The following is a 113,464-nucleotide window of genomic DNA, read 5'->3' on the forward strand; positions in this document are numbered from 1 at the left end:
ATAGACAAAGGTAGGGACAGAGCATGGTCTTCTCCAGTGATTTCGTGGTCGTTGGTTGATTGTGTGTTCCACTTGGAACAGAAATTCATTGGATTTTCACCGGATTTTAGTTCAATTCATTTGAAATTAGCAAGCCAAATAGTTGGTACACTTTCCCGGAGTAAAATGTTCTTGCTGTACTTTTCAAGAAGCATGCCTTATTAATGTTAGTGTGTTTTATACATGGACGTTCTGAATCACATGCAGCACGTGATATATAATGTTTTACTCGAACACAGTGAGTAAAAATTTTACTCCCACATTGTACAGGGAGTCAGGGATGTTCTATAAGATATACATTTCATTGGTATGATATAATGGTTTTAATTTTATGCTTGTATCTACAAGTTTATACTCCATCCATCCCATAGATTAAGACAAACATGTATTTTAATGTTCAACGCTCGATATATTTGACCATTAATTAGTCTAATATAAATTAATTTTTATTCAACGAACAAAATATGATTGGGTTTGACACTTCAATTTTTTTCCAATCTTTATGATTTCGTCGCTACAAATATTATCATATATGAGATGTTAAGTCACATGTTAGTTTTGAAAACAATGTCAAATTTGACCGCATCTTACAGTGGAACAATTGAAGTGCAAAAGAAATTTATTTTTACAGTTTCACTACACATCTTTCGGGGCAGAATTTTCATCTTCACATTAAACAAGGGAACAACTCATTTGCTAGTTCACTAGTGAATGGTGATCTTCGCCATAGGACAGGATACCGCTGCAGCCGTGCTAATTGCCCAGAGATGAAACCTCAATGATTTTTTTGCGGGTAAAGCCCATGTACCAGTTGCTTGCGAGTATTAGATCTACATGGCAGCCAAATTATGGGTCACATTGTTTTTTTTAAAATATATTTTCAATAGTAACGCTACGTAGCCATCAGGTCTAATAAAACCATTGTCAAAACCGCTTGAGGAGGTCAAATAAACTGGTAATGGCAACTTCTGGTTTTGCAATTTATAAAGAAATCCAACACAATAGCTTCCAAAATTTTGAACCCGTCTTTCATCAAGGTACTGTCTTCCTCCTTAAAAATGAGGACCAAGCGCGCCCAATGAGTTCCAATGAAACCATCTAAAAAGTAGATAGTTTTGGTGCCATATGGCCCAACATATAGCTGCAATGCCTACGAAAAAAAATATGTTTTAGCCTAGGTTGAATTTAGCCTATTAGCAAGAATATTAGCAAAACACTAGCTGGCTGTTGAATTCCAAAAATAATATACGGCATTCCACATATTTCTCACAATTTGGCACTAAAAAATAGATGTATTCATTTATTAGAACTACAAAAGCAATACTTAGTGCTACCCTTCCATTTTCTTTTCACCAAATATTCCTTGGTCAAAATGACCCCTCTTCTTAAATACTAGAGGAAAGTTTTGATCTTCAAAGGAAGTCTAAGCTTCCAAAAAAAAGAGACTTCATTGGTATAATATCATGATGCATAAGAGTTTTATACATGAAATTTACCGTTAAAACTTTTTTTTTTGAATTCTCTAAATGAAAACATAATTTTGTTCCGAGAGTTTAATAGTCCATACTTCTGAAACCAGCTTGTACCAATGTTGAAGATTACCCCTATCAAGGTTCTTCTAAAGTACACAATCAGGGGCACTCTATTTAGCACCTTAGCCACCGGTATATTTTTATTTCTTGCCAAAGAATAAAAGAAGGAAAAAGCATGCAAAAAGCCAAATCACTACACCAACAATCCTCCCAAAATCTTATTTGAGAGCAGAACCTCAAACGAATCACATGCTAAAAAAGATTCTTTAGCCTCCATTAGTACTGACAAAAATAAGAACCCCAGGTTGTTTTTCTACATGAGTAATAGTTTTCTTTGCCAAATACTTTTTGTTGAATAATAAAGGGATAGAGGAATTCTGCGAATATTGACACGTTGCATTGAGCCTCAGGGCCAGTATATATAGGAGATACATGGGGTAGAGATAAGGAAGGATTAGATATATGGAATGAGTCCACACAAATCAGTCATATCCTAATATGACTCTAACTACCATATACTCTAACACTTTCCTAAGAAGGCTCTACCACATCCCTTCCTCATTTATTAGCTTAAAAGACCATTTTCTTAGCAAACATTTATTTTGAACCTCTAAATTTTGGATACCAGAACCCCACACTCTTTATTTACATTTTTCACAAGGTATGGCTTGCTAGGATTAAGAATGTCGTTCCAGCATAGTCCATATTGCAGTAGATGTCAACATTTGGTAGGGAAATTTTGTGTGATTATTTTGTTTGGGGATGTCATATCACAAGAAATGGGTAGTGCAAGAAACAAAGCAACGTAGAGTGAAATATGGACAACTTAAGGTGGATATACTTGTTTCTGGAAGTTTTTTGTGCAATATTTTCATAATAGGGTAGAAGGAAATGCCTATGAATTTTATTGTGCACAGTTGGTGCATATTCTCCCTTTTCATAGCGGTACGTTTATTTATCGTTTCCATGACTCCACCCATCACTGGCTACAACTACAAGATATGCACAATGACTTACATTTATATCATCTTGTGTATAGTTGTACTCATTGCTTAGGTAGTGGAAGATAACACAGAGTACTATTTCTCAACGTGGCCAATGGGAAATAGGAGGCATGTGGAATCTCAACAGAATTACAAGCATTAAACATGGAAGAAAATTTTGTAATATTGGATTCTCCAATTGTGATGCCTATTGGATACTAATCAATCTTAATGGCAAGCTCCTTGATCTCTTCCTCGATCTTGTTCAGTGTGACCGCAGCTAAGAGCTAGCAAACATGGAGGTCAGAGCGGCAGCCATTTCTCACTTCTGTTCAGCTTCGATGGAGATTTCCCTCTCATTCAACGGCACGAGGGGCACCAATTTGTCCCTACCGCTCCTTAGTGTCGGACGACTTCCTGTGCCATTGAACTTTCTTCCCCAAGTACACTTTACAACCGTTGTCCAATTCAAAATTAAAAGGCAATCAGGATCAATGTTTATTCAAATATTTCGAGCAAACTATTCTTAATATGTGTTAGCATGTATACTATTAGGAATTAATACACCGTGCTAGCCAATCCTACCGTACTATATATGTATTATCCTTGTCCTAATAATCTGCTAGTGAAAGACACGCATACGAAGGCATGTAACACTTGCAATGTGTGGCTTCATTATGTTTTAGTTACTACCAAGAACCAATGGGCCTAGCTACCTGCACAACCACAGAGTTTATGCATGCCTTTATTTTTCTATGGTTAGGAGTATATGCCTTTTAATATTGAGGAAATAATGGTGAGCAACAAAAGGGTGCAGCTATTGTTGTACAATAAATGAAGAAAAAGGGGATTGTCTTGGCTCCATGGAGTGAAAGATATGAAGGCAACACCACCAACACAACGTTAGCAAAAAGAATAAGTGAAAGTACAATACCTAGGATGTCATCTCCCGTACATGTTGCTCACTCCATACATCCTATCAAATATTACCTAGCCCTTTTGGTTGTTATGATCTTATCCTTCTCTTCCCACTAATTTTGAAATTCTAGTTCTCTGACGAACATGAGAATGGAAGGCTTTGGGAATGGTTTCAGTGCTGGTTGGATAGTTGTATATATAGGCTTTGCATCATTCTTTAGTGAATAGCCATAGCATTGATAAGACTGGAATCAAGAAGCTACTTGGCGCCCTCTTCTCCTTCCTGAAACTGGTTTGTTGACTGAGGAATTGATTGGAACCACTAACTGCATTATTGATTGGAGCCACAGTCAAAGGTTGGAACATGGCGTGCCATCTTCCGTGACATAGGGTCACTGGTTGATTGTGCTCCATTCAAAACTTGAGAATTCTTAGAGGTCCTTACTTGGAATATAAAAACTTTATAGAATTTTCTTACTTGATTTAGCTCTATTAATTTGTTTGAAACTAGCTTGTTAGCTAAATAGTAAATTGGTACACTTGCTCGGAGTGAATGGTCTTGTAGTACTTTCCTAGAAGCAAGCGTTAAATGCATGGTACATAGTGCTAAACCACATGTATCGTGTGCTATTATGCTGTAGTATATCATGTCTTAGTCAAACTGTACTTGTGGATATATTCAGTTTTACAAACACACAGGGAGTAAAATTTTACTCATGCATCATACATGGATGTTTGGTATGTAGCACTTTTTTTTTTCTGAAAATATATTATTTTCTCACGTGTTTTGCAAGAATATACCCTTTTTAAAAACAAAAACACGGAAATATAGTTGTCTCGCTAGAAGGAGTGGCAAGAGCTGGCCAAGCGAATGGTACCACCTCGAGGACTGGCAAGAACCAAACGATGCAGTTACTTTTGTACAATGATGCAGTTACTTTTGTACAATAAAAGAAGTAAACGGGGATAATCTTGGCTCTACAGAGTGGAAGATATAAGGCAACACCAACAACACATCTTTAATTAGCACATTACATAAGTGAGAAAATGTAGTAGGATATATATAGACATACTATACTGCAGATGGGTTGTGTTGTATTATATATACGGTTCTCACTCCAGACATCCTGTGAAATATTACCTAGCCCTTTTGATTGTTCTTCTCCTTCTCTTCCCACTAGTATGAAAGTCAAATTCTTCGACGAGCATGAGAATGGAAGGCTTCGGGAATAATTCCAATGCAGAACGGGTAGTTGTAGGTGTAGGATTTGCAACATTGTGTGGTAAATTGCTACAGCCATGGACCAGGAGTATCGATTGCACTGGCATCAAGAACGAAGCCCTCACCTTCTACTTCTTGCGTTGAAAGGGGCTTGCATATTCTACCACCCGCTTGAGCAGTGTCGCATCAACCTAGGATTTGCTGGGCCTCGCTCCACCGCTGGTTGTATGACTTCATAGTCAAGTTGTAACGAAGGCAAGACCTACCAGCTGCCGGAAAACTAGCAAGGCAAAGCTAGGCTCGCACTATCACACGTCTATCCAAAGCAACACAACTCCGTAGCACCTATCTTCTTTTATTTATTTTTAAGATAACAAATACTGGGCCTATTCGGCTGTCTATCTGCGGCGGCTGCGGCTGCGCCATGTGTGTGTGGCACCGTTGGTGCCGGCTGCACCGCAGCCGCAGCACAGGCAGACGAACAGGCCCACTAGCCTCATAGTCTAGCCCAACGACATTACATAACTTGGTTACTGTTAACTATGCTTACTACAAAGTTAAGTGCTAACCATCAAAATCATGTCATGTGTGTTCCTGATTTGGGAATGCTCTTTATGTTTCTTGTTGGTATGTCATTTATAGTCTATGGCTATCACTACCTACATGATGCATGGTGAGTTATATATATCAATATCATATATACCGGCAAGCTGCTCAGTTCCTTGCTATTTTCCTTCACTCCATATTTGGGAATGAAAATAAGAAGAGGAAGAGAGGACCCATACTATTACTCAAGTGGCTGTAGAAATGGGAAGCATGTGGAATCTCAACCAGGGTACCAGCACCAAAAAAAGTTCCAGTGTTCTTGATATTTCAGTGCCGTTTCCTGCTCCATTCAATGAAATTGATGCTCTTCGATTTATTCAAAAAAAAAATCATTCAGTGCCGCTGAAAATATGTGTTGCCATGATCACTGCAAAACTAGAAGGCTACAAGGGTTCAAGAATACCAAAATGTTTTGAACAAAATATTTAGAGCTCGTTACTCTTAAATTTTACAAAAGTACATTTTATATACGCGTGACTTTGTTTCTCCATATATAAATGTAATAGGACCTTTAGTAAAAGGACATCATCACATCATGGCAGCAAAATATCATTTATATTGTCCAATTTGCATACAAGGTTAAGAAAATGCAAATCATCTGTTCATCATGTCTTTCTTTTTTTTCGAGGGAACAGACAGGAGCTCTGCCATTTCATATATTCGAGGAGAGAAATAACAAGCCCTCAACATTTTCTTTAACATAAGAAAGGAGTTATGTCAAATCATTAAAAAGAAAAAAATCATAAGCAAAGTATATACAAGAAATTTGCGCCAGCCTGATAGGCTTAGAAAACAAACCCTCCAGAAAGACTCGACAAAGACACAGATGACAACAAAACATTAAGGGAATCCCCTCAATAGAAAAATTGCAATGGTAACCATTTCTCCTACAAATTCAGCAAAACGTTTCATATCACTCATACGATTCTACTTTTGGAGGCTTTCCAATCACAAACATGATGTTGTCTTTTGGACGGTGGCACCCTCACTACGACGTATCTTAGAACAATGTATAGAAGACTCAACCTAGGTAACTGAGCTCCTAAAGCCTGGAGAATGTTATATTGTATATCATAATTGAAAGATATCTAATTTCCACCCCTCTACAAACTCTCTGAATGTTGTGTTCCTACTTCCCTAGCAGTACTACCATGTGTAATTTACCTTTTCTACAAAGCTGAATGAAAGCTATTCAGGCGGGGAAACTCGTGCAAAATATAAAGGCATTCACCACATAACATTACCATCAAGCTAGACGTGTTGCTCGCTGCCTCGCTCCATACATATATATCACCCACTAAGTCAATGCTGACAAGTATATGTGAGAATGAAAAGCTTTGAGAATGATCATCTGCAGGAAGGACATCATGGCAAACTGCAGTTTGCCGAAGTCTTAAACAAAACTTTTTGCTGAATTGCAACATCTACCTTCCAATCGTTCTTGCACCTGGCGTAGCCTGCAACCTTGCACGGAGTGCTGGCTCGCAAGGTCCGAGCAGGATTAGTTTCTCCTCCGTGCTGACTCTGTTCAGCCTGGACATGTATGGTGTAGACTATAGATAATTTAACACTATAGAGAGCTCGCTACTGTTGAACATGCACTTCGGGTTGCAAATTTTTTCAAATACAACCATTGCAAAAATGTTTCAAAATTAAAAGGAAATATGCATCAGTAGTGTATTTTCTTTAGATAAGATGGATCAGTAGTGTATGTATATATGTATGAAAATGTTTCATGCGAAATATTCAAAACTTCAACATATGTTAATCTGTATATTTAGGAATTAATTAATACCACAACCAATCCTACCCTCCTATATATGCATGAGTCTCATCTAAAAATCTGCTAGTGTCAATAATCAATCAAATGTATGCTCAAAGTACAACTATCTAGCTAGTTACTCCATATATATCTCCATAAATAGAAGTATAGGACCTTTGATTAGAGGAGAGATTAAGCAACTAGAGGATGTCCTGGCTCCAAAAGAGTAGAAGATATGAAGCAACACCAAACAACACATCCTAAGCATAAAAGCAGAAGTGAAGCACTGTAAGATATATCATCACCAGCATCGATCTGTTGCTCGCTCTTTGGCATTATATTCTGTTAAACATTACCCGGGCTTTTGATCAATATTTTTCTGTTTTGAGATTGGGAGACTTTGGGAATGATCTGAGCGCAGTCCGATCGACTGTAGAGTTAGGCTTTGCAACGTTCTTTTGTGAATTGCCATAGCATTGATTGGAGTAGCATCAAGAGGCTACTTGGGGCCGTCTGCATCTTCCTGCACCAGCCCAATATTGACTGAGGGATCGATTGGAGCCACTACATTTGTTTGGATTGGAGCCTGGATCAAAGGTTGGAATAGGTCATATATAGCTTGGCTAAAAACTTGTATATGTGTATCACGTAACAAGTTTTGTGTGCTTTCCTCCTTTCTAACATGTTGGGTTTGTTTTAAGTTAAATTCTTTAAGTTCGATTAAATTTATAGGAGTTAGCAATATTTCTAAATTAAAAACAAATATACTATAAAATACATATTTAATGATGCATTTAATAAAACTAATTTAATATTGTAAACGTTGATATTTCTCTATAAAAATGGTCAAACTTGACTTGGGACAAAACTAAAAAAAGAGTGCTAAGGGCCGGTTTGTATCAACCATATTGGTATGGTTTAGTATTGGTTGTAATACAAATATACACTCTGTTTTTTAATGTATGACACCGTTAACTTTTGATGTGACGTTTGATCATTCATCTTATTAAAAATATAGAAATATCATTTATTTTTTGTGAATTTTTTTATCATAAAAGAAACTATAATCTTAACATATATTTTTACATATTATAATAAATTTTAAAATAAAATGAATGATCAAATGTTATGTGAAAAGCCAACGGCTATAGTAGCTAGCAAGTATTGTTGAAGCAACTAGAAAAAATGGCAAGACAAGTTTGGTATTAAACAAAATGGATCTGATAGATCTTTTAAAAGTTGCATGCAGAAAGCTTGAGTCGATGGTTATGTAGCTTTTTACCAATTATGGATGGAGATTCATAAATAGACTTCAATAATGTGTTCTCCATATATTTTATTGGATATTTTTATCTTTATATGCTGGTTGATATTATTTTTGGACTACACTTATTTTGAGTGCTAGACTGTAATATTGGGTTGTAGCTTTTTTTAGCAAAGGCCGGGATGTTATATTCCATCTATCTATTATATTATTAAAGGAATAGAAAAAGGAGCCTACACATTCGCTCTCATAGCCTAGAAATTCTCACATTAATCGGACCCACAATAATTTCAACCAAATTTTCAATAAAGCTTTAGGTAAGGGGCCACCGGTCCTATTACTCATAGTAGCTTTATTGGTTTGTTGAACATTGTTCTAATTTCAACCAAATTTTCAATTTTGGTGTGAACTAAACACACCCTAAATTAAATGAAGCAAAAGGGCTGCGAGGAATGAGGAGTGGAAATTAAATACAGAGGCATTCACGACACAACATTGGCATAAAAGCACAAGTGTGCAGATGTCTACATCTCATCAGCTCCATGTGTTGGTGCTCGCTCCAAATGTTCTTTCGAATTTCACCAAATGTTAACGCTTTGGTTATTCTCTTACTTTTCTACCAAATATTAACGCCGCGGCTATGTATGTGAGAATGAGAAGCACTGGGAATGATGATGGTGGGAACGAACTGGTCTCCCTGACAAGTAGTTTCTTCTCAAAAAATCGAGATTTGGAGGGAGAGACATCTTTCCAAATATTTTTTAAAAAAAAATTGTAAATATGTTGAGAACTAAACATGTAACCTCGGGGTTAAAATCACACACCCCTTACCACTGCACTATCAAGTGCATTTCAACAAGCATTTTTTCTCACCTGTGTGACGAACTGATAGTGCCCCCCGCGCTGATTATTCTTGCCATGGACGAGTACAGCATTCTCGATCAAGTACCAGCTCCAGTTGTAATACCTGGATCGAGCCGGAGGCCGGAGTCTCTGCCACTCCCACGCACGGGACGGTTGCCGGAGTTCCACATGCTGCGCCGACTTTGTCTCCCATGGGAATTAGTCCATGGAGCTCGCCATTGATGGACACATATACTCGTGAATTTGTCAAGATCGCTAATTTAATTTACAGACGTTTCAGTGGTTGAGTTCTAAGTGGAGCAAACTTCGTATTGTTTACAAATTTAAGGAAAGATGAATTGTAGCTAGGATAGCATGAGGAGAAAACAAAATCAAAGCACAATGATGTGGACTCTTTTATCGTTCAGTCGTTTTTTGAACTAAAGTTTTAGTCTGCAAGTTTTTCACATGTACTGACCATGGAGCAATGTATCCATGACTTTTAATTAGGCCAGCACTCGGTTCTTTGGCATGGATTCATGGAATGTTTGATTCGGGAGCATTAAGTGACCAAGCCTCTAAGCACGCGTTCATTGCTCATACACCATCGATTGTGAATTATTAAACCAGGCTAAATTAAAACATGTATATATGAGTCACAAATTTCAATAGTACTACTGGGCAAACTGATGAAAATATGCTGAAGCGGATCGGATGAATTTTCAATAGTACTGGGCGTCTGGGCCCCATTCTAATGCTACCCGGCAATTTAACTTTCCAATTTGCATCCTGATCATTGAAGTCAGAATATACCTTTTTCATTGTTCAGTCGCTAGGTGGTTAGGTGCCCTATGACATATAAGCCAGGGATGCAACACACTTTCATTATTAAAAAACAAATCAGTAGGTAAACGGTTGTATTATGCAACAAAAAAAAAAGGAGAAAGAAAATTGCTGAGTAGACCATCTTTGGTCGGTCGACCAGATTTCACAATAGTCCTGGTTGTATTAAAAACCGGGACTAAAAAGCACCTTTAGTCCCGGCTTATAAGTTCAGGGGTACTTTTTGATCTTTAGTCAAGATCATTTTTAGTCCCAGTTCAAAAGAGGACAGGCGGTGTCAGACCCCCTATATTTTCTTTACTCCTTGTTGGTGTTACCAACCATGACTAAAGATTTATTTGTAGTTCTGATTGGTGTTACCGAAAAAAGATCGACATACGCGGAGAGGCGTGCGCGCGGATCGGATCGAGGTACATATCTCCTCCTTCTTCCCGGTTCTATCTCCTCTCCTCACACCCTATCTCTTTCTCTCCTTCTCCTCTCCCTCCCCCTCCTCCCCACTTCTGATCTGCAGGCGGCGGCGTGGCGGCGGGCGGCGCGCTAGCAGCCGGCGAGGGGGCGGCCGACGCGGCAGAGGGCGTAGGCACCGTATTTAGGTTATTTTCTTTTTTTTTGAGAATTTGTGATTCGGATCTAAGATGTATTTGATTTGTGTGTGATGTATTTATGATGAATTTTTTAGAAGTTGTGATGTAATTTTTTAAAGATTTTGTGATGTATTTGGAGATGATCGATTTGAGAATTTGGAGGTGATAATCGATCCCTAATCGATTTGAGATTTTACGATTCGGGGATAATTGATTTGTGATTTTGGGGACGGGGATGGAGTGAAATTAATATATTAAAAACAATGAAGAAAAAAAATAAATGAGCAACCGGATCTAGCCTGGCTTTATCTTTCGGGACTAAAAATGTATTTTTACTCCCAGTTATTTCACCCGGGACTAAAGATAGCGATATTTAGTCCCGGTTGGAAAACCAGGACTATAGGGGATTACGAACTGGGAGTAAAAACCACTTCTCCATCAGTGAAAGCCCAGATTATGGCATAGCTCCAGATCCTAAATCCACGTAGGATTTGAAGTTTGTACGCAAACTACAGTGGTTTAAAATTTTATATTTCATTTAAATTAAAAACAAAATGAATCATCTAAATGTTATCAACTTAGTCGTATATTCAAATATATAGATTTATAAAACTGGGAATACTGATCAGCTCTAAGAAATCTGGGATCCAGAATTATACCAAACGTGGCCTATATATAATCAATCATATATTGGGTGCAAGAGCCCAAGGCCCCATGTACTCAGATGTAGGAGCAGTTTCACGCATTACTCTGTTTCAAGATGATATAACTCCTTCACTATAAAATGAATGTAACACACAAGCTAGCTAGCTGTGTGTTGTTTCCAGGAGTACTGTACAGGCAGTGCAGGCCTGGAAGGTTAGAACAAAACGGCAGAAGAAACACACACTCGATCGTTTGCTCCTCATCTGACGCATGCATTCATTCTGGAGCTAGCTAGCCATCGATCGCCTCAACACACACTGTCCGATCGACCGACTACTTAGCTAGGTAGCACGGCCGGCAACTGATGCTCGTGCCTCAGATCGATGGGAATGGGACGCTGCCTTTGGAAATCATCCGATACCGTCGTGTCGCTCTCCTGGACGCCTGCTGCTCGAGGAGGAACGGCGAATCCCGTCGAGCAGCGATACATGCGTCGTAAAATGGCTGCGGCGATCATCTGAGGATCGGCGCCGACGAGCAGCAGCCAGGCAGGGGTCACCGGATGGTGGAGAGCTGGTACGACGAGTCCCAGCAATGATGGTTGATCAAACTCACAGCACAACTGCAGCAGATAAAAATATCGCGATGAATTTAACGAATTAATTAGCACCGTCATATGCGTGATTGCTCTGTGGCGCTAGTGTGGGTTTAGGTTACTAGCAGAGATCTGTGACTGCTAAGCATAACATTGGGAAAAGGACAGAAAAAGTCTTCTATTGTTAAGCCTACCATCTATTATAACTCTAAGTCCAATTGTAATGGATCTATTAGGGCTAATATATTCGACATTTATTCTAATACAACTTTAAATATTATCACTGTAAAATAGAGCACCAGACATTTCCTCTTCATCTATAGTCATTGAGTACATCAAACTACTATGACCGAGCTCTCAAGAAAACAACAAACAAACTACTTGACTGCCATAAATAAAGGTTGGCCTTGCAAACATATGGAGTGAGCTCTCATCCAAAAAATTAAAATATCATATGGAGCGAGCAACCGGGCAATGGTGGTTCCCGTGCTAGCTACTCCTAGAAACAAAATATCGTGAGATTGAGCGCAATATGGTGGCCCTATGACTTTGAGAAGAATAGTGTTCTCCATTCACATTGTGAGATGTGAGTCCAGCTTCTGGTCTGCCATGCTGCCTTCAGTTAAGAGTTAACCCCTGACGAACAGGTGTGTGAATATGGGAACAGGAGGAGTCTGGAACTTGTTTTGTGCAACCTTTATAAGAGGGACCGAGCTCATCTGACGTAAAGTTAAAGGAACATGGGTCCCTGATAGGTGGGGCCCACATTCATAGGCTCACACGCCAATGGTCATGTACTTCTTATTTTACGATCAGAGAAGTCTCGTCCTCCAAAATAAGAGGCTCCTTCTTAGGCTTCTCTAATGACCAACCTGTTGCACCACGTCCCCAGGTGGTCCCTCGTGCTTTCCTAATGCCAAAACAGATAGCCAAGGTAATGCAGGATTTGGAGAATAGGAAAACAAATGGATTGGAGAAAAAAATATAATATAACATTTGGATTACTTTAAATGAGACAATCGGAAGAGAAAAGAAAACGAGACATAATAATATATAACAATTAAAACCTTGTTTGTAATATGATAGTGGGTTCAAAATACTTTCATAAATTAAAGTCTAAATGAGTGACAACTGAAAAGATTATTTGGTGAAATGATTGCTGAAGGTTGATGAATGAATAAATGCACACGTTTACCGAGTTTCTAATCAATACGATTAGTGTAAAATATTTTTATATTTGATTTTTTTATGATATTGTTTAAAAGTTATGCTTCTATACTTCTTAGAGAAAAAAAATGCACGGATATTAAAGCTCACGAGTGGTCTGAAGTAAAAGTTAATTTGGCCGATAGTAACTCAATGTTGTTCTTTTGGAGACATATTTCCGCTTTATGTTTATACTTATCTGTCAAAACTCAAATTTTCAATCTTAAATTTTAGGATTTTCTTCATCGTTGTTTATTTTTCAGCATTTACTTTTGGTACGTATATAAAAAAATTTCACAAATTATTTTTTATTTATGAATATGCCGGTTTGTTTTATTCCGGAAAAGATGGGGCCGCGATTGATCAATGTGGGAGGTTGAGGTCGCGACGCGAGGCAGCGCCGCCAGCCCCGCGCCCACGCGCGGCTCCAACTGCCGAACGCTGGGCCGAATTTAATCCTTTTGTAGAAAGCAGACATTAATTGAGGCCGAGTTTAGTTCCAAACATTTTTTCAAACTTTCAACTTTTTTATCACGTCAAAACTTTTCTACACACATAAACTTCCAATTTTCTGTCACATCATTTCAATTTCAACCAAACTTTCAATTTTAACGTAAAAACACACCTTCTTGAAGCCAATTGTTTCCCCAAGGGCCAAGGCTGAGAATGCCATCATTGCTTCACATCCTTGGCGCGGCGGAGGAAGCCGATGACGCTGCTATCGCGATTTGGTGCACCGAGCCGGCGAAGGGATAAGCTTCCATCGAGAGACGGAGTAACTGGATAACTTTCTTAAGGACAAAATTGCCCCTTCCTAACGATAATTAATTTGCTAAGGATTATCTCCATTTCAGTCGATTTGATTATTTTATAAATCAAACTTCTCTAAATTTGATAAAGTATATAAAAAAAATGTAGCAATAGTTATAGCATCAAATTAATTTCATTAAATATAATGTTGAATATATTTTAATATTATGTTTATTTTGTATAAAAATGTTTCTATGTTTTTTTATAAACTTACTCCCTCCGTCCCAAAAAAAAGACAAACCTTGGATTTCCGTGTCCAACTTTGATTGTCCGTCTTATATGAAATTTTTTTATAATTCATATTTTTATTATTGTTAGATGATAAAACATGATTAATACTTTGTGCGTGACTTGTCTTTTTAATTTTTTTCATATTTTTTTCAAATAAGACGGACGGTCAAACGTTGGGCACGGAAACCAGGGTTTGTCTTTTTTTTTGGGACGGAGGAAGTACTTTTAAGCTAGACTTAAGAAAAAGTCAAAAATAACTTATAAGTATAAAACGTAACTTTTAATATGGGCCACTCATGAGGTTTAATATCCATGCAGTTTTTTCATTGCAAAAGCATATAAGCGCATCCTTCACTATAAAATGAAGGGAAAAGGCTGTATGTTTTGGCTCTAGGGAGCGCAAACCTAGAAGGTGGGCGCTTAAAAACCAAACACATTGTTAGCCTTCAGCACAATAATCAAATCAACACTGTCCAACGCTTCAGTTTGCTGCCCACAAAAAGATCATATAGACCAGTATCGTGGCAGCCGGTGCTCTCTGCTCGCAATCTGCGTTACCATAAGTTAGATTTTTTTATGGGATAGACTTGCATCTCACAAAGAAAAAACAAAATCTATTATAGAATGAGATTCGTATTACTAGAATGTGTTACGTCTAATATATTTTATTTTTTTAGGACAGAAAAAGTACATCGGAACGGGAGGCTCTGGAAACGATTCCGGTGGCTCACAAGTCACATCTGTGCCTGCTGGCCAAGGAGAAAAGGCTCATTGTTGCGGACGGACTCTCTCGTGAATTACCTCTGCCACGCCGAGCGGTCTCCCACGGATGTAGGTCGTCTACAGTAGGGGATCTCAATTGGTCTCCCACACGAGTGGGTGCCCCTTTGGAAGATCCAGTCACACTGTCTCTAGATGGGCACCGTGCGTACAGTGCCACTTGTGCTTGTGCAAGCATTGAGCTTTTGATCAAAAAATATTACTAGCTATGACTCGATGGTTCTGATCAAATCGTTGGCTGAATAGGGGACCTGTTCTTGTTAGACAATGCAGCTTGTCAGGGATAGTTAATTGTTTATAGGGACAAACTAATATATTATAAAGTTAACAGATAGTTTGGAAAACAGTTATCTAGGAAATAGTGATGAATAATGTGTTTTTAAAAGAAATCTTCGTTGCACAAATAGTAATCGCGATAATTTGCCCCTATTAGCTCATTCAAATGTGGCTGCATGGAGAGTATATTGTGGGAACTAAATTTTTTGGTTGATTAACTTAATTTTTTGTTCCATGTGTTATTTCTTTGCTATTCGTACCATCTGTTTCGAAAAGCCTCGGTTTGTGTTCACCGTGAAAGATACAATGGGAGAAATCTAGAGCTGGTTGTTTGCTATGTGGTTAAGTTCCCAGCCAGAGTCCCTCCCACCCTCCTCACGACCTTGCACGACGACCTGGATGCATAGGGTGTGTTTAGTTGTAAAGGCTGTGTTTAGATTCAAAATTTAGATCCAAACTTCAGTACTTTTTCATCACATCAACCTGTCATACACACACAACTTTTCAGTCACATCATCTCCAATTTTAACCAAAATCCAAACTTTGGATTGAACTAAACACAGCCAAAATTTTTTTCCAAACTTCCAACTTTCCATCACATCAAACCTTTCATACATACACAACTTTTCGGTCACATCGTCTTCAATTTTAACCAAATTTTAAACTTTGGACCAATCTAAACACAGCCATAAGCTCGGATGTGGCCGTGGCGGTGCCGCGGTGGCAGTGTTTTGGGACGGTTGATCCGCTTCCAGCGACGGCGACAGATGGAGACGGCCCGGATGCAGCCGGATGCAGCGGAGCCATCGGAGTTTCTACTGGCACACGACATAGCAGGGGAGGATGTGATGCACGAGACAGTGTGCCTGTGCGGCTTCATTGCTGTGGGAAGCGGCCTTGCATGCATGCTGTTGTATGCAACTGAAGCAGCCTTGTATGCGCGGATGGATAGAACTTGCTCAGATGCAATGCAGCTGCGGCGGAGGGAGAGGGTCGGCGATGGAAGCAGAGCCACTTTGAATTTCCTTGTTGTCTTTTTTAGTGTTAATTAATGGGTATACTTTGTACTTTGGTGAGGACATTTTAATTTTTCGCTATCTGTTCTAAATTTACCTCGGGCTTGTAGGATTCGTATTTTTTTATGGGAGGGAGTACACACATTTGGGGGGTGGGGATTTGGGCTGGTGGCTAGCTGGCCAGCTGGCCCACCCTGTCGTATGGGGTCCTCCGTCTCTGTTAACGTTCAATCAAGACAAATTCAGTTTCTAATGTTTAATATGGGACAAGTTTTATGATGGAGTTTACCAGCAGTACAAGTTTATATGATGTGTGCTCTATACTCTTCAAAAATTTCTACACGGACTTTAAAGAATATGGGAGACCCCATTTAGAAGCTACTTAATGGACTAAACGTCATTTATCAAGGATAGTTTCATCATTTATCATGTGTATTACTCCATAATCATGATTACGGAAGTGTTGCGGGCAAATCACATCATTGCTCGGCCATCTCGCGAAATCCCCTTGACAGAACCCATGATGGGGAGCGAAAGGGTGTTTAGGGATAAAAATAGATGAACAATTAAGGCCCCGTTTGTTTCCACTGCAAACACTGGATGAAGTTTTGGATTTTCATGGCACACTTTTCAAACTGTTAAACTGTGCGTTTCGTCGTGCGAAAATTTTCTATATAAAAATTGTTCTAAAATATCAGATTAATCCGTTTTTCAAGTTTATAATAATTAAAACTCAATTGAGCACACGCTATTACCACCTCGTTTTGCGTGAAACAGTTAATCTTCATCTTCATCTTCAGAAGATTCAAACAACACCTAAATGAGGAATAGTTGGGTGGAAGTAGTACTCCATGGGATTCCTGGTAATTATGGAAAAAATTTAAACCCTTCGTTTAATTTGTTGTATTTGTGTACGGGAGAAGTATAAGATGCATGATTGTGCTATTGACACTGGCAATGTCTGACCAACTCCTCTTATATATACTTGCAAACCTAAGCTTCTAGTCTCCTGGCAGTGGAGACATAATACAGCGAGCGACTCTGCAAGGATTCTTGTGTTACCTCGATTTACATTCACTCCTGTTTCTTGAAAGAGCAATTGGATCCATTGCTGATCTTCTGTGTGGTTAATCCCCATAGCATGTTGAGTGAGAGCAGCAATGGAAATAGGAGGCATATGGGAATCCGTCATGTAAAAAATTCCCCATAGGCTGCTCAAAAGGTCCATTCTACAATCCCACAAGAAATTGACAGCCGTTCGAGTGCGACAGCAGGTGATTGGATATCTGTGGGCTCTTCCGTCGACTATCGTACCCCGTACCCGCGGGCCACGGCCATGTATCACCGTGCTAACTAGAAGGTAGAAACCAACAAAAGTAATTCCAGAAAAAAGTATGTACAGTTACCTAAGAAATAGAAAATCAATAATAATTTCGAAGAAGGACAACACGAAATGCTAACACCGAAGGACAGAAAATCATCTAAAGCGGAAATTCCGAAGAAAAATGAAAGATGAATTAGAAAGAAACAGGGAGAACCGTAGTGGCCGCCATGCTCATTCCATAGGAAAGATTAGGAAAAGATTATAAGTTTTTGACTTGGCTCATTCTATCTCTGTCCCCTTTTGGATGAGATTATGAGTGAAATATTTGGATTAGACAACATGCAAAAATTAAGTTATCAGTACTCTGATCTCGATCTCTTCCTCAGGGAGATGTAATGGTTACTCATGCACTCTGTGATTTTATTCTTTTATTTCAGTTTGGATGGCCTAGTACCATAAAAATTAATTCTACTACGTGCAAGAGGCAAGTACAACAGACACTGGACAGCTACATGCTAAGTTGTAATTTTGAGTTGTCTGTCATCTACCATTTTGCACCCATAGTTGGCCAAAAGGCGTGAGGCCCGATGGCCTAGCCCATGGCATAAGGTTTTGGCCCGACCCAGGCATGGCACCGCCTGACTGGTGTCAAGCCCGTGCCAGGGCCTCTGCCTCGGCACGGTGGGTTGCCTGGAACGGCACGGTCCAAAGACCAAGGAGGCAAATAGTTGACGGAAGCAAAATAGACTTATTAGGCATATTAGAGGGCCCAAAGAAATAAGGGAGGCAAAACAGACTTTTTTCAATGAGGAGCACAGTACACATGCGTGCCTTCAGGCTGGCCCGACATGGCCCAAGCCTTATAGGGCCATGTCTAGGCCGTTGGTGCTGCAGGTGGGTAGGCCTGGCCCACCCCCAGCGTGTAGGTGGAGCCGTGCTGGCCCGACTGATCTCAGGCCCGAGCCCGGTTGTGCCCGGGCCAAGCAACCCATTTGGCCATCTATAATTGCACCTGCTTATCACTTATTAATTGTGATCAACCATTTTTCTCTAGAAAAATAAATGCAATCAAAGATCGAGCTATTGCCCACATGTCCATACTCTAAACATATTTCTCGCCAACTCTTTCTTATAGCTCATAATAATGAATCTTCTTATTACTCCAAAGATTTGGCCCAATGGCACAGAAGGTGGCCAAGATATATATGCACCCAGAAGGGTCTAGGAAAGGAGGAGGTTTCTTTTACTAGCTTAAGCTCATTTCTCCTTCATGACATTAACTTCAATAGCCCCATTCTTCTAAGAGAACTTGGATCCGTTGTTGATTTCTCATGTGGTTATGGTTGCAATGTTCGGTGTCGACTTGAAAACACTTATGGAAATAGGAGGTAAATTGGGAGTTCATGGTATCGATGTGCACATTAATTCATCACTACTCCGGATTCTGAGGTTCCATCTGGTAATAGCTGGAACGGTAGGCTTTAAGCCAAGAAGATGTATGCGTTATATCGCAAGTTTGATACTCCATCTTTTTTAAAAAAAAAAGAAAAAAAATGTTTGGAATACAAAGGAGGAACCTAGCATCCGGTATTGATAGAGAAGAAAATGGTGAGAAAACTTGCTTTCAAACGAAGTCGAACTTAGGCCAGCATGCTAGGTGAGCTAGGTGCTGTTCTCGATACTCCATCTTTGACTTAACAAACTTCTCTAAGGTTGGGACGTTGGGTGTAGCTTTTTCTCGGTGGTAAAATTTGCAAGAAACACTCATGTACTGCACTCGCACCAATTTAAGTGCTGACTTTACCTACGTGGTTGACGATAACTTCAGTTTCCAGATCTCCTTTTTATTGGGGAAAACAAAAGAAAGACCACTATTAGTTTTTGCTTGGTTGTGTTCTATGTACAGTTGTGATTTTCCATATTACTGATGGGAAGCTCTAGGTTCAGCAGAAAGTTATGTTTTGTAAACCAAAAAAAACATTGAGATTAAATATCTTTTAGACATACCTTCGAACATATCTGTAAAAGATTGAGATTAAATATATTTCTAAATTATTTGATTGCACACATGAAAGTCATGTTACGAGATTCATCCCTAAACATACATTCACCATATATTACAAACTTGTTGGATGCTGTAAATATATTGTAGTATAAATTATTGTTGAAGTAGTACAATTTAGAGACTTTGACCTAAGAAAAAGACATGTGGAGTACTAGGCAGTTACTTCAATATTTCTTTACCTATGGCCTGGCACTTAATTATGGCAAATGCCAAGTATACCTAAGTTTGTCACTTTCTATACTCTTTTAAAAGGGAACATATCCTATACACACAAACTTCTCGTGCACACTCCATACACACCAACTAGCAAATATCACGAAAAATTCCACAAAAGGTTGGACATTTGCTCTTAATAGTACTACACATATCGACAAAGTCTCATATTTAAATTCATTACATTTTAGCCGTAGCAAAAAAAAGTAAAAAAATATGACAGTTTTAAAGGCAAAAATTTGTCAGAATTTTTTTTGTTACGGCTAGAAAGTCTTATAATATGAAACGGATGTAGTAAGACAAAGGCTGACAAACCAGCACAACATTTGCATAAGTGCAAGAGACGCACAATGAAACTCTATACTTTTGACGCACTTGTACTGGAAAAATCAACTATATGATCTGTTGCTTCAATTCGTTTTCCGTGTTTGGAGCCACAAGATAGGTGTAGGTGGTGATCAATTCCCAAATGGGGAAATGGGACAGTCACTACAAACCTAACCTAAGCTTCCTCTGGTGTATTACACACACACACAATGAAACCCCAGATGGGACATAGGAGTAGCAATTTTTTTGCTTTCATGCTGTTTGTATTTGCACGGTAGAATAGATGAACACGCATGGAAAATCCTTATACAAGACAATACGAGGAGATACAGTGAAAAAAAAAAAGAGAAAGAGAGAACACGGTCAGCTTTCCAATTGTTGTATAAGTGGCATGTTCAGCAAAAACATTTGAGACATCCACCATTTGATACACAAAACAAATGAAACATTGTAATTATAAGATGCTACAATTTGTTATTCCCTTTGTTCTAAAATATAACAATTTAGGCATAAATTAGATACATCCTACTACAACGAATGTGGATAGACCTCCTGCCCAGATTCGTAGTACAAGAAAGAGTCTAATTCATACCTAAATTGTTATATTTTGGCACAAAATAAATAGATTTGTATGGATGACCAAAATATGACAGATCAGTTATCTGTTCATGTTGAGTTAGCCATCATTTATCACCACAACTACCACTTACAATTACTAGCCCGTATGGCACAATTTACACCATTGCCATATGCCGGTGGCACTGTCTAACAGAACTCTTCCTACACACATGTGGAAGTGAAAACAAGAAAAGAAGATCAAACAATGCAATGGAAGTGCAATAAAAAAAATGCAGCGAGCAATCAGCAGTCGGTTCCTTGTATAAGCTTGTTTTACAGTCCCTCCCATTTCTTCAAAGGAATCCATAAATAACATTAATTGATCTGTTGTGTTGAGGGCACCATTGGAAATGGGAGGCATACAGGAATTCTTCGTGCCGATTGTGCCGACGACAGCTGCTGTGAACTTCCATGGTGCGAGGCAACGATCGCTGGCGAGAAGGCCGAGCAAGTTACCTAGCACCACCTGCGAAGAAGACATATGTTCCTTCCATTGGCAGTGCTCCTTCTATTGTGGGCAACGCACAACAAAGTGGGCAATAGGCAACAGACAACATAGTGGAACAACTCAGCAGATAGTGTTGTCCGGTTCAGAAGGGCTGAACGGATGAATGGGTGAGGATTATTTGATTTTCTTTTTATAACTAGTTTTATGCCATGCGTTATCACGGATCAGGTCCATATAATTAGGAATAGACTTGGAGCCCGTACGTTGATGGGTCGGGCCCATAAAACTAGGAAGGAATGGTACTTACATTTCGTGTATGGACACGCTGAGCATTGGGAGTAGGGGTTGGAAGGAGAAGGATGACTCCACTTGTAAGATAGTAGAAATATTTGAGGGTACAATTGAGTGAATTAATTATTATGAAGCTCAAAAGTTATTCTAAAATGTACTCTAAGTAATTTATATATAGATATTTTTTTTCAAAAAACATAAACTTAGGAAGCATGTCCACTGTAATTCATAATACTAGGTGATTCCCCGCGCTTTGCTGCAGAAATTACTAAGCAATTCTTAATATATTTTTTTTGACAATCAATTTAGGTGTAAAAAGAAAAAAAATAAAACATTAGGGTTTATCAGTCAAATGATACCTGTGCTTTAGTGTGAAACATATTGATAAATATATGTTAAATATTGTAAAAAGTGATATATAGATTTGTTAAAATACTGTGCAAATGATATAAGGGGTGATGATTGGATATGCTTGCATTTTGATTTATAAAATTAAATAAATTATAGATGATGTTGTTTACTTGCATGAGATTAAATATGCAATTATTGCTAGTTGGTGATGATGTGGCATGGTTGCATATTGAGCTTTAGATTTACTGGGCTTTAACTTTATAGAAAGTATAGATGTGAGAGAAAAAACGGGGATGAGACAAGATTAAGGCTCATCTGAATAGGGAAAGAGCACAAGCAGAGGCATCCTCTACAGTTGAGAGACACATTTACCCGTTTTCGCTACAAACGATAGATCTTTTTCCTCCGATGTAGCACACAGCTCTCATTTGTTGTACCACAATATCTTCCACAAACTCTTCTTTACAGCTGCATACACCAATATGTACTACGTGAATCCCCTAGTAGCAGAGAGACAATCTTAATTTAAAGGTAGCCACCTACTTGAAATAATTAATTAAGGTGGCCACGATATACACAGCCAGCATGATATATATTTATAAAAGAACCATCGTGAGAATATCGGCTTAAATTTCTGTATTAGCGTGTTTCTGTTCTTGTTTTGTTCTTCCCCTTCCTTCTGTTTCCATCATTGTTTGGTGAACTTTAAATACTTTCTGATCCTCTTCTGAATATAACACCAGCTTAGCCTAGCTTTGGTTTCAAAAATAATATATTTATACAAGAACAAGAAGAAACTGATCGATTGATGTACACCTGTACTAGCTTAAGTTTGTTTCTCCTTCAGAGCTTCACTCATGGCCGTTTCCTCAAAAGGTTCCATGGTTTGATTTGTCATGCGGATGTGGTTGCTAGTTTCAAATGTTCAGAACACTGATGGAAATGGGAGGCACACGGGAGTTTAGTATCACCGGCATGCATGGGTAGCCTCACTGGCTCACTGCATATTACTCGGTTTTCAAACTCGTTGTTAGGTGCTTATGCTGATCAAAAGCGGAGGAATGTACATGCCTCTTCAAAGGAAGAACCGATATTTGACTAAACAACTTAATTTCTTTTACATAATAATATTTGACTTAACAACTAGCATGTTAATTTCTAGTGGTAAAGTTTTTGTAAGGGAACCTCGTTGTAGTATAGCTTAACGATAACATGCCCACACACCCTTTGTTTTTTAATATATCATGAAATTGACTTTTTAAAATTATTTGAGTATTCGTCCTTTTTTAGAAATATTTGTATAAATAGACTAACATACTAGACATGGTGAAAGTAATTTTGATGATAGATCTAGTGGTACTATTTTCAATTTAGTTAACTAAGTAATTGGATAAATATTATAGAGATACTACTAGGAGCGCAGTATTCCGAGCGCCAAACATGTATCAGCTCAGGTCCACCTCACCCCACGTCCCGTCATCCCGCTCCCACAGTTATCAGAATAAACGATTTACTACGATAAAAACAATTTCCATGCTTCCGATCCTACGCCACGTCCCGTCATCCCGCTCCCACCATTATCGAAGTAAACGATTTACTTTGATAAAAACAACTTCCCTGTTTCCAGTATATATTCTATTTTTTCCGTACAAACCAACCACTCTTGCCCCCACTTCATTTTTTCCTTTTTCTTGGATCTGAATCGACCCACCATCACAACCCACAGATTGGTGACGCACCATGGAGGAGGAGGACATCACCATGGCGGTTGATGGCGGTGGCCAGCGGCGGTTGAGGCGAAGGCGCTACTTCGGGCCTCGCTACCGAACACCGGACAACACCTTAACCAGCAAGGAGGTGTTCACCTGGGCCAAGAGCAACAACCGGCGGCTGTTCCACGTCGGCGACATTGACAAAACAAGCAAGTAAGGAAACGAAACTCCAATTTGCATCTGCATACTCTCCTTCACCTTCACGCATGAAGCCCAAATTTCTTTTTGCAAATCAAATTAACGTGCAATCTCCAATATTACCCGATCTGAACTGATGGGCTGCACAAGTCCTACATTTGCACATCGTGCTCCATGTGGCTGGTTGCAAAGGATAGGGTGGAGTCTGCCTGTGATGAAGGTTGTTAGCTATTTTTCTTTTTCTCGTCGTCTGTATGACATGAACAAGAATGTTTTTACATTTTTTTCGTGCTTGCTAGATGATAGATGGCTGCTACTGCATAACGTCGAGCTCATGTCTATACCATGCCGCTACATCCTTCCATGATTCCATCGTCGACTACCGCTCGCCACTCGGTTGCCCTCTCCAATCTCCAGTACCAGTCACAAGACACACACCAGCATTTACATCCTTATAGCAAGATCAAGCAAAGCCACCAGGATCCCAACTTCACCATGGATTTTTGGCTGAATCATTTTTCTTCTTTTCTAGTTTGATTCACCTGTGAGTAATTTTATCACTCGTGTGTAATTGAGCCTGTAATTTTTTTCATTCGTACGACCATTTTGTGAACAGATTAACAATACTCTTAGTATCAGTTTTTGCTCTTATACTATATATTGAACACATCAATAAACATATTACTACACGGTGGCTACGAGATCATGGGCTATATCGAGAGGAAAGTGGTAATTGTTTTACTCACAGACCACGAAGTCTAAATATTTATAATACTGGTAAAAGAATTACTAGTATTGTAAGCTGGTAGTAATTCTTTTACTGTCGTCTAGGAATGGTGTTGTACAATGGGGGGCATTCATGCAAGTAAATTTGTTACTTTTGAATGGGACATTCATGCGAGTAAATTTGTTACTTTTTAATGGGCAGATGTGGGAGGCTGAGAGTAAATGGAAAACTCCACAAAGTAAATTCATTACTTTTTAAACGTGGGGAGACACTAGGAAAACAGAAAATTTCCAAAGAAAAAATAGACGGTAAATATTTTACTAAAACGTGAAAACAGAAGAACCAGAAAGAAGGAATGAAAGAGGGAAAAATCTGGATGGTTAATATTTTACCGGGCCCTTTGATGGAGCACGGATGAGATGGAAAAGTAAAAAAAAAAGAAACATGGAAGGTGGGGTGGTAAAAAACAAAAGAAACGCGACAGAGGAAATTAAGGTGGGTGGTAAAAAAAGGGAAAAACCAGAAGAAGGAAACGTTGTGCAACGCTCAAACTAATATTATGCGCGCATTGCGAGTATTAGCGCCACCATCAATATTATTGGTCAAAGTTTGAAAGAAAATCAAGTATCATATATTCCTTCCATTTCACATTACTTCTCATTCTAGTTTTGTCCTATGTCATATACTTTTATCTTTGATCATAAATTTTTCAAAATTCATGTATGTTTTACAACAAATGAATTATATATTACAAAAGTACATCGTTGTAATTGTCTCTTTCAGTCCATATACAGTACATGCTACTTAAATTTACTTTGTTATAAATGCCCCAAAATTTTGTCAGCCATACATGATACATCCAATACAAGATGAAGGAAACACTAGGAGTATTGGTTCCAAGTAATGGAAACCTGTAAGCCCAAGCCCAAAATTTTGAAAGAAACACGACTCAACATTAGCTTGAGCAGAGAGGTTGAGTGAACTACACTTTTGACGCATTTGCTTTGGTCCAAACTTGTTCTCTGTGCTTGATGACCACAAGATAGCTAAGCTGCGGGAATGGGAGGCTCTGAGAAGGACGATGGTGTGCCACGTTTCGCCTCGCTGCTTGCTGTGGAGTGTGGAAAGAAGGATCCATCGACAAGAGCAACTCCTGAAGTGTTTGCAGCGACCAGTACGACCACATCAAGCAGCTCATCAAACACCTTCAGTGCCAGCTTAAGATGAGGAAGGCATGAAATCAAGGGAAATTTGAAAAAAAAAACACCCCAAATATCAGCTTGAGTTTGAGATTCTTATTATAAAACGATTTGTTGCAAACAGCCCCTTTCAATCTATTTTGGTTTGATGTTCCTTCCCAATAAGCAATTACCATTTTTTGTGTTTTTTCTTGCATCTTTTCTTTGTTTTTTTTAAAGGAGGGCAAAAGCTTTGCCTCGTATATTAATAGAGATGGAGAAAAAATAGATCAAAGTAATATGTACAGGGCAAGCCTCGAAAGCTAAACCCGCAAGAATCCGCGAAAAATTCCAAACTCTTGAAGCTTTGAGGCTCCAGCCTTGACCCAAGCTCGAGCTTCCTCCTTGATCTTGGCGATGATGGAAATCGGCGTTGAGGCGGTGTTTTGGAAGATTTTTGTGTTTCGTTTGCACCAAATTTCCTAGGAAACCAAGATCACCAATATTCGCAAAGGAATGCGGGAATTGTTAAGGGAGTCTACCACAAGGCTCCACCATTGTTCCACCGAGTCGTAGTCACTCCATTTGCTCATTTGGAGGTCAGTTTGGTCCACCTTTGTATTTCTATCCATACCCTCTTGGTAACTCTACAGTGTGTCAGAAGGTGGACCGATGATTCATTGATTATGTAGCACAGCGGACAAATCTTCTGATTTTGCCAACCTCTTTTCTTGAGTCTGTCAGTTGTCCAAAGTCTATTTTGGGTGACGAGCCAGGAAAAGAATTTGCATTTTGGTGGGGGCCACGCTTTCCAAATGGATTGGTTGAAGGCAGATCTCGCAGTCTTGCATCTTTTCATGTGTGTTACATGACTCAGCGCACTTTTCGATGGACATATACATTTTCTTTCCCAATAATGTGTGCTATACTGAGCTCATCTTTCTCATTTTGAATCTAACCAAAGAAACAAGTCACTGTTGAATCCCATGAGACAAGTGTAATAGCTCATCTTCCAGCAATCTCAATGCTTAAGAGCGAAGACTCTGGACTATCACCGTCCAACTACATGCTAGACACCATAAGTAGGGATTCCACGATCATGTCATCGTCCACGCTAGACACAATGACCACCACGGTCGTGGGTTTGTGGCCCCAAGAATGGACGAGTAACGGCACTTGGGGGTAATCTCAAACAAAAATGACTTACGAGAGGGGTATTTGCAACAAACTCAAGGTGATATTTGTGGTGTTTTTACAAGTTTCCTTAAAATCAAATGCCCCTATGCTTCCATGACAGCCACACAGGTAGCGGTGGCAATGGGTCAAGACCCATGTACCAGGCTCTCGAATATTTTTAAGGTCAAAAATTAATTAAAATTCAGCCTATTCTATTTTAGATTAGCTCTTAAATTTTATATACTAACTTTGTTAGGTCCTTTATCACCCTAGACACAGGTGAAACGATCGAAAACTTAACGGCGGGACATATTTGTTTTGATGCTGTTGAGAAAAAAAAATCTCGCTAGTCATATTTAGGAAATATTGCAGTAGATATCACCGGTGCTTTTGTCATAAGCCTACAATGTTTTAAATTATACTTAGCATATCACTCGTGCATTGTAATATACGATTTTAATTAAATAATTATCATTAATTTATTATTACCATCTGTCTGCATATATCATTTTTTTAACTTCTGAATATTTTGTTCACCAGCAATGCATGTGTTTATTCCCTCTTGAGCATTACAGAGCAGCAAGGAATTTGTACTTGGGTCATGAGATATAATCAACTAATGTTTTTTAGGAAATTAAGACAGGTAAAAAGCGATAGTCTTTGACATTGGACAAGGAAATACTTAATGGTCACACGGACCAATTGCCAAGAACTTATAACGAAGGTCCTTGACAAGTACATGGTAGTTGCCCAACTTTTGGTTAAATTTATAGACTGATATCACACAGAGAGCCAACAACGAACGCGCCCTGCTCTTTGTTTGTTGAAGAATTATTTTTCTTCAAGTATTGAATTGTTAACGGCAGTACTGCTCTTTGTTTGTTGTCATTTGATAGACATATCAAATCTATCAAATGACAACAAAATTATAGTCTATAGTACATATGAACGGGAGGCATTTGGAATTGCTTGCAAGATGATGAGATTGAGCCTAGTTCTGCCCAAGAATGTGATGCGGCATGCTATTGCTAGCTGGAAAATACTCGATGAAACTAATAATGTTCATAGGTATATATCAAACATATTAGAGATTATATCAAAGTTTGTGCCGTTAAATAGTCTGGTATAGTAACAATTAATCTTTTCTTTTATAACTGGTATATACTAATAACAATCTGCTGTAAAAGTAATGGGAGACTAACATGGTTGTTAATAAAATAGTTCACAATATAACTCGTGCTCGTAGCGATGGGAGGGGTGCGATAGTTTTCGTGTCCGATATATATAAGTTGGACAACGGATAAATTCATAGAATTATTGAGAGCTCCATGGATTGCCCTAATAAGTTAAAGTGAAAGTCAAATTTTAAATTTTTAAATTTAATTTTTAAAGTTAATTTTAAGATAATTTCAATGTGGTTTATTTTCTACATTGACTTTTAAGTCGCACTAATAACACATATATAAAAATTGTACATGTAAATTAATTTTTATTTTCTAATAAACCATTTTGACTTATTAAAAAATATAGGCAACCGATGAGTACCGAAAATACTACGGTAATTTCTAAATGTATATAACGTTAAAAAGAAGATATAAAGGGAGTATATAATGTTTGTTTTTCTAATAACATTGATGGGTAACAATCGATCTCATCTTTTCGCTTATATTTATACTTATCAGCTATAATTTAAAGTTTTCATTTTAAATTGGGAGTTAATTTTAGAGTTTTTTCATCGTAGTTTATTTTTCAGTCTTTGTTTTAAATCGCTAAGAACATGTGTATAAAAATTTTATTTATAAATTATTTTACGTTTGCAAATATATTGATTTGGATTTATTTCTTAGAATAAGGCAAACGGTGGGGCTGAATATTAGTACCATCGACAGAGCATCATATCCCTTGCAACACACGCTTCCAGCATTCGAAAAGCACGATCAGCGTGATACCTTGCGTGAGCGAGTGTGAAGGCAGTTTCAACTTTCAACAAGTACTGTACTTTCTTCGATCCAGCGGGGGAGAGTTTCCGTTTCCCTTCACGGAAAACGCCTCCCGCCCCGGAATTTCGCAGGGTAAAGCGGGGGTGAACCGCCGCGAAAGCGTCCCCGGATTCTAGATTCTTCCATGTGGGCCCCCCGCGCGACCCCTAACTTTATACTCCTCGTCCTCCCCCCACGCGGCCGCGTCCAGGTCATCGTCGTCGCCTCGCCTCGCCTCGCCTTCCCCCGCGTGGCCTCGCCGTCGGATCGAGCCACGCCGCCGCCGCCGCCGCGTCGCGGATCCCCACGCTCGCCGAGAGGAGGAGGAGGTGATGCCGCTTCCCGCTTGCCCCCACCCTCTCCTCTCGTCTCGCGGTTGCTTGGGTGCTTGTATGCTGGGTTTGTGCGATTCGGATTTGGGTTCGGGGCCGGTGGTCGATTCGGAGGGGGCACTGGCCGATTCAGGCGTAGATTTGGTTTGTTTGTTTATGGCGATCTGTTGTTTGCTAGTTGTTCATACGCGGGTTGGTTTTCCTAGAGAATTGGGATTTTTTTTAATTGTTCTGCGATTACGGTAGAAATAGATCGGGCTTATGGATAATCCCGTCTTCTTCTAGCGTGTGATTTTATCCTCCAACGTGGGAGATATTCCTAGATGTTTTATTTCCTTGTGTTGTTTATTTATGCTTAGATTGTTGATTCCATCCTTGTGGATCGTCAGCATCTTATTCTAGATGATCCTATATAATTGTGTGAAACAAAATTGAGGTTGTTGGGAGGGTTTCTGATCATCAGCTGTCCTCTTTACCGGCACGAATTTGGGGAATCTTTCTTGGTTGTGTTCTTGTTGGCTTATACCTTTTTTATGTTTTGCTCAAACTCATGAGATTTTTATCGTTTAATGCTGGATCCTTATGTATGACCACATGCTAGTAGCTGGCGGAGCAACTTCGTAATTGTTGCTAGTAGCCATTATATTACATAGTACTCCTAATATATTCTATCAGTTTTGCATAGCTATTTCTAGCATTGTTGGTGATTGTAGTTTCATTGGCAATTGCAGCTTCTTGCACTTTGAAGAAACAGCAAGATGGCAGCCAATGTTGGGGAATCTACAAGCAGCGGCACCAATGGCGATGCAGCTGGGGGGAGCTTTGAATGCAATATCTGCTTTGAATTGCCACAAGAACCAATAGTTACTCTCTGTGGCCACCTCTTCTGCTGGCCATGTATTTACAGGTGGTTGCACATCCACGCACACTCTCCAGAGTGCCCGGTGTGCAAAGCTGTCGTTGAAGAGGATAAGCTCGTTCCCCTTTATGGGCGTGGCAAGGACCGCGTCGATCCAAGGTCAAAGAACATACCCGAGGCTGACATTCCTAACCGCCCAACTGGCCAGAGGCCTGCCACAGCTCCACAGGCCGATCCTAACAACAATTTTGCCCATGCCAATCCTAATGCTAATGCCAATCCATGGTTCATGGGCACTGGAGTACCATTGGCTAATGCACGGTGGGGGAATTATGCATTCTCAGCTGCGTTTGGAGGCCTATTCCCTATGCTTAGCTTCCAAGTGCATGGATTTCCAGATGCAAATCCTTATGCACAGCCTGCTGGGTTTCACTATGGGTATGGCCATGGTCATGGATTCCATGGCGGACATATGGGTCATGCCGCCCACGGTGTCCCTCGACAAGGACCACTGGAGCAACCGCAGCAGGCAGACATCTACCTGAAGGCCCTGCTAATCATGGTTGGATTTCTTGTGGTTGCAAGCCTTCTTGCATTTTAAGATTGTTAACAGATTCACCTGGTGATAGAAGATGGTAAAAGAATTGCCAGCATATCCCTGTGGCGTTGTGGTGCGTGCAGTTTCTTCCTGCCAAATGTGGCATAAGTTATTTTGCGTATTTACATGAAGTGTTCATAGAATATTTGCATGTAGATGTAGGATAAGCATCTGGCTTTTTATAGCCTCATATGTAGTACTATAATTAGGAGGAGCCATTTTATTTTCTTTTCTTTTTTTAGTTTTGACTGTTTTGATGGATATGATGTACAATTATTGGGATGTTGTCTCCATGTGTTGTATACATGTAAGAATAGTTCTTCCCAAACTCTTGCTTGCAATTTGCACCAATTTCCAGTTTATATACATTGATGCTTGACAGTCAGTGTGCTGATATTATTATAGTCTTGAACAGAAGATACAATATAATTCTTGGTAAGAGTTATTTGATATATGTCATTATGTCAGGGAGTGCCAATGTCAGTTGAATATTTGAAGAATGGTAAGAAAATATGATGGCCGATCAGGTTTGAGTTTGGATTGTTGCCCCTCGGCTGTTTTCTCCAAACTATTCTGGGATGTTTCTGCTCGCAATCTGTGATCTGGAAATGACAAACTATTCTGGGATGTTTCTGCCCGCAATCTGTGATCAGGAAATGAGATATTTTGTCACGCAGGATGTGCACTGGCTCTGCGCTTGGATGCCTATCCAAAAAAATGTTGATCGCCTTCTTTATCCAGAATGTACGTGGACAGATCATTTGCAGTTTGTGCCCTCTCATAAGATTATCAACAGGAGAGATTCGCAAAAAAAATGAATGGTCGACTACTCATTTGGAGTCGGTTTCGATCCTCTCTCAATCATGTAACGTGTAGTACGGCTCTCTCAGAAAATGGGTTGTACTACCCTTGTACGGGAGTGAGGGTGTGTTTAGTTTTATTTGGGTGTAAAGGGTCTGTTCACTTTGATGTTATTTTTCACTTTGATGTTCACTTTGATGTTATTTTCAACCTTACCAAATTTTGTTAAAATTATCAAAAAAGTGGCTACATTTAGTTTGTTGCCAAATTTTAGTAACTATATAAGAAATCTTATCAAAATTTTAGCAATTTTGGCAATGCCAAATTTTGGTAAGGTTTTTTTTTCAATCAAAGTGAACAGGCCTAAAGTTTTTGAAGTATACAGACGGAAATTTGAAGTATTAAACATAGACTAATAACAAAACAAATTAACGTAGACTAATAAGAAAACAAATTACAGATTTCACCTGTAAACTGCGAGACGAATTTATTAAGCCTAATTTATCTGTTATTAGTAAATATTTACTATAGCATCACATTGTCAAATCATGGCGTAATTAGGCTAAAAAGATTTGTTTCACAATTTACATACAAACTATGCTATTGGTTTTTTTTCCCCACATTTAATGCCTTATGCATGTGTCCAAACATTTGATGTGATCTTTTTTGCTAAAATTTTTTTATCTAAACAAGGCCTAAGTGATCTGGCCAATTTTGCTTGCTTGCATGCTTGAAGCCCCCGCCGTAAACGAAGAATAATTTATGAATAAAACTTTTATATGTGTGTTTTTAATGATCTAGAAGTAAAGGCTGAAAATAAATTACGATGAAAAAATTTCAAGATCGACTACAAATTTAAGGTTAAAAATTAAATTTTAGCTAATAAATATAAGTATAAACGAAAAGATAAATACCGGATATTTTAAGACCTCAAAATGTGCACAGAGGAAGAGTCGCAGTACGTCTGGCAAAGGAGTACTACCAATCAGGTAGTGACAATGTGACGTCCATCATGGAGTGGCCATGTGTCAAGAGAATACTACTAACAGTGTCAGTGACATGCTCGGCAGCTCTCTCAAACAGTCAAAACAACTCTTCTGGTACCGTTTCAGTCTGCAATTTTTTGTGATTGGGAGTGAGATTGTTCTTTTTTTTTTCGCAGTTACATGTTACAAAACACACACTCTCGAATGTGGCCTCCTAGCATGCTAAAAGACGAGGGTCAATGATGAATCTCTAAGCTCATTAAACTCGTATCGAATGAGACGGTTGTTTGTTCGAGAGGAGAAGAAACGCTGTGTTGGTAGCACATGAATGTGCTCTGTGCTAGTGTGCTTGGATTGGATCCAAAGCATCATGTATCAGTCAGTTCCTCCTATTTCCAAAAATGTTAGTCGCCTCCATCTAGGTCATTCCCAAATCACAACTTGTGCCCTTAGCTAAGAGCAGGTACAATAGCAAACTATTAGCTAACTATAAACATATTTTAATGAGATAAATGATGAGAGAGAAGAGCAGCGGGCTACAGATCTATAGCCAGCTGCAGCACGGACTACAAGACACACTGTATATATGACAGGTAGGACCATATATTAATAGTATAGTAAGCAACTATTGTATGAATTGGCTATAAATGAATTGGAGCTAGTAGTGGGCTATACTATTAAACTTGCTCTAAGAAGATTATCTAATATTAGTACTAGTATTTTCTTAACGAGAGGCTTGGAACTGTCTGAGTGCGTATTTATTTATAGACGATTCTGAAACTTTTTGACAATCATAGGGCCAGCCAGTTTGACCTCGATGCCACAAACTTTTGAAGCACCAAAATGGTCCAAATCTGCAAAGAAGAAGAGCAGTCGAGACAATTCTTCTCCCTCCAGAAAAGCAAGCAGAGCATTGTTTGTTCCTGTGCGCATCCGTTTGGATGTGAAGGGCGTTGAAAATTCGGCCGATCCCCAAAAACCACCGATGGATGGAACAGCAGCCTGCCATATCTGGAATTCTTGATTGTGACCGTAAAGCTACTGAGGAAAGCTGCCGCTGCTACCACTGCAGAAACCACGCCACCGATCGCAATACAAGCTGAAGAGCGTTAAGAATCAGCCGAAGCCAAAATTTAAATTCTAAAACTTAATTTTGTAGCTAATTTAATAATAATTTTAATATAATAATTTTCATTGATTTCTAAGGTTGCGTTCGATCCAGCTGGTTCCCAACCCCTCTCTCTTGTTTTCCGCACACACGCAAACTGCTAAATGGTGTGTGTTTTGTAAAAAGTTTATATACGAAAGTTTAAAAAAAATCATATTGACACATTTTTTTTAAAAAAATAGTAAATATTTAATCAATCACAGGTTAATGGACCGTTCCGTTTTCTGTGCCAGAAGATAGCGTTCCCAACCTAGGGAAACTAACGCAACCTAAGTCGCTAAGAACACAGTAGTACTTTCGTGTCATAGAGGGTGTTTAGATCCAGAGGTGTAAAGTTTTGGCGTGTCACATCGGATATTATATAGGGTGTCGCATGGGGTGTTTGGGCACTAGTAAAAAAACTAATTACAGAATCCGTCAATAAACCGCGAGACAAATTTATTAAGCCTAATTAATCCATCATTAGCAATATTTACTGTAGTACCACATTGTCAAATAATGGAGCAATTAGGCTTAAAAATTCGTCTCGTAAATTAGTTGCAATATGTGCAATTAGCTACTTTTTTAGCCTATATTTACTTCATGCAGGTGTTCAAACGTTCGATGTAACGGGGTGAAAAATTTTGGGGTGGAAACTAAACAGGCCCATAATTGCCCAGCACCCTAAACAACACCATATATAATAACCTAATATGACACGCTAAAACTTTACACCCATAGCTTCCCCTTATAAAGAGTTTGAGGCAATTACAAATTTACCACTATTTTGAATCGTTATTACAAGACTGTCACTAGAAAATTGCAAAAATGCTACTAGAACTATCGTTCGAGTGACATACTTGTAATATTGAAAAAATCGGTGGCAAATTTACAAATACCGCGAAGAGTTTTTGGTCAATCGGTTGAAAGGGCTGAACTGAGCAAGGAAAAAGCGACGTCCACGCAGCAGCAAAGCCAGCAAGGCAGCAACGATGGCGCGGGCGCGGCTGCGCGTCGCGGCGGGAAGCTTCTTGGAAAGGGAAGGCGAGACGAGACGGACGCGGGTAAGTACGTACGGGGTTTGGACCTGCAAATCTGCAATGGGCAAGTGGGTTGGGCAACTATAGCCTTGGCTGGGCTTGGGTTTAGTGGAGACGCCACTGCCTCTGCCTGCCTTCCTTGTGACCAACTCATCGACTACCTCTGCTTTGCTTTGCTATGCTGCGTGACTGGGCTGTCTGCGTTTTGCTTCCTTGTAGTACTACAAGACTATGGGTGTGTTTTTCACGTCAAAATTAAAAGTTTTGTTGAAATTGAAACGATGTAACAGAAAAATTAGATGTTTGTGTGTGTAGGAAAGTTTTGATGCGATGAAAAAGTTAAAAGTTTGAAGAAAAATTTTGGAACTAAACTGGGCCTATAACTGCATTAATTCTGCATTTAGAGGTTGAGGTTGGAAACTCCGCTTTCCCTTATGAAAAATCCATTAACGCATAATTATTAAACATTAGTTAAAAAATTAAAAAATAATATAATTTTTAAAAACAACTTTTTCATATAGTTTTTTTTTTTAAAAAAAACACCGCTTATCAGTTTCAGAAGCATGTGTGGACAACGAGGGAGTGGATGTTAGAAACCTAATGCGCCGAAACACAGCCTTATCAGTCCGGCGATATCAACTCTTACTAATCATAGAAATAGATTAAGTTGATGTGTGCTTAGTGGACAACAATACCAGCTTTAATTATCCTAGTCAGTTTGGAAGGATCTGATCAGCCGCTAATCCTAGCTGTGCGTGATGCCAGATCAACACGGTGAATCGTATATAAAACTTATCAGCAAGTAATCCAGCTGCATATGTAAGTAATATAACTACTACATTACTTTGGTTTACCAGCATGATTTTACGACTGCTTTGGTCCCTTTTTCTGCAGCTTGTCGGGTCAATCAGCTTCGTGGTTGATGAACTGAAATCAGTTGACGAACAGAGCTTTCTTGACGGTGAGATGTATGCTAGTCCGGTCTAACAGCTGGCTTACCTGTGAACTTTCTTTTCTGCAAACGACGGCTCCAAAATTAGACGCTTCAAAAGGCAAAAAAAACTGTCCAGTTTCTCAGGCTCGTGGTCGCACCATCGTCCAGCCTCTGACCCCAACTCTGACTTCGAATTTACAAATGGGCGACTAATTTTAGCAGATCATCCTGAGATCCTAATCACACAGTGGTGGTGCACGTACCTAATTCCGAGCCTAATAGTTGACGGCGAGTTTACCTGTTTGACCTGCCCGTCAAAGCCATCTTTGGACTCATTGGCTTTAGTTTGCATAGTTGCATTCAGGTTTACGATCTATCTAGAAACCACGAAATCCGGATTATTATTTTTTGGGATCGGCTTAATTTTTTATTAAGTTAAAGAAAAATCGAAGTAGATTTAAAACTTTTGACAAGATATGTCTGGATTTTATCTGTCTTTATTGGTTTATTAATGGAGATACCGCTTGCAAGTGATTTTTATCTAGTATTGAGATTGTGAACTAGAGGCGGATTCAGAAAGATAGCAAGAGAGACTGAATAAATTAGTTAAAACTCCAACACTTCTTTTAAGGTACGTATGACAGAAAATTTCAGAGGGCTCTCCTGGTCACGGTGTTGATAGTGAAGGGTTCGAAGTTTGAACCCTCGCCGTTCCACGCTAGATCCGTCCCTGTTGCGAACCCTGGTTGCATTGCTGCTTGCTCTTGGTGAGACATTCATGTGTTGGAATTGGGTTTGGAATTGTAGGCGGCGGCAGCAGCAGCAGCTGGTTCAGGTACAGGTCACAGTAATGGGAGACAAGTTGCGGAGACCGCGACGTCGTTCGTGTACTAGGAAATGGTTTTGGTAGGTGTGCTTTGGTTAGTGCGGTGATGCACAGAAATTTGGCATGCTATGACCTAGCTGTACATGAAAAACTCGATCGGTTTTAGACGGAGCTGGTTAGTTAGTTAGTTTGTTAAGCGTCTTTGTGATTAACGAGTTGGACAACTTTTTGGGGATAATTGATTATCTTCAGTTGTAGACAATCTCGAATTCAATAGGAAATTGTAGAGGGAAGGGGACAATCTCTAAATCAATCTGAATTTGTAGAGTGAACGGGGCAAATTAAACAGAAGCTTTGCAAGGAAGGTGATCTTCAAGAGATGGGCAACCTGAATTAAATTTCAGTCACTTTTCTTATTTAATCTAATGGTTCTCATCACACCTAGCTCTTTCTTAGATAACAAGTTAAGCAATAAACTAGTCTAACATACAAAAAGTTTTTTAAAAAAAACACCAAACTACATGAAAGAAACTTACAATTTATACAGATTTACAATATTACTAGATGTAAACAAGTATTCAAACTCAGATAAAATAAAGTAAAACCATATATGTAACCACAAAATTAAGTAAAATTGTATATTACATACCAATGTAATTTCGGCTTATGGATGTGTAATTTTTTTTTACTGAAATTTTGAAATCTAGCAATACCGTATATATAAAAGTATATTTGACCTCTGCATTATCCATATGACCATAGACCCAATATTTTTTCAGTAACACAGTACAAGCGTAGTCGCTTATAACACGGGCATGATCACCCCTATAAACGCACATCCCCGCACCTTACCCCTATGAGCGCCTTCAAAATGATGGGTCGTTATATCTTAAAATTGACCTAGTCATCATGAACATTTCGCTATTGATGGGTACGTTACTTACCACTGAAAAAAATAATTAACCGTAAATAAGAGCATCCGTATCAAGTCTAAAACTTAAATACATGTGGGTTGATTAAAGAAAACATAACCAGTTGAGTCATGCACAATTCGCACAGACCTAATATTTGAACCCGGTTGTACATAGTACACATTAACACGGTTGAGTTTTATTTTTTGAATGCGAACAGGGATGAGTTATTAGCTCATGAACATTCCTACCAGTGTTTTACCGTTATCTCTACTGATACTGATACCGTTCAGTTTTTATAATCAATTACTCCCTCCCTCCCAAAATATAGCAACCTAGAATCGGATGGAACGTATTCATATTTCATCCGATTTAGAATACGTTCCATCCGATTCTAGGTTGCTATATTCTGAGACGGAGGGAGTAGTTTTTATGACAATTGACGGTGGGGATGATTAATTTACTTGCTTTGTGTTTTACACCTTTCGAGAGATCTTTGACTTCCTGTAATTCATTCTTTTTAATTACTTGTTTCATGTTTTACACGGTTTTAGATGTCTTTGACTTCCTGTAATTTATTTTTATTTTTTTACCGAGGATGAAGAGTGAGGAGAGATCTTGACTTTGCTTTCTTGCTTAATTTAGTTGAGCATCGACGGAGATATCATCGAGAGATCGACTTGATCCACCTGAAAACGATATATTTACCATTCCTTCCTGAACTTGCTGATCTTCCATGTGAAAAAGCCACCATTTTTTACTCTGTTTAGCACCTCTCCACCTCTGATTCGATCTTATTACTTTTGCCTTTGCTTTCTTTTTTTTTTAAAATCTCCACATCATTTTCAGTTTTTCACGAGATCATTCAGATCTGTAGAGCTTTCCAAGGGAGCAGCAGCTTCCTCTCACTGTCACCTCATAATGAAGATGCTTTGTGTATAGTTGTGTGATGTGTTCGTCATCTCGTCTCCTTGTAGCTACGCTTGTGTCGGTGCAGCAGCCAGTATGGTTTTCTTTTTTTAACCATGCATTTAGGTTAATTAATCTCATTTCACCGATTAATTTGCCTGTGTGAATTTGAGATTAAGTAGGGAGGAGGCATTAACTAGAGCCGGCACATAATGAAGGCTGATGTGAATGGATAGATGTTTTTGCAGGGCATGGAGAGCCATACTGGTATAAACGGTGTGGCATTGAAGATTTCACATTACCTGTTGAACTACGCGGCCATGTCACGAGGAGTTAATGACAGCATTTAGATTATCATAAAATTTTCAAGTTCTTCTTCTTTTTTAAAAAAACATGTTTGACAGGGCCAGAGAAGTTTCAGCAAATATATGGATTATTCCAGCTCTGATCAAGTTATGTGTTAAATTACGAGCAACGACTAATAAGCCGTAGAAAAATGAAGAGAACAAATTTATAAGTTTTTTTTAAAAAAAAATGTAGGTTCTAAATTTGAAATTGGTGTGATTTGTAAGACAATAATCAGACGACGAGACTTTCAAAAAAAAGGAAGTCTTTTGACATGTGCACACCGACAGGCCATTTTGCTTGCAATGCACACGAAGAATTGGGACAGTGCTTTGGCATCTGAAAACGCCACGTTGTCGTCCCTCACGATCCAACGTTGATCTTGGCTCATGATTGCTTCTCGATCAATTCTTTCTTTTTTTTTAAGAATTTCATTACTACTACTGTACAGGGGTACTGGTACTAGTATACATACTCCTCTCGTACTATTAAAGGAAGTCGTTTAAGATAATATTTAAGTAAAATCTTAAAAATATAAATCATGAATAGTTTTTAAATTATTGAGTCTGAAAATATAAAAACTATATGAATAGATTTAGCTTTCATAAAAATATATATGCCACTTTTCAATAAATATTTTTATAGAAACAAAAAATTAAAATTATGTTTTAGAGATCGCATCGCTGTTCAAAACGACTTTCTATGCAGCTGAAGTCAAGGCATCTGACTGTAGACTTCATATGGATGTATCAGATGACCACGTGGCACGTTCTTACAGGGTCCCACCTACAGCTGCTGTGCAGTATGCCTCCCCTCACTGCACCTGATCCCAATTCCTCACCGACGAATGCTACGAAATGAAACGAATAATGGTCGCCTTTTTTTGGCACATGAATAATGGCCTCCTGAATGTACCTTTCGATTTGAAGGTTTTCACAGGAGTTTCAAAGAATTCAAATCCTTAGATGTTTGTTTCTCTAAGAAAAAAAATGTACGAATTACCCCCCTCCCCCCTAACTATTGCGACAGTACGAATTACCACATAAACCACAAAACCAGACATATTACACCTTAAACTATTGATACCGGATGAACTCCCCCGCCCCCCTCCCCCCTCCGACTCAATCCTGAGCTGTTTTTCTCCTACGTGGCATACACATGACGTCGACGTGGAAATCCAATCAGCAAAAAGAAATAAAAGAAAATATAGGGCCCACCTATCATTACCTCTCTTCCCCTCCCCCCTCACTCCCTCGGGCGTGCGTGGACGGGCTATGGGCGGCGGCGGCGGCGCGCGAACGGGCGGTTGGCATGCGGGGGGTGGCGACAAAGCGCGAGAATGGCACGCGGGCGGCAAGCGGTGAGGAGGGCGTTGGAGGAGGCGGGCTTCGTTGTCATCGTCGTGGGGAGAGGGGCAGATGAGGTTGGAGGATGCACCAGCGAGGGAGCGCCCTCCTCGCCGCAACCCGCCGCCTCTCGCGCCCTCTCCGTGAGTCCGCAACACTATAGCCCCATCGCCTCTAGCGCCCTCCTCGCCGACGCCCGTAGCCCGCGGTCCGCGTCCCGCACCCTCCCTCCGCCCACCCCCCCCCACCCCCGCCCGCGCGCAACGCCGTGTGCTCGACCTGCACTGGACGACCCAAACCCTATCAAGAACGTCGCCGCCGCTGCTGTCAGGGTTATGGATACCACATACTTAATAGTAGTTGACTAAATCTCGGCAGGACCCACCACATACCATGTCTTATACGGAAACAATATTCGAATATAGGAGGAGTTCCGCATAAGGAAGGATAACTAGAGTTCTACATGAAAATGACAAGGACTACTCGGATTGTATCCATATTGGTTTCCCTAGTTCTACTTGGACAAGAGGACACCTATGGGTATAAATACAAAGCCCCCTAGGAGGAGAGTGAACACGGAACAACAGAAGCCACAACATACAAGCCAACATACGCCAAGACAAGACACTAGATATCGACTTCAGAGATAGGCATGACTAGTCCCCTACGGTGCCTACGGATACCGTCAGGAGAGATATAGCGTTGTCTCTGATCTCGCCGGATGCGGATTCGAGGAGGAAGGCTACCCTGTTGTCGACTACGAGTCAGACATTCAGACCGCCATGTCGACAACACTTAGATAGGCTACCCCAAATATTGTACGAGTGTGATTATGGTGAATAAGAGCAATACCGGCTTCGGCCAATAGGATGAAGGGTTATTACCTGACAATTCAGGGGGCCCGAACCTGTATAAAAATCCTCGTCTCCGTCTCTTTTACCTCAATCTCGCATATATCCTGGTATCAATGATCCCCATACTATGCAAATACCGGAATCGTGACATCAAACGTCGACAGCTGCCGCCACGCTGGTCGACGCCGCCCACCACTCGGAGCCAGGTGACGACACGCGGAGGGAGAAGCTGAGGACAAAGAGAGATGAGGCCATGTCGACCCGTCGCTGCCGCCCACCACACGCGGAGGGAGAAGCCGAGGATGAAGAGAGACACGGCCATGTCGACCCGCTGCTGTGCACGCTGACCACCCGACGGCCCGAGAGAGGGGTGAGAGAGAGAGAGAGAGACCGATGACCCCAGGTTGAAGATGATGATGACGAACTCAGACGGGGTGGTGGTGATGGCGGCGGTCGCCGGGGGCTCGGAGCAGAAGGGCGGAGACGACCTCCGCCTCCACCCTCGCCACTTCGCCGCCCTCCATCGCGACAGGGGGGCAGCAAGGCGGCGCGGCAGCAGGGGGACACGGGCTCAGCCACGCCCACCGCCTGCCGCGCCCCTGGCACGCCCATCGCCGGCCACCAACTTGTCGCTCCCAACGATATCTGAGACAGAGATAGAGAGAGATTGAGAGGAAGAGGGGAAGAGAGAGGTGGGAGAGTATGACAGGTGGGCCCCAGCATTTAAAAAAAATGATGACTAGATTACCACGTGAACGTTATGTAGGACAATACCGATTTGGATTGGGTCGAGGGGGGTTATTCGTCCAGTATAGATATTTCAGGATATAAAATGTCTGATTTTGTGGTTCAGGGGTAATTCATATTGTCGTCATAGTTCGGGACGTAATTTGTACTTTTTTTCTTTTTTTCTAATTATCCAGGTTGTTTGGAAGATAGCATTAAGGATAGCCGAATTCATTTGGATTGCATCTATGTTTTTAGATTCCTTTGGGATCTGCGAGCACATATATTTCAATATTGTTCCTTTTCTATTCCTATCTTTCCAAAGAATAAATTGCACATTATACCAGCTTCTATTTCTTTATAAGTGGCCCTCGTGGAAGTAGAGATCGAGCTTATCGGCCACCATGGCTAGCGCTAAAGATGCGGATTAGGGGCAACCATGTGAAGGAGAGAAAGAGCTTGGGGTTCAACCTGATTTGAAGGAATTATCACTAAGGTCGCGGCATTGCGCCCAAGCTTGTGGAAGTTTGGAAGAGCATGGCAGTGAGATCGTCCTCAAATATAGGGTTCTGCCTGATTTGGAGGAAAAAAAAACAAAAACTTTTCAACCATCACATCGAATGTTTGGACACATGCATAGAGTATTAAATTTAGAAAAAAAAAACCAATTACACAGTTTGTGTGTAAATTACGAGACAAATCTTTTAAGCTTAATTGCGCCATGATTTGACAATATAGTGCTACGGTAAACATTTACTAATGACGGATTAATTAGGCTTAACAAATCCGTCTCGCGGTTTTCTGGTGAAATCTGTAATTTGTTTTGTTATTAGGCTACGTTTAATACTTTAAATGTGTGTTTGTATATCCGATATGATAACCAAACCCAAAAAAATTTCATAAACTAAACAAGGCCTAAGGTTGTGGCAGGTAGCTTGCAATGGTGGTCGTTGGTTGGCTTGAAATAGTGATGACAAAAAGGACAAATGTAGCCTAACTAGAGACAAAGGGATTGCAAGTTTACCTGATTCAAAGTAAAAAAAACATGAGAACAGGTATGTTCTATGTTGCAACTGTGGTAAAGAAGCCCTAGAAGCGCAGGAAGAGAACCGATGGCAAAATGTGTGATGTTGTTCCTTATAATTGAGGGCAACGAAGAACAAAATAGTCATGTGAAAAAATTAAACCATTTACTAGGAACAAAACTCGAGAAACATTTAGGGGTTTTCCGACTAGCTTCGCAAGGTGGTTGGCTAGACAACCTGAGTTCGATGTCTCACCTCTTCTAATTATTTAATATTAGGTCATGCCCTAATATTCACGTCTTTTTTTATTAGTGACAAAACTTCATGCGAAATTTAAACAGAACATAATTTCTGTTTTTTAGAACTAACCAAGGTTGTCATTATCCCGATTCGTATCTAGTATCTTACGATATTATGATCCTACCGAGACGAAACGATACCGATCCCACCTAGTATCCTAATTTTTATAATATCGCGATCCTACTATTCATTACTACACGATCCTACAAAATCTTATATGGTATCCCGATTCTACGATCCCTACAATACTACAATATTATTTAAAATAACATGGTTTAAAAAATAATGTAACTAAATATACTCAAATTTATATGAAAATCAGTTCAATATATCAAAACCAACGTGGTTTCTCTTGATAAATGTCTTTATTTGCATGACATATATCATTACTATATTTTTTATATAGAATGGCTATATATAATTAATATAAATATTAATTAAAATTAAAAAAAATCTCATAGTATCCCGATACTACGATACGATCCTACGATTCGATATTACTTTGAGCAAAATGATACTCCCACCATCTATTTTTGATAGTCATATTTCCAAATCTGAAAATTTTATTTTTGATAGGCATATTTCAATCCAACAACCTATCATCTTAATGATTTTCTCGAATTTAATGCGTGACTCTCCATTCTTCCACACATGATTGGCTATATGGGCTTTGAGAAATGTAAATATTAATGAATCGCTTGTTTACGAGGAATGACTAGTAGCATGCTTAAATGAATGATAAGTAGAATTACTTATCATTGGTCTGTGTATCAAGATGAAATATGACTATCAAAAGTAGATGGAGGGAGTACTACTTAGTATCCCGATCCTGACAACCTTGGAACTAACATAATTTCTGTTGAGTTACTCACAGTTAACCCAAGTGCCACTCCTTATCAGATGGTCTCAATCCCAATTAAACAAACCAACATGAGGTAAACATGTAAAAGCTATACTTAAAAAAAGAAGAGAACCATCCTAGGCATGATTAATTACACTCCCTTCCAATAGCATCACCACTTGCAAATCTTTCTTTTTTACCCTAAAATAGCATACTATGCGCTACTTGTAGTAAAAACGCCAAACGTGCCGGTAATCCCATCCTCACGCGAAGTTAAGCATTTAACCCCCTTCCATTAATCACGCGTCCTCTCTCAAACCCGTTTAGTACCACTCCTGTACGCGTCACGTGTCTGAAGTCTGAACACGCTTTCCCCCCTCCCAAAAAGCCTTTGACAGTTTGACCCCCCAGTTTGACGCGCCTCTCCACGCGCCGCGCCACGCCACGCCACGCCACGCCACGCCACGCCACGCCGCGCCGCGCCGTATATAAAACGCGCGCGCGCGCGCTCTCCTCTCAGTCTCTCACACGCAAACGCGAACACGCGAGGACATGGACGACATGGCCAAGCTAGCTCAGATGCCGCGCGCTCCTCTGCTCGTCCTGCTGCTGATGCTGGGGGTCGGCGCGGCGGTGGCCGTGCCGGAGTACAGGGAGGCGCCGCACTTCACCAACTCGGCGGCGGCGCGGTGCCCGCCGCCGCTGCCGGCGACGGACGCGGACGCGGCGTGCTCGCCGCACGCGGCGGTGCACGTGGCCATGACGCTGGACGCGCCGTACCTGAGGGGCACCATGGCCGCGGTGCTCTCCGTCCTCCGCCACGCCTCCTGCCCGGAGTCCGTCCACTTCCACTTCCTCGCCTCCTCCTCCTCGTCGCCGGAGGCGGCGGCGGCGGTGCGGGAGCTGAGGGACACCGTGCGGGCGTCGTTCCCGTCGCTGGCGTTCCGGGTGTACCCGTTCGACGAGTCCCGCGTCGCGGGGCTCATCTCCACCTCCATCCGCGGCGCGCTCGACCGCCCGCTCAACTACGCCCGCTCCTACCTCGCCACCACGCTCCCCGCCTGCGTCCGCCGCGTCGTCTACCTCGACTCCGACGTCGTGGTCACCGACGACATCGCGGCGCTCGCCGCGACGCCGCTCCCGGGGGAGGCGGCCGTGGCGGCGCCCGAGTACTGCGGCGCCAACTTCACGGCCTACTTCACGCCGGGGTTCTGGGCGTCGCGGGCGCTGTCGGAGGCGGCGTTCGCGGGGCGGCGCGCGTGCTACTTCAACACGGGGGTGATGGTGCTCGACCTGCCCCGGTGGCGGCGCGCGGGGTACACGGCGCAGATCGAGGAGTGGATGGAGCTGCAGAGACGGGTGCGCATCTACGAGCTGGGCTCGCTGCCGCCGTTCCTCCTCGTGTTCGCCGGCCGCATCGCCGCCGTCGACCACCGCTGGAACCAGCACGGCCTCGGCGGCGACAACTACCGGGGGCTCTGCCGCGGCCTGCACGCCGGCGCCGTCAGCCTCCTGCACTGGAGCGGCAAGGGGAAGCCATGGGACAGGCTCGACGCCGGCAAGCCGTGCCCGCTCGACGCCGTCTGGGCCAAGTACGACCTGCTCCGGCCGGCGGCGGCGATCGAGACCTCGTGAGATCGACTGAGCTGCTCGCCTTTTTTTTGTTTTTTTAGAAGAAGAAAGAATGTGTTGGTTCTTTGGTTGTTCATAGATCATCAGAGATGTTTATGCCAAGTGTAAATATTGTTTAGAGGAATGAACAGTGATGATGCCAACTTTTTTGATCTAAAGTTTCGAGTTTTTATTAGATTTGAATTTCTTAAGCTTTTGTGTGTGCCCTTGTGGATGTTGTGTTCTTCGTTTGGCATGCATGCATTGTTGGTTTTTAAAAATTTTATTTTTGTCTACATTTCTCCTAGCTAGCTATATATATAATGGTGCCAATTAGTGTAAATAATTAATGGTTGCTACTATATATACTACGGGGCAAGGTTTGCACTCAGTTGCCTACTTTGGCCTGATCTTTTAATTATGGCGATTGTGCATGTGTCTATTTCAAACATTTTTCTTGTTGTTTTCAATCAATTTGGCCAATTTTTAAACACTTTAACAACGAGCTGCTCTTCCTTTAATTAAAGCCTATGTTCTTTTGTGCCTCCCACTAATTTTGGGCTTGATTAGTGGCGAAAGCTCGTTTTTAGCATAATGGGTGAAGAGTGATTGTCGGATTAACTGATGCGACCGCGCCCATTTGCCTTTTGTTTTATTTTTATGTGCTTTTTATCTTTGTGCTCCCACGCCGAGCTAATTATATTCACACACACTTTATTAGCTAGATATACAATTGGATTTGGAACAGCATCCATGTGGCCACCGTGGATTTCAGAACCAAGAAAATAAAAATTCCACGAACTGAGTTAGCTCGGCATGTTAGATTCTTTGGGGGTAGAACATATTCATTGTATTCAATTTTTTATATGCCTGTTTGTATTTATAGCTAATTATTTTTCCATCTATTGATAGTGATGTACTCGTCGATAACAAAATGGATGTGATGAATTTATTAATCTTAACATATGTTGATTTAATCTTGATAATGCTTGTAGAGACGAGTGTATGCATTAATGTTGTGTTTAGAAAATTCAAATAATCAGGAACCAAGAAAATTAGAGAAATGTGAGGTGTAAAAGGATGGTTTGATTCCTCTTCAAATTAAAAAAAATGGCTGCTTCAGTGCGTCGCCTTTTGAATTAATTCGGAGGGCTGTTTTACTGCATTTGACAAATTTTAAATATGCCGCTTACAATCTTTCCAGTTGTCCTGGCCTGACAACAATTGAACAGTTTCAGTTTGTTGCATACATTAAAATTTGGATCAAACTATATAATACCTTCGTCCCAAAATATAACAAAATCCAAAAAAAAAAAATAGACTCGTCTTATTATTACGAATCTAAACAGAATATGGCAAAAGAAGATGAGATTATACATATTCTATCTGTCCAGATTTACAATAATAAAATGAGAGTGACATCCTAGATTATTTTATTTTAGCATGAAGAAAGTATCTACATAACCCCATAAAAAAACCTAGTCCACTCTTTACCGATGCAAATCTGTACCCAAAAATGAACAGTATAAAGTAGCAACCAAACTTTAACTTGTGTGCCCTTTTCTCCATTTCCTATTCTTTTAGGCCAGTTTCTAATTGGCGCTTAAAAAGGTTTTGTGCCCAAGCTGATCCGGGCACTGTTCCGGGGCTTGCTTTGGACCCCCCGACATGATTGCGCCGTCGATCGAGTTGGTGACAATCCAACAATTAATCCATCCGGGGGTATGTGCAGCGATGGCGCCGTTTCGACCGGGGCCGTGTACACCGTTAGGCCTGCACTTTTGGAGGCCATTATGTGCATCTCTCAGCCTAGTATCTATCTATCTATCTATCTATCTATCTTTGTATAGCTCATCGATCGATCATCTTTTTTCCCGATTTGATATTTTGATTTGCGGTGGCATCTCCACTCCTACTGATCCAATCTCCTCTCCTCCTCCCCAAGATTGATGTCGATCGATCCATCGTTTTATGATCTTTTCTTCGACTTGCGCCCGGCTCAAACCTGCAATGGATAATGGATAAAAATTAAATACATATACCGATATACGTAACATAAGAAAACCATTAGCGTATGATTAATTAAGTTTTAATATTTTTAAGCTTGAGAATTGGATTTATATGGTATTTTAAAGCAACCTATATAAAAAGTTTTAATATGAAACATACAGTTTAGTTTGAAGAACGTGCTAACAAGAATCAAATATGTATCTTAATCAGAAAACATGTATCTTAATCAGAAAACAACGAGACCAAATTAGCTAATGATTCGCTGTTATGGCTGCAACTAGGAGATGGAGGGTACTCGCATGCTGCGGATGGCCAGCTCCCAATGCGTGGTCACAATAGGGGAACGAGTTTTAATCCTTTGACAGAATGTTCCAAGTGTGTACTCCATTTTTGCATAGCTTGGTCATGTCTCATCAGTGCTAGCCACACGCCCGCACCCCAAGTGTCACGCTCTATGGAAAGGATTAATGCGACAGTTTTTCGAAAAGTATGGAAAGGATTTGTGCAAGTTGGGATTTTTGTGTTTTATACATTGTTCTAGGTTGTTGGAATTAAATTTGCGCATTCCATCAAGACAAATCTATTCATATAATTTTTACATTTTCAAACTTAACAACTTAAGAGTTATTCATGATTTATATTCCTAAGGTTTGACTTAAACATGGTTCTAAACAATTTCCTTTACAAGTACGAAGGAAGTAGTTTGGTTATGCGTGCATCTTAGTTACAGAGAGGCTAGTAGTATTCTTAGTACGATATTATATCATCTTATATAATTGATGGGGTTTAATATTTTTTATTATCTTAGAAAATTATGCCATGGCCAAAAAAAAGCAGCAGGTAAGTTGCTTGCGTGATGTTGGATTTGGCTTGGGACGCTGCAGATCCTTTGGCGAGTGGATTATCACTAGATGCAGTACGTACGTACATGCGCGGGATCGTGCTGTTAACTTCACTAGGATAACAAGAAGATACACACTTCTTGCAAAAAAAGGAGAAGCAAAAGAAAAAAGTTGCTTGCAAATATGCACTTCGTTTTCTTTGCACTTATATTAATATTCAGTGCTGTTTTTTTTCCTTTTTTGAGATTGAGAGAGACATGCAATGTTTATTCGGTGTCACATTGTGAGATGTGAGAGTTCCAACTTGCAAGTTGTAAGTGCTTACGTATTCTGTGTGATCAGCAGATAAGATCCCGGTTAACGTAAAAGGAAAAGTTCACTTTTAAGTTCTTTGTCTAAGTGTTTAGTTTGAATCGTGTCCCTTAATATCCTTTCTCTCTCGAAATCAATGCAAACGAGATTCCAAACGGTATTAAGGTCAGTTTCAACTCACGTGACATCTATATGGTTTGTTGACTTAGTCTTTATCCTACAAGGCATTACATGCGAAAATAAAAATAAAATCCCTAATTCGGGACCTACATGTCACCGAGATATCCTTCATCTACTTCTCCCTCTCTTCTTACACATGTTGTATTCAAGGTGGTGAGCTCAACGAGAGGTGCTCGTCGGCGTCGACGCCAACACCGGCGATACATCAGCCTCCTCATGAGTTGCGTTGGAGGAGGATCACCACCATTGCCTGGACACATTTCGCCCATGTTTGATGGGGCGCTCATTGGCGTTGATGTCAACAATGACAACACAACTCATGGCTTCCCTATGGTGGAGGTGCAGGTGCCAGCCTATCAGACCCCCTCTCGTCGACGTTCAAGGCAAGTGGCAGACTATGTTGCGTGAAGCTCGTTCCCCAGCACTGCCCGTGGTGGTGGAGGGCAGCAGGCCTTAGATCGGGCGCGCGACAGGACTCCATTGTCCTAGAACCCCAAGCCTTGCCACTGCGGGAGGAAGGCATGAGGTGGGGCGAGAAGGAGGAGCTTGGTGGTGGCATCCACCTCGGTGCGCTAAACAAGCTGGAGTTGGCAACGATGAAGGACGACACTGACGAGAGGCCAGCATATAAAGGAAGCGCTGCTGAGGGACTAGCGGGGAGGCCGACGAGCTTCCTCCACCTTCTCCGAACGCTAGCGCCACCATCCTGTGTCCACTAGGCTTGTGGGTCATGGGCTCACGGCATGGATTTGGGCCCATCGACCACAGTGTGATCCCACCACCTCCTATCCTTGTTCCATGAGGGCACCAACCGTGTGGGATCTCAACAGGAACATCGGCCCGAGAAGAGTTGTGTCACATCAACAATGCACCCCCACCCCAAATCTCCATTCCTCCTTGCCGTCGTCTGCCTCTCTTTCTCTCTCTCTCTTCACTGGGATAATGGGATAAAGGGAGAGAAAAGGGGAGAGGGAGGAGGGATCTCTAGGCTATATATAATTACCATGTTGTACTGCGTGGAAGCTTCCACCGTCCTTGTCACCAGCATCAGTGATGAGCACGTTTCCCAGCCTACCGTCGTCATCGACTCGTTCTGCTCGCTGGTGGAGAGAAAAGATGGTAGGGGTAGAATAGGAAGAAGTGGATGTCAATGGCATGTGGGTTATAATCTTTTTGTTTGATTGATATATAGGCCCCACATATTTTTTTTTGAAACAAATAATTTTGTTTCCACTATCACATCAATGTTACATGGGATAAGTGCCAAGTCAAACTGTCACCCAGGCACCATGTCAGTAAAACCTACCTCAGTACCGCCTTAGGACCTCATTTTCATTGATTTTAGGAGATAAGAGATGAGTTATACCTTGGTTTTATGGTTGAGAAACGCGATTCAAACTCGCCGTAAAAGTGAACTTTTTTCAATGTAAAAAGCTTCATGTCCAGTCGCCCTGTTGGGCTGATACTTGCCATATGGGTCTTCAAGAATGTTGATTACTAGGCCAGTCCTCGGGGACTTTCATGGCCCTTGTTCAGGCCGATCTAAAGCCAGAAGGCCCATAAAAAAGACTGAAAGTTTTGACTGCTATTTCTTTTTTTATCCTATAATACTTTACAAGTGATCCCCACTAACTCAATTTCCTGTACTGTGGTTCATCCACGTCATCCAAATCAACAGCAGCCGGAGAGTCCGATGGGATCACCGCGGACCCCAAATGGGAGCCAGAAGAAGCCGGTTCTCGGCAAGGTGAAGAGCAAGGCTAAGAAATGGATGCACCTACTGCATCACAAGAAGAAGCCGCAAGAGGACATGCAGGACCCAGTGCAGACGGCAGCAGCAGCAATGAGCACAACAATGCAGACTACGGATCCCCAAGCACAGCTCGACATCCATCCCCATTCCTGTATGTCTGCCAGACTTCACAATATTGCATACATTGGACAATCTGTTAATTGAAATGAAAAAAAAAAAAGAAGAGCACCACCTCTTCTCCAGTTAAATTCAGTCAAGATATCAATTCCAGTATAATTTTGTTATGATGAAGAGTAATACATGTGTTTTCCATGTGAATTGTAGCGTGTGAATCAGCATGTGCACCTGAGGTATACATGGAAGCATCACCAAGGCAAAATTCACCACTCCCGAGCCCAACTGCACACAATGAACAACAATACTTCAAGATCAGCAGCAGGTTTAAGTCAGAAATGAAGGAAGCCATGCTGAGGGAATCGAAGCAGCTGCGTGTCAACACAACCAAACCGAAGACTGTAACATTTGCGCCAATCTTAGAACAGGGGGCAGAAACTGTAAAAAATGATTGGCACAGAAAAGAACTGTGGGAAACAGCAACCGAGATATTCAGTCATGCATATGCTATAGTCTATGAGGCAGTCCTCAGGATGGTCTCTATAATCCAAGACGCAATGTTATCATATAATATTGGCAGAAGGCAAATGTTAGAGAAGATCATATCGTTCAATAGATACCTGATGCTGAAGCTGGCACCTGGAGAAGGTGATAAAGTACTCTCAAAAGTCATTACTGAGGCTGCCCTCGATATGTTTTATGCCTGGTGTGTGAATGTTGAGAGGCCTTTGGTACAGAGGGCAAAGGAAGTGTTTTCTTGGTTTCTGCCAGAAAGGAGAGAAGAGTTACCTCCATCCTGTTGCACTGTCCACCCATCCTTGTGTTTATGAAGGTAAGTTTCACCAAGTATGCAAGGGTAGTCCTATCTGCAGAATATTATTATAGGGTTTAGCAATAACTTGAAGCCTGTGCAATGAAGATGCAGAAGAATTCTCATTAGAGAATTGACTACGGCTTGAAGCACGAGATCAAGACTCTATGAAACAACATAAGTAGAGAGAGATGTTTACCTTACAATGTCCGAAGACCGGAGGCGAAGACAGAGTGTTTGCCCCAAGTATACTTTGTTCATAGAATTACATCATACCTTACAATGGCAGGCTGCATGTGAAACCAAAAGGAGGTTTATGTGGCTGTGTACCAGAAACTAATGTACAAGATTGCAATCTTAAGTGTCTCTTCAGATAAAGCTCAGTACCAGAGATTAGATTCACAATCAGTGACCACAAATTCCACAATGTAGGCAGAACAGAAATATTGAAACAAAACGAAAATCCTCCAACTGCAGAACTACAATTACTCTGGAAAGAAGTATATATTTCTTTGAACGAGCAACTAGCCCTCACATTCTTGTCTTATTTATTTTGGACATAACCATGCCATGATTAGCACAAAAAGAACACACAAGTAGTTCAAACTAGAAAGTTTACCAGCTTATATTCATATTACAAAGAAAATAAAATACATCTTGCTCCAAATCACTGTTACAAACATGCCATCTCAGCCCTTTTAATGGGACACCATTCAGAATTATGAGTTCAGTACATACATTGTGTATATTAACATCCGCACATACTATAATGACAGCAGGCCTGTCAGTCTCTCACTGCAGCTCGTAGGACGAAAAGGTAAATCCAGAATCTTTCTCATTGGTACACTTCAGTTCAAGCTTCTGAAACGGACTGTAAATTGAGAGAGCAGGAAATATTTATATCACTTCAATTCCTCGATAGAATTTAGTTGTAACATCGCAATAAAAAGTGCCAGCAAAATATACATTACCTGCTGTTTGGATCATAATAATACCCGCTAATGGAACCGTCGCTACATGAAAAGCAGACATAGTAGAAACCAGCTATGGTCAACCCACAGTCCACTCCAACATTGACAAAGTACTGCTCTTTCCATCTCTACATGTAGCATCAGAATAATGCTAAGTTGTTATGGCTTTGTAATTCAATAAATGGTGCACATACATGAAAGGTCAGATGGTGCAGTACCATGAATATGTAAGCATAGTTGCTGAGGTCCACGGACTTGCCACCATCTGTCTCAATCTGACTCTGTGGAAAAACATAAGTGAGAAATGTATCCAAAAAAATCGTGGCAACTAACAACACGAAGATAGGCAACAGAATACCAGAAGAGGCGTAAATGATGGGAACTTGGACCAGTGTCTAATATCATCCTCTGGGCTGCAAAAGCAGAAGCAGGAGTAATGTTTCATGAGTAAGTTTGGACTGTTACCATACACTTGGGCATCTATTAATAAAACAAGTAGATGATAGTATCAAGGATAAAACGTAAATAGTTAAATACTCACGATGCTTCCCACTTGCCAGTGAAAAATGTATAATTTTTAGCATCCACTATCTCCCCCTCCCAGAACGTTACCACCTATGGAAATTATTTGCAAATTGCTATGCAAATCAGATAATGGGAACAAGAAGTAAAGCATAGCATATTTTAAAATTTTATCGGACAAACTGTTTGCCTACTGAATTAGTATACAAATGTATTCTTAATGAACAATTTTGGAACATAAAGATCAGAGTCAAAGTGGAAAACAAAGTTGAACAATTTTGGAACATAAAGATCAGAGTCAAAGTGGAAAATGAAGTAGGTTGCTCACAGGGGTATCAGCTAAGGGAACATTAAGTGCTTCCATTGTTCCACATAAATAACCCTGTTCAAGATCACAGCCATGGATCCGCACATTAACTTTCCAAGCTTCTTCTTTTTGTATATTAGAGACATTCTGGGTTCCAGCATAACACTGAAAGATGGTACAAGCATATGGTCAGTTCCATAAACCACACCGATAAGAAGATTTGATCCTTGGTCAAGTTCCAAATAACAACACAAAAAGACTTACTCTTCCAGCACTTAAGAGGGAACAGCTAGGAGGAGACGGATGCCCAGCATTTGCATCTTGACCTGCAACATTTTAATCAGTATGGCACATTGGCATGGTGGGCTATCTATTGCCAGAAATTCATACAAAATAACTAATGAATTTCAATTGCAGGTGAACTAAAACAACAATTGGTTTATTTATTTAGAAGGCCTCCTGAAACAGAAAACACTTGACACAAAACCACAAGCATTGCAACGCCTTAAAAACATACAATACATTACAAGCAGTTGGCAACTTAGCTACAAAACCATCCGAGCTCTCCCCAAATAATGCATTGCGTCAGTGGCCAAAATTATAACAATTGAGTATTCCAAAAGGATCAAAACACATATACCCCAGTACAACTCAGACCAATCTAGATTACCAATAGACCTTAAAATCGCACTAAATCAAACCCTAGAAGATACCTGATTAGGCTATATCAGATCCAAAAAAACTTGGATTACACAGCAAATTAGGGGTTGGGTGCATTAGCATAGAGAAGGTAGGGGAGGTGGACGAACCTGATGAGGGCTGGGAGGAAGGGGTTGCGGTGTCTACCACCCTCACCGGCATCCTCGGCGGCGGTCGCCGGCGACGACGAGGCTGGTTCGATGTCTCGAGAAAAACACAAAATACCTTATGAAGGATGCTCACAGGCGAGCGACGATGCGGCGGAAGCAGGACTGCAGGAGGACCACGGGCGCCGACCTCTGCTCGCCGGATTGGGGTGGTTCGGCACAAGCGGCGGGCGAGGAGACCGAAATTCGAGGCCGGACGGGATGGATTAGGATGCTCACCGGTGAGCGATGATGCGGCGGGAGCAGGAGAACGCCGGCGCCACCTCTGCTAGCAGGATGGAGATCGGCGCCGGCGGCAGGCGGAGGAGACGGGAGTCGTCGACGGCGGCGGGCGACGAGACGGGATGGATTGGGGAGGCGGAGGTCGATTGTGCAGCGCTCTGCTGCCGCAGTGCCCGCTTGCCTATGGGTCATATCATATGCACAGGCCCATGAGGCTGGAAATTTTTCATCTCGGAAGAAGTTCACCTAAGGTCCCTTATCTTGTCGTCGAGTTTTAAAACTGTCCCTAACCGGAAGACCAGATGTAATGTATCCCTAATATTGTAAAACGGGTCACATTTGATCTCAAGGTATGCTCTCCGGTTTTGTTAACGTGACGGCTGAGTCAGTATGGTACCCACGTGGACACCACATGTCAGCCGGCAATTTTCTTCCACCTCACTCCCCTTTCTTCCCATCTCAACCCAAACCTCTAGGGCAGCCGTGAATCGGTGGGGAGAATGGTGTTAGCCGGTGGGGAAAAGCTCCCAACGGCCTGGAGCGCTCGCGTCATGGACTTGTGCACGCGTGGTACGGGCAGGTCCCAACTACAACAGCAACGTCGTCTTCACCTATGTGCGCGAGGGCTAGGGCTTCCGCCTCGTCACGCTGGCCAAGCTCCTATCCCTCGAGCTCAGGGCCATCCCTGCTGAGCTACTCAAAAGTCGATGTGTTCAGGTGTCCCCGAGCTCTGCCTCTCCTCCGCGGAGGAGCACGCGCGGCTCCGCCGCATCATCTTCGAGATCAACTCCATTTACACCACGATGTGGTTACATCATCCTCGATGCCTACGCCCTTCTCCCTGTCGCCCGCCACTATCAAGCTTCTCGACAGCTGCCAGCCTTCTCCCCGCCCATCGTTGGTCGTCGCTGTCGAGCTTCTACCTACCGCCGCCGGCCACCGAGTAGCTCTCCCTTGATTCAACATTCGACGTCCTCTTCATGTGCACGCACGGACACTCATGGAGCCGGTGGTGCTCGTGACCGTGCTCAGGCATCTCAATGTACTCCATCTCCCGTCTCTTAGGAGATCCTCTCACCAATCCCGATGGTGTGGCTGACACGTGACCAAGACGCAGATGCGCGCGAGCTGCCGCACAACGGCGTGGCGGTGTGCCCTGAGGGGACGACGTGCCGGGAGCCCTTCCTACTTCGCTTCTCCGCACTCTTCACCGAGCTCGGCCGCTCTTTGCACGCGCATGTGCATGACGCGGCCGTTAGCCACCACTTTTCTCCTCACATGTTGCCGGCTGCCCTGGAGTTTTGGGTTGAGATGGGAAGAGACAGGAGATAGGTGGAAGAAGATTATCGGCTAACATGTGGGGCCCATATTGGCCCACGCTGACTCAATCGTCCACGTCACCAAAACCGAGGAGCAATGTTTCCTTGGGACCTAACTTGACCTAGTTTTGCAAAATCAGGGATGCTTTATATTAGTATTTCGGTTTAGGGTGTAGGATCGAGATTTCGACTAGAGGGGGTGCATAGGCGATTTAAAACTAAATGACACCTAATCAAAACTAACCTAAGTTACTAGGCTCGGTGAGGGTCAAGTCTAACTAAGCAACTAAGTTATGTTTTACAAACCTAGGGTGATAGTGGCTCAATTATATCTCTAGGAAAGTAAATTACACTCCTAAGTTCAGTTTAGCAATCCTAGGGTGATATGATCTCAAGTATGTCTCTATCAATGTAAATTGCACAAATATAAATGCGATAAATAAATGAGACAAGGAGACAAGAGATTTTTCACCGAGGTTCGGAAACTCGCCGCTTTCCTAATCCCCGTTGAGGCAAGCCCAACTCCACCGCTCAATCACGAAGCCACCCCACGTCCCCTTCGTCAAGGGGTGGGCAAGGCGGGAGCTGACCCACTGTTGATGGTCGTTAGCGATCAGTTTCGACCGTCAATATTACCAAAATAGAGGAGAACTAGTTATTCTTGCAATGCATATTCAATTTAGAATAATAATATTCCATTAGTATTATGTTTACTAACCTTTTTGCAGAGAATAACCATAAAGTGAAGGAGAATTGACATCGAATCAGACAATAAATCAATTGAACGATGTCGAAAACCAGACTTATGTATGAATGTGCCAAGAACTCAGAAATGATACGACCAATTGGGCCAAAAATTCACAAGTCTACGGAGAGAAGCAGTGGAGGAGGTCGCCAGCCAAGGATGGGCTGGTTTGGCCTAGCCCCTGGTGGTTCGGCCGAACCCCCATTAGTGCCGTCCATCTTGGGGTTTTGTGTGGACGTCCAGGATTCATCCCCATGAACGGTTGCAGGGCAATTAGGACATTTCCAACTGCCACAACCGTCATTAGCAGCTATAAAAGGACTTTACCTCCTCACTCTCTTCACACACCTCAAGCAAAGCTCTTTCATATTCTCTAAAGTTTAGTTTAGTGTTCTTAAGCTAATGGAATAGGAATAGAGTAGAAATCAAAGTCCAGAAGACTTCAGAAGAGCTCTCTTCACACACCTCAAGCAAAACTCTTTCATATTCTCTAAAGTTTAGTTTAGTGTTCTTAAGCTAATGGAATAGGAATAGAGTAGAAATCAAAGTCCAGAAGACTTCAGAAGAGCTTGGGTATGGCTCTAGTAGCTCTTCTCTTCTCTTTTGTAAGCTTTATACTTTATTTAGAATACTCTTCTTTATACATTTCTGATATTGAAATACTTTCCAAGTATACAGCAACAGGTAGACTTTTTTATGAGAAGACGTGCGGGGGGACGAGGTTCATCATGGCAGCAGGATCCCGTTTTTCCCCTTTTTTTTATGAGGTGCGCATGATCCATTTCTCTAATCGATACGCTACGAAACAGAACCGTTATATATAGCCGTACGCCCAATTCTCACTAACTTGACTTAATTAATTGCAACAGGGTTTGATTATACAAACACAAATCTAATTTTAGTCAACAATACTGCGCTCATCATGGTTGTACTGATTCCAACAAAACACCTGTTCAATCACACATCCACATATTCAGTTCAAACTGATTCAAACATGTGCTCGTCATGGTTGGACTCTTCTGAAGAATGATTAACCCAAAGCAGCTATGCTGCTGTTCCTCAGATTGACTTAAACACAGTATAGCTCACCATACACATGCAAACATTCAGGCTGTGTTCGGTATCACGAGTTCCCAACTCTCTCTTCTCGTTTTCCACGTGCACGTTTTTCAAACTACTAAACGGTGTGTTTTTTGCAAAAAAAAAATTATATACGAAAGTTGCTTAAAAATCATATTGATGCATTTTTTTAAAAAAATTAGCTAATACTTAATTAATCACGCGCTAATGGACTGCTCCGTTTTCCATGCGTGGGTGATAGATTCCCAACACCCACCACTGAACACAGCCAGAGTCGACATCCTTACAGTGTTTATTGGACCAAGCCATGCTGGATATTTTGGGTGAAAAATCAACATGCAGCCAGCAGCACATCTCTAAGACTTGGAGACCATATCAAGTTCAACAGGAACGCGCCAATGAACCAGGCGAAAAGGGCAACAATGAAGCAGATGGTGATCCCTCAGTGGAACGGTGAGAACCAGAAACAACAGAGCCCGAGTGTGTAGAAGGCAAAGCAACTGAACCAACTGAACCAGTCGAAGCAGAGGCAGTGAGGCGACGTAGCAACGTAAGGTTCTCCTATGTATCTGAGCTTCCAGTACACTCCTCTAAGAAGAACTACCAGTACTCTTCGGAGTACTCTTCGGAGAAGAACCTCTGGTAACCTGTGAAGAACGACCACGTCGCAAATCCTTCTTCCAAAAGCAAAACGATTCCACATGTCCATCCTTATCATAATAAGTGTAATAAAGATGACTACTGGTAGATAGCACAACTGGTGAAGAAGTACGTGATGGCAAAGTAAAGGAAGCGGCTGTCGGTGATGAAGGTACCGAAGCTGTAGTACGAACAGCCAGAAGGAAGCACTAGAGCACCCGCTTCACGAAGACGAATCTCCGGAAGAGCTTCCATCAAAGTAACACGAGGGTGTCGAGCAAGCAACTGTGCACGAGTCGATTCATACTCGGAGCGAAGACGAGTGAGAAAGTCATAGATGCGACGAAGATCCATGTGAGAACGCTGACGCTGACAACACTTACAGGTACGACAAACATCAGGGACCAAAGAATCAAGCTGGCACCAAATAGAGGATAGCTGTGTAGTCTGTGTATAGAACTCATCCACTAAAGCATCCCTCTGCTGTAAAGACTGCTCTTGACGCACCATAGCAAGATAAAGAGCATCACCGATAGACACATAACGATCACGAAGGTGTGTCCACACAAGATGAGCAGAAGCAAGGATGACCACATCGCCAGTAAGATGAACCTCCATACTAGCCACAAGAATAGCAGAAGCACGAGCATCCTCATCTAACCAAGCCTTGTACATAGCATATTGACTCTGATAAGTCTCCATAACATCAGCATAAGTCTTTCGCACCTTTGCTCTGTCCTCATCAGTAGGCTAACCCGAAAGAACAGGCAGAAGGAACCTCGGGGCAAGCCAGAAAAAGTAGCTCACCAGAAATAACATCCCAAAGACGCTGACCACGCATGTGAAGACGCATATGCTGAGTCCAATGATTATAGTTGACACCATCAAAAATAACCGGGCAACAAGAAACTGAAACTATGTCCGACAAAGATGACATCATCAAAGAGCAATGGCTGACGACGAGAGCGCAAAAGTAAAGCGGCGGTAGCAAGCAGAGAAGCGGGAAATTCTTTCTTTTCTTTCTTTTTCCTTTTCTTTTCTTTTTTTATAGCCTCGGTCACAGAAAAGATCAGGAGAGGCGGCTATGTTTTTTCTGTTTTGTTTTTTTAAGCCTCGGTCACAGAAAAGACTAGGAGAGGCGTGGGTGTTGCTAATGCGCGCCCTCATTCCCCTCCCCCCTATGCGCTTTCTCCCCTTCCTCCTCCCCTCCTTCTCTTCCTATACAGTACACCACAAAAAATAAAAAGAAAAAAATAAAGTTAGAAAAAATTTATGTATAGAAATACTATAAAAAATATTTGAATTCAAATTCAAATTTGAAACGGGTATGTAAACTTTTGACTTATAAACTTTGGGTCTATAAACTAATATTAGAATTTAAATTTAAATTTGAAACGGGTATGTAAACTTTTGACTTATAAACTTTAGATCTATAAACTAATATTTGAATTCAAATTCAAATTTGAATCGGTTATGTAAACTTTTCACTTATAAACTTTGGGTCTATAAACTTTAGACTTTAGGTTATAAACTTTAGATGCATAGAAATACTATATATATAAAAAATATTTGAATTCAAATTCAAATTTGAATCAGATATAATTCAAATTCAAATTTGAAACGGGTATATAAACTTTTGACTTATAAACTTTAGGTATATAAATTTTAGGTGTATAAACTTTAGATGTATAGAAATACTATATATAAAAATATTTGAATTCAAAATTAAATTTGAATCAGATATATAAACTTTTGACTTATAAATTTTTAGTCTCTAAAATAGAACTTTTAGAACTTTAGGTGCATTTCACTAAAATAGAAAATAGAAAAGTAATACGGTGGAAAAAAAAAACCAGGTGGAGGGTGCGGGGACCGCGCCAGGCCAGGAAGCGATCGCCCGCCGCCCGCCCTTAGCCTTTCCGGAGAGGCGTGGCTTTTATTTTTTTTAAGGATCTTATCCAGATCGGTCAAAAGAAGAAAAAAAATGAAAACGAAACGTCGAAGGCTCGAAGCCGTACAGATCGAAGCCGCGCACGAAGGCGAGCAGCCGCGAACTTGCGCAGCCGGTGGCGAGTGGCTGCCGACGACGGGCGACGGCCAGCGGCCCTCGGCGACGGGCAACGACCAGCGACAGCCGGCGACGAGCCCCCGCCCCCACGAGGCCCCGACGGCCAGCAACGGCTGGCGACGGGCGGCCGGCGACGACGAGCGACGGTAGCAGCAGAGCTAGCCACGGACGGCGGCTGTGACGAGCAACGCCGACAATGAGGCAGCAACAGTAACCCAGGTACTCGATAGAAAAATCGATGCACGGAAGTGCCGAAAAAATTGGATCATCTAAGGCAAGAGGAGTCTAACCCTAGTTTGGCTCTTGATACCATGCTGTGAATAGCACTTGTATTCATCCCAGGGCAAAGGCCCAAATATGTGCATACATGTACAGGTGCATACAAATATGCAGAAAACCCCTTTACAAATAAAGAAATATAACCGAAACTGACATCTAACACAGCCATCCAATTACTAGCACTCAGCTTGATGCTATTGGAGTATTAATTGAAGGAAGAGGAGTGTAATTACTTACCTGAAAAAAAAAAGAAACATAAACTAATTAACCCTTGTATGTTTTCAATGATGAAATCTGAAACGAATTCCATTCAAACCTATTAATAACAAGAAAGGATAAAATAGAACAATGGATGCATATGAGACTGCCAACATACATCTAATTTTACCAAGACCAACTAGAATGGCAAAAATTTCTGGAGTTACAGATTATCAACATATATAAAGGTAGCGAAATGAAGCATGACTTTTAGAAGTAGCATATGGTCCGCCAAATGAAATTGTAGGAGTTACAGACTTACACAGAAATCTCGATATTCCACAACAATAGTAGCATATGGTCTGCCAATCCTAACTTTTAGGATGTACCTGCAAGCATTACACACGACTTTTTGGAATAGGTAGTTCCTTCCCCTAGAACCGTACTTGAGAGTTTCCTACCTCATACGGCTCAGAAATTGCTATCTTAATTTCCCTTGTCTTAACTGAATTCGATTTCTCAAAAATCGATCCAATTTCTTCTTGGGTTACGCAGAAGAAGTTAATTACCTAAGTTTCAAACCCTAAATTTTGATCAATAATCAGTTTGATCTTTTCAAGCGCATCTCTGTATCGACAAAATAACTCTATCTAAGGGTGACGTCGGTGGAACCGGTGAACCACGCGAGCTGGTTAGATGCGTGGGGCAGAGGGCTCGTAGTACCCCCTTTTCTTGATCCAGCCTTTTCTTCGCTTCGGTAGTTAAGAACCTAAAATCCAAGGGGGGCTGATCTTTAAGATAGTGTTATTAAAGTCGTCGATGCTACAAGTCATGCAAGCTGTTCTTGTTATGACCTGTGCAATGCATAACGGAAGCATCTTGGCCTTCTTACCTCAATCTGACATTTGTTCCGTTATACGAATCATAAGGCATCTCAACAGTAGAGAACTCAAATGGATAAGTCTTCCTTTCATAGATTTCACCAGCGACATCTAATTCTCGCACTACACAGACAAAAAAAAGGAGAAAAATACTTAAGATACTGAACAGCTTTACTGGCTTACAACTGAACAGCAAGCTCTAAGTCATATTCCATTATTTGTAGATAGGAAAGTTTTCAGAGGGTTCAATTTTCCTGCTAAACTTGCAAGATAGTGCTCTTGGGGTCAATCAACAATGTAAAGCATCAAAATTTATCAAGATATGAAGAGTGCAAAGAACCTGAAGGGAACAATGACATACAAGAAGAGATGCAAAAAGATCAAGACTACCTTAATAGAGAGCTCTTTTTCCTTGACTCTTCAAAATCACTTGAGAGAGCTACCTAACGAAGTGAAGTCATAGAAGTGGCCTCTCTCATGGTACAGCTCTGCAATATAAAAGATCACAGGTAATAATAATGTTAGAACTTGGAAGTACCTGAACTATTGAAGATCAATGCTGCTGATAATGGTAGAAGAAAAGAAGTGCTCATGTGAGTACTTTTTCCAGTTTCTCAAGCAATTAAATCCTATACTTTATCATGGTTATGAGAATTTGAAACAACATTGGCTGGGTAAATACTCTAATGAATTTTCAGCGGAACAAAGAACCTGTCCGTTCACATTTGTTTGTCTACAAACAAATCACATTTTCAGCAACCTGAACTAACATGTCTTATAATACACCACCAATTTGATGCAGTCACCATAGGCATTAGGGCACTCATATTCAGAATCTACCAGATCAAGGGCGCATATCATACCTATCTGACCCAGAAGCTCAATCTTGACACCTTGGTGCTCAACCCTTTTACCTGGAATGGGCGCTATCGACACCTGCAAATCAATTCAATCACAATCACACACACTCCCATCTCCAACACCAGAACACACACCACCCAAGCAGACAGTGTGGCACTACCTCTCCTGCAATCGTCTCCAGGCTCTGGAAGGCCAGGACCATCCTATTCTATCATCAAGCTGTAATTTCAGGACAAAACAGAAACACATCACCCGCGAATACTTCTCAATTGGATACTTGGAAGGACAGAATCACTCCAAGATCAGTTCTAATAAATAGGCAGTATCTAGCACACCTAAACAAACATGAAGTAAGCTCAAAATATAGAAGAACACAGAAGCATTTTGGTTAGTTCAAGGTCATATAAAAATCTGGTGCTCTGTCTTCACATGAAAGAAATGGATAGCCAACTGCAGACCAGACCATTGAGCTTCAAGCAAAGAAGATAACCAGTACATAGTGGCATAGTGCAGTGTGGATTTATGCTTTCTACTATAGGTTTTCTGGTATTGCATTAGGAACCTTAATCAAAATTGGCATCAGTTCACAAATAGTGATATTGAGTTATCAATCTCCGACCAAAAACATTAAGAGAACCTAAGTATGTTATATCTCTTTGTCAAAACTGAGAAACATCCATTAACAGAGAATATTAAGAAGAAACATCCATTAACATTAAGAAATATTACTAGCGGCCTCCTTATTTCATATGTATAATATAAAGAACCAACTACCGTGGTTAGTTTGAGATTCTTGTTAGTTTTCAGCTTCCCTGACACAAGTCCAGTATTCCATTAATGAAATGACCTATGGAAGATACAGTTCCAAAGAGTATTCACCCTCCAGCTATTGAAGAGACCCATGCAACTAGATGAATACACAACCACAAGTACAGGAAACCATTCTTAGTTTTAGGCTTTTAGCATTTATGTTTACTGGTAATATCTTAATTTTATTTCCAAATTTCAAGTTTGAACAACACATATGTCAGCAATGTAACAGGACAAATCAAGAACATAACAAAAAAAAAAAATCCTTCGTACTAACCAGACTTTCTAGCCCCAAGTGTTACGAAATTATCTTCAAAATTTGTAAGGAGAAAAAAAATGAACTAGATATACTGTAAGAACTGTTGTAGAGTTATTGGTTGGCACAGACAGGTAGTTCTACTTAGAACACGTATCACTTGGTCCTTCCTCACATAACACAATGCATTGACAAGTAATGCATTGGAAGGGACAGGTTTGAAGAGCTAGGAAAAGCAAGATGTGAACAAAAAACATGGAACAAACTTTAGATCAGAGAAATGAAAAAAAAACAATAGCCAATCTCTCAACTAGTACTACCATGGAAAGTGAATTCAACACATTCATGATAATTTAGGTATTGAAATAATAGACTAAAGATGTTATATACTGTTCACTCAACTATTGTGTTCCACCCATCAGCAGAATGCTGTAACCTATTAAACGCCACAAAATCAATTAGCCACTCAACTACTGTGTTCCAACCATCGCAAAAGCTTACAAAATCTCCATCACCCATCATGGCAGAATGAAGCATAAGCAACAACGATATTAGCAATACACGCAAGGTCACCTTCACAAGAAACTAAGGGGCAACTATACAAGGGAAATCTATAAATCACACTAATTAAACAACTATATCACAAACATTACAAGCAAACAAGGAAAACTGAACTTAGAAACCTATCTTGCAAAACCCCTAAAAGTACATGTATCAATCAGACTGTCTGTGAAACTAATAGAATAAACAAACCTTGACAATTCCACATTATGAAGGATTAGTATTCACTATGTACCTGCATATGTGCTGCAAAGTCATGGAGGCATAAGCTAGCACCCCAGAACAATTGGGTTACATTCTCCTCGACTTCTCGTCTCCTCGCTGTTGCCTTGCCGCCGATGTGCCGTGCGACTGCGAGGAAGGCAGCAGCAAGGCTCCGGAGGGGCCTGCGACGGACGGGGGAGTTGGTCTCGGGTTTGCCCCCAGATCTGGTGGCGCGCCAACGCCGGAGACGATGGGGCCGTGGGCAGGGGTGGGGGGCTTGCGCCTGGCCGCGCGTGGTAGCAAAGGTGGTCAGGAGAACGGCGCCGCGGCTGGTAGCGGCGAGCCGTCTGCGGTGGCGTTTCTTCGGGAGGCGGTGGGCACTGTGGAGGATGCTGGCGGCAGGCGCGATGGAGGTCTGTGGCGGCGGATGTGGCAGAGGACAGCGATGACCTAAGCGTCGACAACCAGCCCTCGGCAGGGAGAAGGCGGATCCGACGGAGGTGGCTTCGTAGGTAGCAGCGACCCTAGGAGTGGCGGTTGACCTGCGAGTCCAGGCAGAAGAGAAGACCTCCTCGGTTGTGGTGGTGATGAACCCTGAATTCCTCTCGAAACTCAAGGCTGTTGTTGGCCCGATCTTTCGGTGAGTTGTGATAACTACGACTTGGAAGAAACGTTGACGATCCGACTACAACCGTACTAGACGTTGTGTTGCGCCTTAGCGATCGATACACCTCTCCGTGAGTTGTTGATCTTGCCGGTGCAGATCAACCTTATTCCTGCAAGCAAATCGAAGAAACAAGCAAGAACAAGATAAAAGCAATATGAATTGCAAATAGGAATTGAGCACAAATGATAAGTTGGGGTTTCGAATACAAGCAGACGGACGGTCTAGCCGACACGCGCGCTGCAAGGAAGTAGCAATGGCTAAACTTTCATCTAAACAAAACCTGAGATACCCTGAAGGGGTACCAAGCTATTTATGGAGATAGGAGGACCCTAGATCGTCCTCCACCTGATTGGGGCACACCCCACATGGGCCCCACTTGGGCCGGGGTCCCAGACGAAGTTACAAGCCCACAGGCCCATTACAGGTGTCGCAACACCTTGTTTCTTCAGTTGCTACCGACTGAGATGGAATTTGGCAATAAGACTTGATGCATTGGAAAGAGGACTCCGAAAGCTTTCCATCAAGTACTCACGGGCTGAAAACGGAGGTCGTATGGAGATTCGGCGGCCGTTTGAAGTCAGCAGTGTAGTAGGTGGCCGAATCGGATTCCAGCACTTGGGGGACTTGAACTTGATATCTTGTTCATCCATGATGTGAGCAACGGATGTATCCGTAGTAGCCATGGTCACATCATCCTCCCCTTCTTCACAGAAAACCGTCCTCGGTTTTTCCATATGGTGCTCTTTGCGTAGTCCATTTACAGCAACCTGTTTCTTCCAATTAAAACAAGGCAAACTCGAGACAATTTGGTTAGCAATAACATTTCTCTCTAGCTTGTATGTTTTATCCACATGTACAGGAAGTTCTAAATCCGAGCAGATGTAAAGTCTATGCACAAAATATATTCCAAGATCATTATATTCGCCAAAGATGTGAAATATAACATTGGTTGGACATGGCAAATCAAAATGAGCAAATATTTTGTCCTTCAAACAATTGAGCTCACAAGAATCATCAAACAGAATATAGCCCAATGTATTTAAAGAAGATTGCAATTGAAGTTCATCATTCTCGCTGGACGTGTGAATAACATGCTTAAATTAAATTCAGTACATGGAGAATCAAGATTAAACGTAGCATGTTCATTCACTAGTTGTGGAATGGATATAAGTGAAATACTATCATACAACTCTTCTTTATCACAAGGAATAGAATGCAAATCAACTTGTGACAAAGGCAATTCAGAAGTAGGTTCCACTAAAGTTTGCTCTAGGTCAGCATGGAAAGTGGAAAAATGTAATTCATCAGAAGCATACTCACTTGAGTAATTTTTGCACCATTTAATTTACCTTTTATGCCCTCTTCAGATAATGTAGGTGCATCAGCCTTCTCCTCATTCGCGAGTGATGGAAGTGACATCTCAAACATATCGTTCTCATTTTGGGGACTGTTCTAAACTTCCTGCAAAACATTAGTGACAGGAGGCACAAGCATAGCTTGTTGCTCCGTTGGGTTGTCCAAAATTTTGCGCTCAACATTGCAAGCAAGCATGAACAATTGGCCTATATGATTATATGTCACATTAACAAGCCCAGCTTGAATATTGGAATTAAGCCCTCTGAAAAATCTAGTCATTGTGTTCTCATTAGATTCTTGTAAATCACTATAAGTGATACAAATTTTAAAATCATGAAAGTACTCCCTAACAGTTTTGTCACCTTGTTTTAGATGTTCTAATTTCTCAAGGAGAGTACGTTTATAATATGAAAACACAAAATTTTTTCTCATCATTGTTTTGCATTCATCCCAAGTTTCAAGCTTATGGCCAATAGTATACCACCAAAAAGATGCAGAACCGGTACACTTATTAATAGCAGCCTTAATCATTTGAGCATTAGAGAAATCATACTCATCAAATTGTTTGTCTACTGCTAGCTCCCAATTAACATAAGCGGCGGAATCATACTTACCATCAAAAACTGGCAATTTAGATTCTACCATTGCAAGATCATTTTCATGTACCTCGTATGCAATGCGTGAAAAAGTCGCTATATCTCGTTGATGGTGAAGAAGTCGAGGTTGAGCATAACCATCTCGTTTCCCCTTGTGCAATCCTGCCATGGTTAGTAGCAAACAAGAAACATACACAAGAATATACACGCTCCTATCAACTACTAGGTAGTGGCAGCTGAAATATTACACACACTCAAGCTTTTCACCAAGCTCTTACAAGTTCTTACCAAAGCAAGCGGAATGTTAATGTACACTGACTCAACCAAGCACCCCAATGGAGTTTAGATGTATCGATGCCTTGGCAAACATTTACTGTACGGCTGCAATCAAATCTGTGGAGCTCTGGGTAGGCTTAAATATGTAGCAAAGGAATAGCAAATGCTCAAAGCAAAGAATGCAAAGTTGAATAATTGTTCAAAGTCAAGTACCGAGCTGGTCCTAGGCTAGAACGTACTAGAGACGCGAGCCTAGACACAAACGATACCACAAGATAGCACTAGAAACAACTCATGCATGCTCTGATATATAAAAGAAATCTCAATGATACAACTGATTTTCTCTTTTCTTTTTCTTCTTTATTTTTCTTTTTTTTTCTTTTTTTCCTTTCTCTTTTTTTTGGTGCGGCTTTTGTTTTCTCTTTTTTTAGCACCTTTCTGCCTTTTTTTTTATTTTTTTTGATTTTTTTTACCAAAAACCGACTCAAGGACCTCAATGTAAGGTCAAAGGGACTCAAATGTAAATATGAAAATTACAGGGACTCAACTGTAAAAGTCCAAACCAAAATTAAAAATTATACAAAAATGGAATGCTCAAGTTATGTCGGTTCCGTTTTTGCAAACGGATCTTGAATCCGACACCAAAATAAAATTTCACCGAAGTGTTTAACCAACCCAGACAGAAACAATCATGAGGGAGTGTGAATCGGACTCACAAGTCTCGGCCACGAGATGACGCAAGGGAAGGAATCCCACTCGGCCTCGGTTTGGAAAGGTACCAGGTGATAAATAGAAACATACTCGACACTAAATAGAAACCAAACCAGTCAATCTAATCTAATATTCTCCTTCCATCTTTCTCACGCGCACATGCACAAGCGCACCATCACGGCACAGCCACCAAACAGAAGCTATGCAACTCAAGAACTCAAAAACTAACCGACAGAAACTTCTGAAAACTACGAAAAAAGAACCGTGGCAGCGAGCCGATTCCGTTTTCGTAGATCCCGACGACAACAGAGACACGGGGGCGGCGACGACTATGGTCCAAAACGTGACCAGAACTCGAAACTCTAAATGAACTAGACGCTAATACCAGCAACACGACTCGACAATGCAACACAAAACTCAACAACGCAAAAACTGAAAAGAACAATGCAAAGGCACAAAGATGGCTAGGTATAGGATACAATTTTTTTTGTTGGGAAATTTTCTGGTTATAGGTAGATAAAAACTCACCGAGCAACGAAAGCTCTGATACCACCTGATAAACCCTGAATTCCTCTCGAAACTCAAGGCTGTTGTTGGCCCAATCTTTCGGTGAGTTGTGATAACTACAATTTGGAAGAAACGTTGACGATCCGACTACAACCGTACTAGACGTTGTGTTGCGCCTTAGCGATCGATACACCTCTCCGTGGGTTGTTGATCTTGCCGGTGCAGATTAACCTTATTCCTGCAAGCAAATCGAAGAAACAAGCAAGAACAAGATAAAAGCAATATGAATTGCAAATAGGAATTGAGCACAAATGATAAGTTGGGGTTTCGAATACAAGCAGACGGACGGTCTAGCCGACACGCGCGCTGCAAGGAAGTAGCAATGGCTAAACTTTCATCTAAACAAAACCCGAGATACCCTGAAGGGGTACCAAGCTATTTATGGAGATAGGAGGACCCTAGGTCGTCCTCCACTTGATTGGGGCACACCCCACATGGGCCCCACTTAGGCCGGGGTCCCAGACGAAGTTACAAGCCCATAGGCCTTTTACAGGTGTCGCAGCACCTTGTTTCTTTAGTTGCTGCCGACTGAGATGGAATTTGGCAATGAGGCTTGATGCATTGGAAAGAGGACTCCGAGAGCTTTCCATCAAGTACTCACGGGCCGAAAACGGAGGTCGTATGGAGATTCGGCAGCCGTTTGAAGTCAGTCGTGTAGTAGATGGCCGAATCGGATTCCAGCACTTGGAGGACTTGAACTTGATATCTTGTTGTTCATCCATGATGTGAGTAACGGATGTATCCGTAATAGCCATGGTCACATCAGGTGGCCAATGGCCCGAGACGACGGCGGCCTGAGTGCCAGTGCAAGGATCTTGACGAGTAGGAGGCACATAAGGCGAAGGCAGATCCCGTCGGCGGCAGAGGCCTAGGAGTCTGAGAGGCAGAGGTGGATTCCGACGTTGGAGGCGGAGGCCTAGGAATCCGGTGAAGTGGAAGCGGATACTTTCGGCTTGCGTCTGGTCGGTTAGTTCTGATTGGACGATGATGGATGAAGGTGGGCTTACCGGCGGAGCGTGGCATCAACTCACTTGAAGCGGATGAAGATGACACCACCGGAGTTTTGTAGCTACAATGCACTAGGGGCGGTGATAACTAGACGACCTCCACTCGTCAAATATGGCCGTTTCATATGAGAATGTCAAGAAGCAGGGATGTGTTGAGATCGTAGGTTTTTTTTGTGCGTGTTCTCCTCTTTAACGAGGTGTGAGTCTAAGTGCTCTTGTATCATTTGGCTGTGTATATCCCTCGTGGATATAGAGGCCGGATTAATGAAAATCCATTATCTATTAAAAAAAAAGATAGCACCCCAGAAGCCCAGTTACTCGTAGGGGATCTTTTCTGCACCTCCGGCAGATATCATGTTAGTAGGAACCTGCAAAACAAATCATCTAAAAGAAACTACTGGAAAATTGCTAAAGCGAATCATAGAAATTTTTTTGAGTAAATTTCACATTGGACCACCATTACTTACCAATGTTGTGGCTTGGACCAGGCATGAGCGTTTCTTTTCACTTTGGACCGAATGTATTAACCAAATATTCCATTTGGACTGGTTCTTCTTCCTTTGGTTGTCCTCCCTTTTCTGTTTTGTGATGTGCAACCTTGCAGTACCCGTGAACTTGGCCTCCATGCTCTCTGTGCTCAAGCTAACAAATTTACTGCTAGAGCCAACCGGAGCTAGCGGCGTTGAGAAAAATGTGAGAAAAATGTGAATGCAAGTGGAACGAAAGGAGGTGCTTGTGCTCCTGGACCCGGACAAGGCAGAGTGTTGGAGGTTGAGACCATCAAGATCAAGGAGAGGAAAAAACCAGGAGTAACAGAGAGCATAGTGTCGCTGCGTCGGTGTTGGTGGAGCCTACCATGGACAAGCGTGGGGGTAGGGGAGGGGTCCTGCTCACCAACATGGAGGGCTCGATATTGAGAAGGGAGAGAGAGGATGGGGGAGAGCTAGAGGAAGAACAGGTCCAATGTGAAACATTTTTCAAAGAACCTAGGTCCAAAGTGAAAAGCAAGGGTTACCCATAGCCCAAGCTGCAACATTGGTGAAAAGGGGTGGCCCCATGTGCAATTTACTTAAATTTTTTTGAAGTTTTTTTAAATGAGTTTCAAACACCAACACCCTGTAAAACTTAACAAATTAATGTTTTAGAATCGAAAATAAAGAAATCCAACTGAAAGCATAGAGTTATCAAAGGATGGAATATGAAGCGTCAAGAGAGAAACCTAGAAACGTTTGATACAAGGAAACTGCGATTTTCATACAAGCTTCAAGGTGCAACAAAATCGATGGGTCTAGCTCACTACAAGGTTATTTATTTTCGATAAACATGGACACAACTATACAACTCAATTATACAACTCAATCATAAGTTCAAAATTAACTTCTGAGCAAAATAAATCGGTCAGGTGTAAATGCAAAAGAATATTTTGTTTTTATAAACGAGAAAATAAAGTTCAAACAAACTTAAAGGAGATGAACCATGACAACCCAAAAAAATTTGAAACTCGAAAAAGGATATTTGAAGAATTGATGCAAGACGAACGTTTTAAAATCAAAGAATCCAACTAAAAGTACAAAATATAAACTCTTGGATGAAAAAATGAAGCCTCAACGGAGAAACCAAGATATTGTTTGGTACAACCAAACTTCGATTTCCATAAAATCAATAAGATGTGACCAAATGTAGACGTCTAGCCCACAACTAAGTTTTTTTTTTCGATAAACAAGGAGACGTAACTCTAGAACTTTGTTATAAGGCCAAAATTAAAACGTCAGAGCACAGAAAATCCGCAAGGTTGAAATGCAAACAGATATTTTCTTTTCGCAAACTAGTAAGTATAAGATCAAACAAAATTAGGAAATTAACAATTCAGAACTAAACTAAAGCTTTAAAGTCCAAAGCGAGGATCAAAAGTGTTAATACAAGAGAATATTCGAAAATAAAGAAATCCAACTAAAAGCATAAAGTATAAACGAAAGGATGGAACACGAAACGTCAAGGGAGAAACCTAAAATCATTCGATACAAGGAAACCGCGATTTTCATAAAAGCTTCAAGGGGCAACGAAATGCATGGGCCTTATGCACAACAAAGTTATTTGTTTTCAAAAAACAGGGAGACCAACCTCTACAACTCAATTCAAAATTAACGCCGGAGCAAAATAAAACGGCCAGGCTTCAATGCAAAAGAATATTTTGTTTATATAATCTAGAAATTAAAGTTCAGACAAATTTAGGTAAGACGAACGATAACAACCGAAAAAACAGGAAACTCCAAAAAGGATATTTGAAGAATCGATGTAAGAGGAACATTTCAAAATCAAGGAATCCAACTAAAAGTGCAAAATATATCTGGATGACAAATGAAGCCTCAGCCCGCAAGGTTGAAATGTAAGAAAATATTTTCTTTTCACAAACTATTAAGCATAAATTCATTGAAAATGATATTTCCGAACTAAAATAAGCATTAAAGTCCAAAGGAAAGTTCCAAAAAGATAAACTTTGTAATTGAAGAAATCAAACAGAAAATACCAAAATGCATGGGTTCAGGTCATAATAAAGTTATTTGTTTTCAAAAAACAGGGAGACCAACCTCTACAACTCAATTCAAAATTAACGCCGGAGCAAAATAAAACGGTCAGGCTTCAATGCAAAAGAATATTTTGTTTATATAATCTAGAAATTAAAGTTCAGAAAAATTTAAGTAAGACGAATTATGACAACCGAAAAAATTGGAAACTCCAAAAAGGATATTTGAAGAATTGATGCAAGAGGAACATTTCAAAATCAAGGAATCCAACTAAAACTGCAAAATATAAACTTCTCGATGACAAACGGAGAAACCAAGAAATCGTTTGGTACAACTAAACTACGATTTTCATAAAATCAATAAGATTCAACCACATGTTGACGTCTAGCCCGCAACCAAGACATTTTTTTTGATAAACAAGGAGACGTAACTCTAGAACTTAGTTATAAGTCCAAAAAACATCAGAGCACAATAAAGCCGCAAGGTTTAAACATAAAGAAGTATTTTCATTTCAAAAACTAGTAAGCATAAGTTTAAACAAAATTTTGGAAATTAGGATTTCAAAACTAAAACAAAGCTTTTAAAGTCCAAAGAGAAGATCAAAAAAGAGAAACATTGTAATTGAAGAAATCAAACCCAAAGTACCAAATTGAAACTCATCGATGAAAAGGTAAAGAAATCGAACTAAAAACATAAAGTCAAAGCAGAAAACATAAGTTCAAACAAACTTAAAGAAGACGAACTGTGACAACTAAAAAAATTGGAAACTCCAAAATTGATATTTGAAGAATCGATGCATGAAGAACCTTTCAAAATCAAGGAATCCAACTAAAGGTAAAAAAATTAAACTTATGGATGAAAAATGAAGCGTCAACGGAGAAACAAATAAATTTTTCAGGACAAGCGAGCTACGATTTTCATAAAATCAACAAGATTCAACCAAAATGAAGACGTCTAGCTTCCAGCTACGATATTATTTTTCCATAAACAGGGAAACGTAACTCTAGAACTTATTTATAAGTCTACAATTAAAACGTCACATCACAGAAAACCGCATGGTTCAAACGCAAGCAAATACAAACCGAAAATAGAGAAAGCTTATAATTAAAGAAATCAAACTGAAAATACCAACTAAAAACATAAAGTTTAAACGAGGACGGAAAACCATTAATAGAGAAGAACATTCGAAGAAAAACAAATCCAACTAAAAACATAAAATTTAAACAAGGACAGAAAATGAAGCGTCGAGGGACAAAAAAAAGCCGCAAGGTTTAAATGCAAGGAAATATTTTCTTTTCACAAGCTAGTACTTCCTCCGTCCCAAAATTTAGCTATTTTTAACACCGTAACTTGTCTCAAAATGAAGTTATTTCTCCACGTACCCTCTCCTCTCAACCGATCACAACCATTCTCTTCACCTACTCTCTCTTCTCCACCAATCACAACCATGCTCCAATTATTTCTATCTACTTTCCTAATATCCGTGCCTACCTAAAAAATACATACATTCTAGGACGAAGGAAGTATGCACAAGTTCATAGAAAATTACGGAAAATGAGATTTCAGAACTAAAATAAGCTATAAAGTCCAAAGGGAAGTTCCAAAAAGAGAAATTTTGTAATTGAAGAAATCAAACTGAAAATAACAAGTTGAAACTAGAGGACGAAAAAACAATCGGTAAGTGAGGAACCAAATTAACGTTTTAAAGTCCAAAGAGCAAATCAAAACCATTAATAGAGAAGAACGTTCGAAGATAAATAAATCCAACTAAAAACATAAAGTTCAAACGAGGAAGGAAAATGAAGCGTCGAGGGACAAAAAAGCCGCAAGGTTGAAATGTAAGCAAATAATTTCTTTTCACAAACTAGTAAGCATAACTTCTTAGAAAATTACGGAAATTGAGATTTTAGAAGCAAAATAAAGCTTTAAAGTCCAAAGGGAAGTTCTAAGAAGAGAAAGTTGGTAATTGAAGAAATCATACTAAAAAACAAAGTTGAAACTCAAGGATGAAAAAACAACTGGTAAGGGAGGAACCAAATTAAAGTTTTAAAGTCCAAATAGCATATCGAAATCATTAATAGAGAAGAACGTTCGAAGATAAAGAAATCACACTAAAACCATAACGTTTAGACGAAGACGGAAAATGAAGCGTCGACCGACAAAAAAGCCGAAAGGTTGAAATGCAAATAAATATTTTCTTTTCACAAACTAGTAAACATAAGTTCAAACAAAATTACAAAAATTGACACTTCAGAAAAAAATTGACACTTCAGAAGTAAAATAACGCTTTCAAGTCCAAAGGGAAGTTCCAAGAAGAGAGTCTGTAATTGAAGAAATCAAACTGAAAATACCAAGCTGTACTTCCAGGATGAAAAAACAACCAGTAAGTGAGGAACCAAATTAAAGTTTTAAAGTCAAAATAACATATCAAAACCATTAATAGAGAAGAACGTTCGAAGATAAATAAATCTAACTAAAAACATAAAGTTTAAACGATGACGAAAAATGAAGCGTCGAGGGACAAAAAAGCCGCAAGGTTTAAACGCAAAGAGATATTTTATTTTCAAAAACTAGTAAGCGTAAGTTTAAACAAAATTTTGGAAATTAGGATTTCAAAACTAAAACAAAGCTTTTAAAGTACAAAGAGAAGATAAAAAAAGAGAAACATTGTAACTGAAGAAATCAAACCAAAAGTACCAAATTGAAGCTCAACGATGAAACGGTAAAGAAGTCCAATTAAAAACATAAAGTCAAAGCATAAAGCATAAGTTCAAACAAACTTAAGGAAGACGAACTGTGACAACTAAAAATATTGGAAACTCCAAAAGTGATATTTGAAGAATCGATGCATGAAGAACCTTTCAAAATCAACGAATCCAACTAAAGGTAAAAAATTTAAAACTTATAGATGAAAAATGAAGCGTCAACGGCGAAACCAAATTTTTTTTTTAGGACAAGCAAGCTACGATTTTTATAAAATCAATAAGATGCAACCAAATGAAGACGTCTAGCTTGCAGCCACAAGATTTTTTTTCCATAAATAGGGAAACGTAACTCTAGAACTTATTTATAAGTCCACAATTAAAACGTCATAGCACAAAAAAGCCGCAAGGTTTAAATGCAACGAAATATTTTCTTTTCTCAAACTAGTACTACCTCCGTTCCAAAATTTAGCTATTTCCTGCACAGTAACTTGTCCCAAAATGAAGCTATTTCTTCACCTAACGTCTCCTCTCAACCAATCACAACCATTGTTTCCACCTACTCTCTATTCTGCACCAACCACAACCTTCCTCCAATTATCTCTACCTACTTTCTTAATATTCGTGCCTACCTTAAAAAATACATATATTCTGGGACGGAGGAAGTATGCATAAGTTCTTAGAAAATTTACGAAAATGAGATTTCGGAAGTAAAATAAATAAGCTTTGAAGTCCAAAGGTTAGTTCCAAGAAGAGAAAGTTGGTAATTGAAGAAATCATACTCAAAAACCAAGTTGAAACTCAAAGATGAAGAAAGAACCGGTAAGGGAACAACCAAATTACCGTTTTAAAGTCCAAATAGTATATCGAAACCCTTAATAGAGATAGAGAAGAACATTCGAAGATAAAGAAATTCCACTAAAACTATAAAGTTTAAATGAACACAGAAAATGAAGCGTCAAATGAAGAGAGAAAATGAAGCGTCGAGGGAAAAAAAAGCTGAAAGGTTGAAATGCAAGCAAATAATTTCTATTCACAAAGTAGTAAGCATAAGTTCATAGAAAATTTCAGAGCTAAAATAAGCTTTAAATTCCAAAGGAAAGTTCCAAAACGAGAAAGTTTGCAATTGAAGAAATCAAACTAAAAGTACCAAATTGAAACTCAACTATGAAAAGATTAAGAAATCCAAAACTAAAAGTAAAAAAAATTAAACTTATGGATGAAAAATGAAGTGTCAATGGAGAAACCAATATTTTTTTTGAGACAAGCAAGCTACGATTTTCATAAAATCAATATGATGCAACCAAATGAAGACATGTAGCTTGTAGCCACGATAATTTTTTTTCCATAAACAGGGAAACATAACTCTAGAACTTATTTATAAGTCTACAGTTAAAATGTTATAGCACAAAAAAGCCGCAAGGTTTAAATGCAAGGAAATATTTTCTTTTCACAAACTAGTACTACTTCCATCCCAAAATATAGCTATTTCTCCACCTACCCTCTCCTCTCTTCACCTACTCTCTCTTCTCCACCAATCACAACCCTCCAATTATCTCTACCTACTTTCTCCATATCCGTGCCTACCTAAAAAATACCTACATTCTAGGACAGAGAAAGTATGCATAAGTTCTTAGAAAATTTAGGAAATAAGATTTCAGAACCAAAATAAGTTTTTAAAATCCAAAGGGAAGTTCCAAAAAGTGAATGTTAGTAATTGAAGAAATCAAACTGAAAAAACCAAGTTGAAACTCAAGAAATCAAGGTTTAAACACAAAGAGATTTTCTTTTCAACAACTAGTAAGCATAAGTTTAAACAAATTTTTGGAAATTAGGATTTCAAAACTAAAACAAAGCTTTTAAAGTCCAAAGAGAAGATAAAAAAAAGAGAAACATTGTAACTAAAGAAATCAAACCAAAAGTACCAAATTGAAACTACACGATGAAAAGGTAAAGAAGTCCAACGAAAAACAAAAAGTCAAAGCAGAAAGCATAAGTTTAAACAAACCTATGGAAGACGAACTGTGACAACTAAAAAAATTGGAAACTCCAAAAATGATATTTGAAGAATCGATGCATGAAGAACCTTTCAAAATCAAGGAATCCAACTAAAGGTAAAAAAATTAAACTTATGGATGAAAAATGATGCATCAACGGAGAAACAAATAATTTTTTCAGGACAATTAAGCTACGATTTTCATAAAATCAACAGGATTCAACCAAAATGAAGACATGTAGCTTGCAGCCACGATATTTTTTTTTCATAAACAGGGAAACGTAACTCTAGAACTTATTTTATAAGTCTACATGTAAAATGCCATATCAGAAAAAACCGCATGGTTTAAATGCAAGCAAATACAAACTGAAAATCGAGAAAGTCTGTAATTGAAAAAATCAGACCGAAAATACCAAGTTGTAACTCAAGGATTAAAAAACGAACGGTAAGTGAGGAACCAAATTAAAGTTTTAAAGTCCAAATAGCATATCAAAACCATCAATAGAGAAGAACGTTTGAAGATAAAGAAATCAAAATCAAAACATAAAGTTTAAAGGAGGACGAAAAATGAAGAGTCGAGGGAAACAAAGCCGCAAGGTTGAAAAGTAAGCAAATATTTTATTTTCCCAAACTAGAAAGCATAACTTCATAGAAAATTACGAAAAACGAAATTTCAGAAGTAAACCGAAGCTTTAAAGTCCACAGGGAAGTTCCAAAAAGAGAGTTCGTAATTGAATAAATCAAACTGAAAAACCAAGTTGAAATACAAGGGTTAAAAAACAACCGGTAAGTGAGGAACCAAATTAAAGTTTTAAAATCGAAATATCATATCAAAACCATCAATAGAGAAGAACAATTGAAGATAAAGATATCCAACTCAAAACATAAAGTTTAAACGAGGACAGAAAATGAAGCGTTCAAAAAAGACGCAAGGTTGAAATGTAAGCAAATATTTTATTTTCACAAACTAGTAAACATAAGTTCAAACGAAATTACAAAAAATTGACATTTTAGAAGTAAAATAAATATTTAAAGTCCAAAGGGAAGTTCCAAGAAGAAAGTTTGTACTTGAAGAAATCAAACTGAAAATATCGAGTTGAAATTCAAGGATTAGAAAACAACCGGTAAGTGAATAACCAAATGAAAGTTTAAAAGTTCAAATAGTAGATCAAAACCATTAATAGAGAAGAACGTTCCAAGATAAATAAAAGCCAACTCAAAACATAAAGTTACGAGAACAGAAAATGAAGCGTCGAGAGACAAAAAAGCCGCAAGGTTGAAATGCAAGCAAATATTTCTCACAAAATAGTAACAAAAAATTCAAACAAAATTACGGAAATTAGGATTTCAGAAAAAAAAAACTAGTAAGCGTAAATTCATAGAAAATTACGGAAAATGAGATTTTAGAGCAAAAGTAAGCTATAAAGTCGAAAGTGAAGTTCCAAGAAGAAAGTTTGTAATTGAAGAAATCAAACTGAAAATACCAAGCTGAAACTAAGGGATTAAAAAACAACCGGTAAGTGAGAAACCAAATCAAAGTTTTAAAGTCCAAATAGCATATCAAAACCATTAATAGAGAAGAACGTTCGAAGATAAATAAAATCCAACTCAAAACATAGAGTTGAAACGTGGACGAAAAATGAAGCGTCGAGGGACAAAAAAAAAGCCGCAAGGTTGGAATGTAAGTAAATATTTTCTTTTCACAACCTAGTAACCATAAGTTCAAACAAAATTATGGAAATTTGCATTTCAGAAATAAAATAAAGCTTTAAAGTCCAAAAGGAAGTCCCAAAAAGAGAGTTTGTAAATGAAGAAATCAAACTAAAAAAAAACAAGTTGTAACTTAAGGATTAAAAAACAACCGGTAAGTGAGGAACCAAATTAAAGTTTTAAAGTCCAAATAGCATATCAAAACCATCAATAGAGAAGAATGTTCTAAGATAAAGAAATCCAACTCAAAACATAGATTTCAAACGAGGACAGAAAATGAAGCGTTCAAAAAAGCTGCAAGGTTAAAATGTAAGCAAATATTTTGTTTTCACAAACTAGTAAAAAGAAGATCAAATGAAATTATGAAAAATTGACATTTTAGACGTGAAATAAAGCTTTAAAGTCCAAAGGAAAGTTCCAAGAAGAAAGTTTGTAATTGAAGAAATCAAACTAAAAAATACCAAGTTGAAACTAAGGGATTAAAAAACAACCAGTAAGTGAGGAGCAAATCAAAGTTTTAAAGTCCAAATAGCATATCAAAACCATTAATACAGAAGAACGTTCGAAGATAAATAAAATCCAACTCAAAACATAGAGTTTAAACGAGGACGGAAAATGAAGCGTCGATGGTAAAAAAAAAAGCAGCAAGGTTGAAATGCAAGCAAATATTTCTTTTCACAAACTAGTACTACCTCCGTCCCAAAATGTAGCTATTTCTCAACCTACCCTCTCCTCTTAACCCAATCACAACCATTCTCTTCACCTACTCTCTTCTCTACGAATTACAACCCTCTTCCAATTATCTCTACCTACTTTCTCCATCTATGTGCCTACCTAAGAAATACCTACATTCTGGGACGGAGGAAGTATGCATAAGTTATTAGAAAATTTAGGAAATAAGATTTCATAACCAAAATAAGTTTTTAAAGTCAAAAGGGAAGTTCCAAAAAGAGAAAGTTTGTAATTGAATAAATCAAACTGAAAAAACCAAGTTAAAACTCAAGAAATCAAGGTTTAAACGCAACGAGATATTTTCTTTTCGAAAACTAGTAAGCATAAGTTTATACAAAATTTTGGAAAGTAGGGTTTCAAAACTAAAACAAAGCTTTTAATGTCCAATGAGAAGATCAAAAAAGAGAAACATTGTAACTGAAGAAATCAAACCTAAAGTACCAAATTGAAACTCAACGATGTAAAGGTAAAGAAATCCAACTAAAAACATCAAGTCAAAGCAAAAAGCAGAAGTTCAAATAAATTTAAGGGAGACAAACTGTTACGACTAAAAACATTGGATACTCCAAAAATGATATTTGAAGAATCGATGCAAGAAGAACCTTTCAAAATCAAGGAATCCAAGAGAAAGTTTGTAAATGAATAAATCAAACTGGAAAAAAGCAAGTTGAAACTCAAGGGTGTAAAAACAACCGGTAAGTGAGTAACCAAATTAATGTTTTAAAGTCCAAATAGCAAATCAAAACCATTAATAGAGTAAAACGTTCGAAGATAAATAAATCCAACTAAAAACATAAAGTTGAAACGAGGACGGAAAATGAAGCGTCGAGGGACAAAAAAAGCCGCAAGGTTGAAATGTAAGCAAATATTTTCTTTTCACAACCTAGTAACCATAAGTTCAAACAAAATTATGGAAATTAGCATTTCAGAAATAAAATAAAGCTTTAAAGTCCAAAAGGAAGTCCCAAAAAGAGAGTTTGTAAATGAAGAAATCAAACTAAAAAAAACAACCAGTAAGTGAGGAACCAAATTAAAGTTTTAAAGTCCAAATAGCATATCTAAACCATTAATAAAGATAGGGAAGAACGTTCGAAGATAAATAAATCCAACTAAAAACATATAGTTCAAACTAGGAAAGAAAATAAACCGTCGAGGGACAAAAAAAAAGGCGCATGGATGAAATCTAAGCAAATAATTTGTTTTCATAAACTAGTCAGCATAAATGCATAGAAAATTACGAAAAATGATATTTCAGAGCAAAAATAAGCTATAAAGTCCAAACGGAAGTTCCAAAAAGCGAAATTTTGTAATAGAAGAAATCAAACTGAAAAAACACAGTTGAAACTAAAGGATTTAAAAACAACCGATAAGTGAGGAACCAAATCAAAGTTTTAAAGTTCAAATAGCAAATCAAAACCATTAATAGAGAAGAACTTTCGAAGATAAATAAAAAACATAAAGTTTAAACGAAGACGTTAAATGAAACATCGAGGGAAAAAAAAGCCGCAAGTTTGAAATGTAAGCAAACATTTTCTTTTCACAAACTAGAAAGCATAACTTCATAGAAAATTATGGAAAATGGGATTTCAGAAGTAAAAAAAAGCTTTAAAGTCCAGACGAAAATTCCAAAAAGAGAAAGTTGGTAATTGAAGAAATCAAATTGAAAATACTAAGTTAAAATTCAAGGATTAAAAAACAACCGGTAAGTGAGGAACCACATTAATGTTTTAAAGTCCAGATAGTATATCCAAACCATTAATAGAGAAGAACGTTCAAAGATAAAGAAATTCAACTCAAACGATTAATACAAAAGACCTTCGAAGATTATTAAATCCAACTAAAAACATAAAGTTTAAACGATTAATACAAAAGACCTTCGAAGATTATTAAATCCAACTAAAAACATAAAGTTTAAACGAGGACGGGAAATTAAGCGTCGAGGGGCAAAAAAGCCGCAAGGTTGAAATGTGGGCAAATGTTTTCTTTCAGCAAACTAGTAAGCATAAGTTCAAACAAAATTATGAAAATTGTCATTTCTGAAGTAAAATAAAGTTTTAAAGTCTAAAGGGAAGTTCCAAAAAGAGAGTTTGGTAATTGAAGAAATCAAACTAAAAATACCTAGTTGAAACTCAAGGATCAAAAAATAACCGGTATCTAAGGATCCAAATTCCAAATAGCAGATCAAAACCATTAATAGAGAAGAACGTTCGAAGATATCCAAATAAAAACATAAAGTTTAAACGAGGACGGGAAATGAAACCTCGAGGGACAAAAAAGCCACAAGGTTGAAATACGGGCAAATATTTTCTTTTTGAAAATAACATAACCAAATTAAAATAACATAACCAAAAAAAACATAAGACTAAGAGGCCTTCTTTTTCTAAAAAAAGAACACCAATCTCTAAAAATCCAATCATAAGTAGCAAGCTAAAGCGGAAAAGTTCAAATAGAGAATAAGTCCGAAATATAAAGAAAGTATTTATGGATAAAAGGAAACACCAACTTAAAAGTGTCCAGGAAGAAATCAATTCAGTGTTTTTAGGGGAGGGGGAGGATGGATTACAAATTAAAAGGGCCACGTGTGAACTAGAATATCCTATTTCTATAGTTGGGAGTACCAAATTAAAAAAAAACAAATCTGAATTTTCTGAATCCCAATAAAAGTATCAAGGATGAAACCAAGGAATTGCAAAACAAATCGTAATTTTTGGATAAGAAATTAGAAATACCAAATTAAAGCTTTAGAAAACTGATTGAAGTGCAAAGTAACAGATGATTAAAAAAAAGAAATATCAACTTTAATAAAAGCATTTAGGCATATAGAACTGAATCTGTCAAGCATACAGTAAGAAACCAATAGTATTAAATGCCATGCAAGAAACGAAATAAGGTCCAAATTAGAGTCTCAATCCAATCTGAAATGCAGAACTAAAGCTTTAAAACACAAAAAAAAAAACATCGAACACACAAAAGTTAACACCAAATTCCGAAAAAAAAAACAATTGTAGGTTAGAAACTGAACATGTATAATCCATATAAATGTATCGATTACAAAATCGAGAAATGTTATTAAAAATAATCAAGGGATGTTACTCAGAGTTTAGAATACCAAAAGAAGTTTCGAGAAGAGAGGAGAATGTTTGTTGCCCTTTGTATTTTAAAGCTTCTAAACTAGTACTTGTAGCAGGTTTTCCATTTGTCTTCCTTTCTAGAAAAAAAAAAACTTATCTTGGTACCCTTGTAATAAACTGGTCCTGTTGGCTATAAGCTGATAATGGAAGATTACAGTAAAGAAATTTGCAAACATCTGAATATATGTCATCAATGTACTCTTGTACTTGAGAGAAATACCATATACATGAACAATGCAATAAATTTGCCCTTCCCGGTGTATTGAAATTTCCAAATCCGCATGCCCCTAACAACATATACGGATTCGCATCCCCCTCCCGCACACACACAGAAACACAATCCCAAAAAATCATTCATTACAAAGATAAATTAAAATTAGTTTAGTGCTTTCCTTTTTTAAAAAAAAGGTAAATCTGAGCCATAGTAGCCCTTAGCGACATTGAGTAGCCCGACCTATTATTGCCATGTTATAGAAGCAAGGCAACAGGACATCATTGTATTACCAAATACAAGAATAAATAACCCAAAGTTTTTAACTTATAAACAAAGGTACAATTCATTCTACTCTATGCCATCATTCTAACGTGAAATTAGCAATCACTTACTGGTTGTGCAGATCATAAATTGCTCATGATAAGATTGTAACAGCTAATAGCATCTTTTAGGCGATATCCTAAATTTTTTAATCAAACACGGGACAGAATCATATGAATCATACTGTTCAAATATATTAATAACAGTTCAGGGAGTATATGTACAAGAATTACACACGCAAGGCATTTATGGAGAAAACAATGAAAACTAGATTTTCACCAACATAAAATAAAACTTACGATTGGAATATTGGGAATAGCATCTGTTAATGGTATAATGCCCTCTTCATTACTTCTTGTGTGGGATTTAATAAACAACGTGGGTCAACAAAGCATTTGTCAAGTGCCAAAACCTGTCGTATGTTTCACATAATATCATTCAAATATTTGCTTTCACCTGATATCAAATAGCCAACCAGATTAAGAAATCTCTGCTTCAATTAAATGCACAGTAGAGTAAATAGATTCCATTACTCTTAACATATTTGATCTATGAACTTTCCACTATAGCCTATGGTCAACTGAGATATAAGCTTGAACCAAGAAATGCAATTACAAAAAGAGAAGTATTATTGTTTAAGTCATGTGATGCGCCAGCAAGCAAACTACTCATTTAGGTACCAGAACAACTGAATACTTTGTGCATAATCATCAAAACAGAACTCAGCAACAAGATAATTAATATGGCAGTAATAAAACTAAAAGTATTGAGACAACTAAGGAGGTTCTAATAGGCAGCAAGTTTCAAACAATAGGACATGCAGAACCAAGCGGATGTGATCTCAAGGACCGGGAAGAGACGTTAGCTAGAACTCCGGGTAAAACTATATTTGTTTGAATTACTACCAGATATATGGCCCAAAAGTGGAACACAGCAATTTGAAATTACATCAAGTGAGAGATGCATATGGAACGGTTCAGAACATGGGCACAGGAAGTGAGGAACTCACAGCATCAGACATGGACTTGCACTTGTCACCACCAAATCAACCAAGTCAGAACACACATTGTAGCAGTTAATGCAGCAGAGCAACACAAACGCGCCACAAGATACCTGCTTGACGTTAGGGTGCTTCTCCTTGCAGTCCTTCCCTACGGAAACAAACACGTCACGCCAAATCGATCAGAACGCACACCCAAGCCACCTTGAATGAAGAACCAGCAGCACAAACTCACAGACCTAAGACTCACAGGGAGTAGACCAGGATGTAAAGGAAGAGGGTTCATTGCGATTGGGATTGGGATTGGCATTTACATGATGAAAGAGCAAACAAAAACTGGGAGCAGCTACACTACTGTAGGGCAATGCTAAGGATCACAAAATGGGAAGAAACCAAAATGAAAGGAGAAAAAAAGAAAGCAGGGTTCCCTAGCTTAACATGTCTCTCAGTCTCCACCAACTACATTTATCCTTAACCTTACCTACTACTCAACCAGCATGCCCTGTCACGTACTTAACACCAGCAGCAGCAGCACGCATTTCTCCCATGGCTAGATATTTTACATAATTGTACTTCTCTGGTACTGAGTCCTTGCGGAAATGGCTTGACGGATGGATAGATCATGGAAGAATCATGGATGGTGCAATCTGAGATGGAGTCCCAAGTCCAAGACAATGGAGTCATCTAGGATTGCAATGTCCAGCTCATGGAAAAATAAACGAACAAAACGGTGAGCGTTACGGTGCCATTCTAACTCCCAGCATGCGCAAGTTGAGGCCATGTTGCCGTCTGATATGATCCGGTATGAGTCTGTGGACGAGTTCTGGAGAGGCGCCAGTTAGCTGCATTGCAGAAATGAGCATTGATAAGCATCCATGACAGGTAAATATAAATGTAACATAAAAAGCGACTGTTCGAAAATGTTCTCGTTTACTTACTTCATGCTTGAAGTTGAACAGAGGAGGGAATGGACGACCATTTGCCATGGCAGGCGTGCATTGGGCTCTCGTAGCTCATCAAAGAAGGGATGTGCACATGCGTCAAGCTGCATATAATCAACCAAATGTTAAGATCTTCGAAAATGCCGATGCTGCTTTAGAGATTATACTGTTTTCCAGCTAAAGCATAAGATTTAAACAAATAACAGCAACTTTTTCAAGTGGAGCACTAACAACTATATTTAACAGGCACATGCGACTGTATAAAAGTTGCACTCACTCTTAACCAGCCAACACACCAATTTGGTTTTGGACCACTGGATATATTAATCTCTCTAAATGCCGTGGGATTGCTGGAAGTAGGGATGCCACGTCAGCTATCACTTTTGCAAAAAAAGCCACCACAGTTCTGTTAATTACGTGCCAGGCCCCATTGTTGTCGTCCGTTGGATCTCGCACTAACGTCGATCTGACCACCCACGTGTTCCTTTGTGGCTGCCTAAGCCGTGCGCTCGTCAGATTGGGAATGAACGGCGCAGATGTCACCACACCGCACCAAAACCCTAGCCGCCCTCCTCCTCTCACCCGCGTCGTCACAACTAGCGCCGCCACCCATCCTCACCCGCGTGCCTCCTCACCCTCCTCCAGCCATCTTCACCGCGCCGCCGCCGCTCTCTCCGAGAGAGGCCATCGCATAAGTCACCGGTGGATCTGGCCACAGGGAAGCGAGGGACACGAGTCGCCGCCACCATCTTCTCCTCTTCCATCCCCACCCCACCATCGCCTCCCTCGCTCTCGCCCTCTTCTAATCGCTCTCCACTCCATTTAGTGCCAGATCCGAGCGATGGCTAGGACGCCAGGGACGATAAGAGAGATTGAGAGCGGCGGCTCAGCCATGACTAGGACAACAATAACAAGCCATGACTGTACCAGCGTATGGCGACGACTCGGATAAACCCAATTTGGTATGCAGTTCTACTTAAAGCAATGAACGATTTTTCCCTTTGTGTTGTACTATGATTTCTATATACTATATGCAAGTGTACCTATTTGATCTAGCCACTGATCCCTGTTCTGGTTTGCTGCTCATTATTAGTTCAACATGAATGATATATGTGGTCCTATTTAGGTTTAGTTGTTTATGCTATGAGCAGTTTTTTATTGGTTAATTTGCTGCCTGCTATTTTTGTACACAGGATGATAATACATATGCATTGATGGTATTCTTTGTGGATGATCTTACAATGGCAATGGTTCTCACGAAAGATTCTATGTAAACCTAACAATCTTGGCATACTATCACATCCAACCTTTCAATTGGGCCACACTGAAGGTACCATTCTTTTATTCTCCATTTTTTGACTTAATTTCTTGATTTGTATGTAATAGCAAGTTTTTTTTCCCTTTTTATTGACTTAATTTCAGTTACAAAAAGAGAAGTATTATTGTTTAAGTCATGTGATACGCCAGCAAGCAAACTACTCATTTAGGTACCAGAACAACTGAATACTTTGTGCATAATCATCAAAACAGGACTCAGCAACAAGATAATTAATATGGCAGTAATAAAAGTAAAAGTATTGAGACAACTAAGGAGGTTCTAATAGGCAGCAAGTTTCAATAGGACATGCAAAACCAAGCGGATGTGATCTCAAGGACCGGGAAGAAACGTTAGCTAGAACTCCTGGCAAAACTATATTTGTTTGAATTACTGCCAGATATATGGCCCAAAAGTAGAACAAAGCAATTTGAAATTACATCAAGTGGGAAATGCATATGGTAATGAACTTTCTGTACACGTTGGATATTATTTTAAAGAGGTTATACCAGTGGTGGTAGTAACATGAAAATAATGGTGGAAAGCGTGTGTGAAGTGGTTTCATACCGGTGGGATTGTGGGTATTCAGAAGGAAAGCAAACATCAAAGAAGAACAGACCATCATGATATGGAGTTTCAGCTGGCCCAACAATGGCAGCCCTCAGCAGATCAATCCTATCCTCATAAACTCTAACATAGATAGATTCTGCATGATTGAAACCAGACTGAGATGCAAGTTTCTAGTATTGAAGACATCAGCTATTTCAGTCACAGTTGCTCTAAACGAAAAACTTAAGGCGCAAATGTAAACTGTATGTAATGATACTTGTGATACATTAGCTTCCTTCAGCAACATGATTTGAGATATGTACATTCTTTTCCATTTGTCCCATTACCCAAACTTAGCAAGATTAAGTTCTGAAGACTGTTATGCTTCTATGACAAGATTGCATGGAAAAGGGACGATAAATGCAGACCATAACTAAAAGATATGTGACACATTAACAAAAACTAACAGATAAATCAGATATAGCACGAATAAAGTATTTTATACATCAAGCATAGACAATATCATTAGCTAGTTCGGGATTCAGCAACAGTTGTAACAAAACTCCAAACCACAAACAAATTGGTATAACCAATGAATATATCCTATTCAAACCCAAACTGAGCATGTGACTACCTTTAACTCAAGAAAGATTTCAAACATAGTCTGTTAGCATGTCACACGGATCAGATATAATTGGCATAAAACAGAGGTCAGTATAAGAAAGGACCATTATATGTGTTCACCATCTAGGCACTGACGGTTTGATAAAATTGAATACAATGATTTGCCATATAAAAGCATGTACTGACCAGGTAGATCTTTCTGTAGAAGCCTCCATTCATTTTGGATTGTCTTCACCCAATCTTTGGAGGTCTGATCAGTGGCCACAGATAAAGACAGGAAATTAATTCACAGTTGGATCTATTGATAGAAATAGAATTCATAAAACGCACAGCTTACCTTCCCTGGTGAATTCTTTGCATAGTAATGGTCAGAAAAATCTTGAACAACATCAAAATGGCTAAACAAATTGCAACCATCACTTTCAAATCCATATTCTGTCCTTGTCATTGATGATATAACACTTGAACATTCAGGCTCATGTTTTTGCACAGATAGCACAGTACCATTCCCAGTTGAAAAGGGATCCAAAAGGCTGTTGTTTGTGCTGACATTTGCAGTGGGGTGTGGAGCGGCAACTGAAAGCCAGTAGAGTAACTAGTTTCAAACCAAGATGTTACAAAAAAAGGCACACCAATCTTAAAGACAGAGATACAGAATAGGATACTGAAGCTCATTTAACTGCAAAAAAGAGGTTTACTTGCATCAATACTACCGACTGACAGCAAAGCAAAGAGTGATGAACATTAGATAATGTGTAGTTCTGTTAAAGTAACAAATATCCCCTTTGGGGGTAAACGGGGAGGGGGGGGGCTTTTTTTTTTTTTTTTGATTTTAATTTTTTAAAAGAACAGGTTCAGCTACATGAAGCATAAGAATTACAAAAACAAACAAGGAGGAAAAAGTTGCATGAAAAGATAACTTTACAAAGAGGATTAATGGCTTTGCCTGCATGAAAATATTCTTTTATTAGAAAGCTCCAGGCAGAAGAGCAAAACACTTGATTTTATCTTTCTGAAACAAAATAAGGAGAATTCCATGCTTCAGAGGGAGATGCGGATTTCGTGGCTGGGTATACAGGCTAATGAAATATTAAGTTTTTTTTCATTATACAGTTTAACAAACTTCAAAACAATATTGATCACCAAGACTCATGGATTCATAATACCAGACTATTCACAAGTTCACTCTCCAGTGAATATATCCAATCACACTAGTAGCACTCTCAATCTGTTGAGATTAAGTTTACTACACATATCACATTTTGGTATACTTTGTTAACCTCAAAGCATCTGATATAGCAATAATGTACAGCAGCCACAATTATCCAATAATGTCAATCCATTATGACAACCCCATTTAATCTGCAGTATCCTTTCACCAGAAAACACGTTCATATTTGAAAAAAAAAACAGAATTCATGGAAGAAAGAGTGCACAAGACGAACTGATAATATGCCATCAGATGAGGAAAGCATCCTAGGATCAATCAAACAAACAGAAGCAGCTGACGTAAAGATGATGTTAAATAGGGGCAGTAGTGCAGCTGTGCAGCACCTTTCTTCTTGGAATCCTTCTTCTTCACACAAAACAGCTCGAGCACCTTGTTTAGAACCATCCTTAAAACCCGCTTCACGCAAAACGCACCTGAAAAACATGAGACGCCATCATCAGAATTAGACAGCCAGAAAACAGAAATAGGCGTCGTCCACCATCTCCAAATAAATCATCTTCTCACCAAGCGTAACCGAAAAAGGAAGAAAAAAAGACACTATCTTTTGGAGAATCCCAACTCCCCAAGCAACTATTAGTATTTTCTCCCTTTTATTTACTTTTTATTTTATTTACACTTCACTTCATTAGTGAACTTTTGGGTTGGGAACTCTTGTTCATCTGCCTCACCTGTCGGCGTCTAACTCCACACTCCAATTCCAATCAGTTACATACGCGAAGGCTTGTCCAATACGATTGGGACACCCTTACCCCCAAGAACAGACAACAACAAAAAAGAAAGAAAGAAAAAAGAGAAGGAGAAGAGAGAACACATTGAAAGCAAGAAGCCAAGAAACGGCAACTACAGCAACAGAACAAACCCAACAAGGAAAAAACATACAAAAATAAAAAGGAATAAACTTGGACTGTCGCCATCTATGAACAGAGTATCCATCCATCCATCCACCCCAATTCCACAGAGAAAAACGAGAGATCACGAAGGTGGTGGTAATCCCCCGATCATCAGCCACCGCCCATCGCCCACAGCCGCGCCTCCACAAAATAAAAAAGGAAAAAAAGAACCCTTTCCCCGCAAGAACAACGGCTGCATCGATCAAAAAGGAGAAGAAGAAAACCTCGGGTTTGTCTGAGGTGGTCGCGCTGTGCTCTGCAGTGGAGAGGGGGGAAGGGGGAGGGTTTTAGTTGCAGGGCTCAGCAACAAGATAATTAATGTAGCAGTAATAAAAGTAAAAGTATTGAGACAACTAAGGAGGTTCTAATAGGCAGCAAGTTTCAAACAATAGGACATGCAAAACCAAGCAGATGTGATCTCAAGGACCGGGAAGAGACGTTAGCTAGAACTCCTGGCAAAACTATATCTGTTTGAATTACTGCCAGATATATGGCCCAAAAGTGGAACACAGCAATTTGAAATAACATCAAGTGGGAAATGCATATGGAACAGTTCAGAACATGGGCACAGGAAGTGAGGAACTTACAGCATCCTAGCTGTAAGTTCCAGCTGTCAGGAACTTACAGTGTTGAACACTATGTGAACCAGTATAGGAAGCATATGGAGAAATTTTCATTGGCATAATGGCGTTTCTCAATGCAATGCAGTCTGTATCCCCAAAGAAAACACATGGTGAGGAATTAATTCCGCAGTTCACTATAGAGTAGCACATTTCCTAATGCAACGTGTGTGCCGGGGCAGAGCAGCACATTTCCTAAAGCATAAGCTTAAACAAGTGGATACAAAATATGCGTAGCACCAGAAGAACTCCTGTAACGTAGATTGTCCAGTCTCCACTCTAAACATCTCCAATCCAGCACCCAAACACCCTAGGGAAATTCTCTAATTACTTTGGTCCGATAGCATCCCGTGAAGTTCAGATAACCTACTACTCACATCCCCAAATTTCAGAGAAGTACACAAATGAATTAATGCATCAATCTACTATATAGAACTCGAATCATGCGACAGGCATCACATCACATTGATCTGATGAACGATCGATCGGAACGCGAAGCAAGCAAGCAAGCGCACCCATCGGAATCTCCGAGCACCCAAACGCGCGGTAGATCCCGCAACCGAGCCACCAAAAAGAAAACCTAGGGAGTTCGCGGCGGATTGTACCTTGAGCGGAGCCAGCCCCAGAGCCCGCCACCGCGGCGGCCTCGGGGAAGACGAAGCGCGGGTGGAGGAGGCCGTTCGTCCATCGGCAGAATGCCACTCCCCTCGAGCCAGAACTCCGGCGTGCTCTGCTCGCCACCCCAACCGCCGCGGCCGCCATCGCCGCCGGGGGGACCGGGAGCGCGAGCGCCCGAGAAGATCGCCGGATGGAGATCGCCGCCCCTCACCAGGATCCTCTCCTCTCCCCTGCTCTGCTCGCCGGATGGAGATCGCCGCCCCTCACATGCTCAACCGCGACTCGTCTTGGCGGCGGCGCAAGCAGCGGAGGAGACAACCGGACGGGAGATTTCTCTTTCTTTTACGCGATGCTACCGTTGCAGATATTACCGTTGGAGAAATATATGGGACGGTGTACCGTCTCAACGGTATAGTGTATAAATTCTACTTATCCATTACTCACTAAGGCTGTATTCGGATGCCCATTTTCCCAACTCATCTCTCTCGTTTTCCACGCGCACGCTTTTTAAACTGCTAAACGGTGTGTTTTTTGCAAAAAGTTTCTATACGAAAGTTGCTTAAAAATCAAATTAATCCATTTTTGAAAAAAAAATGCAAATACTAAATTAATCACGTGCTAATGGACCGCTCCGTTTTTCATGCCGGACGGGAGTGTTACCAACCAGGAGGAGCGAACACAGCCTAAGGGGGTGTTTAAAAGGGGTGTAAAGTTTTAGCCGGTCACATCGATATACGGACACTAATTTGAAGTATTAAATGTAGACTAATAAAAAACTAATTATAGAATCCGCCTGTAAACGGCTAGACGAATTTATTAAGCCTAATTAATTCGTCATTAGCAAGTATTTACTGTAACACCACATTATCAAATCATGGCGCAATTAGACTTAAAAGATTCGTCTAGCAATTTACATGCAATCTATGTAATTAATTTTTTTTTGTTTATATTTAATACTCCATGTATGTGTCCAAGCATTCGATGTGAGAGAGTATAAAATGTTGCTAGGAGATCTCAATAGGCCCGGATATTTATATTTAATACTCCATGCATATGTCCAAACATTCGATGTGAGAGGGTGTAAAATTTTGCTAGGAGATCTAAACAGACCTGGATTCTTTTTATCTCTGAAAACGTGTTGTGTGCTGTCCTTTCATATTGGAGACCCTCAGGTCTACATCGACTAGTGGCAGTGCTCTTTTCTCCTACGATACAAAATAGCTATGCAATACTCCAATACGACACTACCCGTACACCTCTTTAGGTTTACATGGGTCGATCCGATGGTCATAGGTATCAGACTCGATAACTCGCTATCTCATCTGCTATTCATAGGTATCATACTCGGTACCTCGGTATTCAACCCAATATTCAAACCTAGTAACTGGGTATCAGATCTGATACTCATGGGTATCAGACGTGGACACGTGGTACTATTGGAAGCTGCCATGTCGCGCCTGCGCCGCCTGCGTCGCGTGCCCCATACCGCTCCCACGCGCCTCGCCTGCCGCACCTCCCCAAAACGGAAGGAGCAAGCTCCCCTTTCCACCGTCCTCCATTTCTTTTTCCCTCCTGGACATTGGTTTCTCTCTCCCACCTTTGTCTCCTTGCTCTTGGAGGCAGAGTGCCCTGACGCCGCTGATGCCAGCCGCCAGCTCGTCGCGCCCCACCTTGAACTAGCCGAGCTGCCCCTCCCGCACTCACGATTCAATTCATGCCGCCCGATCCACCGACCTCGCCATCCAAACGCATCCACGCCGTCGCTCGATTTCAGGTTACCCACGAACCGCCATTGCCGCTCGCTAGCCGAGCGCCAGTCAAGCGCCTCCTCGCCTATAAAATCCCATCCCGAGCCCCTTCCTTCCCGCTGTTGCACTGTGTCTATGGCCACGTGCGCCTCAGTGTCGGCCTCGTCAACCTCGGAGCTGCAGCCGTCTCGTCGCCGTCTTCCTCCTGCTCCTTCCCGGCGCGCTCGCCTCGGCATCAAGTTCGCCGCCAGGCACCACCACTCGGCCGACGCAATTCTGCCCCGTCGAGCCGCGTTCGCCGTCGCAAACACCATCCTCCGTGGAGCCCGGCCGCCCTCCCCGCTGGCTTCCCGCCCTTCTCACCATCGGGCCATCGTCGCCGACACCGTTCCTCCTGTCGGTGAGCTCCTCACCTTCCTTTTTCGCCGTCCCCGCACTCGCCTAGCTCGCTGTGCGCTCTGTTTCCGCATCGCCGCCTTCTTCCTCCTCGTACCGCACGCTATGCTGCGTCCGCCACCACGCAGTCGCGCGCCGTCGTTGGCCCTTTTCTCTCGTCGAACCAGTTCGTCGTCGCCCTCCCGTAACTCCTCGCGCCCCCTCTCTGTTTCCCCGGTGACGCCCCTCTCAGTGCTGTGCCGCCCCGCCGTAGCTCTGCTTCCGCCGCCGTCGCCGGCCGGTCTCTCGCCGATTTCTTGCGCCGCGACCCTCCCCGTGTCCCCTTGAACCTTCTCAGACCGCCACCCCAGTCGCCCGCCTCGCCGGCTGCGCTCGGGCCATGCCACCCATCCCGCCGTCGCCGGCCGCCTCTCCCTCATCCGAGCCGGTGGATGGGACCGCCCTTACCCCCTCTCGCTTCCGGTGCCCGCCGCCCACTCCGGTTCGCCGCCGCTCGCCGGAATTCCTCGCACGCCGTGGACCGTTGGATCCCCGGTCGGCCTCACCACCGCTTCCCTCTCTCTCCTATGCCCGCGTGGTGGCCACGTCGTAGCCACCTCGGCTTGACCGAGTCAAGCTGACCCGGTCAGCCCTCACCCTTCCCGCAGCCATGTGCGCCCGCGTCGTGTGCCTGGGCCGCGCTCGCCCCACCGGCCCGCAATAGCTCGGCCTCGCTCCACCAGCCTGCCCCGCGCCGCGTGGGTCATGCTCAGCCGGCCCACTCGCCCCGCGCCTCAGCCCGCAACCGTCGCGCCCCTCTTAGGCCGTCTCCCACACACGCGCGCGCCAGCCCATCGGTTCGGCTGCGCTGCGCAAGCCACCTGGGCCGCACCAATGCCACCCTAAACAAGTCCAATATACATCCCTCCTTGATTTCCTTTCCCAAAAGGATTTGATAAATCATTTTTCCTTTGTTCCATAAATCAATTCTTTATTCTGAAATTCCATAAATCATTTCCCTTGGCCCCGCACGTCAGTGACTGTCAATAATATTCTGGAGAATATTATTTCTATAAATTCCACAAACCATTTCTCGTATTCCAGAAATTCCAACTAAACTTCCAAAATTCATATCTCGCAATTCATAACTTCGATTGACTCCATTCCACTTCCAGTAACCCTCTAAAATTGAGATCAATCTAATGGCACTATTATTTAGTCCAAATAGGATCTTTTTCTTGGTCTTTTGTTTAGGTTGTCGATTGTTTGCGTATAGTTGCGATTACCGGATTTTCGTCAATCGCGGGATTTCTCGAAGATTCGTGAAGCTTCGTGAAGACCTTGAGCAAGGCAAGTCACCCTTTAATCAATTGCTCCTATAATTGGAAAGTCATTATTATTTTGTCTACAACTTGCATTATTAGAATCACACACTTAACTTGCTTGGCCTCGGTTTGCGTGCCAAACCGACGGACCTACCCAGTAGTCGCACTAATTCCTGTAGGCCGTACCACCCTGATTCCTTGTTGCTCCACCTTTGTGGTACTTCGGTATCCGTGCTCTCTGAGCGCATATACTAACTATTCCACATACACCATTGTTTGTCGATAATTTGGGAAGTGGGTTTGAGAAGCCTTGAAAACCCGACATGTGGTGTTGGCGTGTTTGAAAATAAAATAAATTGTGAAAACTCACGATGCGGGGGTTGTGCCTATGTGGCATTGTCCCGTATTCGCATATAAGGACTGATTCCTGTGGGAAATTCATCCGAGCATATAATAAGTGTGACCACACGGGTGCAATAGGATGCCCCTGGCTAAGTAAATAGCAAACCAAGGAAGCCTTGATGCCAAGAGACAAGTGGATTCAACAGGGTGGTGTCGACTTTCGAAATGCATTGTCATGAAAGCCTTAGGATCTCCCGACGTGGCTGATCTCACGGGCTGGGTGATCCGGGTTAGTAATGTCGTGTGGGTAAAGTGTACCCCCTCTGCAGAGGTTAACTAACTGTTCGAACAGCCGTGCCCACGGTCATGGGCGGATATGAGGTGTTTCCTATAGCATAGATTTGTTTGTCAGTGCTTTGTGAAAAATTGTTGTGGTGTGGGAATCGTCACCAGAATCAGCCTATATGGCAGATGGATGACCTATGTGGTCTGAAACGAATCTGTGTGCTTCGGGATGTCTGCGGGCATCATAGACTAGGCTTCCTGAGTGGAAGCAAATTGTTGTGCTGCTGGGCAGCTGGACTCTGGGAGTTCGAGAAAATGAAAAAGGCTCTGGGAGCCGATTAATCAAGTTAAATGGCTCTAGGAGCCGAGAAGTAATGATCTGACCCGGGAGGTCGGTACATTACGAATTGAGTTGTTGAAAAACATCTCTTAAAGTAGAATCGAGACGCAAGTCTCTTTTCGGCCCAAACTTAGAAAGAAATAAATCACTTAGTGACTTCAAAATGATTTCAAACAAAGGATTTGCAAAACAACCTTGCCTCTCTTCCAAGCTTGCATCAAACACCTAAGTTCCCGTGACTTGCTGAGTACGAAAGTACTCGCCCTTGCTCTATACAAATATATATATAGTTCCTCCGCTGTGAAGTTGAAGATGAAGTGAAGTGAAGAATAGGGTTTCATCCTGGTTCCCAGCCGTCGCCTGTGGTGTTGGGTGTTAGATCGTTGGTTCCGCTGCTGCTGTTGTTGTTGGTGTTTCCTCGTCCGCGTCGTCGGATGCATTCTCGGGCTGTCCTGAGTTGCAACTAAGTTAAGGTAAATAAGTCCTCTATTTATTTTAAGGATTGCAATGATTCATATTTGTCATCGTGGGTACCAGCGCTATGTCCTGGGACTGGTACTGAGATCGCGGTTTCGTAGGAAGCGGTTTGCGCCGTTTTCCCTACGACACGCTCCTGTCAGGTGCCGTTGTACGGTGATACTAGATTGGGGTGTGACACCCACCAACTAAAACTAGCCGTTGGGGGCGAAATCCCCCAACTCAGTGTACTGTCGGTTTGACCGGAGGTGTGTGGCTGGTCATACCGTGCTACTGTGCAACGTCTAGATTTCTAGCCGTTGCAAGGCTGACATTGGGCCCCAACTGCCTGGCCAGTCAGACCGCAGTTGGGTGGCCGGTCCGACCAACCTCGGCTCTGGCGGCTCTGGATCGGCCGCCCAGAGCGCTGCCGCCGGCCACCAGGGGGCCGGTCAGACCGGCCGACATGCCCCGGTCAGACCGCCACATAGCGACCGGCCACTGTGTGGCGGTTTGACCGCCCCTGGTCACTCACCACAGCAACAGCAAGATACAATGATATGAAAATAAGCACAAGTCTAAATGCAAACATGACCTAGCGTGGCAATTTAAATCATCTCTTTGCTAGGTCATTACCCCTCTTAATAGTACGGCGAAAGCTAAAAATAAACTAGCAAATTTGATCGCCCTACACCTCGACTAATTTAAAATTAAAGCATTTCTCCACCGTTGGATGTGGGGTTTGGCAGGGACGCTCCAGATCTTCTCTTGATGGCGGTTGAGGGGTACTTCGGACAATTCCCCTTCCACAACCATCATAACCACCTCTTTATAAGGAGCTCACTCTCTTCACTTAAAGACACACCTCAAGCAAGAGCTCTCTCATTCCTCTCAAGTTTAGTTTAGTAGTATCTAGCTGGTGGAATAGAATTAGAATAGGAATCAGGAGTCCGAAAGTCTTCGGAAGAGTTCGGGTATGGCTTTAGTAGCTTTCCTTTCCTCTTTTGTAAGCTTTGTACTTTTATTAGAATACTCTTCTATATACATTTCTGGTATTGAAATACTTTTCGAGTATATGAGTACCAACTTTACATTATGTTCTTGTTATACTGAGTATATGGCTAGCTTATCTGGGAGATGCTTTGGTGCGGGTATAGTGTTTGCTTATGCAATTACTCTATATCATGACGATGATATTAGAGTAGTATCTGGTAGTTTAGACGTGGTGTCTAGATTACGGGATATCATTATTTGAGGTTATAAATTGCGGATGAGAGGTGGGCCGCTGATGGTGATAGCTCAGTACGGGTATTCCTCTGCGCCTATATATAATCCTAAGTTAATTTCCTGGGGAGGGTATTCCTCCATATTTAGCCCCGATTGGATGGTCATGATGAGCTGTCGTAAGGAACTCGGCAGTCAGGGGTGGCTTCTCGAAGTACTAGGATGACATCGGATAGAGGGTATTAGCCAGTATGTATACTAGGTATATTAGAAGTATAGGAATAGATTTCCTTTCTCTTTTCTTTCCACCTAGTTTAGATTATTTATTATGAGGATGAGTAGGTAATGCTTGTGTGTCACTCTACACTTGGATTATCATAACACCTGCTTAAAATATGATTATCACAAGTAACATATAAATTATTAGTTGAGTTCTCTCTACAAGATCTTCCCACAGGATAAAATAAATACGATACCCTTGGAATACTCTCGGGTGAAATGCTACAATGGTATATCCGTGCGCTTGCGGATGAACTCTGTAACCATAATATACCAGAAGTATTTCTGCGCCATTGTTGGGAATTATATTTCTAGTAATGTCGTTAAGAAATACCAACAACCATCTTCTTTTCTTTGCTTTGCGCCATCAAATTTTAATCCATCGGTAGTCATCCATGTGCACACATGATGTGAACCTAACTCAAAACTTATAACTCGATAGAACGGTTAGTCCACAATTAGCGCTTGTCATTAATTACCAAAACTAACAACGGGGGCCTAGATGCTTCACAGGGACGATTTTGAAACTCGACGACAAGATAAGGGACCTCAAGTGGACCTTTTCCTTTCATCTCTCATTTCTTTTTCTTTTAAGAATTGCAAAGATGCACGTGCGTTGCGATGGGAAATCCAAATTACATATGTTACTTCTTTTGTGTACGGTGAGAGTTAATGATGCATATTTGGGGGCCTTTTTTTCACGAACCTGGGTGGGTCTCATGCGCGTCATGGATGCTGTGGGTTTCACGTAGAGATAATCGATACCTAAACGTATATTTACCTATTGGTTCTAGGCATAAAGATTTTTTTTTGTTGCAAGGGCACTATAAAAAATGATTTTTTGCATTTGACTGGAACCCTGCTAGGTCTAAAGATTTTTTTTCGCTGTAAGGGCACTTATCATTTAAAAATTATTTTCAGTATCTTTTCATATGGGTAGTGCAAACCGCGTGCGAAAATGTTATCATTCTTGTGTGCATAGAAAATTGAGCTCATATCTATATTGGAATTGAATATTTATCCTCCTATAGTTTTTTTATTGATATACAATTACTCCCTATATTTCTGTAACAGCCCTAAAATTTGACAACTTTTTAAAACCGATTTAGTTTGCTTTGATTCTCTAAAAATATAACTGTCGAGTTAGTAGTTTATTTAAAATATTATTTTCCATGTTTGTTTCCGGTGTTTCTTTTCTCGTTTAATTTTGTCGCAAAGTGCGTATCATCCCTCAAATAATTCCTTTAATCCGATTTAATTCTATCCCGAATGTTGGACCGTCTAAATTCCACATCAATTCAAATCCTATTTATTTTAATCTTCCCCATATTTTCCTTTTCCCTATTTCCACCTTAATTTTCTTTTTCCATTTTTTTTCCTTTCTCTTTCCCTCTTTCTCTGTTTTTCTTCCTCTCTCCGTTTTTCCTTTTATTTCTTCCTCTACTCGGCTAGGCTGAGCCAGCGCCTGTGCCGCCCCGTGTTGCCTCGCGGCAATCCCGCGCTGCGCTCATGCGCGCTCGCGCCCAGCTCGTGCCAGCCCGCGCACGCCACACGCCCGCACGCTCTCGCACGAGGACGAACGACGAACGAATGCCGCCACGACACCTCCAGCTTCCCGCCTCCGTATTTCCTTCGTCTCTCAACTAGAAGGCTCAAGACCGGAGGCAAAAGAATCCGCCCCAACCACCGTTGACTCAATCGTCGGCACCGGAGGAAAAATCCCCAAAACACGCCATTGATTGAGCTTCAAAATTCGTCGCATACGTCGCAAATCCTCAGAAATTGAAGGTAAAATTGGATTCTCCATGACGAGTACTCCCTTCCCCCTCTCTTTACCCATCCAATTCATCGCCGGAATGTCGCAAGCGTCGCCTCCCGCCGCCACTGCTCTGTTCGGCCGCCGCCGGCCACATGGCGCGCCGCCGCTCCAGGCCACCCTAACTTCGGCTATCGCCACCCTCGGACTCCTCTAGCCTTAGTGAACTTCATCAGGCCGCCTCCCTTCTCGGAGTTCGCCGGAGTCGCCTCCGCCTCCCGTTTCCGCCCACCGCCACCAGCCTCACCGTCGGCGTTTCTCTCGCCGTCAACCATAAAAACGGAATCGCCTCAACCCGTAGATCACAAAACCGGCACCCCCTTGTCCAAAACCGGCCTCCTCTGCCACCGGCAATGTGGGATTCCGGCCTGTTCCTGTGCAGAGAACGAGAAGAACAGGAAATCCGATTTTCCTGTTGAAAAATAAATAAGAAAAATCATTTTTATTTTCCTATCAAGTTGACATCTGTTTGACCTCGAAATCGAAATCCGAGACCTATAACAAACTCCTAGAATTATTCTGAATCCATCCGTGTCAGTTTCGTTGCAATCCGAGCACCCGTTGACGCCACCCTAATTTTAGCCCTAGGGTACGCCTAACGGAGCGTGGGGCTCCTCACCGGGAGACCGCGCAGGCCCCCCTTTGCCGGTTCGGCCGGGGGCGCTAAGTGAGGTTCTTCGCCCTCGATCTGAGGAATGTCAGCGAGAGAGGAAGCGCACAAGACACGGGCGACGTAGACAGGTTCGGGCCGCTGAGAAGCGTAACACCCTACTCCTGTGTTCTGGTGGATCTGTGTGTGAAGGAATTACCGAGAGCTGGAGAGCTAGAGAGAGTTCCGCTCCAGCACCCTCTTTTTCTTCTCTTTTCTTTCTTAGGCCTGGGCCTCCTTTTTATCTGGTTAGGGGTCACCACATGGGCCTCTTACTGCCTAAGAAGGGAAACATGCTTTTTACAATGAGGGCTAGTCTACAGCCGGAAGTGACCTCTGACAAGCAGAGCACACGCCTTCTGCTCCGCTCGTCCGCTCTCCCGGTGGACGCCCGTTTCAACCTTCATTTAATGGCCAGCGACTTCCTTGCTATACTTGCGCTGAAGCCTGGAATGGATCTGACCGGGACTGACATACCAACTCAGGAGTTAGCACGCCGGCTCCGGCTAGGGACGAGAGCCAGGAAGCTCTCATCATTCCGACGGGACGGGGCGAGGCGTGCGACAGGCCGCCTGTTGCCACCTAACCCGCGATCTGACCGGTCTGTGACCGGTCACACACTGCGACCGGTCATGGACCGGATAAGCATGCGCTGCGCCGCATTGAATGCGGCGTGGCGCGCGCGTCTGACCCGCTATAAATGCGGTTAGGTGAGCGCCGCTGTGCTCACCTAACCCACACACGTGGCGCCAACACCACAGGGGGTCGGGGCGCCCCAGCCCTCGGGGCCGAAACGGGAGCGGCCCGACCCCTCCGGGAGACAGAGGGAGGGGTGGCCACGTCACCCTCGGGCCCGACCCCCCCGAGGGGGTCAGGCCACGTGGGTGACCGTGGCTCCCCAAGCCTCTAGTAATGATACCCCCGGCCCCATGTCACCGACAGTAGCCCCCGGCGTTACGTCAGGGCGATCGCCCCCCTCGAGGGAAGCGCTCGGGCGTGACGTCACTCCTTAGGCCCGGTGACAGGTGGGGCCGGTCTCTACAGGCGGGCAGAAACCCAGCGGTCGTAAATCGCGTGCATCGGTAAGGGAAAACCGACCGATAATAATGAGCGGCCTCTTCAAGACCGCTACATTACTCGAGCAGCGCGCGAATCGGGACGAGCCGGTTCGTTTCGCCTGGAGACATGATGATGGCGTTTTTCTCGGTTGGCGAGCGCAGTTAATGCGCGCACGATCTGCCCCATCTCAACCGCCACGGCCACACATCTGCCGCGCGCGCCGCAAACGGGCGAGTGGGGTTAGTGGAGGCGTGGGCGCGAGAAACGAGGGGGCGAGGTAGTGGGCGCGGGAAGCGAGGAGACGGGCATAGCGTTGGCAAGGGAATAAAGACGCCGAGGAAGGGATTCGTTTCCTTCCCCTCGCCACTCTTCCCCTTGCCTTCGCCACTTGCGCTCTAACTCTTCGTTTCCTGTGCCCTACCCTTGCCGCACTCGCTCGCTCTCAAGCTCCTCCTCCGCCGGCGTCATGGCACGGGGCTCCGCACCGCTCGATGGTAGCGTGCTGCCGCCTTCCCGTATCGTGAGCGAGAGGCAGGCCGGGCTGCCGCGCCGATTCATGCCGGAATCTGCCGCCGGCCGGGAGGTGGTCGCGCTGGGCGAGGGACGCCCGGCGCCACACTACCCGGGGCGGTCCGTCTTCTTCCTCTCTTTCGCAATGGCGGGGCTGGTCCCGCCATTCTCTGCTTTTTTCATGGATATTCTGGAGTTTTACGATCTCCAGATGGCGCACCTAACCCCCAACGCGATAATGACGTTAGCCATCTTCGCACACCTGTGCGAGATGTTTATCGGGGTGCGCCCATCTCTCCGGCTGTTCCGGTGGTTCTTCACCGTACAGCCGGTGTCGCCGCCGACGGTAGTTGGTGGCTGCTACTTCCAGCCGCGGGGGCAGGTGCTGAACCGCTACATTCCCTGCGTTCTCCGCAAGAAGTGGGACGACTGGAAGAGCGACTGGTTCTACACCCCCCTCGCCGACGAAGCGCGCCTCCGACTTCCGAGCCAGCCCCCGACGCAGGCCTCCAGCTGGCGGGCGACGGTAGATCTGGGAGACGGCTATGACACCGTTCTTGACCGCCTGGCGGGTCTGCGATCCCAGGGGCTCACGGGGGCCATGGTGTTCGGCGACTACCTTCGTCGCCGGATCGCGCCGCTCCAACGGCGCTCCCGGGGCGCCTGGGAGTACACCGGGCCCGAGGACTACATGAGGACCCACCAGGGACGCAAATGGGACTGGGTCCCTGAAGACTTCAAGATGGTGGTCCAACGGGTGCTGAATCTCAGCTCCGTGGAGGCATCCCTCATCCCCCAAGGAGTCCTCCCCCTCTGCTGCGATCCGGAGCGCGCCAACATCCTGACCATCATGCAGGCGGTCGGGGCGTCGGGGGAGCGGGCCCCCCGAGGCCACGATGGCGCGGGCGGGAGCCGCAGGGGGGAACCATCTACCCCGGGAGGGGGTCGTGTTTCTGGGCCCCGCGACGGGGGCCCGGGGGGCAGCCGCCCTGCCGACGCCCGGGGGAAGAGGAAGCAGGAGGGTACCCCTCCCCCATCTCCTCCCCGAGGGGGCGGGGCGGTGCGTGCCAGCAGCAGGCGCCCAGAGGGTGCCGTGCCGACGCTGCAGCCCGAGGGGGAGCGGAAGAAGAAGCGGCTCCGCAAGATGGGGGGGACCGAGCCATGCCGGGGGAATCTCATCTCGCCCCCGAGGTGGTCGTTTAGCCGACCTCCCCGCAGGTTCGTCCCCACGCCCACCGCGGCCGTATTCATTCTCCCATCTCCCAAGGCGAGTTTTCACTCACCCGTTTCTTTTTGTCTTCTGGTTTTTCTTCTGCCTCAGCGAGATCCCGTCGCCCCCCCCCCCCCGCCATTCCAAGTCCGGCCGGTCTGAGGCCGAGGAGACGGCGACCGCGGAGGCCCGGAGGCAGGAAGCTGACCGGCGAGAAGCCGCGGACCGCCTCCGGGAAGCCGAGAAGGCTGCCCAGGAGGCCGTCCGGGTTCGCCAGGCTGAGGAGGCCGCTCGGGAGGAGGCCAGACTCCGCCGGGCCGGGGAGTCCGTCCGGGAGGCAGAAGCGGCGCGCGCATGCCAGGCGGCCTGCCAAGCCCCCGACCCGACTCCGCCCGAGGCGACGACGACTTCCGAGGCCACCCACGACGAGGTCGCGGGCGCGCCGCTCGGGCCCGACCCCTCGGGCGACGCTTGGGACGAGCCAGCTTCGGGGGACGCCCCCGAGTCCGGCACGTCGATCGGCGGGCCGAGTCGCGCGGCACCCACACCGAGGCGGCTCTCCCCTCTGCCTTCCGCTGCCCCAGTGAGCGCGGAGCCCCTCCTGCAGGCCTTGGCCGCCGCGAACAGCACGGTGCTGGACGGGTTAAGTGCCCAGATGGAGGTCCTGCAGGTAGAGCGGGCGGAGCTCGACGCGGCATGGGCGCGCGTCGAGGAGGGGCGGCGCTCGGTGGAGGCCATGGTGGAGGCGGGCCGCAAGGCACACCGCCGGCACGCCTCAGAGCTCGAGGCCCGTCGTAGGGACCTGGCGGAGATCGCTAGGGAGGTGGAGGAGGAGCGGGAGACTGCCCTCATCGCCACCGCCGTGCTCGACGAGGCGCGGGACGACCTCCGCCTCCAATACGGGAGCCGGGCGGCGGAGCTAGAGAAGAAGCTCGACGCCGCCCAGGGAGTCCTTGACGCCGCCGCTGCCCGGGAACGGCGGGCGGCGGAGAACGAGGCGGCGTCCCGACAGCGCGAAGAGGCCCTCGAGGCTCGCGCCACGGCGCTGGAGGAGCGCGCCCGCGCCCTGGACGCGAAGGAGAGAGACCTGGCGGACGGTGAGGCCGCCGTCGCCACCCGGGAGGCAACACTGGCGGCGCACGAGGCCGCTTGCGCCGAAGAGGAGTCCGCACTCCGCCTCCGCGAGGACGAGCTCACCGAGCGGGGGCGAGCTCTCGAGGAGGCCGAGGCTACGGCGCAGCGGCTGGCGGACAGCCTGTTCCTCCGCGAGGCAGCGCGGGAGGAGCAGGCGCGCCGCAATCTGGAAGGCGCCCGCGCCGAGAGGGCCGCACTGGATCAGCGGGCCGCTGAGCTCGAGGCGCGGGCGAAGGAGCTGGACGCGAGGGCTCACAGCGGCGGGGCGGCCGCGGGCGACGGCGACCTAGCCGCCCGCCTCACAGCCGCCGAGCACACCATCGCCGGGCTGCATGGCGCACTGGACTCGTCCGCCGGGGAGGTCGAGGCCCTCCGCTTGGCGAGCGAGGTAGGGCCTGGCATGCTTCGGGACGCCGTCTCCCGTCTAGACCGCGCCGGGCGGCAGGCGGGCCTTTGGGGCGGGCGGACCGCGAAGTACGCCGCCAACCAGGGGGGCCTCGCCCAGCGCCTCTCAGAGATGGCCGGGACCCTCCAGCGGCTCCCCGAGGAGCTCGAGGAGACGATCAAGTCATCCTCGAGGGACCTCGCCCGGGGGGCGGTGGAGCTCGTACTGGCAAGCTACCAGGCCAGGGACCCTGACTTCTCCCCGTGGGCAGCGCTGGACGAGTTCCCTCCCGGAACCGAGGACGGCGCGCGCGCGCAGGTCCGGGACGCCGCCGACCACATCGTCCACAGCTTCGAGGGTACGGCCCCTCGGCTCGCGTTCGCCCTCGACTCCGACGAGGAGGGCGGTGACGACGGTGCGGACGACAGCGACGACGAGGCCGGCGACCCGGGCGCGTCGGAGTGAGCCCCCAGGGCCCCGCCAATCTTAATAACTTTTCCTTCTTCTTCCGAGGCCTTCGGGCCCCCTTCTTGTATAGACTGATTTAATCTGTAATCAAGTAAAGAGGAAATTTCTGTGTCAATTCTGTTTGTCGTGTGCATGAGACGAGGATGGTCTGTGCCGCAGTCCTTCTGTGTCTTGGCTTGAACAAGGGCTCGTGCCCAGGCCCCAGCCTCAAACGGCGCGGGTCGGGGCTAGTGCCTGGGGAGATCCACGTGTCGAGACTGGCCAGGCCGGGAGCGCGGTTTGAGGCTAGTGCCCCGATTGTGGGCCTTTGCCAATTCCCCCCCGGAGTTCACCACGCCCCGGGGCACGGCTCGGTTCTGGGCCCCGTTTGGCGATTTTAGCCGGCCCGGGCCACCGAGGGCAGGGTCGGGCACGAGCGTGCTAATCCAAGCCAAGATTCTTCAAAAGGGAACGATGGCACAGACACAGTCCTCAGGAAATCGAAAATGCTTTTATTGAAATACGGAAGAGAAAAAAGATAAGTATATGCATGTGGTAGCCCCCGGCCAACCCTGCACGCCCGAGGGGGGGTGCGGGGTTCGCCCGAGCCCGAGACATGACACCCGACCCCCACTAGGGGTAGAAGCGACGAAGGTGTTCGATGTTCCACGGGTTAAGCAGCTCTGTGCCGTCGCCCGTGGCCAGCCGAACGGAGCCCGGCCGGGGGACGCCGATCACTCGATACGGACCCTCCCACATTGGTGAGAGCTTGCTCAGTCCAGCACGCGTTTGGACGCGGCGTAGGACGAGGTCGTCGACGCAGAGTGATAGGGCCCGGACGTGGCGCTGATGGTAGCGCCGCAGGCTCTGCTGGTAGCGCGCGGCTCGAAGGGCCGCGCGCCGTCTTCGTTCTTCCAAATAGTCGAGGTCGTCTCGGTGAAGATGATCTTGATCAGCCTCGCAATACATGGTGACCCGAGGGGACCTCAGGGTGAGCTCAGATGGGAGGACCGCCTCCGCGCCGTAGACGAGGAAGAAAGGCGTTTCCCCGGTTGCTCTGCTTGGCGTGGTTCGGTTCGCCCAGAGCACCGCTGGCAGCTCCTCGATCCACGAGTCGCCGTGCTTCTTGAGGATGTTCAAGGTCTTGGTTTTGAGGCCCTTGAGGATTTCCGCGTTGGCGCGCTCCACTTGGCCATTGCTTCTGGGGTGGGCGGGGGAGGCGAAGCAGAGCTTGATGCTCATGTCTTCGCAGTAGTCACCGAAGAGCTCACTAGTGAACTGGGTGCCGTTATCCGTAATGATACGGTTAGGCACCCCAAACCGAGCAGTGATGCCCCTGATGAATTTAAGCGCGGAGTGCTTATCGATCTTAATGACCGGATAAGCCTCGGGCCACTTAGTGAACTTGTCGACAGCGACATACAGATACTCGAACCCGCCCGGGGCCCGCCTGAACGGACCCAGGATATCGAGCCCCCAGACAGCAAACGGCCACGAAAGAGGTATGGTCTGCAGGGCCTGGGCCGGCTGATGGGTTTGCCTGGCGTGGAACTGGCACGCCCTGCACCGCCGGACCAGGTCGACCGCATCGTTGAGAGCCGTTGGCCAATAGAAACCCTGGCGAAAGGCCTTGCCAACCAAGGTGCGTGAGGCGGAGTGGGCTCCGCACTCGCCTTCATGGATATCGGCGAGAAGCTCGACGCCTTGTTCCCGAGGAATGCACTTCAGGAGGACTCCGTTAGCCGCGCACCGATAGAGGGTCCCCTCCACCAGCACGTAGCGCTTGGAGATGCGCCGGACGCGTTCACTCCCTTCGCGGTCCTCGGGTAGAGTCATATCTGCGAGGTACGCCTGGATCTCAGTGATCCAAGCAATCAACCTAGGGGAGCTGGGAGCGCTCCCCTCGGGTCCCGAGGCCTGGACTCCGACGGGCCTCGGGGGCCGTTCAGGCGCGTCCGTCTCCCCTAGGGGGTCGGGTCGCGCCGACGGCTGGGCAAGCCTTTCTTCAAAGGCGCCCGGTGGGGTCTGGGCTCGCGAGGAAGCGAGCCTTGAGAGTTCGTCGGCGACCGCGTTATCCCGTCTGGGCACGTGCCGAAGCTCTATCAAGTCGAAATGGCGCTCCATACGCCGCACCTGGCGCACGTAAGCGTCCATCTGCGGGTCAGAGCATCGGTACTCCTTGGAGACCTGGTTAACGACCAACTGGGAGTCGCCTAACACCAGGAGGCGGCGGATCCCCAGTCCAGCTGCCACTCTGAGTCCCGCAAGGAGTCCCTCGTACTCCGCCATATTGTTGGTCGCCCGAAAGTCGAGGCGGACCAGGTATCTGAGGACGTCTCCGCTCGGCGAGGTCAACGTGACCCCCGCACCGGCGCCCTGAAGAGACAGGGAGCCGTCGAACTGCATCACCCAGTAGGCGGTGTGGGGCAGCTGCGAGGGGCCCGAGCTGGCCTCGGGAGCGGGGACGGGCTCGGGAGCTGGGGTCCACTCCGCCACAAAGTCGGCGAGGGCCTGGCTCTTGATCGCGTGGCGTGGTTCAAAGCGCAAATCGAATTCAGAGAGTTCGATTGCCCATCTCACCACCCGTCCAGTACCCTCTCGGTTATGCAAGATTCGGCCGAGGGGGTAAGACATAACCACCGTGACCCGATACGCCTGGAAATAATGGCGCAACTTCCTCGAAGCCATCAGAATAGCGTAAAGCATCTTCTGGGCCTGGGGGTATCGGGTCTTGACGTCCCGGAGGGCCTCGCTAACGAAGTAGACGGGCCGCTGCACCTTTCGGCGGGGCCGATCCTCTTCGCCTGGGGCCGCATCTCCAGGGCGCTCTTCGTCCGAGAGGCCGCGCGGGGCGCACTCGGCTTCTGTGCCGACGACCTCGGGGTCAGAGGCGACAGGCGCGGCCTTCCCGCAGTGGCCCCGGGGCCATCCTGGGGGTCGGGGGCGCCTGGCACCGTCGGACAAGCAGGCGGAGGGCCAACTCCGGCCGTTGGGGGCCTCGGGCCGCCGTTCGGCTCGGGGGCCTCTCCTCCCTGCTCTCTCCCGGGTCGAGTCGACACAGGGTGGGGATGCGCGGAGTGAGGGTTCTCCTCGTCGCGCTCCACGACCAACGCCGCGCTGACCACCTGCGGGGTTGCCGCCAGGTAGAGTAGCAACGGCTCATCTGGCTCCGGGGCGACCAGGACTGGGGGAGAACTGAGGTACGCCTTCAACTGAGTGAAGGCCCTCTCAGCCTCCTCCATCCAGGTAAACGGCCCGGAGCGTTTGAGGAGCTTAAATAGGGGTAGCGCCTTCTCTCCCAGCCTTGATATGAACCGACCTAAGGCGGCCATGCAGCCGGTGACGCACTGCACATCCTTAAGCTTGCTGGGGGGGCGCATCCGCTCTATAGCTCGTATCTTCTCGGGGTTGGCCTCGATGCCTCGGGCAGAGACCAAGAACCCGAGAAGCTTGCCCGCAGGCACGCCGAACACGCACTTATCGGGGTTCAGCTTTATGCGGGCGGAGCGGAGACTTTCGAAAGTTTCCGCTAGATTCGAGAGTAAGGTCTCTTGGTTGCGCGTTTTCACAACCAAGTCATCAACATAGGCCTCAACATTACGTCCTAATTTGCTACCCAAAGAAATTCGAGTAGTACGTTGAAAAGTAGGACCTGCATTCTTTAACCCGAAAGGCATTGTCGTATAACAATAAGTTCCTATGGGGGTAATGAACGCAGTTTTTTCCTCATCCTCCCTAGCCATGCGAATCTGATGATAACCAGAGTATGCATCTAGAAAACACAAAAGGTCGCACCCCACGGTGGAGTCGACAATCTGATCTATGCGTGGCAGGGGGTAAGGGTCCTTAGGACATGCCTTGTTAAGGTCGGTGTAGTCGATGCACATCCGAAGCTTGCCGTTCGCCTTGGGAACGACGACCGGGTTCGCCAGCCACTCCGGATGGATGACCTCACGTATGAATCCGGCCTCCAGAAGTCGCGCCACCTCCTCGCGGATGAAGGCTTGACGTTCCGGGGCCTGCCGCCGCACTTTCTGCTGGACCGGCCTTGCACCCGGCCGCACGGCGAGACGGTGCTCAATCACCTCCCTGGGGACCCCGGGCATGTCCGCCGGTCTCCAGGCAAAGACGTCGGCGTTTGCCCGCAGGAAGGAGACGAGCGCGTCTTCCTATTTGTCGTCCAGAAGACCACCGATTCGTGTGGTCTTGGACGGGCCGTCGCCCAGGGCAACCTCCTTGACCGGGACCTTGTCGCACGTGACCATCCGCCGCCTTGGGGCGGCCGGGACGGAGGTGCTGAGCCTCTCGTCTCCACCCGCGGGCTTGGACGCCGCGGCGAGGTGGTCCGCGCGCTGCTCCATACAAGCAAGCGCGACTTTGAGGTCGCCATGGACGGTGATGGGGCCACCGGGGCCCGGCATCTTCATCTGGAGATAGGCGTAGTGGACCGCCGCCATGAACTTCACCAACGCGGGCCTCCCTAGGACCGCGTTGTAGGGCAGACTGAGGTCCGCCACATCGAAGTCCACCCGCTCCGTGCGGAAGTTGGCGGAACCACCGAAGGTGACCGGGAGGTCGATATGACCCAGCGGCCAGGTGTGCCCCGGCGTCACACCGATGATCGGCTGGGACGGCCGGAGCACCATCCCCGGGGCCTTGATGGCGTCAAAGGCTGCGGGGGAAAGGATGTTGAGGGCTGCACCCCCGTCTATGAGGACACGCCCCAACTTCACATTGCAAACGGTGGGGGAAACCACCATCGCGATCTGTCCTCCCCGGGCAACGCACGGCGGGTGGTCGGTCTGGTCGAAGGTGAGGGCAACCTCCGACCACCGCGCCCGCCGAGTCGCCTCATGGGTAGGGGCCGCGGCCAGAAGCTCTCGCTTCATGGCCTTGAGGCTCCGGCGAGAAGCGTGAGCGCACGCTCCCCCATCGACGGTGGCGACGGTGGCCTCAGGCTCCTGGAACCCCAGGTCATCGTCGCCATCGTCGATGTCCTCGGCGGGGGCCTTCTGCTTGGCCTCACCTCGCCGGTTGCCGGCGGGAGCCGCCGGGGCCTTGCCCTCACGGCGCTCCTGCCTCTTCTCCTTCTCCCACTTCCTCGTCCGCTCAGCCAAACTTTTGACTGCGCGGCAGTCCGCGAGGTCGTGGAGGGAGGTGTTGTGCACGGTGCACCACTTGCCCGTCGGGCGCTCCCTGCTGGGAGCGCCGGCCTCCTTCTTTTTGTCGCTCGCAGGCCTCCCCTTTCGGGGGGCCCGCGAGGCGCCCTCGACGGCGAGGACATGACCCTCGTCGTCGGGACGGGCCGACCTCTTCTTCCTCCTCCTGTCCCGCCGCTCTGACCAAGCGGCGGACCCGGGGGCGACCGGAGCTGCCACACCAGAACCGGAGGAGTTCCAGGTCCAGGCCTCCTCCTTGCGAGCCACACGGTCCGCGAGCTCAAAAAGCTGCGCGGTGGTCTGGGGCTCCTTGGAGGCGATCTTCTCGAGCATGCGGTTGTGCCGCACGCCCCCCCTGAACGCGTAGATCACCGCGTGTGCGGGGATGCACGGTATAGTGTTGCGGACTTGACAGAACCGTTGAATGTACGAGCGAAGAGACTCATCGTCCCCTCGCTGTACCGCATGCAAGTCCGCTTCTTCGCCTGGGCGCGGATATGTGCCCTGGAAGTTCGTGGTGAACTGCTGGCACAGATCCTCCCAAGAGTGGACCGACGCGGGTGGCAAGTTCATTAGCCAACCCCGCGCCTGTCCCTTCAGGGCCATGGGGAAGAAATTCGCCATGACCCTGTCATCACCCCCGGCGGCCTCGATCCCAGTCGTGTAGATCTGGAGAAACTCGGCGGGGTTGACGCTTCCGTCGTATTTTTCGGTGATGGTGGGCCGGAACCTTGGGGGCCAACGGACGTTCCGAAGGCTCGCCACAAAGGCTCGACAGCCAGCACCGCCAACCGGGGACACGGGGGGCCGGCCCCCGTGCCCGGACCGAAGTGGCGCTTCGGACGAGGAAGCGCCCTCCGTTGCGTGGGCGGCGTGACGAGAGTCGCGCCGGCGCTCGATATCGAGGCGGGCATCCGGCCCCCCACGCACATCTTCTTGGGTCGGAGGCATTGATGAGGGAATGGCGGACGAACGGCGGGTAACGGCCGCCGCTCGCCGCGCCCTCCGCCTCGACGACCTGGAGCCGGCGGCGGCAGCGCCAGAGGTCTCGGTGGCGGAGGACCGCCCGCCGGCGCTTAGGCGCTGCTGCGCCGTCATGACCAAGTCGGCCACGTCATCCAGCCAACGTCGGGCTGGAGTCTCTGGATCGGGGACGACGGGCGGGTGACGCAGGAGCGCGCCCGCAGCCTGGAGCGCGCCCTGGGGCGTGCCGCCATCGCCGTAGACGAGGCGGCGACGCGCCCCGTCTCGCCGTCTGTCACGCCCAGAAATTTAGCCCAAATTTCCAGACTATTTTGTGTATTAAATCCCTGTCCAGGACCAGCCAGGGTACACAAAACGACAAGTAATAAACAGTTCCAAACGTAAATAACGCGTAAAATACTTACAGAAGAGGCACTTAGTCCTCACACCGAAACAAAAGCAGCAGCAGCGGAAAAAGGCGATCCTAGCGGGGCTTCAGCTCCACTCCACACGCAAAACTCAACTGGGGTCTGAGCCTTGGTCCTCTAACTCCATCTTCAGCTCAGAAACACTACACTTCTGAAAAGGGGGAATAATAGCAAGGCTGAGTACAACCACCATACTCAGCAAGCCACACCAACGATGCAGACGTGCAAGGGGAACACAAGGACGGTTTATGGCTATTTGCATAAAGGCGGTTGTAAAACATTTTATTGAGCAAAACAGTAAAACTGTTGAGTAATTAAAGTAACATTAAATCTCCACTGATCAACGCTACACCACGTTGAACAGGCCCAACCAACCCACCTGAACTACAGTGCATTGAGTCGATTTATTAAGGTGGGACTAATCACGGTGAATCTGGTCGACCGCCCATAACCGCGGGCACGGCTATTCGAATAGTTTTACTCTGATCAGAGGTCTACAACTGTACCCACAAGACACAGCCCCACGACACGTTTCCGTGCGCCGACATGCCACCACGACATACCGGAAAGAGGCCGTGACAGGACCCTTCGCATAACCCCCTCTAACCAAGCACACCACATCTCAGGTTTCACCCCCACTCCTCGCAAGGCAGCGGGCAGTCCCCTCTCGTGCCTAGGTGAATCCGGAAGCCACATAGGCCGTCGCAGGGCCCATCCAAACTCCATCACGCCCACCCTTGCCTGGATGCGTCGGCTAGAGGAAAGCTACACTACAAGCCCAGCCGTTGCCCACGCTGGCTTGTGGTAAGTACGATAAGTTCTTCCAGGGCATCCCGCGAACCGGTCCTTAACTGCCATGGGTGCGACCAGCAAAACCATGCACCCACAGCCCACCATTCAGTTGCATTTTAGTTGGATAATTACGACCATGAAGCATGGCCAGATGTCTCGAGCACGCAGCTCAACAAGATACTAGAAAGGTCTAATACTGTAATTATCCCATCAACTGAGCTAGTGGTAATTAAGCATGGCTAAGCATATAGTTCTAGCTAGGTCACATAAGTAACATGAGCTAGTCGATTTATTACCCCCGGTTGACAAAGGATAGATATCAAGTAAACATGGCACAAGCGAGCAGATAGGTAATACCCTGACCCCATGTAATTAGCAAAATATGCATATTTATTTGCAAACAGTAAAACATTTGTAAATTGGGATCAACATGCTCAAGGGGAATATGTGACTTGCCTTGCTTATTCACTTTGATCTTCCGAACTCTTTTCCTCGCGACCGCGGACTTCCGAAACGACGGAAACTACACGCTGGCACGCAAAACGAGGACAAACTCTAATAAAAACCAAGGAAACAGTACATAAAAACTAAACAAACATGTAGAGCTCAATTTTAGATGAATTTTGCAAGTTGAATGGCTCAATTCGGAGTTCGAATGAATTAGATATGAATTTTAGAAGTTTTGAGCCATTTTAATGGATTTCTACAATTATTACCGATTTATTGCGCAATTATTATTTAATTTTTCAAAGGAAAAAGGCTATGCTGACGTCAGCAAGGGGTGAGGCGCGGACCGCGTCACAAAGGGGCGGGCCCCACACGTCAGCGGCAAAGCCCACCGTGGACCGAGTCCACGGCGGCAGCCGGCCACGTGGGCGCGCACCCGACGCTCCGGATCGGCCGGGGCCGATCGGACGGCCGGGGGCGGCCGAGCGGCACGACCAGGCAGGCACGCCCACAGGCGGCGGCGACCGCCGAGCCTAGACCACCGGCGACGACGCCGGCGGCGAGCGGCGACGGCGCGAGAGGCGGCGAGAGAGTGGAGAGGGAGGCGGTTCTCACCGAGCGAATGGGGCGGCGAGACGAAGACGAGGAGGTGGCCGGCGGCACGGATTAGGCGGCGGCGGGCTCACCGGGGATCGAAAGGAATGGAGCACCGGTGGGTTTCCGGTGGTTTGGAGCGGCGACCGATCTGTGGCTTGAAGCGGCCGAGCCGGTGAAGGAAACGGCACGGCTTGGCGGTGGCCAGGGCGACGGCAGAGGTGCGACTGGAGGCACAAAAGTGGCTGTGGCTCGGGTTCACCGTGGAGCGGGCGGCTCGGGGGTGGAATGGAGGAGCGGCGTGGTGGCCGGGCTTGCCGGCGGAGCAGCGAAGCTAGTGGTGGTGGCAGCGCGGCATGAGGTGGACGGGAACGGCGGCAAGAGGCTGCCGAAGGCGGCGAAACGGCGGCGGTGCTCGGGTGAGCGATGGAATCGGTGTTTTGATTGTGGTTTGGGGAAACGGAGTTGCGGACGGTGTGCGACAATGCGTGGCGAGGCCGGTGGCGCAAGCGGTGTGGCGCGGGGACGGCTACGGCGGCGGAGGTGGCCGGCCGAAGATGGCAACCGGCGGCGGCGGAGGGAGGTTGGTGGTGGCGGAGTGGTTTCGGGCATGGGGAAGCTTGGGAAAGAGGGGGAAACGGAGGAGGGGAGCCCGGGGATCGTTTTTATAGCCTCGAGAGTCGACGGGGAGGCCGGTTGGCGACGGATTTGAAGGGGGAAAGGGGCGCCGGCGACGTGGGTGAGTGGGGGCAGTTTGGCGTCGGTTTTGGAGGGGAGAAGTGGGGGAAATGGTGGAGGAAGGGGATGACGTGGGGTGGACCGCGCCCACACGCGCGCGGGAATCGGAAGACGCGCGGGGAGGGGCGGCGACGTGGGCGGCTCGGGCGGCCATGGCAGTTGCCGGCCCGGGCTGGAGGTTGGGGATGACAGGTGGGGCCCACGGGTCCCACCTGTCGGCCTGAGTGAGAGGGGAGGCCGGGAGGGAGGATAAGCAGACTTGCGCCAAAAGGGGAGGCAAGCCGGGCCGCGGGAGGGGAAGGAGAGAGGATTTTGGGCCGAGCCCGAAAGGGAGGAAGGGGAAGTTTATTTTGTTTTCTTTTTATTTAAATTAGTTTAATGAACTTTGTGACTTTAAAATTATTTCTTGAACTCCGAAAATTCACGGAAAAATCCGGAGAGTATTTTAGGGCACAAAGAATATTGCAAAATATTCCCGGCCAATGATTTTTAA

At 43.6% G+C, this 113,464-nt stretch overlaps 4 protein-coding genes, 2 long non-coding RNA genes and 1 pseudogene across 14 annotated transcripts; 4 read left to right on the plus strand and 3 right to left on the minus strand.

Annotated features, from left to right (window-relative positions):
- The first annotated feature begins 28,968 nt into the window (after positions 1 to 28,968).
- Positions 28,969 to 30,939, plus strand: LOC4333714 (uncharacterized). The gene is made up of 2 exons (XM_015772723.3): positions 28,969 to 29,094; positions 29,829 to 30,939. Exon 2 carries the CDS (start codon positions 29,856 to 29,858, stop codon positions 30,555 to 30,557), a length of 702 nt encoding a protein of 233 aa, XP_015628209.1. The 5' UTR covers positions 28,969 to 29,094; positions 29,829 to 29,855; the 3' UTR covers positions 30,558 to 30,939.
- Positions 30,940 to 44,063: 13,124 nt separating this feature from the next.
- Positions 44,064 to 45,335, plus strand: LOC4333715 (probable galacturonosyltransferase-like 1). Its single transcript, XM_015773839.3, has one exon. It carries the CDS (start codon positions 44,098 to 44,100, stop codon positions 45,178 to 45,180), a length of 1,083 nt encoding a protein of 360 aa, XP_015629325.1. The 5' UTR covers positions 44,064 to 44,097; the 3' UTR covers positions 45,181 to 45,335.
- Positions 45,336 to 50,193: 4,858 nt separating this feature from the next.
- On the plus strand, positions 50,194 to 51,478 carry LOC107276611 (uncharacterized; annotated as a pseudogene).
- A 185-nt stretch (positions 51,479 to 51,663) lies between these two features.
- On the minus strand, positions 51,664 to 54,232 carry LOC4333716 (uncharacterized). The gene is made up of 8 exons (XM_015772551.3): positions 53,788 to 54,232; positions 53,243 to 53,304; positions 53,000 to 53,143; positions 52,691 to 52,764; positions 52,508 to 52,562; positions 52,368 to 52,430; positions 52,150 to 52,277; positions 51,664 to 52,049 (listed from the first exon to the last, which is right to left on the minus strand). The coding sequence occupies exons 1-8, from the start codon at positions 53,837 to 53,839 to the stop codon at positions 51,971 to 51,973; spliced, it is 657 nt and encodes a 218-aa protein (XP_015628037.1). The 5' UTR covers positions 53,840 to 54,232; the 3' UTR covers positions 51,664 to 51,970.
- Positions 54,233 to 60,229: 5,997 nt separating this feature from the next.
- Positions 60,230 to 64,523, minus strand: LOC136355849 (uncharacterized). 3 transcript variants are annotated; one of them, XR_010740366.1, is made up of 7 exons: positions 63,999 to 64,523; positions 62,297 to 62,355; positions 62,139 to 62,211; positions 61,666 to 61,763; positions 61,287 to 61,398; positions 60,717 to 61,163; positions 60,230 to 60,433 (listed from the first exon to the last, which is right to left on the minus strand). It is a non-coding gene; the product is annotated as an uncharacterized lncRNA (long non-coding RNA). The 3 variants fall into 3 exon arrangements; XR_010740367.1 differs by lacking the exon at positions 60,717 to 61,163; XR_010740365.1 differs by lacking the exon at positions 60,230 to 60,433 and having other exon boundaries at positions 60,556 to 61,163.
- Positions 64,524 to 82,652: 18,129 nt separating this feature from the next.
- Positions 82,653 to 90,582, minus strand: LOC9268935 (probable ubiquitin-conjugating enzyme E2 25). 7 transcript variants are annotated; one of them, XR_010740364.1, is made up of 11 exons: positions 90,254 to 90,582; positions 89,253 to 89,284; positions 88,462 to 88,551; positions 87,245 to 87,483; positions 87,094 to 87,157; positions 86,302 to 86,440; positions 84,417 to 84,523; positions 83,960 to 84,320; positions 83,592 to 83,629; positions 83,488 to 83,508; positions 82,653 to 82,890 (listed from the first exon to the last, which is right to left on the minus strand). XR_010740364.1 is itself a non-coding variant. In XM_015777700.3 (8 exons), the coding sequence occupies exons 1-7, from the start codon at positions 90,334 to 90,336 to the stop codon at positions 84,418 to 84,420; spliced, it is 753 nt and encodes a 250-aa protein (XP_015633186.1). In that variant the 5' UTR covers positions 90,337 to 90,582; the 3' UTR covers positions 83,747 to 84,320; position 84,417. The 7 variants fall into 7 exon arrangements, 2 of the variants coding, with proteins under 2 accessions (XP_015633186.1, XP_015633184.1); XR_010740361.1 differs by lacking the exon at positions 89,253 to 89,284; XR_010740362.1 differs by lacking the exon at positions 89,253 to 89,284 and having other exon boundaries at positions 82,653 to 82,934.
- LOC107280492 (uncharacterized) lies at positions 85,613 to 86,653 on the plus strand. Its single transcript, XR_003241387.2, has 2 exons — positions 85,613 to 85,749; positions 85,842 to 86,653. It is a non-coding gene; the product is annotated as an uncharacterized lncRNA (long non-coding RNA).
- Positions 90,583 to 113,464: the final 22,882 nt, after the last annotated feature.

Source organism: Oryza sativa, chromosome 3 (assembly GCF_034140825.1).
Source record: "Oryza sativa Japonica Group chromosome 3, ASM3414082v1".
NCBI lineage: Eukaryota > Viridiplantae > Streptophyta > Magnoliopsida > Poales > Poaceae > Oryza > Oryza sativa.

Coding starts and splice junctions, on each gene's coding strand:
- LOC4333714 (XM_015772723.3), top strand. CDS start 29,856: ATGGCAGCCAATGTTGGGGAATCTACAAGCAGCGGCACCAATGGCGAT.
- LOC4333716 (XM_015772551.3), bottom strand. CDS start 53,839: ATGCCGGTGAGGGTGGTAGACACCGCAACCCCTTCCTCCCAGCCCTCA. Junction 53,144..53,242: donor CCCTCTTAAGTGCTGGAAGA/GTAAGTCTTTTT, acceptor ACCATCTTTCAG/TGTTATGCTGGAACCCAGAA. Junction 52,563..52,690: donor ACTGGCAAGTGGGAAGCATC/GTGAGTATTTAA, acceptor CTGCTTTTGCAG/CCCAGAGGATGATATTAGAC.
- LOC9268935 (XM_015777698.3), bottom strand. CDS start 90,410: ATGGCGGCCGCGGCGGTTGGGGTGGCGAGCAGAGCACGCCGGAGTTCT. Junction 87,158..87,244: donor CAAAGAATTCACCAGGGAAG/GTAAGCTGTGCG, acceptor GCCACTGATCAG/ACCTCCAAAGATTGGGTGAA. Junction 84,524..86,301: donor GAATACCCACAATCCCACCG/GTATGAAACCAC, acceptor GATTATATGCAG/CTTGACGCATGTGCACATCC.
- LOC4333715 (XM_015773839.3), top strand. CDS start 44,098: ATGGACGACATGGCCAAGCTAGCTCAGATGCCGCGCGCTCCTCTGCTC.